This window comes from Sorex fumeus, unplaced genomic scaffold, assembly GCF_029834395.1.
Source record: "Sorex fumeus unplaced genomic scaffold, SorFum_2.1 ptg000014l, whole genome shotgun sequence".
Lineage (NCBI taxonomy): Eukaryota > Metazoa > Chordata > Mammalia > Eulipotyphla > Soricidae > Sorex > Sorex fumeus.
Window position 1 is genome coordinate 32,643,612 of NW_026606071.1, and position 144,179 is coordinate 32,787,790.

General features: G+C 41.1%; 1 protein-coding gene across 1 annotated transcript; it reads right to left on the reverse strand.

Moving 5' to 3' along the window:
* Nucleotides 1-20,954: 20,954 nt before the first annotated feature.
* BARD1 (BRCA1 associated RING domain 1) lies at nucleotides 20,955-107,972 on the reverse strand. The gene is made up of 12 exons (XM_056111816.1): nucleotides 107,966-107,972; nucleotides 94,602-94,658; nucleotides 86,727-86,875; nucleotides 68,004-68,496; nucleotides 67,373-67,850; nucleotides 56,552-56,632; nucleotides 53,363-53,535; nucleotides 46,301-46,409; nucleotides 39,840-39,972; nucleotides 39,183-39,275; nucleotides 22,451-22,548; nucleotides 20,955-21,395 (listed from the first exon to the last, which is right to left on the reverse strand). Exons 3-12 carry the CDS (start codon nucleotides 86,779-86,781, stop codon nucleotides 21,063-21,065), a joined length of 2,046 nt encoding a protein of 681 aa, XP_055967791.1. The 5' UTR covers nucleotides 86,782-86,875; nucleotides 94,602-94,658; nucleotides 107,966-107,972; the 3' UTR covers nucleotides 20,955-21,062.
* Nucleotides 107,973-144,179: the final 36,207 nt, after the last annotated feature.

A 144,179-nucleotide genomic window follows, 5' to 3' on the forward strand; every position in this document is an offset into this window, starting at 1 on the left:
ATTAAAAATAAAAAGAAAGAATGCATTAATATCAGATGAGAGAAGGGCTAATCTCAACTACTCTAAACAATTATCAGCTACATAATAGTTGTATCTTTGCACCCAACACAGTATCCCATAACTTTAATTGAGCACAATAGCAATTCAAGGTATCATTTATGATATACTTATGTACAAATTTCAAGATTAGATTAGCTTCTAATATGCCAATAATGCCAATTATTACAAACCTATATTTGGATTCCTCAGGAATGTTGTAAACAATGGCATCTTCCCATGTTGCCGCAATAGTGCCAAAGAGCTCCCAGTTGGTGGTCGTTCTGGGAGTTCTCTTCTTAAACTTTGCAGCCCTTTCTCCCCGCTCTGTGAAGTAGAATTTTGCACAAAGGAGACGGTGGTCCGATCCCATTTGGAATTTTGGGACAACAGCGACATCGGTCAGGCAAAACCGTTGACTGAATATGATGTGGTCTATTTCGTTGTGGAATCGTCCACCGGGAGACTCAACATGTCCAACGTTTAGATTTGGCCTTCTGGAATCTTGAGTTACCATGGATGGTCTTGGTTGACATGATGAACTCAGACAGTCTCTCACCCTGTTCGTTCCATTCTAGGCCATGGGTCCGGATGTGAAGTTCTTCGGCTGATTTTCTCGGTCCAATCTTGGCATTAAAATCACCGACAATGATCTTGTGTAAGGTGTGGTTGAAAACATTGATGAGGAATACAATCGACTGGCTCAGCACCTCCATGATTGTGTGAAAAACGCCAAGAGAGAGTTAGCCACAAAAAAACGCCTGTCTTCGAAAACTCTTGAGCTTATTCACCAACGTGGTTTGGCGCATGCCTCAGGCAACCGCAAGCTAACGTCCGAGCTCGCAAAGCAGTGCAGAGATGCGATCAAGGAAGACCTCAGAGAAGAGCAGAAGTGCTGGTAGATGCGGCAGAAGCAGGAAAAAGTATTCGTAATGCCTGCCTGTCCTTCACCAACTACAAGACCAAGATGACTGCCCTCCAACGTCCTAATGGATCTATCACATCCTCCAGAACGGCAATGGAGAAGATTATCCATGACTTCTACTCAAATCTCTTCAATAGCCATGTCCACTTGCCGACATACCAAATTCCACAGGATGGATATGTTGTTCCCAATGTTCTCCCTTCCGAAATCCGACACGCCATTTCGTCAGTAAAGAAATGAACAGCACCCGACCCAGACAAGGTCAGACCTGAACACCTGAAGAACATGCCATCAGTACTCATCAATACACTGGCTCGGCTCTTCACATGCTACCTGTCTGAATGCAAGGTTCCGTCCCAATGGAAAACCAGCAGAACTGTACTACTGTTCAAGAAGGGAAACATCCATGACATTGGCAACTATAGCTCAATCTGCCTATTGTCTGTCATCTACAAGTTGTTCACTCGAGTCATACTAAATAGGATTAGCAAAACACTAGATGAAGGACAACCATGCAAGCAAGCCGGGTTCTACAAAGGATTCAGCACCATCAACCACATACACATGATAACCAAGCTCATCGAGGTTTCTCGGGAGTTCAAGATGCCGCTCTGTCTAACGTTCATTGATTTAAAGAAGGCCTTTGATTCTGTTGGGATGGAAGTGGTCATTGAAGCCCTAGCCAATCAGCGCATTCAAACTCAATACATCAGGATCCTTCGTGAGCTGTATTATGGATTGACTACCAGGATCTCACCATTCTACAAAGAAGTAATCATTGATGTCAAGAGAGGGGTTCAGCAGGGTGATACCATTTCACCAAAACTCTTCAGTGCCACCCTCAAGAACATCATGCGACGACTGGAATGGGAAGGAATGGGAGTGAAGATAGATGGTCGGCAACTGCACCACCTCTGCTTTGCTGATAACATTGTTTTAATAACACCAAACATTAGCCAAGTGGCACAAATGCTGGCTGACTTCGACCGTGAGTGTGGAAAGGTAGGACTACAGCTGAATCTTACGAAGACAATGTTTATGAGAAACAGCCTCGTTCCTGATGCTCCAATTGCTCTCAAAAGAACAACCATCTCTGAATGCAACAGTTATGTGTGCCTAGGTCGAGAAGTCAACATGACAAATGACCTGGCACCCAAGCTGCGCAGGAGGAAAAGAGCAGCTTGGAACGCCTTCAAGAGCGTCCAAGAAATAGCTAAGAGGACGAAGAACCTCCGGCTCCGGACACATCTCTTTGATTCCACTGTTCTTCCTGCATTAACATATGCCTCAGATACCTGGGCCCTACGCAAACAGGATGAGAACGCTATTCAGGTCTCCCAAAGAGGAATTGAAAGAGCTATGCTTGGAATAGCACGTTTCACTCAAAAGAGAGAAAAAATTCAGAGTTCCGACCTCCATCGACGATCAAGAATCAGGGACACTGTCTCGTTTGCCAAGGCATCAAAAATCAGATGGGCTGGTCACATAATGAGATTTAGAGATGACCACTAGACTAGAGGCGTTACCGACTGGATTCCACAAGATGTCAAAAGACCGCGTGGCCGCCCACCTACCAGATGGTCAGACTTCTTCATCAAGACCATGAACGATCGGTTTGAGGCTATTCGTGTTCCTAGAATGAACAGATGCTCTTGGGCTACACTAGCACGTGACAGGGACAAATGGAGACGTTGCTGGTGCCCGCTCGAGCAAATCGATGATTAACGGAAAGTCAAGTGATCAAGTGATATATTTTGGAACTAGAGAGTTTCTGAAGATAAAAATATAACTTATTTGCTGTCAAAAACTCCTTTTTCCCCTGCCATTAATTAGGCATTATTCAAGTTCATCTATCATCTATTTTTTTAACTCGCTAAAATAAATCTTGAATTTAGAAAACCTAGTATACCAAAATCCACCTAAATTATAAATTCTCCTATGTAGAGAAGATCTGAAAATTTACACATTCATCATGCCCTAAAGTTTAAAGCATTTCCCATCCATTTGTCATGGACGTGACTCACAAGTTGAACATTTGCTTTGCATGTCTGAGGCCCTGGGTTTGATCCTTGGCACCACTAATTTTTTTTTATTTTAGTTTTATTATAATTTTATAAAGTAGTTTTCGATGTTTGATTACATTCAGTATTCTAACACCAATTCTACCACCATTGCACCTCTCCACCAACATATTTGGATGTTCCCATCCAGAACCCCAAAGCAGAACCAAAAGAATTTATTTTGTATTTTGTTATGAGTGAACTGCTGAAAATACTTCAAAAAAAAAAACTTTCTTTAGAGGACAGTGTGTGAAGATTGTTGTATTTCACCCAGGGGCCATTAAGCCCTTCTATAAAAGATTATTAATATGTTGTTAAGAGTTGAGCCTTGTGTGCTTGTGTGTGTGTGTGTGTGTGTGTGTGTGTGTGTGTGTGTGTGTAAAGATATATCTCCCTTTAAGATTGGTTGCCTTTGACTTTAAACCCCATTAAACATGGTGTACTATTCTTAGAGTGAGTGGTATGAGATGTTGAAACTCAGGTTCAACAGAACCTGGAATAGATGACCTCCTCCCATATCCCCCATGTTTCCGGCAACTTGGCAGTCACACCCACAAGACACCTCTGGCTGACATCAGGTCATCTCATCAACGGCCACAATCCAGAGAGACTCATTGTCCTTCTCTCTTGGAAGAGGGCATAACACACGACACTCACCATAGTCATGCCACTGGACTCCACGCCAGGCTGTTTCATTTGTGGTGCCCCTGGAGGGGGGGCAGGTGAGGCCACTCTTTATCCCAAGGGACCCAGCCCTAGCAGCCAAAAACATAAATTTTGTTCTTATTGCTTTTTTTTAAAGCTTTGAAAGGATTTGTTCAGCTGAATAGTGCATGCCGTATTGGAAACTGCATCCAGCTCTTCAGGAGTGATGGGCTGGTCGCTGTATGAGGCTACTTCAGACCAAACACTCTACTAAACCTTGAGAGAATGATGGCAGAACCCCTAAGGGCTGCCTTCCAGAGGAGAGTGTGAATTTATTTTATGTTGCATTAGAAATTACAGAATATTGTAAAGGACGAAGAGATAAAGTGTGGTTATTGTCAAAGAGAGGCTTTGTAAAAACAGTACCTCAGATGAAAATATATTTCCTTTCCACGTGTCTTCTGATTAATGAATGCTTAGCATACTCAGGGAAAAAAATATGTTTTTTACAACCATATCCTCTGCAGAGTCAATACTGCTACCGTGAGCAAAACACATGCCATTCTACTACATGAATCAAAAACACTGCCCACTGGATTCTGATTTCAGAGCTACCTAAAGTGGCAATGGTCTAAAAAGCTAAAGCAGTCTTTTGCTGCGATTGTTCAAAATGGATTTCAGCGTTACATTCTTAATATATAAAATAAATAGCCATAGTTAGCAAATGTTATATTTGAGCCAGCTTTCATACAAGACTGAATTTGTTCTGATAGACAGAAATACTTGACATCTCAAGTAGTGAATGTGAGAGTCTGCTCTGACCTAAGAATGGCAGTCACAGATCTTATTATGAGGAGATGGTGATTTAATTTAACAAATCCTTGACTCTTATGTGGCAGAAATATGTAGCAGGGCTTCAAGAAATTGAGAAACATTGTACTGACCCAATCATGCCTGGCAGTGATTTGAAATTAGGGAAAGCAGAATCCTTCAAGCTATGGAGAACACATCTACATAAATATCAGGATTTCTGTAGGATTGTATCAGCTTTTATGTTTGTCATGGCAAAACCCCAGTAGTTGAAGCCAGCAAACTCCATCAATGCCAGAATGAAACTGGCTAGACTCATAACTGCAGGACACAAATGTCCCTATTTTCCTCCAAGGGCAATGGAGACTTAAACCTGTGACTTCTTAAAAACAGTTCTGCAGTATTGGTAAAATTCAGATCGTCTGGTATTTAACTATTTTTTGCCAGTTGCTTTCTTAATTTTTCTAGTTGTTTTTATTATATGGGAGAAAAAAATTTTTTTCTGCTTTGGTCCCCATGTTTAACTGAATAAGCAAAAATCTTATCTGAAACGGCTTATCTTGTGAAAGGGTAAACCTAAGTTTTATAAGATCAGATGCAAAAGAAACATACACATGGTAGTGCTCATTCAAATGCAAGCATACTAAAATCATAATTTTTATATTTCAAGAAAGGCATCCTTCCAGCTTAGCCCTGTTTCAGTATTATGAGATAATGAACATTAGCAGTGAGTCTAGACATGTCATCTTATATTATACCTCTTAAAGATTCTTTTACTTAATTTATCAAATACATGGCTAAAAAAACTTATTTATTTGCTATTTATTATCTTGGTTGTTAAGTATCGCCAGTTGGTTTTCTAGTGAACCTCAATACTGCTGAAGTTCCTGTTCTAAAGAGTGAATTTTTCTTTGTTCTATCTAAACCTTAGAAATGTATTTAACATAACGTTTTTCCACATTTGACCTCAAAATAATTCAAGTTTGTCACATGAAATGATACTAAAATTCTATCTAGAGATAATCATATCATGTACCCGAGGTTAAATTAACTTTATTAAATTGTTGGAGCCATCTACCCTGGGCACAGAAGACTTCTTTTCCTTTACAGACCAATAAGGCTGATGAAACAAACGATACACAAGGCAAATGCCAATAAGCCACTGCATCATCTTAGTAAAATCTCAGATGCCAAAAAGCCTTACTGCAGGAATGAGCCAATATGCAGTAGGCTGATGACTAATGAACCCTTCGTTATGACCATTACAACCCAAGCCAGCCACAGACATATGATTGGGCACCGTCTACATCCTCTTGCCTTTTAGAGAAAATATGATGCCCTCTGCTGTTTAATTGTTAAGCAAATATGTGTTGTCTTTGGTTTGTTTTCACCCAGGACAGAAATCCACAGTGATTTTCTCTGGGTTTCACTCATGGACGAGAAGCTTGGCCAAAGTCAGAGGACAAAAGGCCAGGTTATCAATCCCTGTGGAATTCAAGCCCAAAGCAGCCTACTTCTGTCTTACCAATTAAATCAACTGAAAATCTAAATGTGACCTTTGTAAAAAAAAAAAAAAAAAAAAAAATATATATATATATATATATATATATATATATATATCAGCATGGGATACATAGTGCTGCCACAGCCAAGCTCATACTTAATTTTTTAAAAGAGGAGTCTCTCAAATTCATTCCATTTGACTTCCCCTTGCTGTTCTTGCTTTGTTTTGCTGCTGACCACAAGCTCAATTTTTCCCTTTGTTTTGTGCCTTGTTCATTCTACACCTGTTTCTAGTCCATGATACATGCATGATCACTGCATATATACATGATATGCACACACGCCCCCCCCACACACACATATGTAGATTAACTGTTTCTTCGTTAGCAGTCATTTGTTGTTGAGTCAGCACTTCGTAGCCGGGTTGGTCTTGGGGCTTTGTGACCAAAGATACAAAAGAAGCAGTTTACTTAGTGTGTTTGGCAGAACTAGTGATCTCTTTTACTCTTTATTTTTTATTCATCAAAAATTAAGAGACACGGACTCTTAATTTTTAACCAGATAGTCATACCCCCAAGGGAGATGCAATGGGGCACAACATTGCAACAAGGCATGCATGTGATCCCTGATCACTGCAACATTAACAATGGAGGGAAGTAAGAGGGGAAGAGAGAATTTAAGAATAATGGACCAGAGGGCCAGAGCAATGGTACAGCAGGTAGGGTAGCCTACCTAGCATGCCATGAACTCAAGTTCCACCCGGATCCCCAGCACCACGTGTGGTCGCACAGCCCTGCTAGGAGTGAACTGAGCTCAGTGGCAGGAGTAATCCTTGAGCACCACTGGGTGTGGCCCCCAAACAAAACAAAGAAATAGAAAGAGAATATGATGCAAATGTACTATGTCATTCATAGCTTCTAATAATGAGGCAAGGTGGAGAGGGGATCCCCTCCCCCACCAGCCTAGCAGATTTGCCTCCAGATTTCATGTTATATTAAAATAATAGTAAGAACAATTTCCTACCTTGTCTAGGTCACTGCCTTTCAGATTTATTCCCAAGTCAGAAGGCAGGCATTTATTACTACACTGATGTCAATTGACTTTCATGTTCTCATTTCATGTTTATGATAACTATATTGTAACATTATTGTGCCTTTTACGGAGGAAACTGCATGTCCTCCCGTAAGTTTCTTGCCACAATCTTTCAAGTAAACTTTACAGTAAAATGAGCCCTTTATCATCACACTGCTTTTTTAGGGCTCAGGGTCTCTACAATTGCTACTTGGGGGACCAAGAGGTGCAAGTCTTAGCCCCAAAGACTTCTGGAGCCATGTCTGAGTTCAGAGGTGTTGTAGAAGTATGAGAACAGGTTCTGGAGTTGGATCATCTGGGCTCAGTTTTCAAATGGGAATAAAAGGAGTTGCATAAAATTTGGTCTATTTACAGAAACATTCAGAATACGCTTTATGATCTCTAAAATGGGACAAAAGGGCCAGAGAGAAAGTTCAGGAGGTAAGGCACTTGCCCAACATGCAGTCAATTTCAGTTCACTCCCCACCATTGCTTATGGGGGACAAGTACAACTAGGAGTGAACCCTGAGCACAGAGCCAGAAGTAAACCCTGAGATCCCAAGCAAAAACTCATGATTTTTATCTGTAATTGGAAATAACATTTTAGATAACTCTTAGCTACCAACCTGGAGGAAGTAAAAATCTGTGGTGGAGAAGAGAAAAAGAAAACTAATAAATAAGAGAGAAAATTAAAAAATAATTTTAATTATTTGGACCCTCAAGTAGCAAGTGTAGAGACCCTGAGCCCTGAAAGACAGTATGATGATAAAGGGCTCATTTTACTGTAAAGTTTACTTGAAAGATTGTGGCAAGAAACTTACGAGAGGACATGCAGTTTCCTCTGTAAAAGGCACAATAATGTCTCGATGTATTTATCATGAAGATGAAATGAGAACATGAGGGTTACTTGACATTAGTGTAGTAATAAATGCCTGCCTTCTGACTCGGGAATAAATCTGAAAGGCAGTGACCTCGACAAGGTAGGGAATTATTATTATTATTAAAATTGAAAAGTGTCCCATTCTTTGAAACAGGTGAACTTTTGCTGACTAATAAAGACAGTTCAAGAATCTTGTAGGACAATATTTTCCAGTTGGTTGACAATATTAAAAAATAACTTAAAAGCATCAAAACTGAGAACTGTTGAGACTGAATGCTATGGAATAGTCATCAAGGAGTAAAATCAAAACAAAGAGGGAAAACAGTGGATTGGGGTGAATGGAAATCTATCTAAAAATAACAACAAAGCCCTAAAAACAACAGAACTAAAACAACAACAAAGAAGAAGATGATGATGATACTGCAATTATTCCCATGTTCAAAACATGGCACACATGGGACAGGGGCAAAGGTAGAAAACTTTCTGTCCAGGAAGAACCCACTGGAAACATTTGGTGACAGAATAGGCAGGAATAAAATACACAAGTAAGAAATGGAGAAAAAGGAAAAATGTAATGGTGATGAGTAAGCAAGTTGAGAATTCCATTGAACACGTGAGCCAGCCTTTAAACACGACAACTGGTGCACTGAGCTACTTCAGTTACCCAGATGGTCCTCTACAAATGGAAATGATTTACAAAGGAACATCATCATCAAGATTCTCAGTCACAATTTCTTGACACTTAGCATTCGATGTCACTTTTAGATGGATGGGCCCATCAAGGTTGTGATCAAGTCTTAAGTCCCTATTTTTGATTCTCTGGATGCCTCTCCTGCCCAAATACTTACCAGCTTAGGGAAGTCTCAGCAGTAACCACCTGGAGATATGATCTCTGAATTATTTACTACCGGAAGCAGGTTTAGGGGCTTATTGCTTCTAAAAACCCCCAAGATATACAGCTATATTGAAAACTGAGTGACTCTATCTTCTTAGAGATGAAAAGCCACAAACCCACAAGTTTATCTTTTGGTGAAGAGGTTTAGCGTACCTGCCAGCTTTTAAGAAATTACAGTGAACATGAAAAGGCATAAAGCAATTATTAGACCTACAGCTTTCTTGTTCAGCCTTCCTTCAACCACCACTATAGATTAATCAGCTTTTCAATTGATATTCAGTTTCTTGAAATGTCTGGCTAGTCATCACTGACTGAACTTATCATTGGTTGCATCATTATCTGACAGACATTATCTGACAGAGATGCTTTATTTTAAAAGCCACAGCTCCCTCCCACTGAGCTTTCATTTACATCTCAATACATCTGGTGTGACCACAGCCTGAGTATAAGCCTACAGTGATTTCTATACTAAAGTGTCTGGTCAGAAAAACACAAGATTGAAGGGCTTCCTGCTAAAAGAACTAATCTTAAATGTGCTGATAGTCATATAGAGAATATTGCATACTGAATAAATAACAAGGCTTTCTGGGTAGAGAGCGACTTAGTTCTTCAGAAACATCATTCTAAAGGATGGCTGGGAATATGGCTCAGTGGTGGAGTGGGTGCCTCGTACTTGTAAGGGCCAGTCCCTGACCCCAGAACTGCCCAATAACAGCATTTATAATAAAGTAGAGAGGGCAGGTAACTGAGAACATTCACTGTATCACTGTTATCCCACTATTCATCGATTTACTCGAGTAGGTGCCAGTAAGGTCTCCATTCATCCCAATCCTGAGATTTTAGCAGCCTCTCCTTACTCGTCTTTCCCAACGCTGCCATATTGGAGGCTCTTTCGGGGTCAGGGGAATGAGACCCGTTATGTTACTGTTTTTGGCATACTGAATACATCACAAATTACTTGCCGGGCTCTGCCCTGAGAACAATGATGGAGAAAAATTCCACAGTGATGGACATAGTGTTGGAACACCAAATGCATGGAACTCCACTACGAATAAGTTTTTAAGTTAATTAAAACTAATTAAAAATTAAAATTGCAACCTGTGTTGTAGAACTCTCTTTTACCCCACAAGATCCCTGTGACAGTCTGAGATATTTGAACATCTGATGTGTACAGAATACATTTTTCCATTACCTCCACCCCCCAATAGTAATAACAATAATAATAATAATAATAATAATAATAATAATAGTGGGACCAGAGAAATAGAAAAGGGGTTACGGTTTTTGTCTTGCATGTAGCAAACCCCAAATCAATCTCCGGCACTGTATATGGTCTCTTGAGTATGTAGCTGGGAGTTGAGCATTGACAGAGATGGACCAAAAATCCTTCAAAAAAGGTAGAAAATGAAAAAAAAAAGGTAGAAAATGGGAAAAATTAATAGGGTTCCCAGGATCTGTGAAAGATAAGAAGTCAGTTAGAGGAAAAGAAAATGGTGTGGGCATGAGAGTATGGGAGAATATCTCCAAAATGGAAACAACCATTTAATCAAACAAGTTTGTCTTGGGCAAAAAAATATATTGTTAGGTGCTTTTCAGAGAGATCTGAAAGTAGTGAAAGTAGTAGCCATGAATTCAAAAGTACAAACTTTCTTAAAATTGAAAAAAACAAAAAGGCTTACAAAAACAGTAGAAGGAAACTATTGCAAATACCTTGAAAATACAGAGATTCTTTCCAGTCATAATTGTGAGAACCCTGAAAAGAGACTAATATTGCCTACTGGGATGCCGGTGGGAGGAAGAGAAGGAAGCTTTGAATACTAAAATGATCGCCCACCATAACAGGAAATCAATAGGGAGGTTCCTCAGGATTAGTGGGAGAATGAACAGGGCACACACATTACTATGTTAGAAGACAGCTACAAAGACAAGAATGAGAGCTACAGGAGACGGATGCGTTGTAGTCTAAATCTGTTAGCACTATTTGACTTTTTAAATAATGTACACAAATTGCTACAAAAATGGAAAATTAAAAAAAAAGTTTCTAAAAGAAGAAACTCCCTTTTCATGACTGCTTCTAAATTAATAGAAAACAAGCATGAATATTAAAAAGATGCGCTTTGAAAAAAAAAATAAGGTAGATGAAATAAATCTAGAGAGTCTTAACTACTGTTTAAATTATCTTGAGATTAAAGTTGCTAACTTAGCAAATTAAACACTGATAGCAAAAACCTCATTTCCTATTCATGGCTTCAGCAAGCTGCATTTCCTATTTCTGACTTGACTTCTTAATTAAAGGAAAAAACATACTCTCTAATAAAATATTGATAACATGTCATTCTCTCCTATAAAGATCCAGAACTATCAGTCAAGTAAAATTTTAAAGTGTTTAGAGAATAGCAGAGGATTAATTTGTCTAACACAAAGATTTAGACCAAGATTTTTTAAAAAGAAAAACAAAAAATCAAAAAAGCTGATTACGTCCATAACAAATACCGAGTGTTTCTTCTACCAATGCATCCTGTGGAATGAGAATATTTCTATGACAATATCCTGACACAGAACTGCCCACTATGGAGGTGATTCTGGGGACATGTAATAAAATCCTATTGTCTTACCAAAAACAATGCCGATATAATTGACACCGTAGAGTGGAAGGGTGGAGTGGCAGGTGAACTAGTGAGTTTTGGTGGCCAGTTTAAACCTTGTCCATGGAAAAGACATCCAGTCAAAATAGAAAATGGGATGGCTGGTGGTGGGCGATGACAGCAGATAAGAGGAAGTCCCAGCTAGACTCTCCGGCACACTCAGTTTTGCCAGAGACTACAGAATCCGGCACTGCTAAGGCCCAAATGGCAGAATCGGGCAAGAAAATAGGGATTTCAGCCACTTGCCGGAGCCCGTAGCTGTGGCCTGATATCTGAGGAAAGCCAGAATGTCAGGGAAGGGCTAGGGTACAGACCAAGAGAGGCCCAATATCCTGATTTCAGTCTTGGAGGGTGTGAACAGAATGGCGAGTGGCACAAGGATGGGCCATCGTAGAGTGCGTAAACACAAAAAGACAGCAGCAGTCTATCTCTCCCGCTGCCCATGTTCGGTAGTCTCGAGCTGGTTCCCCCACCTGGGGAGGTTGATGGCGATGGGCAGGCAAAAGAAGGAATGAGGACCAGGCTGGTTGGTCTTAGTTGCAGTTTATTCCAATCCTCTCTCTATCCACTCCTGTCTCTCTCTTCTACTTCCTCCTCCTCCATTCTCCTCCTCGATCCCTCTTCATTCTCCTTCTGGCTCTGGAGTCTGGATCCCCTTTCTCTTTCTCCTTCTGTAGTCTGGATCCTGATCCCCCAGCCCACTCTTACAGTTTAGTTAAATCCCAAAACCATGAGGGGTTGAGGTAACAATTACACATAGGTGTGGTCACAATCAATAGGGGTAGAGTTCTTTCCCTGGGAAAGCTGCTCATTATCAGGTCGACCCACCCTAGAGCCGAATCCCCTGGGTGTGTTTCTCCTCTCCTTGTCCAACAAACATATAAGCATACATATGGTAAGAAATACCTTAAACTTACAGAATTGCTCTCCTAGGGCCATCTCAATCTCAGACTACAGTGTTCAGGCCAGATAGTCTTTCCTATCCCTAGCAGGGTCCTAGTCTCATTGTTACTTTTGTATCATGACAGCATTTGTCTATAATTAAGGTCTTAACTTAGAGTTAAGAATCGTGGCACTTTGGCCTGACCCATTTCAATGCCAGGGTAGCTCACTGATTGCCCTGAGTCCATTCATTCCCTTGTCGGGACCTTGCTTTTGGGGTGCTAGGAATTAAGGGCAACTGAAGCTTAAGTCGAGAAAGCAGATGCCTGGGAGTGAGTAATATTCAAAGCCAATTAAATCCTAAATTACAAAGCACAATATTAACTGTCTTCCTGTATCTATACAAAAAGGACACTGCTTTAAACTATTCATAAGACATAAAGAGAGGAGAAAGACAATATTTCACTCACAGATATAAAATCATAGATTTCTGAGAAATCTGACCTTACAAGTTAACAGAGTCTGATTAGGGGAAAAAGCTGATTAACTAGTTGGGGAGGAGAGCATATGGAAGAGTTTACAGATAAACACAATGGAATGGAAGTGCCTCAGGAGCACTGTAATAAACCTGAGTTCCTTGTGGCAAGGGAGGAAGGACAAACCAGTGTCATCCTACAGTAGAGAGGAAGTGGGCAGGCAGCGAGGGACATACAGTGGACTGGGTAATGTGGGACAGGACAAGTGATGTCATACTCGGGTAAAGGAGAAATTCTGGGAAATGTGGAGGGACCGGATCCATTTACTTAAATGGTACAATAATTCAAACTTGGTAGTTTTTTGTTCGTAGATATTTCATACAATACTCAAAAAAACCACCAACCCAAGAAAATCCACTTTTGAGGTCACACATTCATCCTTTTTTTTTCTTTTGTTTTTTGGATCACACTTGGCGATGCACAGGGGTTACTCCTGGCTCTGCACTCAGGAATTACTCCTGGCAGTGCTCGGGGGACCATATGGGATGCTGGGAATCGAACCTGAGTCGGCCACGTGCAAGCAAAGGCCCTACCCTCTGTGCTATCACTTCAGCCCAATCACCCCTTTCTTGACCCGACTCAGCTGTGAGAATGAGACCACCCAGGATGGAGTTGTGTCTTATTCTGTTTCGCTGCCGCAGGTGAGAGAGAGAGAGCCGGAAGCCTGGTAGTTTCTCCATAAATATTCAATGAATCAATGTACAAATTGGTGAGTAAATCAGTATTAGGAGCTTGTTCAAGTGCCTTTTAAGATGTAAAACCAGATCTACATCCTTAAGAAGGTAAAGGATAAACTGTGTATATATAATTGCGAGTGAATCTTCTCAAATCACTTGAAATAAGAGGACACTTACAGAAAAGTCAATTGCCTGCTCTTTGTCCGCAGGCCACTATATCTGCAAAAGAAAGGTCAATAGAAAGAAAAAAAAAATCTTCTCAGACTCTACTTTTCAGAATGTATTCATGCCTTTTCAATATAAATTAACTATCATACTTGTTAATCATTACTTACAAACCCAGAATACTAATCGAAATTTATCACCAGCTGTCAAAACTTTAGCACTCACCAAAGAGAAATTATGAGGGCTGGAGAAAGACTACAGCGGGGATGTGTTTGCCTTGCACACGGCTGATATAAGTTTGATTTTGACATCCGATATGGTCCCCACAAAACCTGTCAGGAGTGACCCCTGAATGTAGTCAGGAGTAACTCCTCCTGAGTACAGCCAGGTATGACCCATTCCCCGAAATGACCACTAAGAAAAAGGTGATGATTTTAAGGTACATGCACTACCATATTCTATTGTAAACTCTTTACACCATAGTTTTAGAAACATATCGAGCAATCAGCTATATATGTAAGAGCCACAGTTAAACATGCAAACACACACACACACATTTTGTGTTGCATTGGATCCCTGAATCAAAAATTAACCTCTAAATGGTGAGGATCAGATCACAAGTAAATTTCCAACAATAAATGGTGTTAAAGCAATGACATGGAACTTTAGGAATTACAAGCAGACATTATGACTATTCATTCAAGTTATATTTTTCCTTCCATTTTCTCTCCCTCCAAGCTTAGAACTTCTTTGGTTTTGTTTCTCAGCACATCTGCAAGTGCTCAGAATTTATTTCTGGCTCTGCGCTCAGGGGGTCACTTCTGGCAGGCTTGGGGAGCCACACGGGGTGCCGGGGAGCAAGGATCATAGGGGTCCGCTGTGTGCAAGGTCTGCCTCTGTACTATTAGTCCAGCACCACTGGTTTTGGTTTTTCTTTTTAACCCCTTGCACCCCCAACTTGGAATGCACGGGCTCCTAGTACTTAGCTGGAATTACTGACGGGAAACTGCTCCATCAGGTGTGCGTGTGAAGAGCAACAAACACAAAGATTGCCTAAGTTTTAATTAAAACAAGGTTCAGTTTAGTGATGATACAGAGCGACATCCCTCTTGGAAAGCCTGAGTTACACCACTTGGCTCAGACGGAAAACCTCCATTAGGACCTGTTTCTGCTAACCGGAAAAAATCCAAAGAGGATATGCACTTCTGCTTCAAAGGGCTAGATGTGAGAATAGCATTCTGGTTTGTTTTGCAGCAATCAGAAGGGGTGCTATCCAGGAGAGCCACAGTGACACATCCATACAACGCCCTTTACAAAAGCATGCATTCCTATCAGGCCTCCTTTCAAGGTGTTACAGACTTGCTAGGCGATGTTGAATGCTAAAGGTATTTTCCATATAAATTAATGGTGAATGTTTCTTTGCTTTAAGACATTTCATCTTACTGAAGGCTTCTTAGACCCAGCATACTTGACTTTTTTTTTCATTTTGGGTCACACCCAGCAATGCTCAGGGGTTACTTCTGGATCTACACTCAGGAATTACTCCTGGTGGTGCTCAGGGGACCATATGGGATGCTGGGAATTGAACCCGGGTTGGACGTGTGCAAGGCAAACATCCTACTGTCACTTCAGAACCGAATACTTTACTTTCTAATAGGAGAAACTCACATTCTACCAGAGCAGTTGCTTGGTGCTGCCTGAAAGGAGAGATAGCTTTCCAGACCCATTAAAGTCTTTAAAAAAAAAAAAAACATCGGCTGTCGTGGGGCCAGAGAAACAGCCAATTAGGGGCTCCCGAGACTCAGGAGTGAGGAATGAGCTCAGTGTAACTGGGTGTGGCTCCAAAACAAGACAAACATAAACCCCTGCTGTGTTGATACTATGTGCCAAGGTAGACGTGGGGATACAGCAAGGAATGGATGACACCCGCTTCTGCCCCAGATGCTCAAGACTAGCCTAGTCAACTCAGCTCCTGAAATAGCGGCTGCTTTAGCCTTCCAGTAGTGTGTACCTATTTAGGTGCAACAGTCAATGAGCGATGAGCTAGACCCTGGGCCTGTTTCTGCATTTTACAGGTAAGATGACCTCCAGCATCTCTATCAAAATAGTTCATGCTTTTATCTACCCCGGACTGCTGCTCTTGAAGGAAGTGCTGTAGTGTTCTGAACATTGCATGCAAATTTTTATCAACTCACGAAAGTCGTAGCAATCAATTAAGGCTCATTTTCTAATTTTTGAATTTTAAGCACAAATAGAGGTCTCAATTTAAATGTGTAGGGTGTGCAATGAATTCTGCTGAGATGGCAATGCTAATGATGACTTAGCTTGACATTGTCAAGGAAATTGCTCCCTTACCCCTAGAAGCAAATACATATGTAAAGATGTTTAGTGGAAGCAATCCAGTCAATAGTTCAGATTTTATTAAATATATTTCAATTCAATGTTAAGTATCAGAAATCATGTGTAAAAAACTGGAGTGATAGTACAGCAGCTAGGGCATTTGCCTTGTATGAAGCTGTCCTGAGTTCAATTCCCTGACACCACATATGGTCCCCAAGTCTACCAGGAGCAGTCTCTGAGTGCAGAGGCAGGATTAAGCCCTAAGCACCCATGAGGTGTGGCAGCAAAAAAAGGGAAGAAGGAATTATGTGTATTTCACTACATGGGAAAATATAAAAAAACTATAGCATTTACTTCCTAAGTTGTAAAAAGTTGTGTACTTGCATTGAAGACAAGAATATCAGTAATTTTCTGGTCTGTGAATTAACTCAGTATTTCCAAATCCCCAAAATATAAAACGGAAGGGTTAATGAGACAGTAAGGAGTAGTAGGAACTAGGAAAAATATTCAACCAATTTTTAAACACTATGAAAGCAGAACAAACTAATTTTGTCAGTTTATGGTTCCTTGAAGACTATTTTCTTCCTTAGAGTTATGTCATTTACATATTTTCTACTGCAATTATAAAACATTTTTGTAGGCAGTTATTTAAAAACTTGGGAGATACTCATGAATAGCACAGCGGTAGGGCGTTTGCCTCGCACGCAGCCAACATGGCCGACCCGAGTTCGATTCCTCCGCCCCTCTCGGAGAGCCCGGCAAGCTACCGAGAGTATCTCGCCCGCACGGCAGAGCCTGGCAAGCTCCCCGTGACGTATTCGATATGCCAGACACAGTAACAACAAAGTCTCCAATGGAGACGTTACTGGGCCCGCTCGAGCAAATCGATGATCAACTGGAGGGCCTTTATACTCATGAATAAAATCCACACAAAATACCTTTATATTTTGTTGAATAGCAGAATATTGTCTTTAGTCAGTATAGAGTGGAGCAGATGAATGGGGGTGATTGGCCAATCTGCAGTATTACTAATTAATAAAAATCTGAATTTCACAAAGTATGAAGTAAAGGCAGAAAAGATTGATCTGCCTCCTTGTTTTAAGCAGAAGACGTATGATCGCCTAAAGTGTTTGTGATCGCTGGCAGAAGTCTGGTGAGTGTTAATACGCATATCTTCTGCTGCTGTTGCTTATTATTATTAATTTGGTTTTGGGGCCACACCTGGCGTAGCTCAGGGCTTACCCCATGCTCTGCACTCAGGAATCCCTCCTGGTGGTACTTGGTGGCCATATGGGATGCAGGTGATAGAAACCGAGTTGGCCACATGCCAGGCAAATAACCTACCCGCTGTACTGTCTCTCCAGTCCCTAAGGTGCATATCTTAAGGACAAAGGATGAAACTGTTTCCAGATCCAAAACAAGTGTACTCAAAGAATAAAATCTAAACAAATTGTCATTGAACGGGCAGACGAGGCTACACAGATGGGAAACTCGACAGGTACAGATGGGCTGAGTCAGAGAAGAGACACTGGATAGACAGGGTGGGTCCTGGTTGTCACCAAGGCCAAGAGCAGTCAAGGGAAGGGAGAAGAGTGAAGCAGTTGAGTGAGGGCTGCAGACCAGAGCCCGACTACTCAGGACTGAGCTCGGCTGTACTAGCAAGACGTCACTGTTGAATGAGCTGCCTAGAGTATTACCTCGAATGGCTCCTCCTGAGGTGAGCCTCTGCGTGCTTCCTCTACACTCCGGGTCCCTCGGATGAGGAGCACTTGAGCAATGTTACAGACACAAGTTAGCTAGACTAGTAGAGCTGGCTGACCAGCCTACATCAACGGACTTATAACACAGTGTTAGAACGGGTCCCTTCCCATAACCCAATCTCCCAGCCAGCATATGCTCAGGATCAGTCTGTGGTGCTGGTTACACCCTGTAAGTCAGAATTCTGTCTAATGCTTGCTCTGGAATAGAAACTTACCAGTTTCAAAAGGCGCATTCTGTGTTTTAGAAAGCTACACAATCATCGACAATTCCTAATTCATGAGCATGTGCAGCAAAGTAGCCAAACACAATGCATGTTAGTTGGCTGAAAGACATCAGAACTGCTCGGTTTTCATGTTATTACAGCCTTTGATGTGCATCTCTGAAAAGGACTGACTTAGGAAGACAGCCATTAAGTTCATAATTTGCCGTTTCCTTATGGTTGTTGAATAAAATAGGCATTAACTCCTGCCATTTTAATGTGTTCTGGTTAGAGAATAGACAGTTGTGACGATAATGAGATCTGTGAACCTGCAGAGCAGAACGAACTCTTTGTCTTCCCAACCCATGGAGGCAATCACAGCTAACAACCAAGGTGACAACACCCCCATCTTGCAGCTTCTCATCCCCACAGGGAAAAAACAATCCTCCCCAAATATCATCTTTTTGGAGAAGTCATTAAACTGACAAATCCACAAAAGCTGGCTCAAAAGAAATCAAGACACAAGATAATTGACAAATTGTTATCCATGAAAATTTAAGTATCTATCTCAGGGAAATCATCAAAACCCTGGCACAGTGTTCCTTCTTACTTCAGTTAGAATTCTAATATAGTTCCTATCTGGCCTCCATGCCTCAGCAAGTGAAAAGAAAGAAAAAGAAAAAAGGACAAATTAAATAGGGTACATTATCAATGGAAATAGTAAGTACAAAATAGCAGCGATCCAGGGGAGAAAAATCTACAAAATGTCAAGTAGAACTAGAAAATAAAAGCCAAGTTTAACATTATGGAAAAGCTACCAAAAAAAATCAACTATAAGAGAATCATAAAGAAATTGCAGTGTAAAAATTGACATCCTTACTTATCATCCAAACCTAATAAGATTATACTGATTCAAAACTGTATTTGGTAATAAAATATCTAATAAATCTTAGTGGATGTATTTCTACTAAACTCATTTGAAAAGCATTAATGTTTTTTTTTTCAAAAAGGTGAAGTTTTGTTAGAATAAGTCACTCCCATAGACGAAAGAAGGGAACACAATAACTTTAATGATTTAAGTTAAAATGGAAACTTGATTCAGTGATAGGAAAATGAAAATAATTACAAGTAAATCTATACGGAAAAGTACAAGCTTCAAGAGCTAAACATCAATCAACTGCTGTCAAAATAAATATTTAAGAAACCAAAAATAAAACTGCTTAATAGTGAGACTGAAAAAATATGTAAGAAAAGGGAAAACAGGAAAATAAATGAAGGAATGCATGCAGCAAGCCCCAGTGGTGATTTACACACAGCGATTCAGAGAACAGACTGAACCTGTCGAAGAATGTGACCAATGAGGCAATTGGAAAGTGACTAAAAGTCAGCTATGAATCAAAAATGACAACCCAAATCCCAGAGAGCCTTAAATTATTTAATCCAGACATTATCTAAACCTTCAGATCTATCTGGTGCCACAGAGTTCATCATTCTCTATTAGAATGAAATGTGGGACAAACACATTACTGGTTGGTAGAAAACGTTTCCGAGCAAATTCACCTTTGAAGGTCAGGGTCAGCCGTATATTATTGTGGTCATATTTCTTATGTGAAATAGCAACATGTCAAAGGAGGAATTAAACAAAAATTTATCCTGAAATAATCGGCTGACCCTCAAACTCTCAAATCCCATGGATGATAAGGAGAACGGAAGGAAGCGAGTCACCCGCAGACTCTTCCACACGCAGCTCCAGGGGTGAAGGAACCACTTCCTGCGGGATCACGAGGAGCCCAGCAGGCAGACCTCGGTGTTTTCCTTCTACTCTTTAGAACTGCAATACACACTCCATTTCTAAAATGACTTACGGAAGAATTTGACTCCCTGAAAAGAAACTGAACATGATTGACTTTTCTCTGCTGAGTCATGGAAGCAAACAGCATGCAAGTCCCAGGAGCCGTAGGACCCCCCACACAGTGGCAGGAGGGGTCCCATCCACCGGGCTGGGGCATACAATGGGACCCTCCCTTGCCCGCGCTGCGCCAGTGAAGGCCTTGTGCGTGGTATGAACAAAAAGCGAAATCAAATAAGCACCAACTTCTGCCTCTATCGCAACTGAAAAGTATTTTTTTTTTAAATCTTTAAGGAAGAAATCTAGGCCTTGAGAAATGTTATCATTTTAGGGATATGCAGCAACATGTATGGAAGAACTGCTTCTTGATCTTATCCGTCTGGTTGATAATTTGCTATCCTGGTGAAATCGCGTAAGAAATACTGATATGACAACATCTTAGAGAAAGTGCTCTGAGCATCTAGATATGTATAGTAGATAAAGCAAGTTGGTAGTTAGCGCATGGAGGTGAATAAAAATATGCAACCTGAGCAAAAGGATCATCATTTTTATCATAAAAAAAAACAGTAAAGGTAAAATTTAAATCATGATTGCCTGATGAAATGATTAAAAAAGGGGATAAAGATTTAGAAATGGGCATTCAAATAAACAGGAAGAAACAAAATAATCACAGTAAGACAACTTTGGATAGAAGAGTTTTACACCTATAGCAGCACATTGAAACCAAAACTCTATTTTCATTATAATACAGTCAGAACAAATACGACAATATTCTTTGTATGCTAACAAATGACGTATCTGAATGGCCAGAATGGAATTTTTTTTTATCAGAGAACATTAAAGAGTTAAAATAATGACACTACTTATATGTTTAACTAACAGTTCTGATAACTCCTTATTGATTCTTGATAGCTGATTATTTGACTAGAAAGACATGATAAATCAAAACCATACGCCAGTTTTAAACAAAAAGAACATCTTCAAATTAATTCCAGCTGCTCAATGGTACACACAGAATGAATTCCTAGCCTGGCAGGAGTCTTATTTTTTTAATTCAAGGGGGGGAAAAAGATATGAGGGAGTCTGCCTATTTTACAGAGATGCGAGTGACCCGAATTCCATGGAGCGGCTGGGTTTCTCGTGCTGGCTACCTTCCCTCGGAACTGTTCATCTGGCCGCGTGCTCAGCTGCCAAGAGGGAGCAAGTCAAAGGACATCACACAATCTATCAGCCAGCTGGAGGAAGCCATCCAGACTTTGCCCCGCCGAACCTTCTCTGGGCGATGAATAGACAAGTCCTCGTAGATGATATACTGGGTGCAGAAGCGCTGATCAGAATCGGGCTTGGCGTGGTAAGCAACTGTGTTGATGGTCTGAGTCACGTCGCTGTCTGGCTTGGGTTTCCGGAGGAGAATTTGGCCCCCTGCCGCGGTGGCGAGCTTCATCAGATTGTCCTTCGGATGGTGCTTGTAGGTTCCCCCAAAATAGAAGTAGCATCCATCAAACAGGTTCGGCAACTGAAATTACAGGGGCGGGGGGGGGGGGGGGGGGGAAGCTGTTTAAGAGCAGACCCAGTTTTTTAATTTTTACAAACACTGTCTATCAAAGAGAGAAAAAACGTTATAAGCAGCTAAGAATCTACTTAATGACATTCAGAGAGACAAGCTGTATTTGAAGCAGATGAAAAATACTGATGCAAAGCAACTTTTCCTACTTTAGACCCCTTCTTCCCCCAAGATTTGGTCACTACCCTGGTTATCTTTCATTCCCAGACATTGGCTGTGTTTTTGTATGTACAGCAGCCAAGCAAACAAAAAGTGCTAACCGTTACGTTTTTTTATTAGAATGTCCATTCTTCTCTAGTGGAACTTAAAGCCCCAAGAATGACTAAAGTGTCTGAAATATGCTATATGTTCGGGATACTAGATTAAGATTAATTAAATCGTGAGAGTATCACATCTTGTCCACAAACCCTGATGTGATTCTGCCATCCGTATTCAGGTCCAGGCTAGTCACTGTGAGAGTGTGGCACCAACGGTATCTGAGGTATAGTCTCTGGGGTACAACACATTATGAAGTCATGTCTAGGATGTTAACTTACGACATCAAACACACCTCAATGTGTGTTGTGGACAAAAAAAAAAAAACTGCATACTTCTCTTCTAGGACAATTTTTCTTCGTCATTCCAAATACACTTATCTATCAACAGATAATGGAATATTATCCATTAACACGGCAATATAGGGCAATAAAGACGTGTGGTAACTAAATTTGAGCAGCAGCTGTTAAGCCTTCTTTCAAGCTACTTCCTGTATCTGAGACTTACCTCAGATTCTAAAAGGTTTATGGGCATGTTCAAGATGCCCAAAAGCCATTAACCGCAGGAAATTATTGCCTTCTGGATTTTACTGCTCATCAAGATCACCTCTCAGAATCAAGCACTTGAAATAAGCACAATTAAACTTTTAGTCTGTCACCTGTACTTGTGGAAAGGGCAGAAGAAGGTTTTCCTGATGGTGATAATCATATTAAGTTTTAATGAGAACAACAATAGTATCAAAAGGAAAATACCAGCTGTTCCCTGTTGAGTCTGCTTCTCTGAGGTCCTTCAGGAATTTCATACTTTTCTTCCTGTTCCCATTCTTTACTTTGTAGACATGCTTTTACCCCTGACAAAAGCAAAATAAATATTGAGTGAGCACTGTTTCACTCTTGTTGAATTAAGTAACTGACGGACGTGAATTCTTCAAGGTTGTATTAGTTTTCTGTGATAGAAACCTGAGTTATGCCAAAACAAGATGCAGTATAGCTGGTTTAAAGAAATACATCCTTCAAAGTATCACTGAACAACCAATTTATCTCCGAACAAATCTAGAACACTTTCACATACAAGATAAAAGAGAAGAGAGACAGATGTACTGTGGGTCTCTGTGTGCATGTGTGTGTATCATATGGACCACTGCCCGTGTGCTGAGACCAGTGATGAGTGCTTGAAGAATCAAATGACCAAAACCCATTAGGATTAAGTCAATGGAGCCTGCAGGGTCCAAGTGGTGCCAGGGATCAAACCTAGGGCCTCAAACAGATTAAACATGTGCTACATTCCTGGACTAAGAAATAGTTTGGGGGTGAAGAGCAATACCCAGTGGTACTCAGGGCTTATTCTTGGCTCTGCATTCAGGGATTACTCCCCAGGAATTAATTTTTGTAACAACAAAATGAAATATTAAAATCACAGACATTACTATCTAGTTAAAGGTATGTGTATCTGGGGGGTGAGGAGGGGAGGGAATTATGTATTTTAAAATTTGTAGTTATTTTTTTTTCTAGTTTTAAATGACCAAAAGTACAGTAACTTCTCCAACAGTCCTAACAAAAAACTGTAATTAGAGCTACTATTAACATTAAAAGCCTTTGTAAGACTTCTCCAATTCAGAAAGATGGGCATAGTTATTCTCACCATTTGCAGTACGTGTCTTCTACAAAGATGCTGAAGAATAAATTAGTAAATACTGAAATTTTTTATTCAACCTTTGTGAAATTTGAGCAGCAGCTGTTAAGCCTTCTTTCAAGCTAAAATTTCCTGATGATACCTGCAGTACATTCCAAACAATATCTTTCCCTGAACGGAGGTGCCAGTATAGAAAGCCAAGAACTGAACAGTGGGGGGGCGGGCGGGGGGGGGGGGGGGCGAGTTCAAAGAGGTGGGATACAGGCTCTGGAAAGGCAAGGGCCTGGCACCAGTGACCTCCCCCACACTGCTATCACTGGAGGACATAGCCCTGGAGGTCCCCAAGAGGCACAGATATGGCCATTGTGACTCCCACAGGCACCACTGGGCCTCGGCAGCTTCCCAGCACCAGGCTCAAACACTGAACTCCTAAGGATCACTGAAAGCATGCCCCCCCACCACCACCACCCCAATGCCTGGGAACTTCCTCCACCATTCAAAAACATAACCGAACACTGAATTAGGCCCTGTTATCCGCTCAATGAGTAAATGGCTCAAACTTAACTACAGAAACAGACTATGTACAGGCCACTTCTGTATTTTATAGATTTAGCTGGTGATTTTAAATATTAAAAAAAAAAAATTAAAATGGCACCTATAAATAATGACAATAAGTGTCAGCAGAACGCAGCCTTAGCAGATCCTGGAACAAGGCTAGTGTGCATCCAGAAAATGGCACTGTGGGTGCCAAGCCGACCACACGGCACCTCCACAGGAAGAGGCCAGTGGTTGTCTGATGCCAAATACTTTCACTGTGAAAATATAACCTGTCACAGAACTTCCATCCTCATAGCAGTCGTTCAATACATTTCTGCAGAGAAGGGTGGATAAATGCATCATTCTAATTACAACCACTGAGCTGAATGAAAAATTCCTCCGTCTCATAGGGACTTTTTCCCACTAACAATCTGTCAACAACCCACATCACCTACTATAGTCAAAGGATGAAAATACTCCTTTCTCTTCTCTGAGAATTAAGAAAATTTCCAGTTTTATAATATGTTGGGATGATGGCAAAGTGTTGCTAAAGCATCAGTCACAACAGAACAAGTGAACAAACAAAACTCAGAAATTATGGAAAGTGACTTCTGGACTAAAGGCTGCAACTCAAACACAAACAAGGCGAGATGGATTACATGCAGGTATGTGGCATCTCATGTGGTGGGAAGTTCTGTAGACTATAACCAGTAAGAAAATGTGCGTCATATCAAAGATATAAACATTAAAGAGTTATGCTGGACCAAGCCAACCAATTCGTATCTGCTTTGATTGCTAACTGGAAACGTCTGATGAATCTCTTCTCTCACAGAGAAGAAAACTTTAATTCGAAGAGATTTCAAATGCTTTCCCAGTGACACAACTGAGCTGAGAATCCAGATATCCTCCAACTCCAACTCGATGAAAACTTTATAGTTCATTTTATTTAAAAAATAAAGCATCTAAATAAATACCATGCATGCTAAGATTTCATGCATTGTACCAGAAATCATATAAAACTTAAAGAGGTGGTTAAAAAGGAGAGAAATTAAGAAATTTCAGGCATTCGCCAGAAAATATGCCAACAGTATAAACTTGACTGCGCTGAAGAGAAACTATAAAGAACAAAACACTCTGTATTCCGTGGATCAATGAGTCTGACTGATGCCATAGTGCTCACGCTCTAATTTGTATTCTGTGAGCTTCAAAATGAAGACATACTTCATTTTCCATAGACATTTGCAAAATTACAAATTCATATCAACTTCCTACTGTACCTTGAGATAAACCAGTTGGACTGATTTACAAAACAAAAGTGAAATACTACAAACTTTCATCAAGGGAAATATAATTAGCACCATCATTAATGAAAGGGAAGGAGTTACCAGCTAAAATATTATCTACTAAATTAATATTTTTTAAAACCTATTTTCAGGTTTCCTTTACTCAACAAAAATCAACCAAACTGCATTAAGAAGTTTCTGATGCACTTTCCATTTAAACAAATTACCATCCTTAGTCAAACTCATTTTTAAAAAAAGATCTTCTCGCTGGCCACATATCGTGACTTGCACAGCCATGAACTCATCACACCCAACACAGGTCACATTCATACTACCTGTCTCTGGGTGAAGGCAGGTCAAGAAAAGAAAGAGCAACACTCAATTCTAATTCCTCAGAGACTGCCAGAGGATTAACTGCAAGAATCCCCCCTCAGTATGGCAGGAACACAGCAAATACAAGGGGGAAGATAGATAGAAGCCCACCAGTCTCACTGAGTGGACAGCAGAATCTGGAAGGTTCTATTAGTGCCAACCAGCTCTATAAAACTCTGAGAGAGACTCAGAAGTATAGTGACACCATATTGAAGATGCTCAATGAGCTCAAAGAAACAATGACACAGGAAGCCGACTAGCAGCAAAGCACAAGAAAGTATGAGAGCCAAAGTGAGAAAACTACACTCAGAAGTGACAGAAATGAAGAGTATGGTCACAGTCCTACCGTTGTTCATCAATTTGCTCAAGTGGGCCCAGTAACGTCTCCATCATGAGACTTGTTGTTACTGTGTTTGGCATATCAAATACGTCACGGGTAGCTTGCCAGGCTCTGCCATGTGGGCGAGATACTCTTGGTAGCTTGCCAGGCTCTCCGAGAGGGGTGGAGGAATCGAACTCGGGTCGGCCATGTTGGCTACTTGTAAGGCAAACACCCTACCGCTGTGCTATTGTTCCAGCCAAAGAAGAGTATGGTGTTTATATGTATATGTGTGTATGTGTGTGTGTATATATATATATATATAGTGTGTGTATGTATGTGCATATGTATATACATATATGTAGAAAGAGAGAGAGAGAGAGAGAGAGAGAGAGAGAGAGAGAGAGAGAGAGAGAGAGAGATGAGTAGCACAATAACAATAGCTGAGGAAAAGGCTGAGAAGCCCCATGATGAAATGTGGGAAATCTTTTCAGGACAAGTCCGAAAATAACTGAAGAGCACATCAGAGAACCATGGGATGAGGTCAAGATGAACAACACAAGAATCATCTAGAGAATCTCAGGAATAGGAAGGCAAATTCGATGAAGAACCACAGGTTACAGAAATCCTAGCTAAGAATTTCACAAAGTTACTGCGGATCTCATGCACAGAGTCCAAGAGGCCAGAAGGGTCCTGGGGAAAAATACGCCCAGATAGAAAGGTGCATGGTGACCAGAATGACAAAAGACAAGAGACAGAATGCTGAAAGCAGCAAGACCAAACTAGGAATTTATATACAAAAGAAAGTCCCTGACAGAGTCATCAAATTAGAATCCATGAGCCAGAAGATAATAATGGGATATTGGAGGGGGAAAAAAAAAAACAACTATGAAATGAATACCTCCCCAAGCATACCTCTCCAGCTAGATGATCATTCAGATTTGAAGGAATGATACAGAGTTTCACGGACAGGCAAAAGCTTAGGGAATTCCACAGCCTTGAAACTAGTTTTGCAAGAAATATTAAAGGAGTTTCTTTAAAAAGCAAGACAAACTTCCCAGCAACATGCCACTGAGTGTGGCATTCACTCACTGTGCTTGGGGTTGCCCATTATAAGATTAAGGAGGGTTTTTTTTTTTTTTATCTCTAGCTTGCTAAGGGATTTTATACTTTTCAACAGCTAATTAATGATTCATTTATACTGAACGCTTTGTCTATTCAGGTGAGTATGCTGCATCTTTATAGAGATTTTTATTACAATCCTTTACTTATTAATGCAGACACTTAAGTATTACCTCTAATGTAATATTTTCTAACATAAAGCCTAAAGTCCCTTTGTAGGATAAAACACTTTTATATTTTTATAGGCCTATTCAGATTTTCCTTTACAATTTTCTTAGTTCTCTCCTTTTCACACTTACTAGATTGTGTATCTGTAGGATTTACCTATTTCGTGTTAATTTTTAAATGTATTAACAAATTATTCACCTAACTTTTGAAGTGAATATATACCTACAAAGAGAAAGATACAGTTCTTGAACAAAATCTTTATCCTCAATTATGAGTAATTTATGACTTTGCGGACTTTCATCAGGAAGTTTAGCTCAATCATCTAAATATGTATAGGTATCACCACCTTCACAATGAATTTTTAAAAAAAATATCCCTCTCCTATGTGGGATATGTAGAGAAACATAGTAAATGAACAACAAATGGCCAAAGGCATCAGTAGTGGACACTTTATCTGTAGAACTGAGCTTACATGGGAGGGCCAATAGCTTGGCGGGACCTTGGGACACGGCTGGAAGGAAGAAGTTTACTATCTGCAACTGAATTTTTACTGAATGCCAGAATTAACTATGACTAAGACAACACCCATGTTTCTAATAATAAATGTATATGTATTACTTTACATATACATTTATATATATACTTTTTTATTTGAAGCATTATTTTATGGAGAATATGGACAGCAATTCTATGCTAGACCACTTACAATCTAAACAGTGGAAATTTTTATGAGGTGATCCTCATCCTGGTTTGCCAAAACAGCCCTGGCTTTTTTTTTTTTAATTAGTGAAACACCATGAGGTGCAGTTGTAGACTCACAAATCTTTGTGCTTGGGTTTCAGCCATACAGTGATTGAGTACCCATCCCTCCACCTTCAATGCTCCCAGCATCCATCCCTCCCATCCCCCCACCCCCCATCCCACCCCACCCTGTGGCAGGGCATTCCCTTAAGTTTTCTCTCTCCTTTTGGGTTCTGTGGTTTGCAAAAGATCATTGAGTGGCTATCATGTTCGGCCTATAGTCTATTTTCAGCATACATCTCTTATCCTGGGAGGGTCCTCCTAACACCCTTTACTTGGTGCTCCCCTCTCTATCTGAGCTGCCTTCTCCCTCAGCATGTGCGGCTGGCCTCCAAACCATGGAGTGAACCTCTTGGTACTTATCTCGGCTATTTTTGGGTGTTAAGTCTCCCAATCTGTTACTTTATATTCCCCAGATGAATGCAATCTGTCTCTCCTTCTGACTCAAATCGCTTAGCATGATATTTTCCATGTAGTATCACTTGTATGTAAATTTCATGACTTCATCTTTTCTAACAGCTATATAGTGCTCCATTGTGTAGATGTACCAAAGTTTCTTTAACCAGTCATCTGTTCTCGGGCACTCGGGTTTTTTCCAGATTTTGGCTATTGTGAATAGTGCAGCAATGAACATAGAAGTGCAGATGTCATTTCGACTGCACTTTTTTGCCTCGCCGGCATATATTCCCAGTAGTGGTATTGCTGGGTCAAATGGGAGCTCAATTTCTAATTTTTTGAGGATTGTCCATACTGTTTTCCAAAAGGACTGAACAGGTCAGCATTCCCACCAGCAGTGAAGGAGGGTCCCTTTCTAGCCACATCTGCGCCAACACCGGTTGCTTTTGTTCTTTTGGATTGTGGGCCAGTCCCTGTGGTGTGAGAAAATACCTCATTGTTGTTTTGATCTGCATCTCCCTGATGATTAGTGATGTAGAGCATTTTCTCATGTGCCTTTTAGCCATTCGGATTTCTTCTTTGGGAAAGTTTCTGTTCATTTTATCACCCCATTTTTTGATGGGGTTAGATAAAACAGCCCTGGCTTTTATTTTACCTAATATCCTGCTATAATTAATAAATTCCTCCTTTTACTTTCAGAAGTGTCTATGTTTGAATAATATGCATAGCTTGTGCAGGCATTTTTTTTTCTTTTTTTCTCTCAATCTTTTTAAAATTCAGGTAATATTGGTTTATGAATGTGTAGGTATTAACAATGTTTAGGGGTATAATCTTACAAATTATTCCAAAGCCACCTCCAAATTACCAATATTCCTCCATTACCCATAAAGCCTTTCTCCACTCCTGCTCCCTTGGGTTGTTTCTTGTCATCAGTCTAAGGATTTGCCTTCATTGGACAAGATCTGTCCTTCCTCCCTTCTCCCCTCCTCTTCCTCCTTCCCCAGGGCTCAGGCTCCCTACCTTAACTTCTGGTAGGCTCAGGGAATCAGATGAGATGCCAGGGATTGAGTCTGGTGGTCCATGTGCAAGCTATCTTCCCTACCTGTTGTATTTTCTTCCCAGCCCCATGCTTTGTTTCTATACCGTATACAAGTGGAACGATGGTACAGCGGGTAGGGCGTTTGCCTTGCACACGGATGACCCAGGTTCGATTCATCCATCCCTCTCAGAGAGCCTGGCAATCTACTGAGAGTATCCTGCCCGCACCGCAGTGCCTGACAAGCTCCCCGTGGCATATTAGATATGCCAAAAACAGTAACAAGTCTCACAATGGAGGCATTACTGGTGCCCGCTCGAGAAAATCAAATGGGAGTTCAGTGTTAGAGTGCTACATTTATATATAAAATTTGTACTATAATTTAACATAATTTAAAACCTTTAATTATGTTTTTTTTACCTTTTTTTTGTTTTTTTTTTTACCTTTTATGGTTTTTTTTTACCTTTTACCTAATTTAAAAAATTATGTTTTTTTTTTTTTACCTTTTACCTAATTTAAAACGTTTAAACATTCTAGGTAAACCAAAAGTCTTAATAAATATTATGAGTTATAAACAATGAATTTATGTAGCTTAAAACAACAGTTTATTGGTAAAAATTGTGAAAATTTTTCTTCTTTACTATAAGTGAACCAGGTTATAAAAATTAAAAGTTGATTTTCAGATGTTTTTATTTTAATGTTAATCTTTCTGGCTAATTAGATCATGATTATCAACAAACTAAAAAAAGGGGGAGGGATTTTACAGGGAAAGACAAGGACAAAAGTGGAAAAATAATACTGTAATTTCTAAAAATAGACTAGCAGAATGTACCAAAAACAAAATTATTTTAAATTCCACAGCAAAAAAATAATGAAATGAAAACTGTACATATAGAATCTCAAAGCACCACTCTTGCTATGGTAAACATCTAGACTGGGGAATATCACAGATAATATTGTTACAGATCATTCTACTGTGTGGTTTGATATAAATAACATTTAAAAACTGATTATTTCCTGCTACTTTTAACCTCTGTTTCCTAATCACATACACATTTATACAGAAAACTCATTTCTCAGGCCAGAGAGATAGTGCAGCAGGTAAGATACTTGCCTTACACAGAGCTAATATGGGTTCAATTCCCAGCACTACATAAGGTCCCGAGCCTCGCCTAAGAGTGACTCCTGGGCCAGAGGCAGGAGCAAGCCCTGAGCACAGGTGGGCGTGGAACAAATCATCACTCCCACCAAAAAAACAAACAACACCCCTCCCAAACCAAAACCCTCCAAAAAAACAAACCAATCCCATATTTCTCCATGGAATAGTATGCTAATAAGTTTTATTACTTGACATAATGCACACCAGAAGTCTAAATTTGATCACAAATATATAAAAATTCTGTACGCCCAAATTTTTAAGTAAAATTTTGGTTAATTTCTAATGCTATAAATGTCATCAAGATAATCTGACCTTATAAATGTGGATTAAGACTAAATTAGTCTAATTTCCAAACTGTTCATGATAAATTGTTAAAAAGGCGGCAGTTCGTTTTCTCTTTAAGCCTTATATTTACAGTATGTGTAAAGACTTTGGTTGGAACAATCACCAGATCCACTCATATTTGCTGGATCTACATAAGAGGTACAGAAACCTGGTCTTTGCGATTAAGGACAATCGTACACATAATTTAAAATTCCTCACTAAGAATAAAGCCCCAATGAACTAATCTTTGGGAAAGACTAAAAAGTCTTCCTAACAGTTGTTAATACTTGATGAGACAGGGCAAAATGTCTCATTCGGTGCTGGTGGCGCAGCCACGTGGAAGAGCCTCGCAGTTCCTCCACCGGCACTCCTTGGTCCCCGAAAGGTCTGTGCACTTACACTCGCACCTGCAAGCGAATGTTTACAGCAGCTACAAAGTGTGAAGTGAACGCGACTGACTTGTCCCTCAATAGATGAATGAATAAACAAATTTTGGTACAATTATTCTGTAACAAAATGTGAGTTATTATTCAGCGATAAAGAGAAACAAATGAGCTATCAAGCCATAATAAGGCATGGATGAATTTTAAATTCATTTTGTTAAGCTTAAAAAGGGCCCATCTGCATAGGCTAACCAACTCATTTCAATGATGACATTCTGTAAAAGACTAAAACAAGGAGCTGGGGAGATAGCACCCGGGTTAGGCTATACAGAGCTTGCTTACCACACACACACACACACACACACACACACACACACACACACACACACACACACACAGAGCCTTCTAAGAGCATCTCTGGGTGCGGTCTTGGAGGTCAGAGCATCTCAGGCAGCAGGGCTGTTGACAGCACCACACCTTTAGGCCTAGAATTAAGTCGCCTTACCATCCCCCATTGGCCAAAAATTAGTGGAACTAGTGAAAATGGGCCCACTACCAGGGCCCAGCCCCTGGAGCCATTTCTCCAGCCCAAAAACTTCTCTTCACAGCATATTAAAACAAAGGGGAGAATAAACTGCAAGAAAAATAAAAGTGAAATAGAGCTTCACCTACATGCATTTTGTTTAGGGGGTGGGGGTATCCACACTTGGTGGTGCTGTTTGTTCTATTGGGGGATGTGAGGGAGACAGTGGGGACATGACACCACAGGGATGGAACCTGCTGTGTGCAAGGTAAGTGCGTCGCTGCCTCTCTAGCTCCCTAAAACAGACTTCTAAGCAGTGAAGAAAATGGGCTGGCGGGCTCCACAACTCCTGGAGAATTCTCCGGGCCCCATACTGAGCCGATATCACCCGGAGGGAGGTCCCAGATAGGATAGGTGCTGTCTCCCCGCCTTCTCCAGATGGAATCCCGGCAACCATGAGCTTCTACAAGCATGGCTCGGGTATGCCGGTACCAGGACCATTTTCTGAACCGCACGACGGCGTGACATTTCCTGATATGCAAAGTGATCAACGGAAAGTAGATGATCTAGCATTTGTCCCTGAAAGATAGGCTTGAATGGTGGTTGGAAAATCTGAGCAAAATATGATGCCCAACCCAAATGCATTTAACTATGGTGCTATGCTGCGCTGGGAGGGGAAGGATTTCTGTCCCTCCACCTGACCCCCCTTGTGGCGGCGGCATGGTGGCCTGCATCTTTTAGAGCCTAATGAACAGGCAGGTATGAGACTGCATTGACGAGGCACGTGGGGCTCTGTGGGATAGCGGGCTGGAATCGGCCCTGCTCCCCACCAAGACAATGCTCCAGGTTGCCACCCTCAAACACCTCCTCCGGCTTCTGAACGACCACGATCCCAGAGGCACACAAACCAATCTCAGAACCCAGGGGCTTTTGGCAGTAACCCCTCTAGGCTTATTACTAAAATATCAGAAGTCCAAATTCGCGTGGCCGCTATTGCAGCCACACGACATCATATGCTCTTCAAAATCAGCAATAGAAAACAAATTATCTAATGATGTCTTTTTGGCAGGTCTGAATGTTGAGGAAAAAGTCCAAATAATGGTGTTGGGTCTTTTGTTGTAATAGTAAATGTGATAAACGTAGAGAGAGATAGAGAGTAAAGTGGAAATCTGCCACACAGGCTGCGGGGTGGGAGAGGGTATACTAGGGTTCTTGGTGGTGGACAATCTGCACTGGTGAAGGGACGGGTGTTTGATTATTGTATGACCAACCAAGACTTAAACTGAAAGGCTTTGTGAATGTTCTCACGGTGATTCAATAAATAAAATTAAAAATAAATAAATAAAACAGACTTCTAAAATAACTGAACAAACAAGCCTCTACCTACAAATTCACCAGATTTCTTTTGCTTCTCTGTGTGAACTGCAGTCGCAAATTTATACATTGTTCAAAATGAAGATATGATTGGTTTATACTTTAAACCATTTTTAAAAATCCTGTTATTTCCTAATGCTTGTCTTTATAATTACGTATTCTGCAGATACTCTAAGGATTTCAGAATTTTCTTAATTCTGTCCAATTAAGTTCATTTCCTCACTTCTTGATCTAAAGATACAGTTTGTTTGTTTTTGCTTTTCTACTTGCAGTACTTGCTTCAGAGTAAACTCTCAGATATTGGACACGGTTATATGAACAATGTGGCTACATGCTGTGAAGGGCATCCTTAGGCCACTGTACTATACACACACTGTAGCATGCACAGTGCTTACACAGCCAGAGGAAACAGCGCATTACCCACTTAGGTGGATGGGACCTCCCACTGGGACCACGGTGGTATATCTGTGAGTCGTTACTGATCGGAACATTCAACACATGATTTCACATTAAAGGAAGTAAGGAATTCTGTAAGCATGAACCTTCTTTTGGTGCTTTATATATCTATCAAATTATCATGTTTTGATGATTAGTTCAACATGAAAATAGAATAACAATCACAATTATTATTCTATTTGGAGAAAAATTTTAGCACTACATAGAAATTTGTAGATTTGATTGAGGTTATTTATAGAATGATTAAAAAAAAAAACACAACTGTCTTTTCTATTTCATCTTCTCATCTAAAACAAAAGCTTATTTGGCCATTCTGTTCCTAACAGACACAAGTGCAGTATGAAAGGATAGGCACCTTTTTACAGCTATTCCCTTGGGTGCTGAGAACTTTGAAAACTTATACAGCAATGACTTTATATAAACATAGATGAGAAGAGAAAAGGGAGTTAAAGAAAAGATGATAGCCATCCGTTCTCTCTACAATAAGATATATAAACTAGACACATTTACATTTTTAATAAAAAGGTCAGATTAGAAAAATCTTTGAAAGCCGTGTACTAACACAGGTCAATAAAAGAAGCATCATGATTTTGTAGGCTAGCCTATATTGGCAGGATGGAATAGCTTTGTTTATACTCTAAGAGTTTTTTTTTTTTTTAATGAACTTGGGGTCAGAGAGATTGTCTAGCAGGTCGGGGGCTTGCCTTGCACAGGCCACCTGGGTTTGATCCTGGCATCCATCTGCCACCTGGGTTTGATCCCTGGCATCCATCTGGTCCCCTGAGCCTGCCAAGAGTGATCTCTGAGCACAAACGGGTATCACCCCAAAACCAAAAAATATTTTTTTTTAAAAAAATAGAACTTACCACGGGCCCTCCGGCCAAAAAAGAAAGTTACTTAAATTTAGTTTAAAAACAAAAAAAAAGAACTCACCCTTATGCAGAGATAACACCTATGAGGAATTAGTATCAACTCTAGGAGTAATGCATTATCTCATCATTTTTTCTTAAAGAAGGAACTTCACTCTAACTACAATTCCTGCACAAGCCTATAAAATATATGATGGGATACAATAGCTGGTATGATAGTACAGAGTGTCTTCTCAGTATCTTCAAGCTAAGTTTACTGATATAATAAGATGCTCTACATTTATACTGGAAAAATGAGGTATTAACCAATTACGATACAATATCTTTACACAGGAAACTTCTAATTTTGTTGCAATTTTTTCTTAAAATTGCTTAAACTTACCCACTTAATTTGTTAAGTGGATCAAACATATAGTCTCCTAATGGACACATTAGGAATGACCTGCGAGTACCAACGTAGGAAGAAGCTCCAAACACTGACTGTATGGCTTTAAGACAAAACCGAAAATTAAAATTTCTACACAGTTAAGTCATTTGCAAAGGCTTTGTCTAAAAGCAAGCTAAATAGATACTCTCAAGTTGAAACAGGGTAGGATAAATTAGTAAGATTAACCTAATTTTTATAAGCTCTCTCTATATTTTTGCATTTAAATGTGAAATTTTGGTCCATATCACGTTTTTTTAAAAAAAAAAAGGCAATGATTTTCAAAGAAATCTGAATAAGCCTGAATGGTTTTACAATCAGAGGGCCAGAGAGGTACTATATGGCTTAAGGCATATGACCTGGTTTTTACCCCCAGCACAACACAACACAGCACAATCCCCCCTCAGTACTGCTGAATGCAGTCCTGTAGGGTTCCCAGCACCACCAGGTAGCTGTGGCAAACTCTGGAACCATAGGACCAACCACTATCACATGCTTCATCTTAGTAGGGAACAACTGCCCACACAGCTGACTGAGAATCAATGGGGGGCGGGGGGAGGGGGTGCGCACACTCAAAATAAAATAACCTAAAAGATGAAATTAATCTGAGATTCCTGATACTAGAATAATATAGAAATTCCTGAGGAAGCTGAAATAGGTAAAGAAGGTATGAGAGTTCCTGACTTATTTTTCTAGAGCCAGGGATTAGGGAAAGTGGTTATCTCAAAGCCTGAACCTACTTTTCTTTGGACTCTGTATGAGAAAATAGAGAGAAATGAACTTCCAAAAGATTCCATCCATCCTTTATCCTGCAGGAACCATTGATATCAGCGTATGTTATTCACTACTGTGAGAATCACCAAATAACACACTATTAAGCCAGCTTGAGTCCATCAGAGATTCTATAAAAATGACATGGCCACGCCATTAAAGTGACAAAACTTCCATTTCTTGAAGAAGGCAGATTTTATGGAAATGAATTGGGTAGCCTCTATCTGTAACCAGATGCAAGTTCAGCACATTCACAAGAACGAGACCCAAAGTTAAGTGGTGAAAGCCTTAACATTCGCTTTTTTTTTTTTAAACAGGGCTCCTTTATTACCGAGGCCAAATTATTATGAAAATCTATTCCTTCAATACCCATAGGCAAGGTTTCTGGCATAGGCTCAGTGCAAAAGCTTATCTATAATAGAACCAATTTGAAACAATTTTTAAACTTTGAGGCCCAGGAAGGCTTGTGAACGGATTTGAAAAGGAAAAGAGAGCTCCAAAGGACGAGTGGAGTGAGACAAAGCAGCACTTGATTGTCTATGCAAATGGACGGTCAGTTCAATTGCTAACGGTAGTCTGAGACTGGCAGATGCTGATCACAGAGATTGATGGGGACAGACGGCAGAGCCAAGCCAGTCTCAGCCTCCTGGGGTGATCAGACTGCCCTGGAGACCCCTTGGAGACCCCCGCATACCAGGAAAGTGGTAGCTATGTTCAGAGAGGACATGCATAGCAATCGCCGAAGGAAAACTGTTTTACAAACCAAATTAACTCCAAGCCACAGATTAAATAATATAATTAAGATCTTGATAAATCAAGCATTCCTCCCATAAAACCTTCAAAGCACAAAGCCATAAAACAAAGTTAGAGGGGGGAAAAAAAAAAACAATTCATTCTAATCCAGCACTTGCTTCTTACAAAGTTTTCTTAAAGCAGCAAATTTTCTAACTTTTTAATTAAAATAGTTATAAATTCAGAAGAGGCTGCAAAGACTTTCACAATGAAATAGTATATACTGTTCCTCCCGTGTCCAGTGATAACAGCTAAAAGAATACGAAAACCAAGACTTTTATATGAATACAATCCATTCAGATAAATCAGAATTTATCCGTTAAACATGCATGTGTGTGTTTGAGTGTAATGGGTCTATAAAGGAAATTTAATCACATATAGTGCAGATATGTGTAACGCAGCCACCACTAATACCAAAATATTCAACACCATAAAGACTATATTCATAAAAGAGTTATTAAAAAAAAAAGTTTAATCCAAGGGCAAAGAGACAGTACAGTGAGCAAGATGCCTGCATGAACAGTCAACCCACATTCAATCCCTGGCACTGCAGATGGTCCCTGAGTACCAGCCAGGAGCAGTCACTAAGAAGAGGACAAGAAGCACTTCCTAAGCACTGCCAATGTGCCCCCAAACAAAAATAATTAAGAGCTGCTCCAGGATCTATGTCAACCTCCATATCTGAAGTAGGAACTTTAGCCATTAAGGATTACAAAAAGAACCAGCTTCAGCTTTTTCATTCCTTTTTCTTAAACTTCAAGTCCTATAACCCAAGGTCAAAAAGGCAAATAAATCTGAGTTCAAAGACAGACTAAAAGCAGCTCTGAGGGCGGTGATATTTGACTACTAACTAGAAGCAGGAAATAGAGATACATGTTCAGCAGGAGTTTGGACAAAAGCAGTTTAACTGCCTGAAACCAAACTGGGTTTTTGGTTTGGTGAAAAGATTTTACTACAGGACTGGAGCAATAGCACAGCGGGTAGGACATTTGCCTTGCATGCAGGGGCCGACCTGAGTTCCATTCCTCTGCCCCTCTCGGAGAGCCCGGCAAGCTACCGAGAATATCTCGCCCGCACGGCAAAGCCTGGCAAGCTCCCTGTGAAGTATTCGATATGCCAAACACAGTAACAACAAAGTCTCACAATGGAGAACGTTACTGGGCCCGCTCGAGAAAATTGATGAACGGGAGGACAGTGACAGTGACACTCACATAATTGTCAAAAATTTTATGTCATTTTGTGAGATGGGAGTGCAATAATGTGGGGTGGAAACATTAAGTGAGGCTGGGCTTTTTGGGGGTTTTGTTGTTTTTTTTTTTTTAGGATTTTACCTGGCATTTCTGCTGAGCTTTGCTGGGGGACAGTGTGATTCCAGGGATTAGGGATTAGAACCTGGATATCTCTTACACAAAGCTTCAGCACACTGAGTAATCTCTCTGGGCCTAAGGGTGGGGTTTTTTGGTTTTTTAAGGTTATAAACCAACCTTTGGACTGAAAACACAGGGAGAAGCAATTATATGGTGCTGATGACCAGGCAATGAAATACAGGACATAACAGCATCCAGAAATATACCAGATAAGCTAAGAAAGCAAGAAGGTGCTAAGTTTTTAGAAGTAATAATGTGAAAGCAATAAACTATTATTTTGTAGTCATGTCTGTAAAACATGAGCTTACCACATTAAATATAAATTAATAGTCATACAGATTTGTTTAGGCATAAATAGCTGGTATTTTGGAATAATAATAAAAAAAAAAACAAACAGAACAAACTTGTGGATGTTTCCCAAAAGCATTTACTCCCTTTAACCTGATAAGCTTTGGGTTGGGCTCAATGGGTCAAGTGTATGCTACACACACACACACACACACACAAACACACACACACACACACACACACACATACACACTGACGCCTGGCATGCAGGAGGCCTGGATCCCAATCCCAACACCATACGCCCCACCAAACACACACACATATGCTTGACACCTGGCATGCAGGAGGCCTAGATCCCAACCCCAGCAGAGTCAGGAGTAACCTGTACTTCTAGGTGTGAACCAGCAACAACTATTTTTAATGAATCTCTTAAAATGTAGTAACCAAAAGATAAGATTAACATAGCACTGTAGCACTGTCCGTCCGTTGTTCAATGATTTACTCGAGCGGGCACCAGTAATGTCTCGATCATGAGACTTGTTACTGTTTTTGACATATCGAATGCATCACGGGTAGCTTGTCAAGCTCTGCCGTGCGGGCGGGATTCTCTCCGTAGCTTGCTGGGAGAGGAATGGAGGAATCAAAATCAGGTTGGCCACGTGCAAGGCAAACGCCCTACCTGTTGTGCTATCGCTCCAGCCCTGTGCTATTGCTCCAGCAATTTAAGTTCCTTAAATAATTATTCGCAGAAATACACTATTTTTAAAAGAGTCACTGTCACTGTCCTGTTGTTCATCAATTTGCTCGAGTGGGCAATAGTAACGTCTCCATTGTTAGACTTGTTGTTACTGTGTTTTGGCATAACGAATATGTCACGGGGAGCTTGCCAGGCCCTGCCGTGAGGACAGGATACTCTCGGTAGCTTGCCGGGCTCTCTGAAAGGGACAGAGGAATCGAATCCGGGCCAGCTGTGTGCAAGGCAAATGCCTACCTACTGTGCTATCGCTCCAGTCCCAGTATGTCAAGTAAGTTTTAAAAGAGTAGGTCTACTAAACTCATTTTATAATTCACACGAAATCAGCACTTACATTCAAAGTTTAGTATCCAGCATCCATTGAGAATCCCAAGCATACATTTCAGAGTACTTTGAACTGTGTCACCAGGAACAATGACATGTGTTACTAGAAAGAATGTGAAGAAAGCAGTTAGAAGGAACGACAAAATAATTCTTTAACTAGTTTGCTATCAGGAACCAGTTAGTCTGCACTTCATAAACCTACCTGAATTCTCTTTAATGTCAACCAACTTTATATTTAAGGTATGCCTTTTTTTATTATCATTCTCTAGCCTGTACACCAACATGAAAAATCAGTTCACGAACCGTATAATCCTAAAGGCACATTAGCAAATGCAAAATTTTTTCTTTTATTTTCAAATTGGAACTTAGAACAGAAAGCACTACAACACTATAATTCTACTATGATCTGTCATTAGCAAACTCACTGATTTGCCCTTCCCACATATCATTATTCTGTCCTAAAATATGTGCAAAGCTTTAAACTTCACATTTCAGAACTAAATTAAGCCTATAAATAGTTTAGAGAAAACACTTTAGATTTATTACAAAAGTCAAATTATATAGCTATGTACCAACAGTTAAACCATATATAATTTATATAAGGGAATTATATAAAGCAAAATGAATTTGATTTTTTTTCTACCAAAACAAACAAAAAAATCCTCACCTGTACTATCAAACTCAGCACATTTTTTAGCTTTCAGAACTGCTGCAAGTTCACTGAGCATGTTCTGCTGTTCTGAAGAAAGTCCACTGCCTATAAGTATCAGAGGGCCGCTCCTGCGCTGACCAGTGTGTGCCTGCTAATGGAAAGGCAGATGTGACAGCATTAAAGACACTGATATACCAGAGAATGAAACTATGCTTCATTTACTAGATAGATAGGACCTGGAACTTCATTACTTACTTTACTCTAGCATTTCTGAATAAGCTCCATGACTCATTACTCAACGTCTTAATGCTCAAATGAAAGAGTTATTCTCCTATTTACTGTTTTTCACTTACTAAAACAAACACTGCTTGGAATAGATCTCTATAAACCCAAGGAACTCTTGCTTTCTTCGCTCTAAAACAGGTCCCTATGGGATTTTAAAACTCCCTCTATCACCAGTGAGCTTTTCTTTTTAAGTATCCTTCCTCCCCTAGTGTAGTACAATAAAGTCAACCTCAACTTGGTCTGTTTAAACTGAGATGATAAAGGTAAAAAGGTAAAGGCCCTCCCGTTGATCGTCGATTTGCTCGAGCGGGCCCAGTAACGTCTCCATTGGAGACTTTGTTGTTACTGTGTTTGGCATATCGAATACTCTCGGTAGCTTGCCGGGCTCTCCGAGAGGGGCGGAGGATTCGAACTCGGGTCGGTCATGTTGGCCGCGTGTAAGGCGAACGCCCTACCCGCTGTGCTATCGCTCCAGCCGAATGAGATGATGTGAGAAAAAAACAAACAAACAAAAAACAGCAATGTTTCTGTAATAGTGTTTGTCTCAAAGATGTATATAGCACCTGGCCATCAGAGAAGTTAACTCTAAAAACCAAGAAAACAAAAACACAAGAGAACATAGAAGTTAAATCAAATCCACCAGTAGTACTATCAATGTCACTTAAGAAAAAGAAAAACTCTAATAAAACCTAATATTTTTATTATAATTTAGGTAGTTATAAGAGTTTCAAAGATTATGGTATCAACATGCAAAATTACTACACCATTTTCCAAAAGTATTTCTATATCTCTACTAATATTTTTTATTTTAAATACAAAGACCTGGAATTTAATGGAAACCCAAAAACCAACAAGAAAACAATTTGGAGAGGCAACAGTGAATGGTATTAGAAATTAGAAAGGGCTGGAGAAATAGTATAGCAGGTAAGACGCTGTCCTTCATACCGCCAACCTGGGTCAATCCCTAGCATCACCTGTGATCCCTGAAGCCAGGAGTAAGCCTTGAACATTGCCGGGTGTGACTCAAAACAAAAACAAAAATTAGGAGAAAAAAGTATAAAAAAATGCAGCAATAACAAGTAATGGAATACAGTCTTCAATAGCAGCCAGAAGAATTTTAATAAACTTTACTGCACAGAAATGGAATACGACTTCATCAAAAGTTATTTAATGAAATAGAAGCAATGATCCAGCAAAGAAGAAAAGGTAAATTAGCATTAATGTATTCAACGACAAAAAACTGTCATCTTTCAAATATAAGATATGAAATCCTACAATGTGTCTGTCTGAGGATATATGTATGCTTCTGGGCTCCTGACTTCAATGCTCTTGAAGGTGCGAAGAATATGAGTAAAACTGAAGGTGATCATTAGGATAGTTCAGCAACTTGATTCAAGATAGCTGGTATTTAAATAGTCACTTCAGAGAAAAATAGCAATAATTTATCTAGTCAGATGCCCAACAGTCCTGTCACTGTCCTCCCGTTGTTCATCGATTTGCTCGAGCGGGCCCAGTAACATTGTGAGACTTGTCGTTACTGTGTTTGGCATATCGAATAGGTCATGGGTAGCTTGCCAGGTTTTGCCGTGCAGGCGAGATACTCTCGGTAGCTCTGCCCAACAGTAATGGTGCATTATTGTCCAAGTCTAAGTCTCTATACATACCAATATCTGAATTATTCATTCAAGATGTGTGTCTAATAATTCACTAAAACAAGCATGTATATAAGACAAATATATATTTATTGCAGTTTTTAGCACTTAAAAACTCAGTTTGCCCAACTTATTTCCTGTAAAGAACACATTACAAAGGTTTTACATGTCATGGTACACTTGTCATACAAACATTAGCATTGCATTTCTTACACATGTATCTTTCCTCTTCATTTGCATTATTAGATCATATAACCATGCCTAATCTAAAGATTGCAAATACTCCTTAACATGAAAATAGTTCAATATTTTATGGATTGCTCAATTACTCTAGGCTAATATTAGAAAACAGTTTTTCAAAAAAGTCTTGTCAGTTATACAAATAAAGTGCCATAAAAATAGTTCTAAATGGAGCACATTACTTTTCAATTTATGTAACTCCACTTCAGCTAAATCAGTTCTCTGCACAATACACGAGTGAAGATATCAATTCTAAATATAGCATACGATACTATTTCCACCAACCCAAGGAAAGCACCAAAGTGGGTCAAGCATTTTCTCCTATCATAGTGTTTTACTTGGGATAAAAAATAGAAGCTGGCACTAATTTCTTACAGTTAAGAAATGTTATTAAAAAAAAAAAAAGAACACAAACATAAAGCAAACAGCTGCCAAAGTCACATGCCTGATCTGGGGCAGGATGTGGAAGAGCATCAACCGAGTTTAAACAAACAGATGTCTCGGAAACACAAGGTTCAAAAGACATTCAAAGAACATCCCAAAGGGTCACTAACCCAGATTTTATAGAGATGTGAATAGTATGTATTCTGGTAAACACATTTTATTTGAGGAATAGTTCAGTATGGAACTTCTTCTTAGATAAATTAACTCAACTGAATTTAACGAACTTAGAGTCCTCCAGAAATAGTTGTTGAAAGAAAAGTCTGGGAACGGGCCAGGAATACAGCTCCCCGGGCTCCCTGGCCGGGTCCCTTGCACCAAATGACCCCCACAAGCACAGCCAGGAGTGACACACCACAGCACCATTCCAGTAGTACCCACAGAGACCCCCCCAGATCCAAAAGGAAGCAAAACTAATTTTAACTATAAAACCTTTAAATCATGTCACTAAATAGGATAAACACATTTCTCAAAGGGCTCCTGGGCTGAGAAATGACAAAAGCATCATGGCAACAAGCTTGCTCCTCTGAGCTCGGCTTCGCTCAGTTTTGCTTCGCTAGGCCTGAAGTACTCTCCGATACCCAATTCATCTTCCTTGGAAACAGAACTTCTAACTAGGAAATCCAAGAATTTCAAAGGCTACCCACTCACCTTCTGGGCAACCTCTAGCATTAGCGTGGAAATCACTGATTTAATTCAGTAATTAGCTAAGAAATCAGATTTAAAGGATTTAAATCCCCCGCCCCCCCCCCCCCCCCACACACACACACACAAACAGTTCCTGGGCACTAGAGTTTGGGTTGCTACAATACACAAGAGCAAATCCCAGCACTCACAGTTTATAATAAAGTACTGAGGAAAACACAATATGCTTAGATATGTATATACACATGTATATATTTTTTTTAATCCCCAAACCCTTGCTTTATTTTGCCACGTCACTTAAACCATCTTGTACATCAAGGGTGTGTGTGTGTGTGTGTGTGCGCGCGCGCGCGCGCATAGTCTGCACATTTGTGTAATACATAAAGAGCACCGTTCCAGATATACACAATGTATTAGAAGATATTAAGATGAACCAGATATGCAGGGAGAGAGGAAACTGCCATTCAGGTCCCCAAGTGCATTCTTGGCAGAGCATAACTAGTGCGAAGGATCTGAAATAGGCCATGTTTGGAGCTATCAAGGCCATGTTAGGCAGCTTCGGGCTGAAAAAGATGAGAGGAATTCTGGCACAGTTGCTGGAAAAAGACATCCCAAAACTTCAATTTAAGTACATAAACCATTATTATGGAGTTAGGCTGCTGCCTTACTAGTAGCCACAGCAGCAGGCCCTGCCAGGAATAACCCCCAAGCCAAGAGTAATACCTCAGCACAGTGGGGGTGGGTGCCAAAGTCACAACAAAAATTCTTTCTCTCAATTTAGGTTTCTAAAATCATTCATTACCATCTTTCTTAGCCAAAGTGTCTACCACAAAAATGGCAAAAAATAGAAAAACAGAGACTGTAACTAATGATATGCACAAGGCATGTCCCTGTGACATGCAGAATGTCTATTTCATACCTTGAGTCAAAATCACAGCAGTGCTGGACAGTTGAATTGAGAGGATAATCATTTTCCTCTTTCCTGAAGGACGCTGCTATTCTAAGATCCAAGAATACCATCAAGATATCTTTATTTATGGCACATTTAAAATAATCCTTCTCCAGCTTTTATGTAAAAGGAACACTGGCAAATGATCACTTATGCTATATTCTGCCTGAAGAGTTTATGTTCAAATAAATGTCAATTTACAGATATTTTTAGGGTGGAACTAAATGATGAGTGCTGGTCCCAAATTTAAGACATCTGAGTATATTTTTGTTTCAGGTTCTTTATCTATTGGGGGGGGGGGGGGGCCAGGGGAGATTATGGCCAGAGATTCTCAAGAATACTCTGGCTCTGCACTGCTGGCCATGCTGAGGGCACCATATGGGTTGCCAGTAACCAAACGGGTTGACCACTGTGCCAGGCGGGCACCTTAACCCCAGCACTAGCTCTCCCACCCAAGGTATCTGAATTTGAACTCAACTACCCACTCAAGAAAAAATATTGCCTATGGCCAGTTAACTCTGGGTAAGTAGTCAATTTGCTGTGGTCTGAGCTACCAAGCTGAAGACGGCAAAGTCAGTAAGAATCGGGATGCTGCAAGTAGCCACTTAACTCCCAAGTTAACCGAAGGAAAATGACTTTATATTGGGATTATCTTTAGACAGAGAATACATGTGTCTCTTAAGCATTTGAGGAAAAGCTTTCCTGGTTGTTTTTTATTTGCAGTCAACAACACTTGATGACAACACCTTGATGGAATGTTCACCTTCAAAGGCTTAGTTAGACAGCTGCTTCATCACCTTCCCTGATCCACACCTGAAGTTAGCTTCTTCCTTCTCTCGAGTCTACTCTATATACATTTATGTCTTCCATTAAGACATTACAGCACGCAATGAAATATCTCATATCTAAATTCCCCACTGAGCTACAAACTCCTAAGGAATACACATCCTTTCCACTTGATCTCCAGCCTGTACCTCTGTCCTAAACTTCAGGCCTCCATATTCAACTGTCTATTCAACATCTCCATTGGATGTCCACTAGCCAGCAAACAGCTGGTAAAGAAAACCACCAACTCCCGGGGCTGGAAAGACAGTATAAAGGGTGGGACACTTGCCTCGCATGTTACTGACCTAGGTTCAATTCCCAGTACCCTATGTGGCCCTCTGAGCACCACCAGCAATAATTCCTGAGTGCAGAGCCAAGAGTAACCCCTGGCATTGACAGCTATGACCCCAAAACCACACAAAAAAGAAAACTCTGAAGTTCCTTTTCCAAGGCAGCCCATGACACCATCATTACTCCACTGCTCTGCCCACACTAATTATATTCTTTCCCCAGACTCCATCTACCTATAATCCATCACAAAGCTCTGTTGGCCTTAACATAACACACGAGTCCTCATGACTTCTTATAATCTCAACTGTTACTGTCTTAATCTAGGTCATTATGGTGTTTCTCTCCTATTGTCATGATGAAACAGTTCTAAGTGATTTCCTTGCTTCCATTCTTACCCTTCCATTCAACGTCTTTATTACAAAGCAGTCAAAGTGAACTTTCGAAAGCATAAATCAAATCAGCTTTGTAAAGCATAAATCAAATCATGTCATTCCCTCGCTTTAAATCCTTTCAGTGGTTTCCCATTACTCTTGGATACCCACTAGTCTCTGGCAATAATAACCTTCGCTCTAACCTTCAAACACGTCAATCTCACTCACTAAGGATACAGGCTTATCCAAGCCTATACTTGCTGTTCCTTCTGCCCGAAACCCTTATCCTCCAGGTATTAACCGTGCTGTCTCATTATCCTTCAGATTTCAAGGCAAATATGAGTTTGTTTATTCAGGCTCTCCTTAACAGCCATAGTTACTTGTCCTGAAGCCCACACCACCACAACCGACTTACTCTCGTCACAGTCTTCTCTCATTAGAACTTCATAAGATCATTTGATTTCTATTAGCATCCCTATTAACGATCTCCTTCCTGTCTCTCATGAGGATGTTAAGGTCCACGAGTACCAAGTCCCACCACCCACACTGATTTGAGCGCTGCCTAAAATATGGGGATCCGAGTGGGAGTCAATAAAAATATGTCGATAAATTTATTCCAACTATCTCATTGAAATTTTGGTAGTTGGTAGACAAGAAATGCTCAGTGACTATTTGGCCAGTGAAAGTAAATTGCTAACTGGAAATTTTCCCACTCTGTTCTTTCATAACCAATTTCAATAAAAGATATAAATCCCCCTAAGCTAAACCCATACTTACCGCTGAGCCGTGGCTAGATGATGATGATTCACTCTTCACTGGGAGCAGCAATAGTGATTTCATATTTTCACTGTCTGCATAATCCACAGGCCGCAGACCAAATATGTTACTGGTAAAATAAGTACAGATGGATTTAAGTAAATAAAATGTGTGAGTTGATTATTAACTAAGCGGATGCCTAGCAGAACAACTTTTCAACTTCCTTAATAATACAATTTTTATTAAAATAAATGACTCAGAATCACAGACGACATAAAGATCAAGTATCACAAGCTGCTAAATTCAATGGAGAAAAAAGATATAAAATTCCCATCTGACATCAGACCCAGTATTTTAAGTTAAATATATTGTTACTTACACATCATTTTTTTTTATACAAGTTTGCATTCTTTTGTATTCAGACTCTTTTTAAATGATGCCTTCATAATCATTAACCACTGTGGCTGAGATGCTTTCAAATGCAAATAAAAATCATTTACTACTGCTATTATAGGCTCTTTAGTCTATATGAACAAATAGAGAAATCAGATAAATCCACACCATAGGCATTTAGCTCCACTAAAAGAAAAACAATGCCACATGTCTAACTATTTAACAAAGTAGTGAGCAGGGTACTTTTCAAATCAATTTTGATATGTATACATCTATTATAATAATCATAGCAGAGAACAAACTATTAAGGTTCAAGGAACGGTTGATGCAGAATTCTCAGGACGCATGAATTCACAAGTCACACACTTTCTCCAAACAGACTTCAGAAAATACAGAACACTGTTACCTCAAAAATGAGATAGCCATTTCAATGACATGGCCAATTCCAAAAATGCTCAATATTAACGGTCAAATTATTATTATTGCTAACCTTCAAACTAGTCTAATGCTCACTAAAATGCTCAATGACTTTTGAATTATTAACCTTCAAATTATGAGTGAACTGTTGAAACAATACAACTTTTGTCTTCCACAGCACTGACTTACACATGAACTCAAGGATGTAAAAATTTTCCAAAACTTTTTAAGAAAGTTTCCTAAAATAACCATTTCTTTCACAATCTTTAAACCTCAGTTCTGCATCATGCAAAATGGAGCCCACTGAATCCTGCCAGATTACATATGGCTCTGTTATGGACCAGTGAAATTTGAAATTAGATACGAGTTTTTAAGTGGCACCATCAGAATACCATCACAAGAGGAAAAAGGGCAAAAGTAGGAGTCCTACTTTTTCATAGGAACATGAAAGAAATCAAAATTTTTTTTTCTCATAATGATGTATTTGAAAGGACTAATATCTTGCGAACAGAAGCAGTGTGGAAAATCTATCTTAATTATACATATAAGCTCCGATCTTTCTTTGCATCTCTCCCTCATTCATAGTTAGCAGAGAACAAACTAGTAAGGTTCAAGGAATGGTCTAATATGAACATAATCAGATTTTGTCCTATCATCCTGTTCTGGGGTCAGCTCCTGCTGTGCTCAAGGCTTATTTCTGACTCTTCCTCAGGAACCACTCCTGATGGGACTCAGGGATCCACATGCAGAGTAGGGCATGGAACCAGGACTGACTCATGCAAGGCAAGGACCTAAACACCTGTACCGTTTCTCTGGCCCCACATTTGTTCTTTGAAACAAGTAATGGTAAAAAGAGAGCTCAATGCCACAAGCAAGAAAGACTATCACTATGATCGATTTACTGAAGACAATGGTAAATCAGTTATTTTCCCTCATTACCTAAGGAAGTCATTTTGCTTTGAAATGTTAAGACCAATGGATTCAAGATAAATACTTAGCGCTGCTTTAGTATAAGAGATTACCAAAGGGCTGGCAGAATGATTTTTTTTTCTAAATATATTTCAAAATAGCATGCTCTCTATTTTCCAACTACTTTAAACTAAGTGTTTAACGCTTTAAAAAGCAAGCAAGCAATTCTGGAGGAATGCATAAGACTTAGAAAGCACTGTCCTTACCGACTGTCCTTGTCTACTGAAGATTCTTTCAACAGACTTATAAAGATGATGAAGTATAAACTAAGCCAAGCAATGGAGGTTAAGAATAAATAAATAAATAAATAAAAACAATAATAAAAAAAAAAAAGGATTACCAAACAAAATGTCCTTGAGCTCAGAACCAGAAACAACAATTGGGTGAATGAGTGTGAAGGGCTATTTAGGAAATAAGAACATCTACGCTGAAATGGATGAAACAAAGGGAAGACTTAGGAAGACTTAATCAAGGCTTAAGAATCTGATCGCTATTGTGCTCAGGTGTAGGAGAAAACTCATCAAATAATCAGCCACAAAGAAATGGACAGTTGAAACATAGACAGTATGCAAGCTGTGAAAATAGAGAGCCACAGTGTCTACTGGTTAAAATTGATGTGCCAATGCAACACTAATATAATTAGGGTTGTTTGAGGAATATAAGAAAACATCAACATCTTCACTGCTGAATTTACAAGTGGTGCATGACAGGACAGTAATATCTTTCATCTGTACCACTCTTGACAGCACAGTTCTCTTAGTGCCCTATCAAAGAAAACCTGTTCTGATTACAAATATATTGTAACAGGTTTTGTGGGGTTTGATACTACAGAGACAGTTTACATGAGCTCTATAAGAAAATATGATTTTTACTGACTTATTTTCTTTGTTCCTTCACTAGATACGAGAAAATTTTATCACTTTTTTTCCTTCTCTAGTGTATGCCTACTCAAATTCCATTAGCTGGGAGATTATATCTTACTTTTGAAAATACATTTCATATAAAACTTTTGGTGATTAAAGGTACTTTTCAAGTTTGACAGATCTAAGTACTCATAAATTACTGTTTTTTATTACTGAGAGGTTACTAAAATCACTGCTCCTAAGAGGTCAGTAGATTCTACATAGAAATGTACGTGTGCGTTGATAAACACACACACACACACACACACACACACGTGGAAACTAGAAAAAAATCAATTAAATTTATAACCCACACAGAATGGATATATATATATATATATATATATATATATATATATATATGCTTTTAGGGTAAAAATTACCAACACTATGCAGTCATCGGTAAGGCAAATACTCATTTACTCAAAGGGTACATTGAAGAAATCTTTTAGTTAATGAAGAATCAATGAAATTAAAGGTAGTTTCTATCCTCACAGACCACAGTGCGCCAAAGATTAGGGAAACAAAGATTTCCTTTAAGTCTAGCCAAGTTCTCCCAACATGAATGGAAAAAGAAAACAGCAGAGCACAGAAAGTATTCTATGTCAACAGGATGCCCACAGAGAGGAAAGTTGGTGTGAAGGCTTCAAGACAGTGTGGCAGATTAAAAAGAGCAGCCATATTTGGAGCTAGACTTTCTCTAACGGTAACAGAAAACACCAAACAGTTTTCTCAATAGCTGTTTCCTCATCAGTAAAATGAGAACAATACAACCCTGCTTCATAAGATTCTAATGGGGAACAAATTAATACATCAAAACTATTTAGCCTGGCAGGTAGTAAAAGCTCAGTAACTGCCAACCTACTAATATTATTAGTTTTAACATTTTTGGAAGACAGAGTACAGAATGAAGGTAAGTGAACAAAAGCTACATCTGCAGTGGTGACCTTTATCTTCATTTTCCGTAGTGTTTTGTGTGTGTGTGTGTGTGTGTGTGTGTGTGTACTTCATGTATGCATCATGTATGTGTGTGTGTATGTATTTCATGCATGCATCATGCATCAAATAAAGATAATCTGGCTGTTTACTGAAAGAAAACACAGAAGCCTCTTTCATAACAAAATTACAGTAAGAAATTTTAACTTCCTTTATTATGCAATATAAATAGTATTTAAATGACTCTGAAAATCCTTTTCCTCACTAGATTCTATCTGATCACTAATTACTGATGAAAGGAAGAACTTTAAACCATGATGTTTAACCTTTCACATCCTAATCCCAGAAGACAAGAGGCAACAAGATAAGGTAACTCTTAAATGTATATGGGAAACAGCAGGAACCACTCGTCTCCACAGACCATGTTCTCAGTGGTTTGCCCAATTCTGAGCAGTAGAACAAAGATCTTTATGGGTGGGCTCCTAATCTGCAAAATAAGCAAATTTGGCCTTCAGGGTCCAATTTGGGGTCCTCACCAAGGACAAACTCATTAATGAGAAGTTAGTGTTCTCTTTTACAACCTGTATTCTACTGTCACTGTCCTCCCGTTGCTCATGGATTTGCTCAAGTGGGCCCAGTAACACTGTGAGACTTGTTGCTGTGTTTGGCATATTGAATACATCACGAGTAGCTTGCTAGGCTTTGCCGTGCGGGCGAGATACTCTCAGTAGCTTGCTGCGCTCTCTGAGAGGGGCGGAGGAATCAGACCCAGATTGGCCAGGTTGGCGGTGTACAAGGCAACTGCCCTACCCGCTGTTCTATCATTTCAGCCCAAGTGATACATTTGTATTTCTGGTAACTACTAACAAGACTGCCTCTGAAATATGTGAATTATCAAAACAGTAAGATGCAGGTGGGGAGGAGTTTATCTTTCCAGGATGTTCCATTATGTTTCAGAGACCAGAAGAGGTAGACAAAATCCTCATTACATTTAAGAAGCAATGGGCATAATATGAATATCACACCAAAGAAAATAATGTTTAGAGAAAAACTTTATACCAAAGTCAAGTTCATCCCATGAATCTAATAATCTATTATCATTCCAATGTTATTAATGATGTCGACAGACAAAAAGTATGACCACCTCAATATAAACTCAAAATATCATTTAATAAAGGTAGTATTGTGGAAAAAATACTAAAATAATACAGGAAGAAAAATCTTTCATTTTATTTTTTATTTCAACATTGACAGTGCGGGGCCAGAGACATGAGGGGTAAGGTGCTTGCCTTGCACATGGTCTATCGGGGTTCAATTCCTGTCACCCCACACGATTCCCTGGGCGCGCCAGGAGTGATCCCAAACCCACAGTCAAGAGCCTGATGATCACAACCTGGTGTGGCCCCCAAACAAACAAAAAAATTGACTGTAAGCTTAAGTCACTATTGTTTTAACAAATGAGAATAAGGGAAACAAGAACACCATATAGTGGGGAGGGCGCTTGCCTTGCCCACAACCGAGTTAAATCTTCACCACCCCATATGGTCCCCCAAGCACTGCCAGGAGTGACTCCTGAGCACTGCAGCTGGGGTCCAACCCCTACACCCAAGAAAAATAAATAACAGAAATAAAAGTAAACTTCATGTGAAGGAGCACTTCAGCCCCTCCCTTCACCCCAGCCACCACACCAAAAGTGAGCTACTAAGAAGATAGTCCATAACAATATATGGTTTAGTGATCCCTGAGCACCCAGCGCTGATACATAGGGTTCCTGTCACCAGAGAGAGGTTCATTCCACAGCGACAGGCTATAAATATCCCGAAATCTGCCTCTTGACCGGGTAAGCCTATTTACCAGGACGCGCCTATGTGAGAAGGCACACAACTTGCATATTAAATACGTTTCAGGGTGCAGTGAAGAATCATGGGCGACAAACCACGAGACAGGCCCGGTGCTTTGGCTCATTAATCCTTACTATGCTCGAAAGAAATAGAAAAGCAGCAGGCATCACCCATGTTTTATAGGTGAGGACACCCAGGCATAGAAATTAACCTGCCTGAGGCTGTGAAGTCAATGATGGAGTCACAAATAAAAGCTGGATTCCCTCGCGCCCTGACCGTGCTCCATTCATTAAAGTAGTCACGGCTGATTTAAGAACGCAAGAACGGAAACTCTTCCGTCTCACCCGACCCAAGCAACCACTCGCTTCGTCAAACGGCTTGTTAAGCCCACAGGAGGGTCAAATCTGTAAGGTCCATATACTGATACTTGAACCTTGTTCACGTGTATGCGGAGAATTTTAAAAACTAGTAAATATCCCTTGAACTTGCCCCAAACTCATGGCACATGGGACAAGAAAACGAAGGTTATTTTTACACTTTAACCAAAACAACCAGCGACAAGGCATGGCATATTCCTGAATTATTCATTTGGTTTTTAATTATGTTACACGGTTACCTGTTGAAAAATTACAACCTAGCAGCTCTGCATTTTGTAATTCTTACTTGCCTCTGTAACCAAAGTCTGACTTTTTTTTTTGTATTCCTGCCAATAGAAGCAGTGAAAGCAAAGAGAGGCAATTTGCGCATTTTCATTCCACCTACCTCATTAATTGAAAAATGTGAAATAATGTATAAGGAGACATGAACTAAGTTATAGATTTAAAGATACAAAACCCACATGTTATTCATTTGTGACACTAGCAATGCTTAAATGGACTCGCCAGCATTCCCTAAGGTGCCTCTGTGCCCTAACATTGCAAAACAATTTACCCAGAGCCACATTTGAAGGATGTGATAGCAGAGAAGTAATCTGCCTACACTTGCCCAATATCTAATTCTTACATATTTTAATGGCTGCTACACTATGAAGAAAACACATAAAATAGAATATTTAAAACACTGTTCAAGTATCGAGATGCATACAAAGGAGTTATTTCTGCGATTCTAATTCTTCTCTTATTACTAAGCATTAATCAATCTACAGAACAGAAAAATTAAGTGGAAGTGTCCAGAAAACCAATTTCCAAAATTAATTCAGCAATTATTTCTAAAATTAAAAGACCCAATCTCACTCAAATATTTAAATGCTGTAAAGCAACAGAGCACAGACAGAGAATCTTAAAATCCAGAATATAATGGTCAGAGTTGGCTTTAGTTGTGAAAGAGAAGAGATAGCCACCAACTTGGGACTGACGTAGTTTTCATTACAGGCCTTGGCTCAAGAAGTTAAGTCAAGGGCCTGGAGTGATAGCAGAGCGGGCAGGGCGTTTGCCTTGCACATGGCAAACCCGGGTTCGATCCCCGGCATCCCGAGCACCGCCAGGAGTAATTCCTGAGTGCAGTGCCAGGAATAACCCCTGAGCATCGATCGCCAGGTGTGACCCAAAAAGAAAAAAAAAAAAGAGAAAGAAAGAAAGAAAGATTTAAGTCAATGAACCAAACAGCTTTGACACTGAACTACTTACACAGCATTCTGTGAGGCCCCAGAGGAAAGCAGCAACTTGACTATGTCTATATGGCCATTCTTGACTGCGTCATGCAGCGGTGAGTCATTCTGATACCCAGTGGTGTTCACTAAGGCCTGGTGCTGGAGCAATAATTCTACTACTTTCAGGTGTCCATGATTGCAGGCCTCGTGCTATTTAAATTAAAAGGAGAATAATGAGGAGGAGCAATAAAGAGTCATAATAAACTTGCACTTTAAAATTATATTTCTGAGTCCAGCATGGGTCTTTTTTTAAATATCGTATTGACCTCACGTTGTGGATAGAGCAAATGCCACTGTTAATAATCTCATGGTGGTGGAGAACAATGTTAACTTGATGAAAATGATGGGATTTACTTGAGTCTGAGATCAAGCACCACCTTTTTTTCCCCAAAACAAAACTGTATCTTTAAACCAAATGAACCAAGTAGAGCTCCTACACTATTCTGAAATAATAGTGTTATTATATGTATATATTCTATTATTATACTATATATAACATGATCACGAACATAAGGAACAATGCAGAATGAGGATTTATAAGACCATCTCCATCTGCATCGCTATATTAGTGGTTTTGGCTGGTGTCAATGACAACAGAAATAACAGGGGGAACGTGCTCAGAAAGAGCTTACTGAATGATTAACTGGCAACAATGCACTGATCATAGATGCCTCACATGCAAATCTTGCCTCAAGTCGAATGAACAGAAATATCACTATTCTAATAAATCTCTAGCATACTACGCTATACATCTCTTCAACTCGGAATAGCTGATATCCCATTAAGCTTCTATTAAAACGAGAAAGAAAATCAAATTAGACAAGAAGTTCTCTAGATCCTCAATAAGCTTTACTACAATTTGTCTTGTAATTGAGGGGAGTTAGTTTCTTCAGAAAGGTACGCTTGGCTGTGAAATCCAAACAAAATGATTCTGATTCAGACTTGCGAGTTAAAAAGCTGGCAGGAAAACACAATTTTAAATCTTTCTTTGAACCTGGTGTAGCACGAGACTCTCCCAATTTCTGTGCAGAATTCTCCTTTTGTCAGATATCCGTGATAAGGCAAGGATACCCCCTTCCAAGCCCTGCTTCTATTGGCACTTCTATCGCTCTACCTAAATCCCACAGTTGAGGCTGGAGAGAAACAAGAACAGGCAGGGCCGTTTGCCTTGCATGCACTCTGCCAATCTGGGCTCAGTCTCCGGTACCTCATATGGTCCCCTGAGCCTCTCCAGGAGAGCTCCCAAAGCACACAGAACCAGGAGGAATAAGCCCTGAGTATTGCCAGGTATTGGTCTCCAAACCAAAAAAATTTAAAATGTAAATAATTCCATCCTGATTACTATCATAATAATTAGCCAAAGCAACGCCATTTCCAGTTATTTGTGATATTCATCAAACTTATTATTTTAGTATAAGCAAGGTCTTTTAAAAACGTCCAATGTAAGCAAACATTTCTACTACCTCTACGTATATGTAATTGGAAAAGGCATAAGTGAGGCTAAGATAGACCTTTAGTAAGAAACATTACCTGTGATACATTCCCATACCCAGACCCTCTCTCCTCTCATTCATTCTTACTTTCAAAGTGTAGCACTCGCACTTGTAGCAATTGTCCTTCCATCATCGATTTGCTCGAACGAGCACCAGTAACGTCTCCATTGTGAGACTTGTTGTTACTGTTTTTGGCATATCGAATATGCCACGGGGAGCTTGCCAGGCTCTGCTGTGCGGGCGGGATACTCTTGGTAGCTTGCTGGGCTCTCCAGGAGGGACGGAGGAATCAAACCCGGGTCGACCGCTTGCAAGGCACATGCAGCCCTACTCACTGTGCTATCGCTCCAGCCCATCATTGCAGTAAAATAAAGAAAAATGTTTTCAGATATCTATAAGCTGTTTGGCCTTAAATGAGAACCATACATCCAGACTGATCTATTACTCTATATTATAGATTAACCTGCTTATATGAAAATGGGAATCTATGATTTATGGCAGAAACCTGTCAGGTGGTCCCAAAGATCTCTAACTTTCTGGAATTCTTATTATGTAGTAACTTCCTATGCTCTAAAAGAGTTGATTCATATGACCAACCAGGTAAGGTCATAAAGACAAGAGTGCCACTCAGATATCTCTTGCTCTTGGGTCCTGGCTTTGAGGGAAGCCAGCTATGTATCATGAAGATATTCTAATACTAAAAGCCTCATGTCAAAAGCTATTTAGGGAAGCTTGTAAGAAGATCAAGCTATTCTCAATCAAGCCATTTGATGATTGCAACTCTGGCCAACATCTGCATGACAATCTCAAGAGAAACCCCAAGTTACAATTGCCCGGCTACACCAGAACATTCTGCTAAACTGACTCCTAATCTCTGACAAATAGAAAACATGAGATAATAAATAGAAATATCTCAAGCCAATATAAAGGTAAAGGTAAAGGCCCTCCCGTTGATCGTCGATTTGCTCGAGCGGGCCCAGTAACGTCTCCATTGGAGACTTTGTTGTTACTGTGTCTGGCATATCAAATACTCTCGGTAGCTTGCCGGGCTCTCCGAGAGGGGCGGAGGAATCGAACTCGGGTCAGCCATGTTGGCCGCTTGTAAGGCGAACGCCCTACCCGCTGTGCTAGGGTAATTATTACATAGCAAGAGACAACTAATGTAGAATTATATCTGTATATGTCCTGTAGCACTGTAGCACTGTAGCACTGATCTCCCGTTGTTCATCGATTTGCTCGAGCAGGCACCAGGAACGTCTCCATTGGGAGACTTGTTACTGTTTTTGGCATATAAATATGCCTTGATATTAAATACTAAGTGAGGAATAAATGCCAGATTACAAACCTGAGAAATCAACAAGGAGAAATCAGGTTTCAATAAAATACCAATAATGAAGAAAGGAGACTAATGTCAGTTGCAGCAAGGAGTTCTCAATACGCCAGCTAAATTCAGCAATGGAGTGTTGCTGGCTTCCTATGTTTCAAGATAAATCGGTTCAAGAGGTAGACATTTTTTTGCCTGTCACACTGAAAAGCTAAATAAAAATAACAGTTCTCTTAGTGAAAAACGTAAGTTCATCAAAGAGTCGGCGTATGGTGTAGGATAGTCCATAAATCACTAAACTATCAACTATATACAGTATGAAACGAACAACATGAGAAAAGGAAACTACCAGTGGTGTCCATCCAGCATGGTCCTTAACATTTGGGTCATTTCCGTTTTGTAAGAGGTATTCAACAGAAGGCACGTCACCCTAGTAAGAAAAACAAAAAGACGTCAATGAAAGAGAAAAGGGTATTAATTTTGTTGTGTTTGTTGGTTTCGTTTTGTTGGCTTTCGTGTGCGTGTGTGTTTGTGTATGTGTTTTCTCTGGTTTGGGGGCAATACCCACTGTGTTCAGAGCATATGTGGTGTCAGGGATCGAACCTGGGCCTACTGTGTATAAGACATGACAAGATAAGCATCCCAGCTGCTATACTATCTCTCCAGCCCTTTTGTTGCAAACAGTACAGTAGATAAGGTACTTGCCTTGCACACAGCTAACCTGGATGCCATCTCAGGCACAATAAATGCTCCTGAGCACTGCCAGGAGAGAGCATGGCCAGCACTACCACAGAGCCAGGGGTAAGCCCTCCGCACCACCAGGTTAGTCCAAATCCCACGCCCCCCTCTCCCCTCCCCAAAACACTTTCAACTTTTCCCTTGTGCTTATTTCTCATAAGTCTCTAATAAGCTACATTATACTGGGGCTGGGGTATAGTACAGGAGGGAAGGTGCTTGCCTTATATACAGCCAACCCAAGTTTGATCCCTAGCACCTCCGATGGTCCCCCAAGACCATCTGTCAGGAGTGGAAGCCTTGAGCAAAAAGCTAGAAGTAAGCCCTGAGTACTATTAGGTAAAGTCCCCAAACAAAACAAAACAAAAGAATATCTACACGCAAGTTTTTCTGAAGAACTACATGGTCATGAAAGTCATATGTCTGAGTACGGCCACATTCATGGCTGCGCGATATCTCAGACTTTACACTAATGATATACCAAGGGTAGCACACCACATTTCATGGGGTTTAAAGTAGAAGGCAACGAATCTTAGGGGAAAATACATGTATATATTATATATAGATACATATAAAATGAAGTTATATAAAATACATATTATATACAGAAATATATATAGGCACCAAAGGCTCAACCTTTAACAACATATTAGTAATCTCTTATAGAAGGGCTTAATGGCTCCTGGGTGAAATACAACAATCTCCACACACTTCCATCTAAGGAATCTTTCTGGGATCACTTTTAGCGGATTATGCATAACAAGAAATACAAAATAAATTACTTTGGTTCATCTTTGGGGGAAGGGTTTGGGGTTCCGGAAGGGAACATTCGAAATATGGTAGTGGGATGGTCTAATAGTGGTGGGATTGGTGTTCAAATATTAAATGTAATCAAATATTTTGAACAATTTTATAAAAATAAAACTGAGTTAAAAAAAAGTCATTGGTCTATCCTTGAATATCCAGCAACTGATATTAAAATTAATTTCAAAATACCGAGCCAAGGGCATCAGAGAAAGCTCACCTGACCATAAGTTTTAACTCATCATTTGTGAGAAACATCAATTTGAGCATACATAATGACAGTCTTTGCAGATTATTTCAAAGAGTCAAAGACAAACGGCTACCCAGTGAAATCAATGTTAAAACTGCCACCAAACTGTTGGCCCAATGGCAGTTACTCTATTTATCCTTAATGCATCAGTTTACAGTCATCTGTGAAGAATTATTTTTCAGGCAGAAGCAAAACTTATGTTCTCAAAAAAATAACTGACATATCTTATTCTGAAAAGGCTGAATAAGTAAGTTACATATGATAAAAGTCACTTATGACAATGCTACGTTCAAGATAGCTTGGTGAAGTGTCTTTAGCAAGCAAATCTCTCCCTTACAATTCCAAATCCCAGCACTCCTCTGAAATGTGGGGTTTTTTGTTTGTTTTTTTTTTGTTCTTTTGGGGTCACACCTAGCGATGCTCTGGGGTTATTCCTGGCTTTACACTCAGGAATTACTCCTGGCAGTACTTGGGGCACCATATGGGATACTGAGGATTGAACCCAGGTTGGCCACGTGCAAGGCAAATGCCCTACCCGCTGAACTATCGCTCCAGCCTCCTGAAATGTGTTTTTTATTTAATCTCTCTTGATGAGCTGCCTGCACAGAGTAACATTCACTTGTGTCTGAACGTTAGGCTACCTCTCCAACATAGCAAATCTGAAAAATGGTCATTTCGTTTTCACTAAAGACAAATCCACATGCAGCATAATGTTTTCCTTTGTTCCTAATGTAACAAAATGACCTGGGATACTCAGAGCAAGCATTTGAAATTTCAAATCAATCGCCCCACTTGCAATTAAAAAAAAAAAGACTAAGTAAAAGTCTTCCCATAGTTCCTGAGGGATATCATGCTCCCACGCTAATGCCAGTGATCACAGCTTCACCATGCCTGGCTCCATATATGCATGAGCTCAGGAACAACTGACAAGCTACACACTCAAGGTGTTTTCAGTCCCAAGAATACCGGATCAAAAGAGCAGTGTACACTCTTAACCTTCAACATGATTTTTACACACACACACACACACACACACACACATACACACACACAAAATCCCTTATTCTAACTCTACAGATAATCACAAAACTTCCCCTAGAGAAGTCTATAAATTAACATGAACACAATTATCGTAGGATGAAGAGGAACATCACAGTGACAATGTAAGAGACTAAGCAGAATTTCTTTAAGGTTTCTAGACAGTAGTATTTTCCTTTCATGTCACCGCTTCATATTATCTAAGGTGCCTCCTGTTAACATTCTACCCCTAGACTTTCCCGAAATGTGTAGATGATTTGTAAACGGTTTGCTTTTTATACTCAATCTGCTCTCTCCTCCCTAGTACTTAAAAGTCTGTCATATTTTTATTGTTCCACTTTATGTAAATTTAATGTCATGCACATAAATAAAATTATGATAATTAGATAGGGCCCACAGTAACTGGGTAAGCTTGAACCAATGCGAAGTTTCCGGGAAATAAATTAAGTTCTGCTTTTGATTCCTTTAAATTACTTTCTTCTCTAACAGAATATTTTCTCGGTAACAGACACTCGCTTTTAGCCTCCTCACGACTTAAAGGAATAATTGAGATTTTCCTAAACCATAGCCGGCAGGGGCTGGGAATGAGGGTCGGGAATCATCTAAAAAAGTATTTACCAAGGAAAGAAATCTTAAATGGAGTTGGTATTTTCAATAACTTTTAGACTGAAAACAAAAGGGTACGTATGTCATATTGAATTTTTGATTTTTATATTGAGTTTTCTTATTGCTTATCTGTAAGAGGAAAGAATACACATATTCACAAAAATTACAACAATATAAATTAACTTTCTATACACACACACAAACTTTTTTCCTTAATAAATGTTAACTGTTCCAAAATACTATTAGCAATACAGACACTAATATATATATATATATATATGAAAGAAAAATAGCACAGGACCACTGCAATTAGTATGATTTACTCAAGTAGCTTACACTATCTACATTAAATAAACTTTTTTTTAAAGTTCAGATATCTGAATTACTTCCCTGACTCCTTAGCCAGTTCATGGAATACAGGAATTTTACAGATGACAAAGTTACAGGTTAGAGGAGAAAGGCATTGCTAGTTCGGTGGCGGTGGGTGACAGAGGGAAGCAACAATCCTTCCGAAAGCTGTCCTAGACATGAAAATAAATATTGGGAACATCTCGGACATATGCTTTTGATTTCTCTCCTACTTTCTCCGGGAAGCTGGTGTGAAATTACAAAGTCTGGAGCAGGGCCTCACAAGGCTTTCCCACCGCTCCGTAGACCCTCTGCACCTCTGCGGTAATAAGTCCATCACGCCTCACAGGTTGCCTCAAACTGTTCTCTTGGTTCACATCAGAAATACATCATGGCATGACAACTTCCAGCCGTTCTTGTATTTTATCATCTGTTCACTGCCTTGGCATGAACTACAGTCACAAGCATCTTGAGAGTTTGTGCTAGAGAAATTGGGGGACATTTATTCCAGCACCTACAAATTTTCAAGTAAAGGTGACAACAAATCAAAAAAAAAACACAAGAAATCAAGAGAAATGTCAAATACTGATGAGGACTTTTATTTTTATTAAGTCCTAAGAATGTGCTTATCCTTAGTTTCTACTTAAGCATAACAATTTTCATAATATAACAATGTTCTCAATGTTATTTTAACCATGGATGGCATGCATATGCAAATAAAAAAATGGGGGAATAGCTTAAGTGGATCTTAATTTTTGTTCCAATTAAATGAGAATGTAAACAGGATACCTGATGTATTTGGAAACATCCTGTGTGGTTTTGAAAGAATAATAAAAGCATAATTAAAGAATTCTTGAATTCTGCATAGGTTTTGCATTGAAAAGGTGCTGACTGCACAAAAGCTAGCTGGCAAGACATTAAGTTCATGATCTTATGCGGAAAAAGATTTAAGATTTGAGGGTACCACAAACTGTAACTCTTATGTTACGTGTCCACATTCAGAGAGCCTGACTACATGGGCAGTTATTGAGAAACTTCCAGAACCAACAAGGTTATCAAGATAAATGACAGATTATTTACATTAACCCAGAAATCCTCTAGGTATTTATCCCAGAGACATATGTCATCAGATATGAAACAAAAGATTACTTATATAGCACCGTTTATAAAAGCAAAGGAAAGAATCAGGAAGCCATGTGTCAAGAACCAGTTCACTAATAAAAATTAACACCAAAATCTGTGTTGGTGTCAAAATGTACAGAAAGCTGTGCACCAAAATGGAAAACATTGGCTTAAATTTGCATAAAGAAATTCACAACCGGTATACAGGAAAATAATAGCAGCTTGTAAGAAGAGATTGTTAGCAATGGGTGACAGGGGCAGAATGGAACTTGGACTTTAACTATAAATACTTTTATTTATTCTTACTTTTGAAATGGGCTAGAGCGATAGCACAGCGGGTAGGGCTTTTGTCTCACACCTGGCCAACTGGGGCTCGATTCCTCCGTGCCTCGTGGAGAGCCCGGCAAGCTACCAAGAGTATCCCGTCCACAAGGCAGAGCCTGGCAAGCTACCCTGGGGTATTCAAAATGCCAAACACAGTAACAAGTCTCACAATGGAGACGTTACTGGTGCCCGCTCGAGCAAATCCATGAACAACGGGAGGACAGTGCTACAATGCTATTTTTTAAGTGTAAAATTAAAATTTGTATATCTCAATTAATACCGTAGCACTGTAGCACTGTCCTCCCACTGTTCGTTGATTTGCTCGAGAGGGCCCAGTAACGTCTCCACTGAGACTTGTTGTTCCTGTGTTTGGTATATCGAATACGTCACGGGGAGTGTGCCAGGCTTTGCCATATGGGCAAGATACTCTCGGATGATTGCCAGACTCTCCGAGAGGGGCAGAGGAATTGAACCAGGTCTCCCGGGTTGGCCGCATGCAAGGCAAATGCGCCACCCACTGTGCTAAAATACTCCAAATAACAGCTAATCTAAGAAGAGACCAATAGAAAGATAAAAGTAAACTACTGAGGCTAGAGCAATAGCACAGTGGGTAGGGTGTTTACCTTGCATGCAGCTGACCAGGGTTTGATTCCCAGCATCCCCTATGGTCCCCCGAGCACTGCCAGGAGTAATTCCTGAGTGCAAAGCCAGGAGAAACCCCTGAGCATCACTGGGTATGACCCAAAAAGAAAGAAAGAAAAAAAAAGTAAATTACTACTCCTGAGGAAAAAGTAACTGGAAAATTCTGTGAGAGCAGGGGTGGGGAAAGAAGCATTAACAAGGCTGGTTACGGGGGCCAGAAATAGGATAGTGGGAACGGTGTTTGCCTTCCATGTGGCAATTGGGTTCAATCCCTGGTTCCCTACATGGTCCCAGAGTCCACCATGAGCACAGAACCAGGAGTAAGTCCTGAGTACTGGCCAAGTGTGGCCCAAATTAACGAAAATTTCAAACAAAGAAGTTGGAGGTTGGATATAAGTTGATTTTGAAGGTCAGATGCAAATAACCAGAATAAGAACAACAACAAAAAAAAAATCAGAGGAAAAAATGTTTGGCAGAGAAAAGGATATATGCAAAGTACTGGGAAACTAATGAACAGTCCTGACTAAATCATGAGACTGAAGTTCGGTGTGACAGAAGCAATTAGTAGAGCAGGTAGAGGGCTTGTCTTGGCACCCAGCTGAACTGGCTGCTAACCCCAGCACCCTGTACAGTCTCCCAAGCCCTGCCGGGAGTGATCCCTAAGCTCAAAGCCAGAAGTAAGCCCTGAGCACTGCCTCGTGTGGATAATAACAACATTTAAAATAGTTTTAAAATAAAGTTTAGTGACAGGGAAAGGGGGTTCTTATCAATCTAATGTTCTAGATATCGAAACTCAAACCGTGAAAAAATGGAACAAACAATTCTTGTTCTCATCCTAAGAGATGAGCAAACAACAAATCGGTAGTCAGTAGTAAGGTCGGAAAATAATGGGAAGAAAAACAAAACAAGCAAAGGGGCTACTAATTCCGTGAAGTTAGGATGCCTGTTTAAAGAGTGGCATTTAAGCAGAGCCTAAAGAAGAAGTGACTTCCCAGAGCTGCCCAGGTCACAGGAACGAATGAGCAATCTAACCGAAGGGGAACAGAGAAACGACAAGCTCTGGTCAAAGTCAGATTCTCCCGGCTGTCAGTCACACAGAACAGACCACAGGGGTACAGCAAGAAATTGCAAATCAAAGTCAGTGGTGTGGTCAAAAAACTGCCAGATATCCACATCCTGATCTCCACATAAACTGATCGCTACTTTACACGAATAAACTATCTACTGGGATTAAGGATACAGATCTTGAAAACAAAGACACAAAACAGAAAAGGGGTGGGATAGACCCATATGGTCCCCCTGATATAGGCAGGCAGGCAGGCAGGCAGGCAGGGAAGGCCCCCTCCCTAGGCAATGGCAGTAAATTTCCTGGGAATAGCCCTGAAGTTGCAAAGGAACTTTGCAACTATTTTCTGTAAGTTTGCTTACAGAAAATAGGAACTAAAGCCTGACAAGACCTTCATGTGGCACCTGCCATCAGACCAGAGAAGCTCCAGCAGAAAACAAAAGGCCAGGAAAGGAATTTCAAAGAAGACCACTCCCAACCCCTTGGTAACCTCCTTAGCAACAGACTGTTACCTAGATAGAAGCCCCACGTGGGGGCAGGTTGGAGAAACCCTACAAAAGCCACCTTGAACAAAGGAAGGGAGTGCTTATGCTGCCAGAGCCCATGGGCTGCTTGAGCCCATGTGACCAAGCACATGTGGTGGCTACCCACATGTGTCACCCGCATCTCCTCTCTTGAGATGTGTACTTTCATGCTTTCCTGTCTAATGCTCAGATGTGTGTATGGGGGTTCTCTCTACCCTTCAAGAAGCCCGGGTTCTCTCCACTCTCTCCCACTTTCTCTCCTTCCTTCCCTTAAAAACCTCCAAATAAAAAATGTTTTACCTCACTGCTTGTCTACTCCTGAAATTCTTTTCTGCAAGGTGAGACAAGAGTCCAGTAACCCTGGGTCCCGGGTAGCAGAGGCGGACCAGGAGAAAGTGACCGCCTTTCTCCTCCCTGCTTCACCTGAGCTACCTGTGGGTCACTGACATCACCCCGAGCCCTCCAGCAGTTGATCGCTCAGCACAAGCTCTGAGTACCACGGCTGGATGTGATGTGGACAAAAATCTGAAAACAAACAAACAAACCAAAAAACCACCAGACCCTTTAAGGGGCCAGGCATGGGAGTGTGATCCCTGTACACTTACTGGGTGGCTCCAATCTAATCGTGTTAAGTCCATTCAAAGCCACGAATCCTACTTAGCTTGGTCCCCACGGTCTGTTTCCTGGCTTTGGTGAACAAAAGGGAGTCACAAACGAGTGAGCCTGTCTCTACAATTGGAGCATAACTCTCAGCTGAAAGATAGCCTGGGAAGAAGATCTTAAGGAACATGGGCCATTCCTGCCAACAATCCAAATAACCCAGGAAATCGTCTCTCTCCTGCAAGTCTCTGGAAAGAAACGCAGCAGACAAAATGACGGGTCTGGTGAGACCAATACCAGATTCCTGACCTACAAAACTCGAGAGAGAATTAATTTGCCTTATTACGAGTCACTAAACTATGGTCATTTGTTAGGAGAGCAAATACAAATGGGCCAGAATAAAACAAAAAAAGTAACTTCCACAAAGGTGATTGCTACAGAAAGCAGAAGGCTAACAAAAAAATCCCAGAATGCTGTGGGTAAGGTCACCGTGGTCAGAAGACGTTCGGTATAACCAGCACTGCAGCAAGCCCAAAAACAAGCATTAGAGCCCAGAGTTCTGGGCCCCGAGTGCAGATACACCAAGCACACATACTGCAATAAAACACTCAATTTTAAGTGCTCTTAAAATCAAACAAACAATGGCAGTGCGGAAACGGCAAATCTCCCCACCATGCTGTAGCAGAAATGAAAACTACAACACTGGCAAAACTCGACTGTTGACAGCAAAACTAGGTACTTCTGGTATTTGCTTTGGCTACCTAAAAGGTCATGAGATCTATATTCATTATTCAGCCACAGTAACTTCTTCCTCTTTCTTACTCTCCTTGCTCTGTTTCATAGTAGGTTCAACCTCAATCCTTTCCTGAAGTAGATGGTGAGCGCAAAGCTATTAATAAGATGGCAGAATTACATTATTTGGTTTTCTAGGACATGCAGACTATTCATTCTCAGCTGCAAATGAAAAAAAAAATTAGGACACAAAATAAAATGCTGCTTACAGAAAGATAAATACACTGATAATTCCATTGATTCTGTTTTTTCTTGAGCATTTGTCCTGATCATTAAAATCAAGCTGGGATGGGAGCACATATTCAACTCAACAATTTTCTAGGAGAGAACACCTGTCTAATAATGACTCTATAAACAATAGGAATGCCTAACTTTTCTTAAATGCACTGTGGCAAAATCTGCCAACTAATGGCAGTAACAGTAATGGATAAGTTAAAAGGAATAAAATGGATAATTCTAATGCTGGCCAGACTCAAAGTGAAATGACAATCTGACAAAGCTTAAATGAAGTCATCTTGATTGTATGAATGAAAAAACTCACCAATACAGCCTCATAGCACCAGGAATCTGTCTTCAGACAAACCCTGCTAGTCTCCCAAGAGCCTAGTCCAAGAAAAGTAAATGGCCTATGGGCGAGACTCCTGATTTTTAAATGTAAAGCTGTATTTACAGTTTTCATATTGTCTTTGGCTTCTTTTGCATTAAAATGGCAGAGCTGAACAGTTGTTAGAGACTAGATGACCTATAAAACCGAAAATATTTACTCTACTTTAGGTAAGAATTTGCCAAATCATGACCTTTGCCCTAGATCTTAGAGAAACTCATTAACAGAAAGAAATTATTCTTAAGGAAAAAATCTTTAGCCATCCTAACTGGATGCTCAGCTATGGTCTGAAAATAATTCCCAGAAAGCAAGAGGTAGAAACTAAAGCTGGGGCTGGATCGATAGTACAATGGGTAAGGTGCTAGCCTTACACATGGCTGACCCAGGTTTGATACCCAGCATCCCATATGGTCCCTGGAGCAGAGACAGGTATAACCTCTGAGCATTGCTGAGTATGATTCCAAAACAAAACAAAACAACAACAACAAAAAAAAAACTAAAGCAACCTTAAATTAAAGAATACATAAATTCTTATGTATTAGTTTTAAAAAGATACAAAAAAACTTAACTAAGTTTATTACTGAAGCTTATGCAGTATTTAAAATGGTAAGTGAATACTAAAATTACAGTAATATAAAGCACGAATTTGTAATATATAGATATATAATAAACATACACGTTAGACATACATAGATGACCACAGACACGGTTTGATTTTTACGTTATCCTTTGCCAAATGGCTATGTAATTCCTAGTACATAGTCATGCTATTAGTTCCTCCATCATTGGCATCAGATGTACCGTATACTTGTCATTTACCAAGAGAAAAAGAAAAAAAAAAATCAAGCTCTTAGAGCTGGGAGAAAACCTCTTTTCTGTCTTTCCCTTTTGCCCCACAAAAACACAGAAATCCCTTAGCCTTAGAATCCACTCCATATTCTTCCAAGGTGTATGCTGTTCACCACTCCACTCATGCTCCAAAACTCACTGTCTATGCAAAATGATCAAAGACTCCCCTGTGAATGAACTGAAAGGTCATTCACAGTACCCTAACTTACACTTCCGCGTAGCATCCTCACACTTGCAAGAAGCCAGGGTGCCGACTGCCTCCAACCAGTGTGTCCGCTTCGAAGACTAGTCATCCAAGCACACCACACGCTCACAACGGGCCCCTCTCCAGTACGTGAATGGGGCCAGCTCCCATTCCAAGGTTGAACAACACAAGAACCGGCTAGTAAAAGGAAGGGTCGGCTGTGAGGCCCTAAGAAGCCCATGGGCTGTGAGTTATGGAAACCCTCTCCAGCAGTCAGACTTCCAAGTCACTGGAGAAATACAGAGACCACATTCCTCAGCCCTCTACCCCTGGCAGTGCCAGGCTCTCGGAAGAAATGGGGCCCACTATCTATCCACAGACACAAAGAATGGAAAGAGCAGGCCAACAGAAGGGTGGAACGAACACTACCTTGGTGAAACGGACCACAACAAGTTACTCGGCGAAGTGGCAGCAGCTCAGAGGAAGTGACAATCTCTCCCTCCCCAGGGTCGAGGCCCACTGCTCTCCGGGGGGAGGCAAGTGGGGTGCAGTCCCTCTGAATTTTGTCTCTTGGTCCGAAAGTTATCGGATAGAGAGTAAGCTACAGGATCTCAGTACCAACAAAATGATTCTTACATTTGGCCTCTAGGGAAAACTGTCTTTCAGGGTTTGGTGGCCCTACCTTAATCGAAGCCAGATGGAGCAGAGTCTCCCCCCTGTGATTCCTCTTCACGGCCGCCTGGCCACCCGGTGTCAGCCTCCTGGCTGAGGGGCTGGACAACATTCGCCTGTAGCTTGAGCTGTTGAGCGCAGAGGGCGGTGGCGTGCCGGGTGAAAACCTAAAGGACTCATCCAACACGTTACTGCTTTTCCTCCTTGACGTGCCGCCGCCTTTCGAGACACTCGAGGGTGATGGAGAACAACCGGGCAACGGCCCGTTTTCTGAGACCACTGCTGACGCGGCCGAGTCCCCGAGGGGGCCGGGAAGGGTGTGGCGACATCTCTTTGGAAGGGGCGCTGAGAGTCTGTTGTGACGGTCTCGCTTCCCATTAAGGCAGGAAGCGAAGGAATTCTTGGGGGTGGGATTGTCTTCACAGAGAATCTCCTTCGGAGTGCTGACTTCATTCCTACTCTTGGTCTCTGGAGTCCCGACTTCGTGCCTCCTCTCAGTATCTGGAGTCCCAACTTCATTCCTACTCTCAGTCTCCAGAGTCCCGACTTCATTCCTACTCTCAGTCTCCGGAGTCCCGACTTCATTCCTACTCTCAGTCTCCGGAGTCCCGACTTCATTTCTACTCACAGTCTCCGGAGACACTGTATGCTCGGCCAACGGTAAAGAGACGTCGGGCGGGCTTGCACAAAATTGAGATGCTGTGTCCGAAGCGCTGGCTTCTAAATCTCTGCCCCCGTTGATCTGCGGACTGGCGATGACCGAAGGCTGGCTGCAGAAGGAGACCAGCCTTCCCTTCACCTCCTCCGAGTCCCGTTCAACACCTTCGCTTCCGGCCGCTAAATTCCATTTCTGGTTGATTTCCGCTAACGTTTTCTTCTTTTTCTTTCTCCCGGATCTTGTCGCAGTCCTTTTAGGCTTCTCAGGAACTGTTGGAGGAGTTGCAGAAACAAATTCATACATGGAGGCCTCCTGATCATTTTCATTATTTACTATCTGCGGCCGGGTTTGCACCGAAACTTTACTCACAACGTATCTGACCTTCTTGCTTCGGGGACTAAACCACATTTTTATTGAATTCTTCTTATTCTCTGAGTCAGAAAATGAATTTTTCCTACCTGAATCTTCTTTCGGATCTGATAGGAAAAAAAAGAAAAAGAAACCTGCATATGAATTTAATCTTTACCATTGTAGACACCAAAAGAATTTTGTTTCCAGTTTTCTGGGATGTATGACCTTTTATTTGTGTACTTATTTCTTCCCTCTCAGACTGTGAATTTCTTAAAAGCAGATATTCACTCATGCAAAACATACTTTAGCATCCTATTTTATTTTAGGGACTGTAAATAGATACAGCAGAGAACAAAACATGGAACTTATATTCCACTGGAGCTAAAGACAAATAAATAATTAAAATACACACACAAATAAATAAGTAGACTATACAGTATATCAGTGGTTGAACGGGACATGGAAAATAGATATTCTAATAAGTAAATAAGGAAACAAATAGGCATGGGATTTAATGGTGATAGCCAAAGGACCGATTAGTTATTTGATGCTTAATAAAGACTTAAAAAATACAATATACTATACCAACATTATCATTATATCAACAGAACAGGTGATTTTTTTCCCCCAACAGACGTACAAAAAAACAAAATCTGACATGTCTTCATGATCTTTAAAGAGAATACAGTAAATTAGGGAGAGGAAGAAATTTCTTCAACCTGAAGAAGAACAGCTGCAAAAATTCAGGTGTTATCACACTTCATGGGTAAAAGACTGGCAATTTTGTTCTGACTATAGAGAATAAGGCAAAGATGTGCATTCTCACTGTTACGACTCAACATCAAACATGAAGGTCCTAGGTAACACAAGACAGAATGGTAAAGGGAGGTATAAACACCATTACAGTTGATCTGATTACTATATAGACTATTAGAGGAGTTTGTTTTTTTTTTAAAGAAAGCAACGGGCTAGAGCGATAGCACAGCGGTAGGGCGTTCGCCTTACACGCGGCCAACATGGCCGACCCGAGTTCGATTCCTCTGCCCCTCTCGGAGAGCCCGGCAAGCTACCGAGAGTATTTGATATGCCAGACACAGTAACAACAAAGTCTCCAATGGAGACGTTACTGGGCCCGCTCGAGCAAATTGACGATCAACGGGAGGGCCTTTACCTTTTTACCTTTAAAGAAAGCAACAGAAATTTAAATAAATTCACAGACTATAAGATACCAAGTTCAATGCTTTCTACTTATCAATAAGGAACACATAGGAGCTGATATTTTAATTTTTTAAAAATTGTACCAAAAAGCACAAAACTACTTAAATAAAATCTAAATAAAATATATATAAGTTATCTCCCGAAAATTAGAAAAAATAAATTTAAGAATGAAATCCCACACAAATGGAAAGACATACCACGTTCATAAATTAGTTGTCTGTCTGTTCACTTTTTGCTTTTGTTTTGGGGCCACACCCAGCAATGCTCAGGGGTTACTCTGGGTTCAGGAATCACTCCTGGCAGTGCTCAGAGGACCATATGAGATGACGAGGATCAAGCCTGGGTCAGTCACATGCAAGGCAAGCGCCCTACCTGCTGTACTAGCTCAATGGCTCTCCATGTTCATATACTGGAAATGTAAATTCTCTCAAATAGATCTAGAAACTTAGTATAATCTCAGTGAAAATCCCAGCAGGTGTTCCCCTCCCCCTGCTCACATTTTAAATAAAATAAACAAGCTAATCCTAAAATTTACATAAAAAAGCAAAGAGCTTGAATATAAAAAGGCAAGTGACCTAGCATAGCCAAACCAAAAACCAAAGAATAAGGACAGAAGCCTCAGGCTACCTGATTTCAATTTAACTTCAAACACCACAAAATCAATCTAGAGAATTAAAGATTTACAAAATATTCAGGACTCAGTTGTACTATTCTAATACAAGTTCAAACTAACCAAAATCATCATTTTTTGTATAACCAGAAATCACTGAGAATGATCTGTAACTACTTACACATACTGTTGTATAAAAGAAGTCAGATGCCAAGGACTACATAAAAATGGCTAAATCTAATCTAATGTGTGACGTTCTCTTTTCTACCTAGAGGCAGAAACTATAAAGGTCAAACAAGGCAGGGGCTTGCAGAAAACTTACTTGGAGTGACCAATAACCGTGATAGAGAGAGACACATTTATAATCAGCCCTTCAACACTCTCAATTTCAGGAATTTATCCAAACTACTGTCCCTAACAGGTAAAGTGCCACATTCTGTGGTGGAGTGTTCTCCTGGACACTGACACTTCCCTGGTTGATCCTCACGGGAAAGCTCTCTGAAAGAGCACTTCTGAGCTGACATCTACGAGGCAGAAGGGGAAGCTGCCCTGCAAGGATCTAGGAAAGTATTTTCTAAATGAAGGGAAGAGCAAGTACCCAAGTTCCTGCAAGATGAGAATAAACAGGGCATATCCAGTGGAGAGAAAGCCAGTGTGGAAGGGAGAAACAAAATGCATTTTATGATTCGTCAGATCATATTCCTAATACCATCCAGAGACTTGATCTGAGTAAAAGAGAACACTTGTTCAAACGCCTTCGAGACAAAACAAAACAAAAAACAGCCTCCATTTCACTCCTGCTCTCGTCTGTGTTCTCTCCTGCCTCCATGCTGTTCCTTGGAGTCCCTGGCCTGCCTCTCCCTCAGCCTTTGCACTTGCCCAGGCTCTGAGCAGACACCTGTCTGGGGCTCACACACTCAGACCACCGCTGCCGCTGCTGCTTCTTGTGATTCTTTGGGAGACCACCCCTGAAAATCTAACTTGAACTTAGTAATTCTCATGTCCGTTTCATCTGAAATTTGATGCATTGGCTGTTTTCCCATAAGAATGTCTCAGAATGGGCACTGGTGGAGGGATGGGTTCTTGATCATAGTATAACTGAAACCCAAACACAGAAACTTGTTTAAGTCCACAACTGTACCTCATGGTGTTTCACTAATAAAAATTTAAAAAGAAAGAAAATCAAGTCTCTGCAGGGGAAACATCGGTGGCCTTATCCTGCCATAATCGAAGTGCCTAGGTCTAGCTGGTGGTAGATATCCTGACACTCTTTGCTAAAGCTCTTATAATCCTGGAAAGCAACCTCAAGCTCACTCGGACGCAGTTCTGGGAAGGGATGTGAAGTTTTCTGTTTAAGAAGGACCATTCTGCCTGTGAAGCTAGGGGAACTTTAGAGGAAAAAAAAAATAGAGGGGACACAGCAACCAATCAATAGCTAATAACTGAGAAAAGTCACGGGAGCTTTCACTGGCCTTGTAGCAATAGAAAAGATAAAAAGTATCAGATACAAAATCTAAAGACTACTCATTAGCTAAATTAAGAGGCAGGGAAAGACAATAAACCGTTTAAAGGTTCAGTAGCAGAAGAGCATGTAACATATTCAAGGAACTGAAAGATCAGCATAAAAGACCGCATGCCTTCCCGGCAGAGACCAAGGAAGCAAGTTATAAAGATGAGTCTATAAAAGCAGGCAATGCTGGTGATGTTAGGGCTTCAGTACTTGCTAAGAGCAATGGAAACCCAATAAAACCTTTTACATAAGCCAGGTAGTAAGTCTACATCTGTTTTATTTTGTTTGTGGTTTTTGGTCTCTAGGCCACACACCCAGTGGTGGTCAGGGCTTACTCCTGGCTCTGTGCTCAGGGATCAGTCCCAAGAGCACTCTGGGGTGCAGGAGCCAGGAAAAGCTCCCGCCCCCCTCCACTGTAGGGCACTTATCTCTCCAGCCCTGACATCTCTGTTTTTAATCCATCATTCTTGGCTACTGTGTGTGTGTGGGGGGAGGGGGGGGGAGGGAGAAGGAAAAGAATACATGGAAGAGTAATTTTTTGAGTCCAATACAAATGGAAGATAAAACCTGGAGAGGCAGGAGGATGATTCGTAAAGCATTTAAGTGATGGAGCTTGGATGAGGAGGGTCCAGGAAGTGGCTCAGAGGCTGAGCGCTTGTCCTATGTGTGTGAGGCCCTCAGTGGCATCCCCAGCACTGTGGGAGAAAATGTGGTGATGAACTAAAAATCAAAAGGCATGATGACAAGGATGATTCTTGCTTTTGGCTAATACCACCCAACAGAGAGAGAGAGAGAGAGAGAGAGAGAGAGAGAGAGAGAGAGAGAGAGAGAGAGAGAGAGAGAAAGAAAGAGAGAGAGAGAGGAGAGAATGTCGGGAGAGATGATCGATCTGCCAGGGGCCCTGACCATGCCCGCACCTTATTGCAGAGCATACCGCCAAGAAATCAAGGACTAGCTGATCTTGACCCAGACCACCACTCAAAAGTGTCTGCAGCAAGCTACTCTTGGGGAAACTGTCGTACCTCCCAGGGAGAAAAAGCAGGCTCATTTCTGCTTCCTACAACAACAGCCAGGCCCAAAGTGAGATTTTTTCCCTATTTGTTAACTAACAAGTTCATGTGCCCAGGAATTGTGATTGGGTCACCCATGAGAAACCCTACTATGCCACAACTACACAGGTCTGGATTGCTAATTATGCCATTAAACCTTCCCGCTCTCACCCAGGTGTCTGAATATTCTGTTAGCATTCATGGGACAGTTTGCTAAAAAATCCTAAACCTTCCAGAGTTCCTGACAAGTAGAGAAAGGCCATGACGAGAAATAAACATTTCGTATAAAAATTACACATACATGAACTGATCATAAACAGTACTGTAAATCAGTGCCTCAAAAAAAAAAAAATGAGGGAAATAAACTTTTTTTAAGAAACATTTGAAGTCTTCTAAGTGGGTAACTAAGAGTCCTTGGGAGGCTGTTGAAAATCAGGCCCCGGGAGGGCCTTGGCAAGCTCACTGCATCTGCTGATGAGGAGGAGGAGCAGAAGCAAAGCCAGCCCTGACACTGACCACCGGCAAGGTGGTCCTTGCATCACCCTTTCCTCAAAGCCTGAAGGTCTCAGCTTAGCTTAAATCTTACTTTGCTTAGGTTTGCAGATAAGTGTGTCTCAGAGTCAGACAGATCTCACAAGAATTTGATTCACCCGCCGTCCTCTGACCAATCCTTCTATATTAGGGCCTCCCTGGTCTCCTGTGACCATGCAGACAAGATGGTTCTCTTGCACACCTGAGTCCACCATCTTCCAAGCAGTCAACTCGGTGCCAATAAAACTTTGTCAATCTGCCGCCCTGTCCCTAGACTGACTGGCTCGGGAGGTAGCAGTGGATCTTCACAGTGACAAGGGCACAGTGAACTTCACATCTGGCTTGTCAGTCACTGCACCCATCTGAACTTGATGAGCTTCTAGTTCTAATCTGCGGCCAATCCAAGGGAGAACTTGCTGCTGTGTCTAGTAGTGTAACCCAGGCTACGTGAATCTGGAACAAGATTCAAGGACTCCTAGAATTTGATTTCCTAGACTGCAGTTGGAATAACACTCCTCTCCCCCCTTCTCCCCTCCACACATGAGTGCTTTTATGGTGTTGCAATCCATCTCATCCATCTCAATAACCAAAGTAAGTGGTCAACCAAAATGTAAGTCTCTAATCCCAAAATGCAGAGAAAGGACTTCTATCTGCCACCTGCAACAACATTAAAAATGAAAGAAGCAGGTTTCCCTAGCCCCTACTCCTGCTCCCCCCCAACCCCCCAGCTGAATAAGGCTTACCAAAGTGTGTCGAGTAGGGGCCGGAACAATAGTACAGCCAGTTGGGTGTTTGCCTTGCACCCAAGGTTCGACTCAGGTTCAATCCCCAGCATCCCAGATAGTCCCCTGAGCACCGCCAGGAATAATTCCTGAGTGCAGAGCCAGAAGGTACCCCCTGAGCATCGCCCGAAGTGACCCCAAAAAAAGAAAAAAAAAAGTGTGTAGAGTAAAATGTGAAAACCCTACTTTACTTTATTCCTTAACCAAAAAACAAAAACACTTCTTTATTGGAAGTAGGTTCTATTGTTTAACCTGATAGTCCTTATTATAATGTTTTTTAAAATCAAATATAGATGCTGGAGCAATAGTACAGCAGGTAGGACATCTGCCTTGCATGTAGCTGACCTGGGTTCGATCCCTGGCATCCCATATAGTCCCCTGAGCACCGCCAGGAGTAACCCCTGAGCATTACCAGGTGTGACCCAAAAACAAAACAAAATAAATAAAATATGTATCCAATAAATTTTTTATATATAATGGGATTGATTGTGCTTCCCCTTCAAGTGCCTTGAAGATCATTAGTGATGAGAAGTCAAATTTGCCACTTCCTACACACTAAAATATGTCTCTCTGGCATATTGAATATCTTAACAAGAATCCATTACTTTCCAATAGCAGTAGACAAAGCAAAAGCCACTCAATACCCTAAATGAAGCTACCCTTAGGGTAGAAGGTTTAAAGGGGACATCGCCCTACGGGTAAGTCCCATTCAGTACTTATAAGTGATTCCCACTCAGGACTTATAATTGATCCCCACTCAGGATTTATGTATGAGGAAAGCAGAGATCTAAATCTGCTTAACAGAGCCTGTTTACAAGTGCTAAGCCTGGAAACCACCCACAATACAAGTCAAATTCCTCCAATCTTTTGTCTTTAGCTTGAGACACTTAAGGAAGCTTGCAAATACCTGGGGGCAGCACTAGAACTCAGTCTTCCTAAGTCTCTCCCTCGTAGCCAGAAAGACTCAGTGTAGCATATGTCTAATTAAACTTGTCTGTTTATCTCCTTTGAATCAACTACTTTCCCTATAATCATAAAGAGCAGGTTCTTTATTTCCTCTGCAAATCAAAAAAGAAAACTAAAGTTGTGGAATGCTTCTAGGAAACAGTGCTGAGTCACAGAAATCCATGTGAATTTTCACTAGACAAAAATCTAGATACACTTTGATACTTACAATTATAAAGAAATACTTGGTTGTCTTCTATTGTTCCTAGCCCACAGCTCCTAAAATCCTTGTAATCACCTACATATAAACCATGGGTTACTGACTATTCTAATATTTAGTTGTGTGCTCCCTTTCTGAAAATGGCGGCCCAGGAAACAATGGAAGAATGGGAATATTCTGGTATTCACAATGTTGGATATTAACCCTAAGTGTTTTAGGCTTCTTCAGTAAATTGCCCCTTTTCCTCTTCCCAGAGAAGCTTACCCGTGCCCTTGCTAGCATCTCTAATTTAAAGTTTACCTTTAACCTTTCCTTTGTATTTTACCTCTCATTGTCACAGTTTCCCAAGTCAGTCTTGATACTTGTAAGCCAAAACTTTCTGGTAATTCTGAACTTTGTATTTGTACTGCTTTGCATTTGAAGTGTTGTGTATTTGTACCAGCTTTTCTATTTTCCCTATAGCCTTTTTATGTTTTACTATAGAGCAATGTTCTTTATTCAACATAGAGAGACCATTAATGCTATGCTTCTAATATTTGAGTCAAATGACTCTGAAAGGAATCTCCTGGGCATCTGCCGTAACTCCTTGACTCAGGCTTCAGTCGCTGTATTTCCTAACATCCCAAAAGGGAAATCCCGCCCTGGGATCTGGGATGAACCAGGGTGGGTGGCAAAGTTACCCCAGCATCGAAATGGAAGCATAAATGTCTTGATGCAAGCTGTTACAATTAAGAGACAGGACCCCCATGGGGAAGGCCAAGCTGAACCGGCCTGAGGACTGTCTGTGATTTACGGTAAAAGCCTTGCTTGCTCTCAAAGCCCAGAGAACTAAGTGTTGGGATCTTTGTCTCTTACTGTGTTTATCCAAACAACTGTATTAATAACTTATACAACTAGAGGGAAGACAAAAGCAATGTAAGATGTCTCTGGGAGACAGAGTATCTCCTTGAGCTAATCTCCCCCCCCCCAGAGAATAATTTGGCCAACTGTTTACATATATAAATTTCCTTATGTAAATGATCAATCACACCTAAGTCCTTACCTCAACCCCCCTGGGTGTTCTGTATGTATGCTAGCAGCTCTGCATTATACGGGCCATTTTCACCCTCAGGACAGAGGTGGCTCTGGGCCACCGAATGAGCACGTTATTTTGTGAACTCACACATAGCAAACTCTTTCAGCCCTACCAGAGCTTATGTTGAAGGGACGACTTCTGAACAGTTCTGGGTAGGTGGCCAGAGTGAACCTAGCCTGGATACACAGGTGGAACTGACTTCCAGGGGAGAGGACAGGCAGACACCGATCAAGCAGAAAGGGAATCATCAGTGGGCACAGGGAAACTCAACCAAAACAATACAAGAAAAGGAGAGGCACCCACAACAATCAGACAGGGCCCCTTCCTACCCACCCTGCCCTTACGGATCTCTCCTGTTGGATCCTTTCACAATGAACCCGTTATTTTATAAGTTAGATCTTTCGAGTGATACAACCAAACGAACAAAACCCAAGGAGACCATGGGTACCTCACTTTTCGTTGGTGCAAAGCAGAGGTGATGAGCTGGACCTGAAGGTTATTGAGGGGGAGGCAGTATTGGGGGGTGAGCCCTAAACCAGTGAGATCAGATGCTTTCTCCAGTTAGGGAAGACTCACACGCCTGGCATCCTAAGTGAAATAGGGTTGCAAGAGCAGTGGGAAGAGAGAAACGGGGCAAGAGTATTTCTGAGATATAAATATGTATATAAAATTACGGATACTGTATTGTTTCTTGGACCTGCCAAGCTTGCCCACACTGACAGAAGCTCAAGGAACAATTACTCATGAACTACAGAACTCTGGCAGTCAAATCTCTTCAAGTTGTGTTACTTTACTTTTGCTGTTAAATCCACTGTTTTCCCTTTGGATTTTTAATTTCCCAAGTATTCCCTTAGGAGCCAGAGAGAGAGAGTTCAACAGCTGGAGCACATTCTTTGTATGTGTGTGTGTGTGGGGGGCGGGGGGGGGGGGGGGTCATCCCTGAGCAACCAGCATATGAACAAGTAAATGCAGTCTCCAGTAGCACACTGAAGGTAATTACCAAAATGTGATAAATACATCATTGTGATGTAGACAGGTAGACAGGGAAAGGCCCTCAGCAAGGAAACTTAGGTCAACAAAACTTCTGGGAAGGAAAATTTTAAGACTGATCCTCCCTGTGGATAAAGAAAACAAAGACCTGATAAGACCTTTGGCAGACCCTGAGGAGATTGGACCCCTCCCATGAAATTCCTCAAACCCTGGGATCTCTCCCTCAACTTTAGTGATTCAGCAGCCCCGAGAGAAGACTGCTCAACATTCTGGATCAAGACAAATGAGAAGACCCTATAGAAGCCACCCTGAACAAAGGAAAGGTACGCAAAGGCTACCAGAGACCATGGCTTGCGCCTACATGGTCAAGCACATGTGGTGCCTGAGCACATGTGGTGCCCGAACACGTGTTGCCCACATCTCCCATCTTGAGGTGTGTACTTTCATGCTTTCATGTCTAATGCTGGGATGTGTGTAGGGGCTCTCTCCACCCTTGGAGAAGCCCGTGTTCTCTCTTGAGTACGTTACTCTCTCTCTCTCTCTCCCCCTCCATACCTTAAAAACCCTCCAAATAAAATCTATTTATTTCACTGCTTGTCTACTCCTGAAATTCCTTTCTGCAAGGCGAGACAAGAACCCAGTAACCCTGGGTCCTAATTGACAGTTGTGGATCGGGAGAAAGTGACCATCTTTCTCCTCCTTGCTTCACATGAGCCACCTGTGGGGCCCCTCAACATCAATCTGATATCCTTTATCAAACTTCACATGTGTTTATATAAATGAGAACTCATTTTAAGTACTAGAAGAAAACTTGAATATCCTCTCACTCCATTAACTCATTACAGAGAAATAAGGAATCAAAAAAAAAAAAAGGAAAAGGAAGAAAATCTTAAGTTCGAACACAGTGTTGTATGAGAGGTCTGGAGCAATAGCGCAGCGGGTAGGGCGTTTGCCTTGCACGCAGCCAACATGGCCGATCCGAGTTCGATTCCTCTGCCCCTCTTGGAGAACCTGGCAAGCTACCGAGAGTATCTCACCAGCACGGCAAAGCCTGGCAAGCTCCCCGTGACGTATTCAATATGCCAAACACAGCAACAAGCCTCACAATGGAGATGTTACTGGGCCCGCTTGAACAAATCGATGAACAATGGGAGGACAGTGCTACAGTGCTATAGTTTTGTGAGAACAAAATGTATCATCAAGCAGCCATTTCAGGTAGCACAGAACATGGGCAAGAAAGGGGGTGGGGGGGCGGCGGAAAGCCCAAAACACACAGGCAGCAGCAGGTATCAAGATTAGCATGACTAGCAAATAATTTCCCACTCCCTGATAATGCTCCAAATTAACAGATAAATTACATTTAATTAACTCCATGGAACAACAGGATACTGGGTATTTCTTCTCTACTCCATTAAGAAAAAAAAAACAAGAAAACTATCAGAAGGATATGATCATCAAAGGTCAGCTCCTCTGCCCCTCAGGGGCTAACCCACACTGGACACACCCTCATCATCCTAACCAAAAGTACTAGTGACAAGGGAGAAAGAGCTTTACTGGAAGCAAGTGCAAGGTTGAGAGAGGACTGACTCATGTCCTCAGAGCCTTCTCTGTCTGCATGGTCACTATTAGCAGGTCTGAAGGAGAAAGAGAACAGGGAGACCTATTTTGAAGAAGGTGTGAATGGTAGGCTAGTGAGCACCAGAAAGAACCATTAATGCTACTCAAGGGCGCTGGTCCCCTGCTGCACATTTTGTCTCATTTGCAAACCTAAACAAAAGGGGGCTGGAGCAGGTCTGGGAGCAGAGGAGCTGGCTCTGCAGGTGACCAGAGGCCCTTCAATTCCTAGCACCGAGTCTGGTTGATCCACCGAGCACCACCAGGGGTCACTCCTGAGCAGTGTCAAAAGCAGCCCGGGAGCCCCTGGGTCGTGGGCCCACCCCCACCCAACCCCCCAAAATAAAAAACAGGCAATGTGTTGGGCTTTGGGGAAAGAATTAAGTGATGGAGACTGTACTAATTTATTTGCAGGCTTCTGGGGAGAAGGGTAAAGGACAGTGGTCCGTATCCAATATTAATCTTGCTAGGAATCTTCATTGCAAGCTGAAAAGAACTAAGGATCGAATGTTTCAGACATTCAGAACCTAACAACAACCTAGCAACTAAATTCTAAAACTAAGCAATTTTTAAGAGAACCAATGGCTTCTGGGCTTCTCCTGAAGGCTGGTAACATGCGCTGTGGAGGAAATAAACCTGACTGAGGGCACTATGGTGTTATATAAAATTGCCAGGTGTTCACTTTCCTGAAAAGATTTAAAACTAGCCATACAACATATTATTTCAATTTCATTTTCCTGTTTCTAGGTATGAACTTACTTAGAATATTCTTATGTCTTGACTATTAGTAAGCGAAAGGGAAGTTCTGATATTCTAGTATTCTTTTCAGGTAGCTTGCATTCCGCAAAGCATTTTCATTATCTGGCATTACTAATGCACGAGGGTTTAAAGTAAACTAAACTTTCAAATTTTTCACAAAGATCAAGAACTCTTCTTTTACTTATTCTTTTACCTCACGCTTCTTGAGTAGCAAAGTCTGTAGAGATTTGCCAAATAAAAGACAGTCCAGTTCTTTATGGAGGTTAAAAAAAAAAATCATGTGTGAGGGACAGGCCCAAAATGGACCACCAGAATTAATTTAGCTTAACAGAAACCCGCACTGCAAAATAACTTGTTTTTCTGCCCCTGAGCAAGGAACTCAGATACAGGTGCCCCGAGTTGCAAGTCACGAGGGGGGTAGGCATCAGACCAGATAACCAGATGTCTCTCACAAGACCCATGTCACAAGACCCAGGACTGCCCTGAAAACCAGGATGTTCCTAAGCACTGACACAAACGCTGATCTTTAAACTATAGGCTAAGGAGTGATGTACTTTTAAATGGATTGGTCAGGAAAGTAGGTGTTGTTACAAATCTCTTGGGTATGTAATGTGTGGACTCTGCTGTAATGGCCGGTGAAAGCCTATATAAGATGTCCTTTGAAGAAGCTCGGGGTCTTGCCCAACGAACCTGCTGGACCTGCGTGTCAGCGTAGCTGGATCGACCCTGGCTAGCCAGTCTTACAATAAACCCTGCTTGCTGTTCGGAGTCTCTTTGTCATTAAAGGGAGATTTCGATCCGCGTCCTAACATCACGAATCTTGCAGGGGGGCAGAGGGGGTGAAGTTGGGGGGAAGGACCTCTAGAAATTTCAAATCCCTGCCTGAGGAATAAAAGCTTCACTCAAACTCTACACACAAGAAGCCCTCACCTTACCTTGGGGACATGGAAGCTCCAGAAAGGAAAGAAGGAAGTGGACAGATCCAATTAGAAGGAGATAAAATAAAGGTAGGCCTTAAGCACCTTTCTTTGGTCTCTACTGAACATCAGAGAGTCCACAAAGCATTTATTCATTAGAACAGGACCTTGGACACCAAAACAGATGAATGAGGTCATCCATGCACACTGTCTTTTTTATTTTTATCTATCTATTTATTTATTTATTTATTTTTTGGTTTTCGTGTCACACCCGGCAATGCACAGGGGTTACTCCTGGCTCATGCAGTCAGGAATTACTCCAGGCAGTGCTCAGGGGACCATATGGGATGTTGGAAATTGAACCCGGGTCAGCTGCATGTAAGGCAAACGCCCTTCCCGCTATACTATTGCCCCAGCCTCTCATGCTCAGTCTTAGGGTCGAAATTAACATGGTCAGTTCTCTGACATGATAAGTCTACTGCAAAAGTAAGTCATTTCTGATATCCCAAATCTAGAGGAAAGGTCAAAATAAAATGTTCCTAGAATTATTTTGATTCAGGATTGCAAAAACTTAGAAGGTTAATCCCTCGTGTCTGTAAAAACCTGTATCAGAGGGGGGTGGGGAGCACGGGCACATGTCTTGTTTGTACAAGGACTCAAGTCCCATAACCTGCCTGCCCTGCACAGCGGGGCACCAGGAATGAACCCCGATGCCTCTGAAAACCTTGGGTTTGATTTCTTTTTAATTTACCCACAGCTGATGACATTTTCAGTTAAAAACTAACAAATTCCGGTAGTCCTCAGTGCTTAGAAAAGTTACAAAATGTACTGCAATCAAGCAATTAAAGGGAAATTAAGGCTGATAACAACACACTCAATAGACTGGAAAATCTAAATCCGAATAGACAACAAATTTCCCACGCAGGTGTCCATATTTCCAAACTGGTAAAGGGACAGGGAAGAAGGTAGATACTCGTGAGACTTATAGGTACACAACTGATTTCGTGCATCAGTCAGTAGCAGTAAATATACAAGATTTTAATTTTGTATCTTGTCCTTACTACACAAGGAACATTAAGACACTTGATGGTGAGTTCCGAATTTCACACAGCCTATCTAAGGTACGAAGGTGAAAAGCACAAACACCAAGAGCCACTGCTGGAGTAGAAATCATACTGTAAACTGTCCCAACAGTTTCTTATGGGTGAGTGCATGATAAGCTATCATATACATTTCATGAAGAAAAATGTTGGTCCTTCCTCTATATACTAAATTTCTTAATGAGGATATTTAGAATTCTATTCTCTGAATTTAATTATTTCTGAGAACACAAAAATATCGAGGAACAGGGACACACATGTTGCTAAGCAGTTGCGTAGTAAAGTTTTTTTTCTAGAATTTAATAATAAACTATAGAAGGGAAGCAATTAGAAAATGTGATTTAGCTATCATTAATCTACATCAAAGGGTTATAATGATGTACATTGTGTGCCTTTCAAATTATTCTCTATTATAGGTTTCACAACAGAAGTTGAGAAATCTCTTTGACAAACTAGTCCCCTATTAAAAATCAAAGGAAAGTACTTTGCTACCATCTGTGCAACATTAACGCCTTCACTGAAGAATGATTATTTTGTAAGTTAAGAAGTATTCAGTTCTATTTAAAAAAAAAAAACAACAGCAAACAGCTATTCAAACACTCATCTTCATCTATTATAAAAAAAAAAGCCAGAGCATATATGAAACACTATGTAATTTGCTACAAGAAAACCACAATCTCTCCCAAAGCCAGAAAAAGGAAATTATTATTCTATGAAAGCATAATCAAAGTACTTCTTTAATGTCACCAATACCAACATATGCTGCACAGAACCTGACCAGCACCTGCAAGGTCTGATTTAATGACAGGGGGCAAAAGAAAAATAAAAACTTTTAAAATTAGCTTCATTAGTAGAATGAATTTTGTTATAAAGAATAAGGCAAAATTATCTATAAATGGTTGTCAGAAAAAAATTTATGACAATCTCTTCTCTTTAAAGTATCCTGAACACAGAAAAATCTGTTCAAGTATTTAGAAGCTCATTTTAGAAAGTGTAACTATAAATCAGGCTTCTTCATCTACAGTATACTATCTACTATGTCCATGATTTGACAGTTCTTCCTAATTACCTACCTTAATGACAGTAATTATATATTTTATAGTAAATGCAAGTAACAAGGTTCACGTGGAACATAAATTGTCAACTATGGGTGTTTTAAAACACCGAGAATATGTGTGAAATGTCCACGCGTTCCCCAAAACTCACCATCTTCAATGGTTGAGCGGTAACTGTACCAGAGGACTTTGGGATCACTCAATGTAATATTCCTATTTGGTACTGAGAAAGACTGTTTTTTCAAGTTTCCTTGTTATAAAATAGAATCAACTATTTTACCCCAAATTATTAGTCTTCTCACCCTATTCACTAGTTCACCATATTCCTCTCTCTCTTTAGAAGTACTTGCTAGAAAGCAATCCCACATAAAAATTATACCTGAAATAACAGAGTGGGTATGCTATAAAGAAACAAAGAAAAGCAGCCTTCCCTCACCCACCCCCACGTCCCTCAAATGTCTTCCAATGCCATTTTGTCAGAGGGCACACACCAGGAGTAAAAGCTGATGATAATGCAGTTGACACTCAGTAGAAAAAAGTTCCATGCCACGAAAATGACCCATCTGAACAGAAACTGCTAAACTGCTGGGTAACACTCTGCTGCTCCCACAGGGAGCTTAGGGTTTATTGAGCCACTCCTACAATAGAGCAACTGAGGCACAACTAATAATCCTATATTGTTTTTCTCTTTCCTTTATGTCATTTGCATGGGTCTTCGATAAAAACAGCAAAGGAGACTGCTACTGTCGCAAATGGATCACTGAGGCACTTGATCCCACAGTCACTGACTCCCCGACTAGAGTGTGCCTCATTTTACTTCTGGCATGTGATAGTGTGGAGAGAGTATGAGAATGGGGGGGGCTTGGAGGGGAACACTTTCCTTTTTCTTCTTTCTCTCCTCTCTCATTTTAGCAGTGAAATGGCTCATGAAAGCACCAACTCAGGTCAGCACCAAACTAACAAAGCAACTAACTACCCTCTGCAGAGCCGAGGATCTCCGTTTCCTTGTGACAAAATCCAGGGATTGAAAATGTTCTTTCAGGGTCCGGAGATGGCTTCAAGGACTCCAGTGCCTGTTCTGTACGCAGGACCCCGGGGGAAAGGGTGGGGGACTGAGTTCAGGTACTGCAAGGTCACCTGGCCCTGAAGGACCACCGCGCTCCCCCACCAAAAAAATGAAGGAAGGAAGGAAGGAAGGGAAGGAAGGGAAGGAAGGGAAGGAAGGGAAGGAAGGGAAGGAAGGGAAGGAAGGGAAGAAAGGAAAGAAAGAAAGAAAGAAAGAAAGAAAGAAAGAAAGAAAGAAAGAAAGAAAGAGAGAGGATCTTCCAGCTCCTGAAATTCTGATTATGTTATATCTGAGTGTCAGTGAAGCTCCAATTTATCTTAAGAGAAGCCATGATAACATCCAGCACTGCTCAAGTCTGATAATGAACAAAGTAATTATACCTCATTATAATAAGGAAAATTGACACAAAATGATCTTTGGAAAATTACTTATCATAGCTTTCTCCCAGAAAGTCTATCTCTAGGCTAAAGAAAGAGAACATTCTAAGAGGCCTCCAAGGTCCCACACAAAAATTTGTTCTAGACTTCCTATTTATATATATATATATTGCTTTTTTGGTCACACCCAGCGATGCACAGGGGTCACTCCTGGCTCTGCACTCAGGAATTACCCCTTACCCCTGGCAGTGCTCAGGGGACCATAAGGGATGCTGGAAATCGAACCTGGGTCAGCCACGTCCATCCGCTATGCTATCACTCCAGCCCCTAAGTATATATTTTTAATTGGAAAATATTCCACAGCCCAGAGAGCTCAAAAGGCTGGTGTGCATCATTTGCCTGCTGGAAGCCCTGGTTTGCTGGGGAGTCACTGGTCCCTCAAGCGCTGCTGGCCACGATGCCCTAGAAACACACCCAGAGCATCGCCTGAGCACAGGCAACCGAGCCTCATTGACTCTGCTTCTGTCTCTATCACCTTTCAAAATGCCACTGTGAGTGGTGAAGGTTAAATTGTGTTCCTCCCAAAATTCTCCTTTTCAAATCTAAATCCCCCTCGAAATGCGAACTTCCTTGAGAATCAGGTCATTAAAAAAAAGATTACTCAAGATGAAAAGGGTGGGTAGGACTCAAAAGCAGATTTAATTCTGACCACCTCCCAGGCATGGATGGAGGGACATGAAGACTGTCCACAAGCCAAGGACGAATCCCAGACATGCCTTCCCTACCTCAGGGACACGCAGTCTTTAGAACTGAGACAAATTTCGGTTCCGTCACCCCACCCATAACTGCTATATGGTTACCCTTGTGGCTAGGATATTATCATACTGGCAACAGTCGAATCAAAACATACTGACAGCTGCAGACTGCAAAGCAGCACCCCAAATTTCAATGCCTGGCCACATTCCTAACAGACCATGCGACCTTGGGCATCTAGAGAAAGCCACGCTAACACAGACATGAACGTTTTACATAGTACACGGCTAATTCCTGACAAAGAACTCCTGCTTTAGCCATTGATAATGCATACGGGAATGAGACAATCTCTGTAGCTACAAAAATAAACAAGTGGGCAATCAATATAATTTTTCCTCACTGCATTCTTAAAAAGATTTATAACATAATAGTGCTTTTTGAAAGGTAAACAGTTCTTTTAAATGTCTGTAATTAAAACTAAAAACAAGTAAAATTCTATGATTTTAATACTTTTTTTGTTTTGTTTTGGTTTTGGTTTTAGGGGCCGCGATGCTCAGAGCTTACTCCTCACTCTGCATTCAGAGACCACGGACCTGGTGGGCTTGGAGGACTATATGGGATGCCGAAGATTGAACCCAGGACAGCCACGTACAAGGCAAACGCCCTATCCACTGTACTATGGCGCTGGTGCCCGATTCGAATACTTCTTGAATATAGGGACTCAGGTCAGTCAAACTAAAGATTATTTGCCTTGTTTCTTTATTGGGTCCATCAATTTCACCATTAGCAGTTCATAATAACAAATCATGTTGAAAATATTACATCAAACGATTTTAAAGCCGAAACCAACCACTTGAAATGACCAACAGTAATCATTCATAGCATCTTCCAGCTAAGAAACAGTTTTCTTAAGAACACAACTAAAATGATGAAATCTGGTCAATAAAGACAATTCCAATATCTAATTATCAAGAGTAAAAACACTTCCCAGAGTTAATCACTTCTCAGCAGAGAGCATGATAGGAAAATACATAGTTAATACAAAATCTAGAAACAATTTGAAAAACATTAATCCCACCCACATAGAAAAGAAAAAGAATATTAGGGCTTTGATCATTTAAAATACTTGTCTAATTCAGTCTGGAAGTGTGATGCATGGAAGAATGTTTTAATTTATCCTGGAGAATTGTATGAATAAAGGATTAAAACTATTACAGATTAAAAAATAGTCAATATATTTAATACAAAACTCAAAATTGCAAAAAGCAGGCAATAGGTTATTTTAAAAAAAAGTCTCTGGACTGACAATCAGAAAAAATGAGCTTTATTTCTTCTGTTTATAGTGCCAACTGATGTGTGATTTTAGGCAAGATTATTTAACCTCTGCTTCTGAGTTTCTCACCTATAAAAAAAAGGGGGGACAATTGGCCTTAATTAACTCTAAGGTACCTGTCATTTCTTAACCTAATTCCAAACATTTAGGAAGCTTTAAAAATCTGAAATGTTTCAATCCTAATAGATCTTTTACATCCCTCTCGGAGAGCCCGGCAAGCTACCGAGAGTATCCCGCCTGCACGGCAGAGCCTGGCAAGCTCGTGATGTACTCGACATGCCAAAAACAGTAACAAGTCTCACAATGGAGACGTTACTGGTGCCTGCTCAAGCAAACTGAACAACGGGAGGATAGCTACAGGACAGTGCTACAGTGCAGACCTTCTGCATGCCTCAGATTCATCTGAATTCATCAGTTACCTAATAAGAGAAACAGTGATAATATTTCTTACCTGAAACATTACTGCCATATATCAAACTTCGAAGCTTACTACAGAGCTGGATCATGCTGTCCAATTGTCTGTTTATCTTGACATCTTGTATCCAGGCTGGAGTGTAACATACTGGACATTTGCTTCCAATGTAGTCACTCACACAATTACTTGAAAAGGAACAACAACGACAAAAAAAAAAAAAAAAGATCAATATATTTAGCAAAATCTGAATTCCAAATCCTAAGCACAAGCAGAATTGAAACAGAAGTGAAACAGATTGTTTTAACAATGATCCGAAAGATATTCATCAGAAATGGTTTGTGAAAAAGGATGATACACGCGGGGGGGGGGAGGGGGGGGGGCGGAATCTATAGCTGTTTATGTAACTTGCTCTGAAGACAGAAGTCAGACAGGAAGTCCACTTTAACTCCCATCGGCATATCAATCTCCAGTTTCTAAAGGGCGAGAGTACAGAAGGCTGCATGGTAGGGTTGAAATTTTTCCAACTTTTAAAAAAAATGTTTCAAATTTTTTACAAATAGGACATGTATATTTTAATAAGTGTCTAAAGCCTTTAAAACAGTTGCGGAGATGCCCAGAGAGAGTTCGACTGGTTCAGTGCACAATCTGCATGCAGGGGCCGGGCACACCCTGAGCACAAAGCCAGGAGAGCATAACTGTGATGGCCCCAAACAAACAACTAAAGTAGTTGTTGAAAAGATCTTGAGATCTTCCACCTATTTTTATTAGGGGATGGGAGGGGTGGAATGAGGGCAGAGAGGGCTGTGTTCAAGGCTTGTTCCTGGTTCTATGCTCAGGGATGATCCTACGGGTCCTTGGGGAACTATATGGGCTGCCAGGAATCGAACCAAGTCAGCCAAGTGCAAGGCAAGCACCCGAACCCGCTGTACTATCTCCCCGGCCCCATGTTCTTCCACATTTTAAACCTGTGAACTCAATTAAATTTCCCTGGGTTATTGAAGACTTACAGTCTCGGTTAGCGAGGGTTTTCCTAACTTGAGGGCTACAAAGTGCTCATACACATTTCAGGAAGATGTACACAAGTTCTTGTAGTTAATAAAAAGTAGGGAGAGGATTAAGCAAATCCCCCCGAACCCTATGTTGAGGACTCTGCACATTACCAGATGGGCTTGGGAGGAAATGATAGTGAACTGCTGTGAAAGCGACCACTGCCCCCTACAGAGCGGCCCTTTTCAAGTGGCCCCCTCTCATCTGTAGGCCCAAGAACAGTCTGAGAGTCCAGATCTTTCTATCAAGAGTCTTAGATCACCAGCTCTGTAAAGGGCCAAAGCCAGATCTCACTGAAGCTTAGTTTCTTTCATTCTTTTTTTCCCCAGTGTAACAATGAAGTCACCCTTTGGAGCTATCAGGGCAGGATTCATTAAACTGAAGCCACGCCAAAAAAAAAAGTCAGCCACACTTGGTCTGAAATCACAAAAACCCGTGTAGCATTGGTTTCACTGTGCCACAGTGAGAACTGACAGATAAACCTAGTTGGAACATGGAATCCTAGCGAGAGCTCACAGCTCTCTGGGGGGAAAAAAATCCCCATGCTGACAATAAGAGACTGGTCAGTAGGCTTTTGCTGCAGGAATGTTTGGATTCCCCCTTCGTATCTGACAGACCTCCTCCTATGCCTTGTCTTGTGCTGTTAATTGCAAACCATATACCCAGACACCACCATGACATGGCCTGGAGACCAGATGGTATTGGACTACCGATGGCTGGCTATGTTACGGGGCCTCATATTCCACAGACCTGTCCATCTGCTATTTTGACTATAGAGCTTATTTCCACGGAAGCCTGTTCTCAGCAGAGATTTACTGGAAGAGATGCGTGTCTTGCTTATGGAGTGCAATTTGAAATGGCTAGACCTGGTCAACATGGCTGGTGACAGACACTTTCTACAGAACAGGCCCTAACTACAAAGAATGTTTCTACTGCCATTATTGGTAAAGACTTGGAGCTTACAGCTGATGATGATGATGATGATGTGCTTCCATGGAACGTCTTGAAAAAAAGAGTAAAAAGCACATTCTGGTCAATTTTCAGGAAAGGCTGATGAACCAATGGAACAGTAGAAAGTGACAGCCAGTCTCTATGTGAATTAAAATATGTGAGAATGAAAAAATACGTTGTGATAACTACATTCCATACTGTGAACCAAAAGATGCAGAGTGGTGCAATGGTATTTTAGGAATCACAATATAGACATAAATTTTTTCCAAGCAACTCACTAAAACAATAAAATGTAATGTATGTTTCTTTAATAGATAATAGACTCTAAATAATCATTTTCTAGAAAGTACAGGTATATGAACAAATGTCTTTCTATTAAGAAGAGTACTTTTAATTATAAGAACTGTGAAATAAAATGGTTTCACAAGTTGGTTTAAAGGCATAACAACAAACCTTTCTGCATCCTTTAGAAGATGGCATAATCCTAATCCAAAGTAGCTCAATAAACAAAATAAATGCGAAAATTACACCCTAGCAGGCAGAGACCTTCCAGATCTTCGAGATGGTTCGATAAATGCAAAATTTCTTTAACCACGAAAGAAACTTTTTTGAATGTGTTTGTTAGAATGTTAATAAACATTCTTAAACTGGAATCCCAAAATAGAAGGATAAATTTATTCCAGGAGATGTCAATCATCCATTGGGCAATAGTCAATTATCTGAGGAACATCCATGAAATATAATCAAAAATCCTCATTACTAAGTATGGTCTCCACTTAACCTTTGATAAAGGAGCAAGAAATACGAAGTGGAGCAAGGAAAGCCTTTCCAACCAATGATGCTGGGAAAATTGGACAGCTACATAAAAAGCAATGAACTCAGATCTCTCTCAAACACCAGGCACAAAAGTCAAATCAAAATGGATTAAAGGCTTCAGTATCAGACCTGAATCCACAAGGTACATATATGCAAGGTACATATATGCAAGGTACATATATGCAAGGTACATATATCCATGACACTGAAGCTAAAGGCATCTTTAAAGATGAAATACCACTGACCCACTGACCAAGCAAGTGGAAGCAAAAATAAGCAAATGGGACTACATTAAAAAAGAAGCTTCTGTACCTCAAAAGAAATGATGACCAGGATACAGAGTCAGCCCACGGAATGGGAAAAATTATTTACCCAATAGCCATCAAATAAAGGGTTAATAACCAAGCTATAAAAGGTACTGATAGAACTTTACAAGGGGAAAAAAAAAATTAAAGTCCATCAAAAAAATAGGGAAAGAAATGAACATAAAATTCCTCAAGGAAAAAATAAAAATGGCCAAAAGGCACATGAAAAAAATGCTCTACATCACTAATCATCAGGGAGATATAAATTAAAACAACAAAGAGATACCATCTCACACCAGAGACTGGCACATATCAGAAAGAACAAGAACAACAAGTGTTAGCTCAGATGCAGGGAGAAACATTCATCATTCTCATTCATCACTGATAGGAATGTCAACCGGTTTTCCTTTTGGAAAACAATATGGGCATTCCTCATTAAGCTAGAAATATGACCTAGCAATACCACTTCTGGGAACAGATCCTGGAGGCACAAAAACATATACCTGGTGGTGCTCAGGGGTTACTCCTCGCTCTGAACTCAGTAATCACTTCTGGCAGTGCTCGGGGACTGTTATAGGATGTCAGGAATCGAACTTGGGTTGTCCACATGCAACATAAGCACCCTACTCATTGTGCTATCACTCTAGCCCCTAAAATATCCATTCGAAGTATAAGATAAACTAATGGAAGTTAATGCCCCAGGGTATAAAAAAATACTGATACAGTCTTAGATTCCACACTATAAGCCAAACAAACTAGCATTTGTCAAACAGTGGTACAATATAGCCAAAATGAAAATTCACAATTATCTATAAAAGACATTCCAATGTTCCTCCTTTACTCAACTACAGATACATCTAAGACCAGATTTTTTTTCCCCTAGATGTGTTAATCAAAGGAATAAATTACAACAAATTAAATACATACTCGGCATGAGAATCTAGCTGTCTCCTATTAGGCAATAAAGAGGTTTTCAAAAATGTAAAAAGGTGCCACTCTTTTCCCTACTTTTTCCTTTAGTTTATGAACGGTCACGGTCCTCCCGTTGTTCATTGATTTGCTCAAGCGGGCCCAGTAACGTCTCCTTCGTGAGACTTGTTGTTACTGTGTTTGGCATATCGAATATGTCACGGGTAGCTTGCCAGGCTCTGCCATGCGGGCGAGATACTCTCGGTAGCTTGCCGGACTCTCCGAGAAGGGCAGAGGAATCGAACTCGGCTCTGCCGGGCTGGCTGTGTGTAAGGCAAATGCCCTACCGCTGTGCTATCGCTCCAGCCAGTTCATTTTTTTCCTCAGAAATGATTGTTAGTTTGGAAACAGACACATAATACAAGGGTAGGCTGCTTGTCTTGGTCACAAACAACCAGGGTTCAATTCCCAGCACTGCATATGGGCCCTGGCAGGAGTGAAGCCTCAACAAAGACCCAGGACAAAACCCCAAGTACAGCTGGGTTTGGGGGGGGGGGGGGAAAAGACCCACTAAAACTGAATTATTATTCAGTATATACAGTAGACTTGTCATTGATCTTTTTTTTTTTGTAAGTCACAGCAATTTTTTGTTTACCTCCTTCCCCAGCAGGGTGCGGCAATGCTGGCCTGAAGATCCCTGAGCTCCTCCACCTTACACTATCCCCCCCACCCCACCCTAAAAGTCCCCTTTATGTGCTAACACATAAACAAACTAACAAAGGAGCACTTCTCAGGGGCAACTCCCAGTGGCGCCTGAGGAAAAGGTGGCAGTGGCATGTGAGTGCTGGGGACCATACCCAGACTTCCCAAATGAAAAGCGTGTGTTCAGCCTCCCAAGCTCTCTACCACCTCCTTATCCCTATTTTTTTCTGGTCACACCCATCGTTTCTCAGATACTACTGCTAGGTGATACAAAGGGTCGTATTTTACTTTTTTTTTGGGGGGGGGGTGCTTGGCGATCCCATGGAATCCAACCTAGGGCTTCAGCAAATCAAACTCCATCATGCTCCAGACCACTGAGCTACATTCTCAGACCAGAGTACTTAATCTGGATTAGGGATTAGGCCACACCCATTGATCCTCAGGGAACCACGCAATGTTTAGGAATACAATCAGATCAGGCAGCCCCATGCAAAGCAAGCATCCTAACCCCAGTACTATCTTTCCAGCCCTGGAGTCCTAAATTTTTAAGTAAAAAGGACTCTGAGACGAAATGTTTGAGATGTCCTGCTCTGTGTCTCAAATGACCCCCATCTTAAATATAGCGCATGGACTACTTTTCCTGGGGATTGTCATAAACCCCGGACACTGTCAATAAGGGAAGTCTGTACACCTAGAGTCTCCTCCGATTTCTAATGGTTTCAGCTGGATTAGGGCAGATTCAAACTATTTTAAAACCCCATGATGTTAAGGAGTGTTACGTCAGTCCCAAACTCAAAGAATTCAAACAGCTGGCCTAATTCTTGGCCTAACATCCAAAAACCCAAACAACACTAAGTCCAAATTCATTAATTTTTTTTTTGGGGGGGGGAGTGTCACACCAAGAGGTGCTCAGGGCTTTTTTATGATTCAGCAGTCATGGATCACTCCTGGCAGGACTCAGGGACCATATCAGATATTGGGGATTGAATTTAAGTCAGCCATGTGCAAGACTTACTACCGCTCTAGTCCCTGAATCCATTTTTTAAAAGATATTCTCATGGCTCTCAAACCATTTTAAGAGTCACAGTGCCCTGCGGGATCGACAAACACAACATATGCACACACTTCACTCAGTTTCCTGGAGTTTGCTATGCTCCAGCAGAGTGACTGCAGAGCGAGTGCAGAGCTTTGAAACCAATCTGTGAGCTAGTGGAAACAGGCTTCATTTCATAAGGGGATCATGGGTGGCCTTTTGGAAGAGTGACATTTGAGCCAAGACATTAATAAGGAAAAGTCAGTCTGAGGAAAATTCAGGGTTAAGTACATTTCAAGTGAAAAAAAAACAAAAAAAAAAAAAAACAACAGTGCAAGTCAGGAGTGAGCGGCCAAACGTAGCTAACAGAAAAAGGGGAGAGAGGGTGACAGGCAGGAACTTATTCGGAGACTGGTGGCCCTTGGTACAGAGGCACTGCATCCTAAGTGCAGTAAGAAAGCTTTCAAGGATACTAAATACAGACGGGATTCACCTGCTCCAAACTATCACTGCCAAGAATGCAGAGAGTGGGGCAGGGGACCAGTTGCGAATTTAATACAATAGTCTGAGGTAAGACATTTTAATGGACCAAACAGTGGATATAAAGACAAGTGAAGCAAGCAAAAGCCCCAGCCACCCCAGACTCAGGGCACATTCTGAGGCTGAGCTATCAAGAGTTTAGTGATGTGGGATACTGAGGGGAAAAGAAACAGTCGGGCCTGAGCTGTTCTTCTGCCTCAAGCAACTCTGCAGTCCATCAGCACAAATGTTTCCTGCTACAAGGATAACAGAGGCAGGCAGGAAGAGCAGATCAACATCTGCTTGATCAACAGATCGGCTCTCAATACCGCCGGTCTGGAGGCCCTTGATCAGAGAGAAAATGGGAACAGTTCTGCGGCCATCCTTGCCCATCCTTCCACTGGACATGCCCCATATAACAGGCCCTGCGGCTTCTCCAGTAAATAAATTTGGAGCCCCACCCTGGGTGCCTCCCAGACATCCCCAGGGCACTGAAGTCAGGAAACACATCATTTCCATGCGATTAAGCTTCCTATTACAGGTAGCATGTGCCAGAGAGTTATAATTTGGAATGATTTAAAGGTTGCTCAAGAGGTTCTATTAACAGAAATTACACAAAGATATTCAGTCCTTTAATTGATTTCTCCTGAAAAGGCAACAGAATGAGATCTTAAGGAAAGAAAAAAATTGAATATCCTAACCTACAAGCCGAAGACTTGTAATGTAACATGAATATAATTGCACAGTAACTGTTACGGGTTGACTTGTGTGCCCATACTGAAATCCTAACTCCCAGTACTTATAAATGACCTTATTTGGAAATAAGGTCTTCGCAGATGATCAAGTTGAGGGGTCCAGGGCAATCCCTAATATTCCTAAAAGAGAGAGAAATCTGGACACAGAGACAAACACGCAATATGGGAGAATGTCACAGGTACATGAGAACAAGGTGAGTGACGTCACAGAAACCAAACACTATTAGGAGGTAGGAGAGAAGCAGAGAACCAATTCCCTCCCAAGCCTCAGAAGGAACCAGCCTCACTGACACCTTGCTTGATACCTATCCAACACAACTACAAGACGATACATTTTTGTTGCTCTAAGTCACCCACTTTGGGGGTCCTTTGTCACAACAGCCCTAGGAAACTAGTACAATAATTAGACAAAACAGACTTTCAAGAAGGAGCAACCGCTCAATGAATTGAATGCATACTTTGCACTGAGGTTTGGCTGTGGGCACCGTCAGAAGCAAGGGGCAGGGAGTGGCCCCTGGGCACCAGCTGATACTGTCCCCCACCCAAGAAGAATAAACAAAAAGAACAACAGACCAAAAAATTTTTAAAAAGGCTTTCATAATCTGAAAAGTCTAGATTCCAAACAGAAACAAGACATTTTTGAACTATATCTGAAATGCATTTTCCCCCATGTTTTGCAAGTTATGAAATTTATTAACTGTGGAGAAGCCATCCTCTTTGAGTTTTAATTTTCTGATTTGTACACTAAAAAAAATTACAGGGATGAAAATAAAATATGCAGTTAATTTTGCAGACCAGAATCATAAGGTATTTACTATTACCAATAGGATTATATGACTATCATCTGAAAAATGGTTACATATTTCTTACTTACCAACAGAAGATGTGCTCACAGCCTCCTAAACACACAGGATCCCTGAGAATGTGAGAGCTGTTTGAAAAAAAGAAACACAATCCCAATTTAAGTCACTGTTACATAAACCTCCCCACCTACAATTTCTTAAGTTCAAGGCCCAACACTGATATGCATTTCTCCCTTTCTCAAAGCAGAAGACAAGAAGGACATATTCATTTGAAAGGCTGTTATTCCCTGTCATATCACACACCTGCTGAATTCAAATAGGAACTACAAAACTTGGTATAAGCCATAATGCTTTTCTAATCCAAATACTGTGAAATAATATAAATTCAAATCCACTTACTTACCCATAGGCTCCTAAAAACTCTTTTATAACTACTAAGCTACACCTTCACCAAATGATTCGAATTGTAACCCACAAATAAAAGGACAATATAATGCATGACCCAAATGGCAACATTTCTGAGAGAAGGTAGTGGGTACTGGGGCAGCAAGTGTAGACCAAGGCTGTCCCAGGAATACTGGGATACCTTAGACCCCACTGGCTATAACACTGTGGCTCACATTAATTGCAACATTGGTTCCTGGCCACTGAAGAAGCCACCGATTTTTTTGTAGATGCCTGTCAAAAATACTGCTGGTACAGTTCACAGAAAGGAGATTGTTTTGTTCTTTAAGGAACTGCAGGGAGGAACCATCAGGTTCTGCAGCCTAAATGAGATTCAGAGCACTGGGAGATGAAAGGAAAAAAACCCACACACAATTATTCCCAACCCTGTTCATCAAAATACCCATCCCACCTTATAAACCTAAAAAGGTAACAGCATTTACTAATAAATACACATCGAGTTATTATATTCAGAGGGTGTAATGGAGCAAAAGCAAACAGACCTGCAAAGCTCTTAAAAGATGAACATTTTTTGTACACTAACCCTAGGACCTTGAGATATTTACACCATTATTATCCAATTACCTCTGTACACATACAATATATAAATACTGTTTCCACGTCTCTTCGAAAGATCAAAAATACCACACTGCACATTTTAATAGATATTAAAGCGAAACTGAACTTTTAGAAAAACCGCTAAAAACAGAGTCGATACCCCAAACGCTATCCTCAAGATACTGAAAACGGTGCTCACTGACATTATAGAACCCATTACTTTTTAAAACCTCACAATAGCTGACTTTTCTATTCCACTACGCAGAACACCATGATCAAATAGAGCCTGTGTTGTACCACCCACTCTGTGATTCTGGTAAAATTAAGTGACCCATTACTGTTTATGTGACTCCTGTAATTTGTGTTTTTTAGAGGATCTAGCAAACCTGGCCTCTTATCTCCAGCAGGTGTTAAAGTCTACTGCTCTCCAAGTTCTGTCTCTGAGATGTTACCAGTGAAATGCTGGGAGTGGGGAGAGAGCACCCCGGGGCTGGGGGTGTGCTCTGCCTGCAGGAGGTCCAATCCCAGGCACCCCAGGGTCCCCTATGCCCAGATATGTCACACTTTTGGGGCTGGAGAGATAGCACCGTGGGTAGGACATTTGCCTTGCACGCGGCCGACCCGGGTTCGATTCCCAGTATCCCATATGGTCCCCTGAGCACCGCCAGGAGCAACTCCTGAGTGCAGAGCCAGGAGTAACCCTGTTCATCGCTGGGTATCACCCAAAAAAGAAAAAAAGAAAAAGAAAAAAGAAAGAAATGTTACACTTCCTCTCCACCACATTGGTGGATAGGCCCCACCCCCAAGACCCAAAACAATGAGGGCATGACACCTCCTATCACAATCTCCTCCCTCCTCTTTTATTCTGTCACCTTCACCAAACCTCTAAATTCAGGTTGCTCTTCACCTGCAGACAAGTGTATTCAATCCACAGATTCCTCAGCGCTCCAATCCAGTCCAGGCCACAGAATAAACTACCCCAGAGCCCTCTTTCCACCCACCTCTTTGACCGAGGCCCCCATCAGCACACTGCTAGGTAGGCCCCATCCTCCACTCCACCCTGGCCTGATCTCAGGTTATGAATGACCATTCTAAAAAAAGATATAGTTTCTCTAAAAACTTACTCAGAAGTTTTTTTCACCTATGAATGAATCTCTGCCAAAATGATGACAACCAAATGAACAGATGGCTATTCATCTCCATGCTCTGAAATCCCATGAACTGTCATGAAGCCAAAGAGAATGAGCTATTTTACCACCTAGATTCAATCCTGCCTCTCCCCCTGCCAGGCTCAGAGAGAAAGATCCCCTGAATCATTGTTCCTTGCTGTTCTCCTGGGCGGAAAGATAGTACAGGGGTTATGCTTGCTTTGCATGTGGCTGGGCCTGGTTCACTCCCTGGCATCACCAGGAGTGGCCCCCAAGTAACATTGGCTATAGCCCAGACCAACTCTCCCAAACCCACAAGAAAAAAAAAAAAAAAGAAACAATCTGCTTTATTGGCTCCAGGTGCAATATGCACAGGGCATCTCTCCTTGAGTCTAAAACAATACACAAAGGTAAAGGTAAAGGCCCTCCCGTTGATCGTCGATTTGCTCGAGCGGGCCCAGTAACGTCTCCATTGGAGACTTTGTTGTTACTGTGTCTGGCATATCGAATACTCTCGGTAGCTTGCCAGGCTCTCCGAGAGGGGCGGAGGAATCGAACTCGGGTCGGCCATGTTGGCCGCGTGTAAGGCGAACGCCCTACCCGCTGTGCTATCGCTCCAGCGATAACAACAAAGTCTCCAATGGAGATGTTACTGGGCCCGCTCGAGCAAATCGACGATCAACGGGAGGGCCTTTACTTTACTTAATACACAAAGCAAAAAAAAAAAAAATTGTGAGGTCACCTCTCAAGGCCTTTAGTAAATATCCTACACGTAAACGTAATTCTATCTTCCTTCCCTGTGAGCTTTATTTCACACCACTCACGGCAATTTTGGTCCGCTTTCTCCACTTCTCTATAAAATAATGTTGAGCCCTGGCTCTTTCCTAAAACCTTTCCACCCATTGTTTTCATTTTCTCATAGTACATTTAGGTACCGGTCTCAGCATTTCCTTCAATCCCCATCTCTCCTTTGTCTTGTAGAAGAGACCCTGCTTTCATGCTCAGACCCTTTATCTACAGCTCTTAACGTCCACTATACCAACCAAGCACCTCTGGAGAAATAAAAAAATGCATGCCCTCTACACACAAACATATATGGTTTTATATATATTTTTAAATATATTTAGATATATGCACCATAGTATACACACACACAGAGAGAGTAAAGTGAGGCCTCCAAAATAATGATGAGCAGCACTAGATCACTGGGAATAAACAGTCATTCTTCAGACCCAGCATTCCCAGGTCAAGTAATTGCCAGGAATGGTCCTTCGACTCCAGAGGGCCCTCCAACACCCCCTCAAAAATGACTAAAGATTACTTTTGTACTCTGAATTCCATACAGCCCTTTCCAACTGCTGGAATTATTAGCTAATAAGTAATAGGAAAAACTTATATTTTAAGTAAAGAAGGAAATAAACGTCTTAAATGAAGAACGAATCAAAATAGCTTAGAAACTTCTTTGGAAATGTGGAGATAAGTACTTGAAGAACTACGGAGATAAAAGCAATTATGTCTGGAATGGCACCCAAGGGTGATAAGGGATAAGGCAAAATGAATGTTCTCATTAGAGTCTTTTCATCAACCATATCCATCTAAAATTTTAATAAAAGGTTTTAAATATAAAAACGTATGAGGAAGAAGAAAAAAAAAAACTGGGAAATTGAGCTTCCAAGTGACCCACCAATCTAATCCACTTCTGGGAATCTAGCCCAAAAGCCCAAAATCTCTTTGCAGAAAAGAAAAGAAAAGCATGCCTATGTTCACTACAGCATTACTGACAAGAGCCAAAATCTGAAAACAACCCAAAGGTCCAAGAACAGACAAAGAAAGCATGGGGTATCTACACAATGGAATACTACTCGGCTCCAAGCAAGGAAGCAACTTGCAGCTTATGTGGATGGAAGCAGAAAGTACCACGCTGAGTGAAGGAGACAGAGAATGATTTCTCTTCCGAATCGGGATAGAAAAACTCACAGCATGAAAACACAAAGCAATAGAATCGAAGTAAGGTCTAGCCCCCAAAACAGTGCAGAGCAGGGCTGTGAAACAGGACAAATGAGGCAGGGACAGGAGTGGGGAGATGGGGAAAGGGCCAGGAGGGAGCCTGGAGTCCAGCTTGAATGGAACCGGGCACTGTGGGGTTAGTATGGGGTTGTGATGTTGTATGCACAGATCCCGACCGCTTGACAGTACTGGAAACTAAAAATCATGGTAGCTAAAGTAAGTCTCTAAAAAAAACAAAATTCTATGAACAACAAAAATGTTAAATAATATTTAATAATAGTTAAATCATGACTATAGCACTGTAGCACTGTCCTCCCGTTGTTCATCGATTTGCTCGAGCAGGCACCAGTAACGTCTCCATTGTGAGACTTCTTGTTACTGCTTTTGGCATATCGAATACGTCACAGGTAGCTTGCCAAGCTTTGCCATGCGGGTGAGATACTCTGGGTAGCTTGCCGATTTCTCTGAGAGGGACAGAGGAATAGAACCCGGGTCAGCTGCATGCAAGGCAAACGTCCTACCCACCGTGCTATCGCTCCAGCCCTAAATCATGACAGACTGACCTAATGTGTAAGTGTAAAAAATGCTTATATAAATTTTTTAAAATATATTTTTTAAAAACTCTTAAGATACACAAGAAATTCATGGTGGGTTTGAGAGAAGAGGATTCAGACCTATTATTCACTTAGCATCTGATGACTTGGGGCCAGAGAGCTAGTACAGCAAGCAGGGAAGCCCTTGCCATGTTCTTGGCTGACCTGGGTCCAATTCTCGGCACCCCACATTGTCCCCTGAGACCACCAGGAATAAATTCTTGAGCAGAGAGCCAGGAATAAGCCCTCCCAGGTGTGGTCCCAAAAGACAAACGAAAACAAGATGACCTGACAGTGTGCTGTCTTAGCTCTCTGACATATGCACATACAACTGGTCAATTCTTTTGAAGGTTCTTACAAAGTTCTTCACAATCTGCTAATGCCCAAGTGCTCTCTTATTAGAAATCTCAAACACCCAGTTTCAACCTGCCACTGCTCAGATTATTCTCCCCAGCCTAAATTAGATTCCCTCTCCCCCCCAAATTATATAAGGCCAACATATTGCCTAAATAGTACCCAGGATGGCATAATACAAATAACATTACGCAAAGCAGCACAGTAATTTCCCCCGCAGTACTGAGCCCTGAACTTGAGACTTTAAACATATTAGGCTCCATGTACTCTATGGAGCTATTTCCCTGGCCTGACACAGTAATTCTTAGATTTTGGTTTCCATTCTGTGACTGACTTTTGTGAAACCTAAATCATACACCAGACATGTGAAGAAATTGATTGTTTTATACCTGTAGAGTTTACAAGCCAAATTAATATGGCTCAGGAAAGACAGAAAAAGCTCTGAAATTGCAAAGATAAGGCATCTACTTAGGGTTCTGTAAATAAATGTTGAAAACTAATAATTTTGCATTTTATCTGCTTATTTGCCTATTTTTCCATACAAATTGTCCTACGGATAAGAGATCTTTGACTTTCATTTGTCCTGAGTGCCCCAAAAAACCATTACCCGCCAGCCAGAATGGTCTGTGAACTATGGACAGCCATGATTTCAATAAATCCATACTGAATGAATCCAATGGCAGACTGCATTTCAGAAATGCATTTATAGGAACAATTTTATGTCATCCTGACTTCTTGTTGATCTGCATATACAGTAGTAAAAATATTCAGAAGACTAACAAAGTGCATTTATATGGTAACAGGCTTCTTTCTCCTCGTTAACCTTATCTCTAGCTTTTATTTGTGTCATCAGCCAAGAATTAGGAATGATTCCAACGCGCTTGTAAACTCAGCCATTTTAGATTCTTCTCTGGGGCAGACAGGCTCTTCCTGCTCCCAGGTCTCTGAGTTACAGACATTCTGCTTGTCTCCTCTACTCTCCCACGCAACCTGGACTTCCAGGGAAGACAAAAAAAAGCACATGGAGTCTTGTTTCTAGCATCTATGCTGGAAATCTGAACAGCAGATGAGCAACTGCTACAGGTCAAGGAGATTCATGAAGCAGGATTTCTCTAGCTTGAAAACCCAGTTATTCTCCTTTTCCTCCCTGCATTCATCTTTCTCTTAGTGCACTCGGCAGCTGATTTGTCAAGACTGGTACAGTTCTAGGACCAGAGCAGGGATGAACACACTAATGGAAACAGATTGTCTTCAAACAGAACAGTCAAACTGATGCAAATTTTTCTTTACCATGGGGGGAAAAAAAGAGAGCAAAAGCGCAAGATATTATTCTGTTGGATCCCTCTCCTTCTGACTAACTTCACTGAGTGGTGGCGGGAAAACTGACATTGATGATGGGAATGGTGTTGGAACACCGTCTGAAATGCAATCATGAGTTTTTTTATGAGATTTTCATGAGTAAATCATGGATAATTAAGCTAAAAAAATTAAACCTTAAAAATAAAAAGTAAATTCAGTTGAAATTTATAATACTGAAGCAGGTTCTGTGGGCCCCATACCAGGCCAATTTCACGGGGGCACCCCAGATGGAGCAGGTGTGCTCTCCCCGCCTAATCCAGAAGGAATCCCGCCTACTCCAGAAGGAATCCCGGCAACCAAGAGCTTCCACAAGCAAACAGACACCCCACACCCCATCAGAGATCCAGGACTGAATCTCCAGGCGTCATGGCAGCAGAGGACCTGGGATGCCCCTCCCACAATTTGCCTCGGGTACCATCTTAGCACACCAACAGCCCTGGTTCAGAGACTCCCAATTAAATTCCAAAAGGGCTGGAGCTATAGCACAGCGGGTAGGGTATTTGCCTTGCACATGGCTGACCCAAGTTCGATTCCCAGCATCCCATATGGTCCCCTGAGCACCACCAGGAGTAATTCCTGAGTGCAGAACCAGGAGTAACCCCTGTGCATTGCCGGGTGTGACCCAAAAAGCAAAAAAAAAAAAAAAAAAAAAAACGGATTAGTGCCATACAGAGATGCCTCTGGAACCCAACCATTTTCAATCTAGAAATTTACATTTACAATCACGGCCACACGAGCTCTCATGATATTCAAAATGAGCAATGGAAAAGAAATTATCAAGCATCTGCCCCTGGCAGGTAGGCTTGAATGGTAGTGAGAAATTTCGAGCAAGACATAATGTCCAAAATTAGAGAGATTATATTGAGGGAATTGTCTGCCATGGAGGCAGGGTGAGGACTGGGATGTGGGTGGTGGAGAATGTGCACTGGTGGAGGGATGGATGTTCCAATATTATATGGCTGAATGTCAAACATGAAAGCTTTGTAAGTCTATCTCACGGTAATACAATAAAATTAAAAAAATAAAAAAGTAATGTGGAGTAAATGCCCAATTCAATCAGCTTAATCAATGGCTGAACAAATAGCAGTACTCCTACATTATTTAAAAAAAAATACTGAAGCAGGAATATAATTTCATTTCTTAACTGAATAGCTTCCTAAACTTCCAAGCATTGTTGACTGTTTGGCAGATGGTCACATAGAGCTCTTAAGTCGTCAAGGTCACTTTAGGTGTGGACCAACACAGTTAGCGAAACACACAAGTTTCCTGGGTCAATTAAACAATGTGTATTGATTATCAGAATTAAAATTGTTAGCAAGTAAGAGATATAGTTGACAGCCAAGCCACAAAGGCTTCTTAATTTGTGAGACCTGACTCAAATAATAATAAATCATGTCTAATTGGAACTCAGGTCGGCCATGTTGGCTGCGTGCGAGGCAAACGCCCTACCGCTAGGGGAGCCGATAGCACAGCAGGTGGGGCATTTTGCTTTGCACAAGGCCAACCCGGGTTTGATTCAATATGCCAAACAGTAATAAAAAGTCTCACAATGGAGATGTTATTGGTGCCCACTTGAGCAAATTGATGAACAACAGGAGGACAGTGCTACAGTGCTACATGTCTAACTAATTGTGATAAATACTGAATAAATCAATGAGTCAAATATCCCCAAAAGCTAAACAGGCAATAAAATTTTATAAATGAACATAGCAAAAATCTAATTATCAAGCTACAGAAAAAAGTCATGTGCATTTAACTCAAATTTGAGTGGTTTTTTTTTTTGGGCGAGCTGGGGAAAGGTGATGGGGGGGGTCCCACCTTTCAATCCCTGTACTATCTCTATAGTCCTGCAAATAGCTTTACTCTGCCTTCTAGTACCTTTCCTCCAAAGCATAACAATATCTAAGTAATTATTAGTATTTCCCCATCTTTAAGACTATATTTCTTTCATGTTCAAATGCTGCCTTTCCAGGCCCGGAGGCAGGGATTTCACCTTATCTATTCTTCCTACCTCATTTCCAAAACGGTGCCATGGATTAATGAAGATGTGGTATATAGACACAATGGAATACTATGCAGCTGTACGGAATGACGAAATCATGCAATTTACTGCAACCTGGTAAGAACCAGAAGATACCATGTTGAGTTAAGTAAGTCAGAAGAAGAAGGCCAAATATAGGATGATCTCTCTTATCTATGGTATACGAAATATTGGATGAGGAAACGTATTGTGGAAAAGGAGGGTGCCTAGATCACCCCTGACCCCAGTGTTTGGAAAGGACAGAGAAGGAAAGAAATCAAGGAAGGGTAGAAGAAAATGGGAAGTAATGGATGAACAGACATCAGGGTTTCAGTTATACTGGTGATGTGGGTGAGTGGCATAGCCATATGTCCAAAACAGAGACTCTAACAAAACGAAAAACATGAGATCTAAGCTGCAACCACTGAAACTCTGTAATGTGCCTGTCACATTGACAGGCAGGAGAGGATGGGAGTTGGGGGTGGGGAGAAAATATAGGAACACTGGTAGAGGGAAGTTGACTCTGATGGTGGGATTGACGTTAAACTATTCTATGTCTAAAACTCAAGCATCAACAACTTTGTAAATCACAATCCTTTCATCAAAAAGAAAAAGGTGCCTCTGAAATTTCAATACATAAACTCTCAAATTTCCAGTACCAGCCTAGAGTCCCAGAGTTGTAAGCTATGAAGAACATGGAAGGTTCTCAACGCATCCGCTGTCTCCTACAGTCACAAACACTATGGAACTCCAATGTGCAGCAGCCTTTAAGGGAACTGTGCTTATTTAATTTCTAGCTCTGAATCCCAGGGAGAAGGTCCTGTGCCTTCTACCTCTATCCTGAGATTTTAGTCACTATTAACAGGGGTGATTAAGCCCGAGAATCTGTGAAGCTGGGCAATGCAGGTCCCTTTGGTACTTTGATACACAAAGGTGCCTTCGATGTGATCCTAGCCTGCTTTCAGCTACTAACTTCCTCCGAGGAAATGATGCGTCCCCATGCCATGAGTATAAATGTGAACCTGTCTTTATGAAATATCTACTATGACTGAAGGGGACAGACATCAAAGAGCCCAAATACCACATGAGGAAATAAATCCCCCAATTTGGAGGAATATTTATGGCCCTTTTTGTGTATGTCACACTGAAGTATAAAGTTTTAATCAACATTTTGTGTACAAAGTACACAAATAATGAGGGAATCTAAGAAATAGAGTGCCTCACACACAATTTGTACATTTTCCTTTTGTTATAGTCCAGGAGACCAGAACCTCACAAAACAGACAAATTATTCTCCTTCAGAAATAACTACGATAACCAACTGAAAAGTCCGTTGTTAGGTTACTCATCACTAAGATCTGACCCTGTCTTAAGTCCCTGCCCACCTAACTTACTGTCCCTTGATTTATTCTACAATACCTTTTAGCATTTTATTCTTTGTTAGTAATTCCCCATCTGCATCCACCTGTTAAAAAAATCTATTCAAGGTCTAATGCCAAAGTCCATGAAAGCTTCCCTTGATCAGCTCCACCCAAGATCTCTTCTTGTCATTCTCAGTTTTCATAATGGATCATCAGAAATTGAACGAGCTTTCTAATCCTGATGATCAAGCATACACTCTGAAAGTAGCAAAGGTTAGGGGCAGAGAGACAGTAGCAGGGGTTAGGCATCCACCTTATAGGTGGCCAATTCTGGTTCAATTCCCGGAGCCACATATGTTCCCCAGAGCACTACCAGGAGTGATCTCTAAGCACAGAACCAGGAGCATGCCTGGTATGGTCCCCAAAACAAAACAAAAGGAAATATCTAAGTATCTTAGCACTGCACAATACCTAAGACTACTGGGTATTCTACTAAAAAGATCAGCATTGCAGTAAACCAGATAAAGGAACTTCCCTCTCACGGCTCAGATCAGCCCTCTGAATGTGAAACTAATGCAGAAAGACTCAAGTGCAATGTACAGGCCAGGAAACCTGTTCTCCAGAATTTTAGGAACATCCAAAAGTTGAACATAGGGGTCAGGACATCCAATCTTCAGAATCTTACAAAATTCACAGAACCATTAGAACTCCACAGACACTACTCAGTGAGTACCTTATAAATATTAATCCACTGAATTCCTGTAGTTTGAGTAGAAACTACCAAGACTAACTCATGATCATCCTGTTGTTCGTCGATTTCCTCGAGCAGGCACCAGTAACGTCTCCTTCTTCCTAGCCCTGAGATTTTAAAAGAGCCATTTCAATGCTCTTTCAGGATTAGGAGAATGAGACCCATCATTGTTACTGGTATTTGGCATATTGAATACGACACGGGAAGTTTGCCAGACTCTGCCGTGCGGGCAGGATACTTTTGGTAGCTAACTAATGAGTTAAAGACTAACTCATTTTGTGGAAAATGGAAAGGAATGAAATGCAAAGATGAAATAACCTGCTTAAATAACCACTGTACAAGGATTTGAAGCCAGAACCCAACCCCTGCTGTCTCCAGATTCAAGCGAAAACATTACTCTTGATGACCTTTGAAATAAGAGATCATTGAAAAATTATAATCACCTGTCCTTTAAAAATTAAAAAAAAAAAACCTTAACTAAAATTTCACAACTGAAAAAGGCCTCTGTGACCAGCTTCCCAGGCCAAATGCCTGCACACACAATTCTGAAGTTGCCAGTGAGCATCCCAGCTCTGGGTACATAATTTCATGGGGTTTTTCTCTCTGTCTCTATCTCTGATTCTATCTCTGGCCCACTCTCTCCTGTGGCGTCATTCCTAAATAAAACTTATTTTGCTTATAAAGGTAAAGGTAAAGGCCCTCCCGTTGATCGTCGATTTGCTCGAGAGGGCCCAGTAACATCTCCATTGGAGACTTTGTTGTTACTGTGTTTGGCATATCGAATACTCTCGGTAGCTTGCCGGGCTCTCCGAGAGGGGCGGAGGAATCGAACTTGGGTCGGCCATGTTGGCCGCTTGTAAGGCGAACGCCCTACCGCTGTGCTATAGAATTTCGACTGTCACAAGGGCCAAATCAACACAGCCACCATCACCAAAAAAAAAAAAAAAAAGTCAAGAGGTAACGAATGATTTGAAATGACAAATGAAAAAGCCACATAACACCTGGGCTTGTGTAGGCTGCAGGTTCTATTAGCATTTGTTTCCTTTAGGAACATATTATTAGGATGCTTTCTGCCAGCTTCTCAAAATGATATGGTCTTTTTTTTTTTTTTTCCAAATCTTTAAATAGCTTCGATCCAGTGCTGAGGCTTGGCCGGAGCACAAACGTCACATCTGGCCTCTTGAACAATTTTATCAGCTTCACCTTGGAGCCATACGGACGCTAAGGGTCAAGAAAGGATGCCCTGTAACGTAGCCAATCCACCCTCACCAGCAAGTAGCGCTTGCTGCAAAATAGATCCAATGAGCTCCACGAGACAGATGACAGCTGGGCACACCAGCGAGATGACAGCTGCAAGCTGACTGGGAGGGTAATCGGGGTAATGACGAGCCCACTGGTAGAACTTTCTGAGAGGATACGTTGACACACAATTCCGAGTAACATGACACTGATTTGAATGGTGGGGAGCAAGAGCAAGAAATGGAACAACCTGAATTGCTACGAGGCAATGAATGACAAGAGTAGAGAAAATATTTTGGCCTCTCTGGGTTAAGTAAGGGGCAACTGGTCAAGCTTCACTCACTGCAATGCCCAACTCGCTACAACGCAGACACCAAGAGGGGAAAGCAAAATCATTTCTAAGTGTGAAGGAAATTTTATAGCAAAAAGACTTTTAAACTTAAGACATACACTTGCTAAGATTATAGTCTGGCAAACTGCTGTCTGTGTGACACATCAAGCCAACAGGCTGAGGGTTTTTTGAGGGTTTTTTTTTTATTTGCTTTTTGGGTCACACCTGGCGATGCACAGGGGTTACTCCTGGCTCTGCACTCAGGAGTTACTCCTGGCGGTGCTCAGGGGACCATATGGGATGCTGGGAATTGAACCCGGGTCGGCTGCGTGCAAGGCAAACACCCTATCCACTGTACTATCTCTCCAGCCCTGTTCTTTATTTTTTAATGGCTTCTGGGTTAAGATTGGTTTTCTTTCCTTTTGACTCCCACCACACACCAATTTTAAAAGTTGTGGGGAAAACAATTGAGAACCAAGACTGTTTATGACCTGAAAAGTATAAAATATTTACTATGTGATCCTTTACCAAAAAAAAAAAAAGGATCCTTTTGTTAAAATCTGCATCCAAAGAAACAGTGGGTATTTTACTTAATCCATCAATAGCACACATGCACTGCTGTTTAAATCACTGAAGTTTCAGAATCATCCTCCAGCCAACAGGATGTGCTATATTAAGGCTGCGCCTACTTTACTGAGGTCTACTTTTGGTCCTGTGGCTGGTCGTATTTGCTTACTCCAGACAGAAACCAAAAAATATTTGGAAGGGAGTAAGAGGTGAAACTGACTATCAGATTTCAGGAAAGCCTACAGATCACTGACATAAATTTCCCAGTCTCTTTCAAGCCAACTCTTTCAAGAAGAGATGATGCTATTTTTCTGACACCACAAGCAAGACTTTTCATGTGTAAATTCAGTCTCTTCCCACCTCATAGAATGTCAGTTTTCAGAAGGAGTTCCAATTTTTGCTTGCTTTGTTCACTATGCATTCCTCCAAAGCCTCAAACAGTATCTGGCAAAGTGTAGGTACTAAATAAAATTTTTATATGGGACTGTGTATGTGCTAAGTAAATTTTTTTTTATATCTCACACAGTGTAGGTGCTAAGAAAAGGTTAGCACAGGAGCCTAGGAAGGTAACATTTAACCACTCAGATGGGGAATTTGAAGGTGAAAAGGTTAAATGACTTTGTACCCTTCAACAGTGCTAGAGGTGAACTCAGTCTTACTTTATAGCTGCTGCCCTGGTACATTCTAGACAGAAATGTCCCACCTGAGAGTGTAACCTTTGCTGAACTATGACAGGGTGACCACAATTGAAGATGATTTCAAATTTCTTCCTCTCAGATGATCCACTTGTTGAAAGAAAGCACACACAACTCAGCAAGATTCCGTGTAATCATCCTAGCAAACGAGTGACTTTTCCAAAGAGTGTCACTTTGTCATTAGGTACTCAAGCTTTTGTCAAATAAAAGTTAAGTGCAAAACCCTTGGTTAAGTCCTCTTCAACTTTTTTTTTTTTAATTTTTCTCAATGCCAGCCATTGAATTCAAGGCCTCGTAAAAGCAGAGACAGAAAAGATAATACTGAGGGTAGGGCATATGCCTTGCGTGTGGTTGACCAGTTGATAACAAAACCCCAGACATCCAGCATTCCATTTGGTGCCCCGAGAATTGCCAGAAGGAGCACTGCCAGAAGAGATTCTGTAGTAGAGAGTCAGGACAAACACCTTAGCATCGCCAGGTGTGACCCAAAAATCAAAAAAAGTAAGCAAAGTATACGAGCTTTTTCAGCCACGTACTTTTCATGGGGAGGAGGGGGGGGCACAGGGAGCAGGAGGGTAATTAGAGCCACACCTGGCACTGCTGCCAGAGTACTCCTGGCTACGTGCTCAGGGGGTCACTCCTGGAGATGCTGGGGTGCTCCTTTGAGGAGCTGTCAAGGAAGGAGGAAATCCAGAGTTTGAAAAGATCCCATCCCTCCCAAAAAGTGCATCTCCTGGGCATATGCCCTGGATCCATCTAAGGGTGTTTGTATTGGGCAAGGCAAATACCTTCTTCCCTCCAGCATACCCTCTGGCTCCACCCCCTTCCCTTTGAATTTTCAATGGAAAAAGTTGCTATAAAAAAAGTTGCTTATATGGGGCTGGAGTGATAGCACAGTGGGTGGGGCGTGTGCCATGCGCGTGGCCGACCCGGGTTCGATTCCCAGCATCCCATATGGTCCCCCGAGCACGGCCAGGAGTAATTCCTGAGTGCATGAGCCAGAAGTAATCCCTGAGCAACACCATGTGACACAAAAAGCAAAAAAAAAAAAAAAAAAAGAAAGAAAAAAAAAAAAAGAAAAATGCATCACAAAGAATACCCTCCCAAAAAGGTAAAACTTAGTTCAGGGTAGCCACAGGGCAAGCCACAGAAACTGGGAAAAAAGGACCGAACAGTGCTACTTATGCAGAAGTGCTGGGCTGGGCGGCGCACAGTCTGTGTGCGAAATGAAATGAATATCTCTGGGTCAAAACTTTAAAAATGACACATGCCCTTCCGGGTTTTAGAAAAAGATAGCTGGGGGGGGGGGGGGCGGGGAGGTGCAGAGTCATGAAGGAAATACTGTGGGGGGGGTGTGAAATGCAAGCAAAGTTTTTCACTGAGGACCCCCCACCGTGGAACAGCAAGAAGGAAAACCGGAAGCCAAATTAAAATAACCTGAAATCTGGACCCCCCCCCCTCCCCCATCAGATCAATCCAAGGAGTTGAGAAGCTGAATGAGGAACAGCTGAAGAGCGGCAGCCACTCCGCTGCCAACCCCACCCCACACCAACAAGGATCCTAAAATTGTCCCCACTTCCCTTCTTCCACCGAACCAGCAAAAAAAAAAAAGGAAAAGAAAAAGAAGCTACAGTGAAAAGGCAGAAGAATACAGCCATTTCTTCCAGCTTAGGGGACGCCCCTCTTGCAACCTGCCAGCCCTGCAGAGCAGCTTGTGGAGTAACTACAATCCATCCCTGCCAAGGATCCTAAAATTGTCCCCACACTCCCCTTCCATCACACAACCAGGAAAAAAAAAAAAGCTACAAGGAAAAGGCAGAAGAGTGCAGCCAGTTCCAACTTGGGGGGACGTCGGCGCCAGAGTGATAGCACAGCAGGTAGGGCGTTTGCCTTGCACGCAGCCGACCCGAGTTTGATTCCCAGCATCCCATATGGTCCCCCAAGCACTGCCAGGAGTGGTTCCTGAGTGCAGAGCCAGGAGTGACCCCTGAGCATCGCTGGGTGTGACCCAAAAAAACAAAAAACAACACCAACTTGGAGGGGACGTGGGGGGGGGGGGGGGTCTTCTTACAATTTGCAGCTCTAGAGAGCAGCTTGTGGAATCGCTTCCACCCACCCCTCCCAAGGATCCTGAAATTGTCACCACACTCCACTTCCATCACACAACCAAAAAAAAAAAGAAGCAGCAGCAGCAGCAGCTATGAGGAAAAGGTAAAAGAGTCACTTCCAACTTAGGGGAGGCCCTTTTGCAACTTGGCAGCCCTGGAGAGCAGCTTGAGGAATCGCTTTCACCCACCCCTACCTACCAAGGATCCTGAAATTGTCCCCACACAACCAGGAGAAAGGGGAAGGGAGGAGAGGAGGAGGGGAGGGGGACGGGAAGGGGAAGGGGAAGGGGAAGGGGAAGGGGAAGGGGAAGGGGATGGGGAAGGGGAAGGGGAAGGGGAAGGGGAAGGGGATGGGGAAGGGGAAGGGGAAGGGGAAGGGGGGGAAGGGAAAGGGGAAGGGGAAAGGGGAAGGGGAAGGGGAAGGGGCAGGGGAAGGGGAAGGGGAAGGGGAAGGGGAAGGGGAAGGGGAAAGGGGAAAGGGGAGGGGAGGGGGAAGGGGAAAGGGGAAAGGGGAGGGGAGGGGGAAGGGGAAGGGGAAAGGGGAAAGGGGAGGGGAGGGGGGAAAGGGGAGGGGAAGGGAAAGAAAGAAAGAAAGAAAGAAAGAAAGAAAGAAAGAAAGAAAGAAAGAAAGAAAGAAAGAAAGAAAGAAAGAAAGAAAGAAAGAAAGAAAGACTATGAGGAATAAGCAGAAGAGTGCAGCGACTTCCAACTTTGGGGGAACTGGAGGGCCCTCTTGCAACTCGCCAGCCCTGCAGAGCAGCTTGTGGAATCGCTTCCACCCACCCCTCCCCAGGATCCTGAAATTGTCCCCACATTCCCCTTCCATAACACAACCAGGAAATAAAAAAAGTAAGAAAGAAAGAAACCAAGACGCCGGGAGGAAAAGGCCAAGGCCGAAGAGTGCAGCGACCTCCCCGTTGCACCTTGCGCGCAGGGGGGAGCAGCAGCCGGAGGCGGAGCGGGGCGGGCAGCCGCGCGTTGGCCACACCTCCAAGGCGCGCCTCCCAGCCCGCTAAAATTTGAAAATAACCCTCGGTACTTGCTCTCGGGGTGGGGGTGGGGTGCGGTGGAGTGGAGTTGGGGGGCGAGACGCAGCTGAAAAGGCTTCCAGGGCGCCTGGAGACGGTGGGGGACAGAGAGAGAGAGAGAGAGGGGTGGGGGGTAGGGGGAAACAGGGAGACGAGGAGCGGCTACCGACGATCCCGGCGGGGTCCAGGGGGCTGGAGTTTGGGAAAGATTTCCCCCCCACCACCCCTACATCCCCGCGATCCTCCCCCACCCCGGGGCCGCCCCGGGCCCCGCCGACCCCGCGCGGGGAACCGGCCTTACCAACGCGAGCAGCGCAGCAGCTTCTCCAGCCGGGCGAAGGCGGCGCGGCTGTGGCTCCAGGCCCCGGCGGGCGAGCGGGCGGAGGCGGCGGCGGGCGCGGGCCGGGGCCGGTTCCCGGAGCAGGCCCGGAGCTGCCGCTTGGCCGGCATGGCCCCAGCCGCGCGGGAACGACTCGCTCGCAGCTAAGTGGCGGGGCTAGCGACCGCCGGCTGGGCGGCAAGGCGACCCGGGCTCCGCCCCCCGCCCCCGCCCCCACCTCCCGCCCCCGCTGACCCGGCGGTTCGCGCCTTCGGGCCCGCGGGGCAGCGGCGGGGCGGGGGGCGGGGGTTGCTGAAAGGCGCGCGCGGGACCCGAGGAGGCGGGGCCTGGTCGGGGCCACGCCCGCCCGGCGGGGCGGGCGCGAGCGGAGCGACGATAGGAAGTGGGCGTGGTCCGTTGACGGGGTGGAAGGGGCGGGGCCCGGGAACACCCGCCTCCCTCCCCGCCAAAGTTGAGCCCCAAGCAACATATCTGCAGGAATATTGGGGCTTCTTTCTTCTTTCTTTTCTTTCTTTCTTTGTTTTGTCCTTTCTATTCTTCCTTCCTTCTTTCTTGCTGGCTTCCTTTCTTTTTTTTTTTTTGCTTTTTGGGTCACACCTGGTGATGCACAGGGGTTACTCCTGGCTCTGCTCTCAGGAATTATCCCTGGCGGTGCTCAGGGGACCATATGGGATGCTGGGAATTGAACCCAGGTTGGCTTCGTGCAAGGCAAATGCCCTGCCTGCTGTGCTATCGCTCCAGCTCACTCTTTTTCTTTCTTTCTTTCTTTCTTTCTTTCTTTCCTTCTCTCTTTCCCTTTCTTTCCTTTCCTTTCCTTTTTCTTTCTTTTTTCTTTCTTCTCTTTCTCTCCTTTCCTTTCTTTGTCTTTTTTTCTTTCTTTAGCTTCCCTTTCTCTGTTTTACTGAATCTCTGTGAGCTATACAATTGCTGAGTTGTTCATGATTGGGTGTTCAATCATAGCATATTCCAATACCCATCCCTTCACTAGTGTACATTTCCTGCCACCAATGTCCTCCGTTTCCCTCTTGCTAGTGTCCCATCCACATTCCCACCACAGCCACAGCCTGCCTCTGTGACAGGCACTTCTCTTTCTCTCTCTGTCTCTCTCTCTCTCTCTCTCTCTTTCCTTCTCCTCATTATAGTTTGCAACAGAGGTACTGAAAAGTTATCATGTGTATTCTTTTACCTATTTTCAGTACTCAGTTCTTGTCCAGAGTGATCATTTCCAACTATCATTATCATGGTGGTTCCTTCTGTACCCTAACTGCTCTGCCCTCTTCCACTTGTGCTACACTTCCATCCATGGACCAGTCCTCCTGGCCCTTGATTTTAGACTAATACCCTGGGCAGGGCTAGAGCGATAGCACAGCGGGTAGGGCGTTTGCCTTGTAAGCAGCCAAAATGGCCAACCCGAGTTCAATTCCTACGCCCCTCTCAGAGAGCCTGGCAAGCTACCGAGAGTATCTTGGCCACACAGCAAAGCCTGGCAAGCTATCTGTGACGTATTCAATCTGCCAAACACAGTAACAGGTGTCACTTATGGAGACATTACTGGGCCCACTCGAGCAAATCGATAAACAACGGGAGGACAGTGACAGTGACCCAGGGGCAGGGTCTGTATCAAGCCCACTTGAGGCACCCTCGGCGGAACTTAACCAAGGGTAAAACTCAGGAATAGAGAAACTTTGATTTGGACTTAGTATATCTAAAAAGTACCACTTCTCATCTTTAGCAAGTTGTGGAGTTTGCTCAAGTTTGTCTCCCTCCCCCAACTCCTCCAGCTATAGGGTGAAACAGCAAAGTCAAAACTACAAAAGTTTTCTAATATTAACTAGTTTTAGATACCTGCTCAAAGGTCATGGCTGTTGTATTGGTTTGTTTTTTTTGTCTGCTTCTGTGTTTTGTTTTGCTTTGACTTACTTTTTTTTTGGGGGGGGGGGGGCTGTTATTTTTGTGTGTGGTTTGTTTGATTTTTTATTTATTCATTTTTTTGCTTAGCACCGAGAGGTTCTAAGAGGCTCAGCCAGGCTTGCCTGGTGAGTTTGGGGAACCCTGCAGAGTCAGAAATCTAACCCATTGCTGCTGAGCTGTCCCCTGACCTTCAAAGACATGGCTAAAAATGGCTAAAATGTGTAAACATGATTAGAATAAATCACACTGTAAATATGATTAGAATAAAATTTCTAGAATAAAATCTCAAACCATTTTTGCTGTTTTAAGAATGTGTCTGTCCTCCTAAGGATCTGGTTGGTCTTGATAAGCATGTAGATCCCACCAAAGCAGCCCTTCACCCTTCCAGACCGTGTCAGTCTCTGAGAAGTCATCACTTCTCTCCAACTCCATCATGAGAAAGGCTCAGATCCCTCATCCCCACTTAGGCGGGGACTGTAACCTCATACCTAGTATTATTATCCCTTCCAATCTAACCCTTAGATTAATAAATTGGATTTACACTGGAACCAACTGTTCCAAATCAAACATCAGCTTCATAGAGATGGAGAGATTAAAAGCAAAGTTTCCTCTCTTACTCTCTCTCAAGCCAGTATTCTCCCTTGAACATGAATCTTTGCTTGCTTGCTCTTTCCATTCTGGAGAAGCTTGTGTTCGCTTTCTCTTTTTTTTTTTTTTTTAATTTTTATTAGTGAAACCCCATGAGGTACAATTGTAGACTTACAAATTTTTGCACTTGGGTTTCAGTTATACAATGATCATAGTGTTCTCTCAAACTCATATTCCTCTCATTCTCTGCCTTCAAGTAAATTTTGTTTGATAAAAATTATTTTAATGGGGGACTGAGGGTCAGTGCAGCGTAGGGTGCTTGCTTTGTACTTGGCTGAACTGACTTTGACCCTTGGCATTCCATCTGGTCCCCTGAGCCCTGCTAAGAGAGGCAGAGCCTGGATTTAGTGCTGAGTACCTCTGGGTGACTGCCCCCACACCCCCAAGAAAACACTATTTTCCCTTATAAAAATAAAATAAAATAATAAAAATCAAACCAAATATTTTCTAGAGTTTTAACTGGTATATGTTAGTACATTAAATTTATCCAAAAAAAAATTATCTAAAGCATCCAAGAAACAGATTCTTAATGATTAACCCTATTAAGTCAGCTCAATCTCTTTAAAGTCTAGAAAACAAAGTATTAAACTTAGAAAACAGCTATGGTTTGTAAAGGAGTAATTTAAGCAATTCAGGAGCCAACTATCCCAGTTTACTAAATGTGCGTGATTTCATTCAAGTCCTAACTTCTCTGAGCATTAGTTTCCTAATATATCATGTAGATTGGGGGCAATTATTAAATGAGTTACATGTATAATCATAAGAACTCAATAAATAGTACCTAACAGCAAGATGATCATATAATCAGTACTCATAATGCTTTTCTTATCATAGACTAACACTGAATATTTTTTCAGTCACATTTTTATTATTACGCATAAATTAGCTATGATAAGAATAAATGGACATTTCACATTTGGGTTAAATGCTTTGAGGAACAAACAATTATTACTGACATATTTGTACAGAGCTATTAAATAAATTGTAATGCTGGTACAATGAGTTTTTTCCCCAGTAGCTTCTTCCTGTCCTTTCTTCTGCCATTGAAATATTACCTCACCCCAAGGCTCATGAAATCTGCTGCAATTTGACAGTGACCAGAATAAACTCATCCAAAGACCAAGCAAGGTTATTCTCCCATCTGCAGTTTCTCCCTCTGTGTATTTTTTCCAAGCTCTGCTGTGCTCTACAGCTCATGGAGCACAGGATGTGATATTAGTAGAGATTGAATATCCATTAGTTATAGTTTTGCTTGTTCCTTGGTGCGCTCTGGAGAGGGAAGGTGCTTCCAACTCTGTGCCCAAGAAAGCAGTTCTCCCAGGGATCTTGAACTACATAAGATAGACTGTATACGAGCCACGTGCCTGAACCTCTCTACAATATCTCCTGCCTCAATATCTGGTTTTGAAGTCATCCCCTCCTCTTAGTCCCGGACCCTAAATTTCAAGTCACTTTTGGGGATGGAGGGAGGTAAGGAGGACACAATCTTTAATCAAAGAATTTCTTGAAGATTCAGAAAACACCACCACCACCACCACCACCACCACCACCATGGTTGTCACATACATGTTTGCTTCATGTTTTTCTAAGAGGTGTCTGACAGTTTCCTTCTCATGAAGAAACGTCACAACACAGAGCTATACCTATAGAATTGAGGCACGCCCTTCTCCTATGTTGAGTGTGTGCCTGTAAATGATACGCAACCTATTCAGGTAATTTATTCCAACACAGTTAATCCTTTAACTCAATTCTCTGAGTAAACCTCCCCAAGAGAAATCCAGTCTTGGTAAAGCCTCAACTAAAGACATTAACGATATCCTCTCCCACTTAATTTGTTTTTTGTTTGTTTGTTTGTTTGGGAGCCACACCCAGCAGTGCTCAGGGCTTACTCCTGGCTCTGCACTCAGGGCCCATTTCTAGTGGAGCTCAAGGGACCTTATGGGGTGCTGGGGATGAACCCAGGATAGCCTCATGCAAGGCAAATGTCCTACCCACTGCACTTAAGCTCCAGCCCCATCCTTTCCACACTTTAAGAACAGTTACATTATGGTATTCCCTTTTCATTTTCCTGTAAAGAGCTCCTGAGGACATCAAAATTTAGGCCAGTCACTCTACCATTCCCTGGGTTATCTATTCATCTTATACTAGTGTAACACTTCAGACCTGTGAAGATACTGGGGTATACAAGTTGGCTTATTTAACTTATTTAATCCTCTTTCTTTCATCTTCCTCATTGCTTTCATTATTATTTGTTGTGTTGTTGTACTTCAAGGTCATTTATGGTCTGGATCTCTTACCTGAGCTTGAAGCTAATGGTTATTGCACTGCACTGCACTGTCCTCCCGTTGTTCATCGATTTGCTCAAGCGGGCCCAGTAACGTCTCCATTGTGAGATTTGTTGTTACTGTGTTTGGCATATCGAATACGTCACAGGGAGTTTTCCAGGCTTTGCTGTTTGGGTGAGATACTCTCGGTAGCTTGCCAGGCTCTCCGAGAGGGGCGGAAGAATCGAACCGGGCTGTACCAGGCGGGCTGCACACAAGGCAAACACCCTACCACTGTGCTATCGCTCTAGCCCTATGGTTATTGAAACACATCTAAATATTCAGGTTTTTTTCTTCTAATATAAAGTATTTTTGAAAGTACCAAAGTTTCCTCAAGTGAATAAACATATAAAAAAACAAAACAGGACAAACATAATATTATAATTTTCTGTTCATGCATTATGGCGCTGTCTTAGAGATTCAACCAACCTGTACACTAATTCTTCTCCAGCTTTTCGTTATGGTCTTATGCAGTGGGATCTATCACTTTGACTAGTGTGCATTCTCTTTGTCAGATATAAATTTAGTTTGCAAGGACCTCTATGAAAGCTAAAGTTGGAGCCCAAATGCAGTCAAAAAACAATTCATAAAGAGCAATCTAATGTGGTAATTGATGGAGCAGAACAACCTCCAAGGTACCTAGGAATGTGGTTCCTGCTCTCTACATTTTACTGACCTAGCCTTTCTCTGTGAATGCTATTAACCTAAGGTAAGTCATAAGCTTGATGCTATTTTTTTCTGAAATCTGATGTGGCATGATGATTAAGTGCTTAGAGATTTGGGGTCAAGCAGAACTGGGTTAGAAACCAAGCCCTGCCATTTCCAGGATTGCATCCAGGGGCCTGTTGTTTAACCTACCTTGGAAGTTGGTCTCATGTTTTGTAAATTTAGGACTCATATATACCAGCGTCAAACTTTCAGGCTTATTATAATAAATAAGGAGCAACAAATTATGAAGCTATTCTAGACCAATATTACTGTACAACTTATGAAAATTCCTGCCATGAACTAAACTGAGTTGTAGTACATATATTATACAGAGATAACACATATGTAATCATATATTAACATTTAATTCACAATTTATAAATGCTCAATACACTTCCTTATAGGCAGCAGTTTAGTACTGGCTTTAGCATGTTGAGCTGCTCTGAGCCACTTGCTTTAAAATTCTCTGATGGAAGAATATACGTATTCTGAGCAAGCAGCTACATATTTTGTGAATACTAGAATAGAGATACTTGCTGTTGCAATTCCTTTGCAAATGTGATGTAATAACCCTGAAAGAAAACTTAGATTCTCTGTCATAACCACTATCTCTGAGTATCTTCATAAATAAAATATCTTCTGTATTCCCTAGCACCGAATCAGAGAGAAGGTTGATTTCTTTCTCTGAAAGAAGGTGGAGAAAAGGTACTTACCTTGCACACTGCTGACCTTAGTTTGATATTGATACCTCCTATAGTTCTTCTAGCCCACCAGGAGTAGTCCCTGAGTGCAGGGCTAGGAGTATACAGTATACCCTGAGCACTGCTGGGAATGGCAAAAAGGAGGAGGAAGAGGAAAAGGAGGTGGTGGAAGAGGAGAAGGAAAAGAAGAAGAAGAAGCAGAGGAAGAAGATGAAGAAGAAGAAAAAGAAGAAGAAGAAGAAGAAGAAGAAGAAGAAGAAGAAGAAGAAGAAGAAGAAGAAGAAGAAGAAGAAGAAGAACAACAACAACAACAACAACAACAGCAACAACCACAACAACAACAACAACAACAGCAACAACCACAACAACAACAACAACAACAGCAACAACCAGAAGAAGCAAACAACAAAACAATCTGTTAGAGACAAAACTCATCATTACCCACCACCCATGGATGCATTAATGATAAGTGCTGATCCCCTCTTGATCGGAATAGTTGTATATTTATGTATGATAAAGTCCCTGGCTGCAATGAGCTGTACTGAACTCTTTGACATGCTACTGTCTCTGATTTGCATATGGTGTCAATGTCATCTGCAGCATTATCCAACTCGCTAGAAGCATCTAGATATTTTGAGATGGCTTTTGAAACGATGTTAACTCCATTCTTGTAGGAACGTGCCAAATTTCTGTCAGGGGTCCAAAAGAAGTGAGTCTAACGACACAGTTCCATTAATATAGCCTTACAGCTGTGGCATTAGAGGTTTTGGTATCTTCTATCTTTCTTGATCATTTATCAAATTCAGTCTGACACAGATATTTCACTGGCCATTGTTTTTGTTCAACAGACTTCAGAGTTCAACCCATTGTGCTGCCTTTTATTGCTTGCTATTTTTAAGGAGACACCTCAGTAGAAACCCCCTTTTTTCTGTACAGTGTAATTACTGAGGCACATAAAGTGGTTATAGCAGGAATTTATCACTTTCAGGTGAAAATACTCCCAGCCAAATAAAAGATAGAGTAGGAATGCCAGAAGCAATTTATAACAGGCTCACTGACATTTTGTGTTGAGAAGCTCTACCACTGCATAAGCATCAAGTCATAAATCTCTGTAAACGTGATTAAAGCAAGCAAGTTCTTCTTCGAGGGGACACTGTAATAAAAGAATGCTGCGATGCGCAGCAGGAAAATTCTATTGACAAAAAAACCACCCAAAACAGCTGTCAGTAAAATTTACAAACAGCGTGCTTTAAATTTTGTTGAATTCCAACAGATGTTTGTCTGCACATAAAATGCTCATCTAGAAAATGAGTGTTAGCCCTTATTTGTGTTCCAGTGTGTTTTAAAATTTTGTTACCGGTTTAATAAAAATTCATGCAAGGGTTTAGATCTCTTTCAAAGGACAGTGAGAGGCAGCCAGTGTAAGAGTACCTGGCATACAGAATGTGTTTAATAAATAGAGAAATAACTGGGTATATAACTATATGCCATCAGGCCATGTCTACCAGCCCTGCAGATGACACGTCTACCAGTCCTCCAGTGTCACAAGGTCCATGCATGGTGGAAGGACATTCAAGGAAGGACATTTCTTCCTGGAACAAGACCATGGCCTCCTGTCCTCCAATTCTAGAAATCAGTATACTCATAACATGTGCATTGTGGTTAATCTGTATGTCTAGTCTCAGAAGTTCTAGGAATATGATGACTGGAGACTCAGTCTACATAAAATATGCAACAGGAGATGACTCGTTGGGTCAATAAGGAAATTTATAAATGGCTTACAGAAATGTGAACTAACATATATAGTAACCCTCAAATATATTAAGAAACTTGAATCACTTGTATCACTTGTCACTTGTCATCCCCTTGCTCTTTGATTTCCTCAAGCGGACACCAGTAACGTCTCCATTTGTCCCTGCTAGTGTCACCCAGTGGCATCTGCTCTCTCCAGGAACACTAAGAGCCTCAAACCATTTGTTCAGGGTCTTGATCGAGAAGTCTGACCATCTTGTAGGTGGGCGGCCAGGTGTTCTTTTGACATTCCATGGAATCCAGTCTGTAACAGCTCTGGTCCAGAAATTGTCTTCGAATTGCATTACGTGTCCTGCCCATCTGATTTTTGACGCCTTGGCAAATGAGACAGCTTCCCTGATTCTCGATCGTTGATGGAGGTCGGAACTCTGGATTCCTTTTTTCACTTGAGTAGAGCATGATACTCCAAGCATAGCTCCTTAGATTCCTCTTTGGGAGACCCGAATAGCATTCTCATCCTATTTTCCTAGGTCCCAGGACTCTGAAGCATGTGTTAGTGCAGGAAGAACGGAGGAGTCGAAGAGATGTGCCTGGAGCCGGAGGTTCTTTGTCCTCTTAGCTACTTCTTCGATGCTCTTGAAGGGGTTCCACGCCACTCTCTTCCTCCTGCACAACTCAAATACCAGGTCATTCGTCATGCTGAGTTCTCAATCTAGGTACATATAACTGTTGCATTCAGAGATGAGGGCAAATGGAACGTCAGGGACTAGTCCATTTCTCATGAACATTGTCTTTGTAAGATCGAGCTGCAGTCCAACCTTTTCACACTCACAGTCGAAGTCAGCCAGCATTTGTGTTGCTTGGCTAATGTTTGCTGTTATTAGAACCATGTCATCAGCAAAGTGGAGATGGTGTAGTTGCCGACCTTCTATTGTCACTCCCATTCCTTCCCATTTCAGTCATTGCATGACCTTCTCGAGGGTGGCTCTGAAGAGTTTCAGTGAAATGGTATCGCCTTGCCAAACCCCTCTCTTAACATAGATGATCACTTCGCGAGAGTTCAAGATGCCACTATAACGTTCATCGATTTAAAGGAGGCCTTTGATTCTGTTGAGACTGAAAGCGGTCATTGAAGTCCATGGAACGTCAGGGACTAGTCCATTTCTCATGAACATTGTCTTTGAGAGATTCAGCTGCAGTCCGACCTTTGCACTCTCACAGTCAAAGTCAGCCAGCATTTGTGCTGATTGGCTAATGTTTGCTGTTATTAGAACCATGTCATCAGCAAAGCGGAGGTGGTGTAGTTGCCAACTGTCTATCTTCACTCCCATTCCTTCCCATTCCAGTCATCGCATGATGTTCTCGAGGGTGGCACTGAAGAGTTTCGGTGAAATGGTATCATCCTGCCGAACCCCTCTTGACATCCATGATCACTTCTTTATAGAATGGTGAGATCCTGGTAGAGATCCTGGTGAGATCCGGGGAGAAAGGGCTGCAAAGTTTAAGAAGACAACTTTCAGAACGACCACCAACTGGGAGCTCTTTGGCACTATTGCTGCATCGTGGGAAGATGCCGTTGTTGACAACATTGACAAGGAATATGATCGACTGGTTCAGCACCTCCATGATTGTGTGAGGAACACCAAGAGAGAGATAGCCACGAAAAAAAAAAAGCCTGTCTTCAAAAACTCTTGAACTTATTCGACAACGTGGTTTAGCACATGCCTCAGGCAACTGCAAGTAAACATCGGAGCTCACAAAGCAGTGCAGAGATGCTATAAAGGAAGACCTCAAAAAGAGAAGAGCAGAAGTTCTGGTAGATGCAGCAGAAGCTGGGAAAAGCATTTGTAACTCCCGCCTGTCCTTCGCCAACTACAGGACCAAGATGACTGTCCTCCTGTTGGAGTACAAGGAGCTTAGGTTTATCAGGTTGCACCCATCACAGTGCTCCTGAGTCATTCCCATTACTTTGTCTGTAACTACTTCTTTGTGCCCTCTTCCCCAACCAATTTGTAAGGTCTCGTCCTTCTTCGACACTAAAACTGTATACTGTAAGTTTATATTGCCTTTCTACTCTCCTTATGTCTTTTGAGCAGTTTACTTTAATGTAATGTCCTTTTTGTATAGATACAGGAAGACAATTAATATTATGCTTTATAACTTAGGATTTAATTGGCCTTGAATATTATTCACTCCTGGGCATCTGCCTTCTCAACTTAAGCCTCAGTTGCCCTCACTTCCTAGCACTCCAAAGGCAGGGCCCCGACGTGGGACTGGATGGAACCAGGGCAAGCCAGTAAGTTATGTGCTACCCTGGCATTGCGATGGGCCAGGCCAAGGTGCTACGATTCTTAACTATAGGTTAAGAGTTTGATCATAGGCAAATGCTGTCATGATCCAAAAGTAACGACGAGACTAGGACCCTGCTGCTAGGAATAGGAAAGATATCTGGCCTGAGCACTGCAGTCTGAGATCGAGATGGCCCTAGGAGAGCAATTCTATAAGCTCAAAGTACTTCTTACTGTGTCCATACAAAATGATTTATATTATGTATGCTTATATGTTGGTCGGACAAGGAGAGGAGAAACACACCCAGGGAATTCTGTTTTCCCGTATGTCCTGACTAGCTTGGATGAGACTGAACTCTTCTCCACCTCAAACTGACTTCAGTAAATGATTTCAGTATATTGAGGCAGTTTCCCTTATCTCACAAGAACCTAGCTGGTCTTAGGTATGCAGATCCCAGGTGCTAAGCCAGGCCTGATCCTAGGGATGTAGATGCCTGGCTCCAGGCAGGCTGATTTTTGAGATCTAGATTCCAAGCTCTAGCAGACTGGTCTTTGATGTGCTAATCCAAGTGTTCATAGTTTGTAAAAGGTGAGGCCAAGATTACTGGCTGGTGGATGTAAAGAAACAATGTATGTTTTGCCTCAATGTTCTTTCTGTAACTTCTTTTGATGACATCACTATATTGCGCCCTTTAGAGGTACTATGATCTATATAAGGGAGATTTCAGGGCTCTCTGGGGGGACACTTGCATCAGAGAACCTGGGAAGATGTGGCTGAGGACAGAAGCTGAGAGAACAAAGGGGTGCACGTGCTTGACGACTCCTGAGGCCTCCATGACATACATTTCTTGCATGTAATAAACTGCTGCTAAGACCAACCAGCTTAGCCCTCGTTTCCTTCCTTCACCTGACCATCACCATCGACATCCCAGGAGTGGGGAAATGGCATGAGACTACCTAACATGGGCGGCGGGAGAGATAGGCCGCTGCTGTCCCTTTGCCCGTTTTTTGTGTGTGTTTAAATACCCTCCGACATTCTGATGGATCTATCACATCTTCCAGAAGGGCAATGGAAAAGATTATCCACGACTTCTACTCAGATCTCTTCGATACCCATGTCCACCTGCTGACTTACCAAATTCCGCAGGATGGATATGTCATTCCCAATGTTCTCCCTTCCGAAATCCGACACACCATTTTGTCGGTTAAGAAACGAATAGCACCTGGTCCGGACAAGGTCAGACCTGAACACCCGAAGAACCTGCCGTCAGTACTCATCAATACGCTGGCTCAACTCTTCACACACTACCTGTTTAAATGCAAGATTCCGTCCCAATGGAAAACCAGCAGCGCTGTACTACTGTACAAGAAGGGAAACATCCACGACATTGGCAACTATGGGCCGATCTGCCTATTGTCTGTCATCTACAAGCTGTTCACTCGAGTCATCCTGAATAGGATTGGCAGAACACTAGATGAAGGACAACCATGTGAGCAAGCCGGGTTCAGCAAAGGATTCAGCACCATCGACCATATCCACACGATAACCAAGCTCATTGAGGTTTCTCGGGAGTTCAAGATGCCGCTCTGTTTAACGTTCATTGATTTAAAGAAGGCCTTTGATTCTGTTGAGACGGAAGTGGTCATTGAAGCCCTAGCCAATCAGGGCATTCAAGCCCAATACATCAGGATCCTCCGTGAGCTGTATTGCGGATTCACTCCTGATATAATGAAGTCATAAGTTAGATACATACGTAGAAAATGGATATAAATATAGACATAAAATGGAATAAAGAAGCTCTCCTTCAATATCTGAAAAAGTTTGTTTTGTTCTTTCGTCAACTCCACCAGCCCACCTTCAGGAGTCTTGAACCTTTGCCACAGCTGAACTGTGGCACCATTATCCTTAAAAGTGATGACCAATCACAAAGTGCTTTTCAATGTGTTTTTTTAGCCCTTTATACTTTTTGGAAATAGTGCCTAGCTCAGATTGGATTGTACTAGTACTGACAATGAACCTAAATAAACCCTTATACATACACCTTATAGAACTTTTAAAAATGAATAAAAATTTAATTTCTGTCATAAAGGCACTCTCTGAGAGAGGTAATATATGAAAAATACCTCCTCAATTGTTTTGCATATGCCTTCACTTAATAACTTTATTAACTTTTAAAAAATAATAGATTTTTTCCATATCTAATATGGGAATAATAGAAAATGGTTCATTGCCTTTGTAAAAAAATAAAAGAAGCAAATGTACTTAGCAAAGTAATATCCTAGCACTTATTATTATATAAAAAACTCTCTAGATTCAAGAGTAATAAAATAATAAATGTATTTTTAAATAAAAAGAAACACAATATCCTCATGGATATAAACTATATGGGACACTAATGTTTTCTACATTTATGTGATTATAAGATTCTCAGATATTAATTTGGGAGATTGGGAAGTTTAGGCAAACAAGAAAAACATTATTATAGATACACTTACCATTCTCAAACCAGACATACATAGTGCCAGTCTTTCCAAAAATTACTCAAATTATTGAAAAAAATACACTCCATTGGGTTTTAACTTTTAAGTCTTATAACCGAGATTTATCATCTAATCTCAGTAGTACCAATATTTTGGACACTTTTAAAAAATTTAATAGAGAATAAACGGATTTTTACTATGCCAAGGACAAGTAGTTTACAAATGGCAGTTCAAAGAAATAGATTCAGGTCTGCCTGACTTCGAAGTCCAAGCTTTAAGCACCTATTTAACCTAGTTTTAATTAAATTCAACTTTGAAGGACTTCGTTTAAAGCCCAATCAATTGAAATACCAGTGTACTGATGTTCAGCACAATTATACACTGTAAAGTTAGAGGCATTTAACTTATAGACTCTCCCATAGAGAATGAACTGTCTAGTTAGAGACCAGACTAATGAAAGAAGCAATACAAATAACCTAACACAGATTATAATTCAATTTTTAATTGAGTAGTATAAATACATGTTTATGTATATATGTATTATAAAAGGGCAATTCAGAGAAGGCATCGTATTGCATAGTGAGGACTGCTGTGATCTTGGATATCTTTGGAAAAATGGGAGCAGTAAAAATGGGAAATAAACCTTGGAAGATATGGATCTGAAGTAGTAGAGGAAGGAGGAAGATTATTTCAAAAGGGAGAAAATCCTACAACTACCGAGAGACAAATGATAGGGAGAGATCAGCAACAGTTTGACAAGAGAAAAGATATTAAATTGAAGCATATGAAATTACTGTTTTTATAGGTCAAAAATGGTCAGATAACAGCAATTTTAGCTGGCTTAGCCTAAGCATATTAGATAGTAGTGTTTACAGATGGCAGAGAACTGAATGCAATAAGGAGGTCCTAGAATTTGGGAACATCAGTGAAAAGTCACCTTTGGAGAGAAAGCTAGCCAGACTCAACAGATAATCACTGAGATTATTATGTGTCCATTTTTGTACCCCCAAAGAGATTTGGAAATACACTGCATAGTTATTCAAAGAGTAGCCTGGTTTAACCAAAACAGAGTAACAGAGTGAAAAATGTTTTTTCTTAATTTTCCTTTCCAGGAAAACTTGAGCCAAAAAACCAAAATTGTCACATTATTGGCCTGAAGAGGTTACATAGAACAGCAGTTAGTGCTTAACTTGCAAACAGCCAACCTGGGTTCAATTCTTAGTGTCCCATATGGTCCCCAAGTCCTACCAGGAGTTATTCCTGAACAGAGAGACAAGATTAAGTACTGAGTACCACTGAGTGTGGACTGAAAACAAAAACAAAAACAAAATAATTCCAAGTCACATTATTAAAATGTATTTATAACAGTTTACTCATTCACTGGCAGTGTGTGGTAACTAGTTTATACAAATTCACAAAAATAAATACTAAATTTTCAAGTGTCAGGTTCTGTATTTAGAGGTCACACCTGGAAGTTTTCAGAGATCATATGTGGTGCTGGGAATTTAACCCAGTTTGGTCCCATGCAAGGCAAGTGTCTTAACCTTTGTACTATCTTTCTAGCCCCAATTTTCAGAGATGGTACTAGTTGTTGGATAAATGTGACCCTGTTAGAAACCATATCATGGGACCAGGGAGATAGCTCAAAGGGCTGGGCACATGCTGTGCACATAGCAACTCCATGTTTGATCCCTGGCACCTCATGGGTTCCCCAAGCACAGTCAAGAGTGAGTTTTGCAATATAACATGAGGCTGACTCCTAAGGATAGTAGATATACTGGACAGGAAGATTGCTCCATAGCTGTAAGCCTGCCTCATGAGCAAAGGGGAGAAGGCAGCTGGAATAGAGAAGGGATCACTAAGAAAATGATGGCTTCAGGAACTGGTCGGGATGGGAGATGTGTGCTGAAAGTAGATAAAGGACCAACCATAAATTCTCAGTGTCTGTTTTGCAAACCATATGCCCAAAAGAAGAGAGACTATGGGGAATCATGCTGCCATGAAGCAGGGGGCAGGTGGGAAAGGGGGAGTATATCGGGGATATTGGTGGTGGGGGATGTGCACTGGTTGAAGGATGGGTGTTTGATTATTGTGTGAATGTAACCCAAACATGAAAGCTTGTAACTATCTCATGGTGATGCAATAAAATAAATAAATAAATAAATAATAAAATTTTAACTTTGAACACCGATGAGTGTGGACCAACAATAAGCAAACAAAAAAAATCATGTAAACCTAGACTTAAACTATGTCTAAAGCCAAGATAATAAATAATAGAGGGGCCGAAGACATAGTACAGTGAGCATGGTGCTTATTTGGCATATAGCAAATCTGAGTTTCAACCTCTGCACCCCATATGGTCCCCTGAACCCCTCTAGGCCTGATCCCTGGGCACAGAGCCAGAGTAAGCACTTAGCACAGCCAGGTGTGGCTCCAAAACCAAATAAACTTAAGAAATAAAATAAAATCTCATCATTCCAAACTCCCATTTTCTTGATCCCATTTTTGAGGTAACCTTAGATTATAACTGTATAACTTTCAGATATACAGTTTTACACTTCAATATATATTTTTTGTAGACTATTCTCTCATCACCATAGAAGTCTAGTTTTAACCCATCACCACAGTTGACTTCCTTTATCCATTTTACCCACATTTAATCCCCCTTCCCTTCTGGAAACCATCATTTTGTTGTCAAAATACATTTTTCTGTTTTACGGTGTCTTTATCTTGACATATGAGTGAAATCATAGTTCTTTCTCCAGTTGACTTATTTTACTTAACATAACTTCTTCAAATTTACAGTCATGTTGAAATCAGGGAGATTTCTATTTTTTTTTAACTGAGTGCTATTCAATTGTACTCATGTATCACATCTTCCCTATTCATTTACTTTTTGGTGGGCATTTAAGTTGTTTCATTTCTTGCCCATTATAAATGAATGATGTTATAATTAACACAGAGCTACATGTATCCTTTCAAAGCAATATTTTTGTATTCTTTGGATAGAAACTCAGAAGTGGAATAGTCGAATCATATGATATTTTGAGCCTCAATTGTTGGGTCACATTCTATACCATGGTGCATAAGTTTACAGTCCCACAATATTTCTTTATATTCTTTATATTCATGTGAACATTTGTGCCATGTTTTTTTGTGTTACGTTTCCACTTGATGTCCTTTAGTGGGTATTTTTTTTAAAAAAGTCTCTGTAATAGAAATCCTATATTAAATTATTTGTTTTGCACATTCATTGCCAACTGCAAGCTCAGTAACATCACCTAGGGAGCTTGAAATCACACAGTGCTCATGGCTAAAAGTCAGTTGAAACAGAACCTTTGGCTCTGACCCACAGAGTCCAGTTGTGAAGAATGAAACAGACACAATGGTTTGGCCAGGTTGCAAGCTAGCCTCCACAGTCCCAAAGACGGGAATAAGCTGGCCATTTATTAAACACAGTGTCTGCTCTCCTACCCTGACTTCCTAGCTCCAGACTTTTACATAGCTGTGGTCAGAGGGTGATATACAATCAGCAAGCACCTTTAATGTATAGCACTGAAGTCATGGCAACCTCTTATCCTATTCTTTCCTGAGCATACATTTGCAGCCCTCAGTTTAAACCAAGTTAGACATTAAATTCAGGGTAATCTTTTATTCTATTCTTGACTTGACTCACAACTGCAGCCTTCATAATCTATATACTAAACTAAATTTGCTTTACCCAGGGGACTATCGTGGCCTTGGGATTATTATTAAGAGGATGATTTTGCACAGTGCTACATGGATATTAGAACAAAATTTAAAAATCAGAATATGATACACTGCTGTGTTTATTGTTAATTTTAGACAGAAATGAAGATGTCAATACAACAGAATAGTATGCCATGCTTGAAGTTTCTGCATTGTGAAGAGACACATAAAATTGATGATTTATTTTTCTAGTGTTCAGAAAGCATTCATCAAGCAAGTCATGCTATTGATGGAAAGTTACACTTCTATCTATTCATTGACTTAGCATGAATACCAGCCAAGTGTTCATGTCCGAACTATACCTAGAAGGCCAGTCACTCAACACGGATTGGCACTCAAAGCATCCACCCTGGTTTCAGATCTAATGACCCCGCTGCCTGACCTCTTGGGCAACATCTTCATGCTTTTTTCACATTGATCCACAAATACAGTACTGTCAGCTACAATATGACATCCAGATTTCCCCCTCTTCTTGGCCTACTATTCTGAATCCTACAGTGATTTCTGCCCAGGCCCAGAACTTTTGAAGTAGCTAGATGTCTACTCCTTTATATTGCACAACCTTTTTAGTTGCAGACTGTTCCCAAGCTTTTGTCTCTGCAACGTACTTAGTTTCAAGCTGTATCTATCTGCTCAAATAGGCAGAACTCCTTTAACCCACTTTTGTACATACTTTGAGGTAATGGAGTGTTTTCTTATGCCTTTAGCGTCCCTCTCAGAAGTGTTGTGTGGAATTGGCCCATTTGGTTTTCTTGTATTTCCACTGACCTCACAAGAGTATGAGATTCTGGTTTGGATCAATATTCTTTATTTGTTGTTGTTGTTGTTTTCAACAGATATCACCAGGTAATACATTATATCTAAAACTTATTTATCTAATTTATTTGGCGTATTTCTTTAGGAGATGCATGCTGTATAAAGAAGGGATTTTGGTCTACCTACTACCTTGTCTCCTGCATCCAGAAAATCGCCATGCAGGCTATAGGTAATCGTTTGAAAGTATGAATGAATGAAGACAAATTGGTGGTGATTAAGTCACTTCCCATGGGACAAGGAAAAGAAATGAGATTTGGGACCCAGAATGGAGGAATGAAAAAGAAGGAGAGAAAGGAAAGAGGAAGGAACCAACACCATTGTTGTCATAGTTCTAGAGTATTCATAAGCAAAAGTTGCAGGAAAAGTAGCACAGGAGTTGAAGCAGCTGAGAACTTTAGGAAGTACACAAAGATATTAGTGAGTGGTCTTGAGTGCTTTAATGGTGGTGGGCTACAGTAATTTTGGGCATCAATACCATAAACATTTAACACTATAGTACCTATGTTACATAAACTATATCTATCTATAGCTCTAGCTATCAGTATCTCTCTATCTCTCTATCTATCCATCTAGCTATGAAAACAACACCATAACTATTTTCATTTCATTTCATTTCATCATCCTGTTATTCGTCGATTGACTTGAGCAGGCCCCAGTAACGTCTCTTTCATCCTAGCCCTGAGATTATATTCAAGGCTATTTAGGAGAATGAGACCCATCATTGTTACTGGTATTTGGCATACTTGGTACACCACGGGGAGTTTGCCAGACTCTGCCCTGTGGGCAGGCTACAATCGATAGCCTGCAAGTTTGTCCAAAATAGGAATGAGACAATAAGATGTCATAAAAAAAAGTTCTGATAAGATGTCGCGCGGCCACAAATGCGGCCGCGCGGTTCCGGGATCTGGATTTTATAGTCTCTGAGTCTTGGCCGCTGATGGGATTACACGGCGCCAGGGGGCCAGGTGGTGGGTGTGACCCCCGCCTACTGGAATTTGGAGGATCTGGGTGGAAGATGCTCGACTCCAATTCGAGTAGGCTTGGAGGTCTCGGCCCCGGAACCCGCGTGGCTTTTAACTATACCTTCAACTAAATAGAAGATCGCCATAGAAACAAAACTGTAACATGTGGACTAATGTGACCAGGTTCTCTGGAAAATGTCATCTTACATACGTAACTGATTGCAAAATTGAAAATGATTGATGTGTAAAGAGGTAGATCATCTCTGTTGTGCAAATGAACTACCTATCTGTCACTGTCACTGTCCTCTTGTTGTTCATCGATTTGCTCGAGCGGATACCAGTAACATCTCACAACAAATTGTGAGACGACTTCTTACTGTTTTTTTGACATATTGAATATGTCATGGGGAGCTTGCCAGGCTTTTCTGTGCAGGAGAGATACTCTCAGTAGCTTTCCCGGCTCTCCGAGAGGGGCGGGGGAATCGAATACGGGTTGGCCGAATGCAACGCAAAAGCCTTACCCACTGTGCTATGGCTCCAGCCCAAACTACCTACCTACCTACATTTAATTATATTCAGCAGAGCCAAACCACATCATTATGTGATCAACAAAAGATGGCAGTGGGAACAATGCAATCACATGGAGGAAGAAATAATGAGATGAATGCATGCTTTATAAACAGGAAATCAGAGTTTGATTTCTAGCACTGGGCACTGCCCAGGTTGAGAGAGACCCACTCTGAGCACAGAACCATGAGAGGGCCCCCCAAGCTCTGCTGGATATGGTTCTACAACTGTAGCACTGTGGCACTGTAGCACTGTACTCCTGTTGTTCATCCATTTGTTCAAGTGGGCTTCAGTAACGTCTCCATTGTGAGACTTGTTGTTACTGTTTTTGGCATATTGAATATGCCACAGGGAGCTTCCCAGGCTCTGCTGTGTGGGGCAGGATACTCTCGGTAGCTTGTTGGGCTCTCTAAGAGGGATGGGGAAATTGAACCTGGGTCAGCCGCAAGCAAGGCAAATGCCATACCCACTGTGCTATCGCTTCTGCCCAACAACAACAACAACAACAACAAAGTACAATTATGGGCCAAAATGATAAAAAAAAAATGTTAGGTCTGTGGAGTTTGTTTTGAAATTTAACTTTTTTCAAATTTGAAAAGCAAGGCCAGGTAAGGAAAATTTCTGGTTTGTCTTGCTTTTGCTTTGTTTTAATACGAAGATACTCCCTGACTCCATGGGAAAACATTTTGCGAACAGAACAGGATAGGCAAAGGCTATGGTATTAGAAGATATTTCAGTTTTCTATTGTCTACTAAAAACTGTTCGACCAGCCCATGACACACAGGCTTAGCTTTCCTGAGGCAAGAAATGACAGTCCTTGTGGGTAAAATATATTACCTGAAAATTTTCCTGATTCTATCATCTTCTCAATAGAGTTCAATTTTCACACTCAGCAACCTGGTGTCAAAGATTTTCACATCTTTCTGGCTTATTGCTTTAGGTGAACGTGGATGCTGTGATAGCAGTAATTATCAAAACCAAGAAAAAACAAGGGACAGAAAAATCCACTCTGTTTCCCAACTATTTTTATAGTGAAAACTATTTGAAACTAAAAGAAGAGACATGCTAGAGGTGCATATATTTTTAAAGAATCCATTAGCATTTGGTTTAGATGTTGGAGGCTGGAAGCAGTTAGGGAAAAGAACGTGTGGGATAATTGCTGATAAATAGGCAAAATAAAACAGAAGTAAACCCAGAAACCAGGGCAGTCTTCCTTGAAGCTATAAGAGAAATGTCTGAGGAGGCAATATAGTAGGTCAAGGAAGGCATTTGCCTGCATACAGATGACCACGGAGAACCCTGAGCACTGAGCCAGCAAGAGCCCTTGAGTTTGCTGGATATGCCCCCTCCAAACAAACTATATATATATATATATATATATATATATATATTAAAGAGATATGTGTGCAAACCACGACCTTCCCATTTGCTAGTTTTATGACCCCAGTTAAGCCATCTAATGCATCCTTCTAGTTATTCACATGCAAAAAGAATGGCCTTGAGAGCTTTTCAGATGCCCGTCATTATCTTAGATGCTGCAAATGCAGGGGGGAGCGAGCCCTCCCTGACCCCATCCTCATCCTTTATGATCTATGCTTCTCTTTATTAACTGTAAAGTGAAAATAATCATTGCTTTCCTAGAGTGTGCTGTGAACAGCAAATGCACAAGCCTTATGTAAAAGCATTTGCCAAGCAATATGTGAGAGATGGTTTCTCTCAGCCCCTCCCCCACCTTTGTTAACATTCAAATGAAATGATGAACGTAAATTGTCAGTGCACAGTCCAGGCTGTGGAAGAAAATACCCTCTTCAGAAAGCCTATCAAGGTTTTTGTGCCACTCCCCTTATGATCAATAGACAATGTGACCTGCTTTGAAATTTTTCCCCTATATTTTATTTCCAAGTAGGTATTAAATCTTTTTTCTTAAATTATAGGGTGCCAGAATAAAGTGTTGAAGCACTGGGGGAAAAAAATGAAAAAAAATCTCCTTCTGTCCCAGTACCTGAACTATAGACAAAGTAACCCTGTAATTTAAATAGAAATATCCTCAGATTTAAGTTAATTTTTTATTGTACAACAGAACAAAAAAAATCCACACCTAGTGATATTTTTTAAAAATATTGTATTAAAATAACTTTTATCTGCTTGCTTAGAGAACAAATTAGAATAAAACCAAACAAAACCTTGACCCTGTGTCACCTCTAATATTTATTTCTATATTATATTCTTTAAATAAAGTTACCAGCACTAACATGTCCACAAATCAAGCAATCATGACAAGCTCAGCTCTACTGTCTTACGATTATTCATTAATTTTTAAATAGTACTTAAAACGAGTAATTTTTTGTTTATTTTCTAGTATTATCTGTTGATAGAATGACAGTTTTAATTTGATTTATTTATGGACCACTTCTAGTGGTGCACAAAGCTTATGGCTTGCTCTTTGCTCAGGGATTACTCCTGGTAAAGCTCAGGGAAATGTATGTGGTGTCAGGGATTGAACTCGGGTTGGTATGGGTTAGGCGGGCACCTTACTCTCTGTACTATCACTTTGGCCCCCAGTTTTAAAATAGTAGTTACACTGATTTTAAAGTACTATATCTGCTGGTGTTCTTAAAGTGATGCCATAATTTTTAAAGATTTGATCTGTTGATCTTCTTAAAAACTTGCCATGATTTTTGAAAACAAAGCAGAACAGTATAGACCTCCTAAGGCAATAAACTAGATAACTATATCATCTTCTTCTCCACAAACTAAAATATGTCTGCAGTGTTGTCAATAAATCAGTATATTATGCATCTTTCTGTTGTGCTTTACTTAAATTTACAACTAAATAAGCACTGAATAAACCATATACATTACAACAGAGATCAAGTGACTGTAACTATAACAGCACATGCACACACAAATATATTGTTGTAGTAGGATGTGAGATTAAACAGACTCATTCTTCAACTCATAAGGTTAAAGACTTATAGGTTCTGGAAATATAGGAAACAGTTTATTCCTCCAGTAAATTCTTGCAGACAATTGGACATTTGACATCCACCAACTTGATCCATGCGAACAAGAAGAATAAGCAGATCACTAAATTTACTTTATGCAGTGTTTGAGGACAAGCAATGCCGCTTTTGCCTTTATAAGGCAATTGTATTTCAAAATCAATTTGTAATGTGACAGAAAGCCAGTAAAATAGTTTCAGTAATAATATGATATACTATAATAGTTTAGTTCTATGCAAACATAAATCAAGATCTCTATATTCTGTCAAGGCAACAAAGAACCCCTTGTTGGTAAGAAAGCAGTAAGAGAGCCAGTCGATGCACTTTTTTTGTTTTTTGCTTTTTGGGTCACACCCGGCAATGTACAGGGGTTACTCCTGGCTTTGCACTCAGGAAACACTCCTGGCAGTGCTCAGGGGACCATATGGGATGCTGGGAATTGAACTCGGGTTGACTGCGTGCAAGGCAAATACTCTACCCGCAGTGCTATCACTACAGCCCCCAATGCACTTCTTAATGAACAAACGTACAATGAAAAATGTCACCAAAGATTTTGGGAGTGAAGTATAATCATAGCCCAGTATACTGTACGGTAGCCACTATATTTTAAAGAAACTTCACGTTATCTTATTCTTCTTCATGTACTGCTCAATCCAAATGACTTATTTAAAACTAAGAGAAATTTGGAAGAAAAATATTCACTCATTTGAATAAAAATTTGTGACTAAAAATAACATCCTTTATTTTGTTTCTCAGGATCTGGTATTCTTTTTCAACATAGTAGAAATTAAAAATACAGGTGCTTTTGAAAACCAATATTTTAACCCTTAATAGGTTAAAACAATTATGAGTTTATTTTTAAAGTATAAGACCTTTTTATTACTTTCCAACATTATAGGAAATAGTGTCTTTTTAAAATATATTGCCCATGTTCTGCATAAATTAAATGAATAGATCATGACATTATCTATAAAAGTTTATCAACACAATCAATGGCCCACATGTCAGTTAATAAATAACAGAAATGTAATTAAAACTTGTATGGGACCCTGGGGACCCTGTCTTCCCATTGTTCATAGATTTGCTCAAGCAGGCCTAGTAATGTCTCCACATCAGGAGGAGCTTGCCAGGCTTTTGCCCTGCGGGCAAGATACGGTACTTGCCGGGCCCTCTGAGAGGGGCAAAGAAATCGAGCCCGGATCAGCTGGGCTGGCTGAGTGCAAGGCAACGCCCTACCACTGTGCTATCGCTCCAACACTAAAACTTGTATAAAGAATTTTTTGTAAGGAATGATCAATTTATTTTTGTATCTGAGTTATATTTTATATGCCAAGATATTCTTTAAGATAACATATTAAAATAAATTATAAGGTACCTGAAAAATATAATTTGTATATGCAAATAGGCTAACTAGTCTAATTTAGGACATTACAAACTCAATATAAAATTAACGCCTAATACTATTTATTTCTAGTCTTCTTCATTTAGCCCAGAACTACTTCTAGAAAGTAGTACTTACCTATATGGTTTATTAAATGTATCAAAAATGTAGGTACAAACATTTTTTATTCTTCATTTGTATGCATGGTCTGGGCTGAATCATAATGAGCAAGGTTGTTCAGACATATTTCTTTTTTCAGTTATTCATGCCAGAACAGAATAAAAATTTATTCTGGCAGTGGTGTTCTTTGATGCTTAGAATGAACACAAATTCATATATTGAAGAAGAAGAGATTTAGTTTCAGACTCAGAATGAAAAAGGGAAATGTGAGAGACTTGTTCCCACACTACAGAAAAGTAATAGACAAAGGATGCCCTCCTCCTGGGATTTTCTATATTGAACGTGTTGGATTTGTTAAAATTTGATTTTTCACATAGAAATAAAATATTTGGGCTGGAGAGCTAGGACAGGGAGTAAGGCTTGTCTTGTATGAGGCCTACCCCAGTTCAATCCCCAGAACCACATTTATGGTCCCCTGAGCACTATCAGAAGTCGTCCCTCAGCACAGAGTCAGGAGTAATTCCTGAGTACTGCCAGGTATGGCCCCTTAAACACAAATAAAAAACAACAAGGAAGGAAGGAGGGAGGGAAGGGAAGGGAAGGAAGGCGGAAGGAAGGAAGGAAGGAAGGAAGGAAGGAAGGAAGGGGAAAATTTTTATTAGAAAATTATTTAGAAAGATCTCTAAAATGTACCTGTTTAACAGATAATTTAAAAAAGCAATGCAGGGGCTGGAGTGATAGCACAGTGGGTAGGGCATTTGCCTTGCATGTGGCCAACACGGGTTCGATTCCCAGCATCACATATGGTCCCCTGAGCACCGCCAGGAGTAATTCCCAAGTACAGAGCCAGGAGTAACCCCTGTGCATTGCTGGGTGTGACCCAGAAAGAAAAAAAGCAATAGAAAAATCATGATGCTTAATATTCAGGAAGTCCAAAATTTAAAAATTGAAAGAGAAACACCCACCTCAGGATGTTTGTATTTAAGAGCACGACTATCTGGGAGAGTAAAAGGAAAAAAATCAGTCACAGAAAGAGTATTATTTAAGTTTGAAAACCCTTATTTTGAAGAAAACTTTGAGATTTCTAATTTGGGTGGGTGCAATAAGGAGGAAACAAAAAGAATTCCTGACCAAATTATTGTTATGATTTATTTAACAGAGGAACAGCTGATGTAGGCAAGTAGATAGGGAAGGACCCATGACAAAGGAATTCCTGGGATGTAATAAAACCAACTAGCTCGAAGCCATCAGGGCCCACCTTGTGAGCCCGTGAACTAAGGGCTGATAAGACTGTCAACTGTCAACTGGAGCCAGCAACAGACCCAGAGAAGGCTGGACACTCCAGGAGAAACAAAAGGCCAGGAAAGGAATTTCAAAGAAGACCATTCACTATTCCCAACTCTATCCCCTTGGCAACCCCCTAACAATGGACTTAGATCTAGATCGAAGCCTTAAGTGGGGGCAGGTTGGAAAAAGGCCAACTTGAGCAAAGGAAGGGCGCACATATGCTGCCCTAGCCCACGTGCTGCTTGTGCCCATGTGGCCAAGCACTTGTGGTGCCTGCATCTCTACTTCTGAGATCTGGACTTTCATGCTTCCATATCTAATACTGGTGTGTGTGAAGGGGTTCCCTCCGCCTTTTCGAGAAGCCCACATTTTCTCTTGAGCACATTCTCTCACTCTTTCTCCTTTCTTCCCCATCCTAAAACCCTCCAGATAAAATCGTATTACTTCACTGCTCATATAGTCCTGATTTTTTTCCCTCTGAGTCAAGACAAGAACCTTGTGACCCTGGGTCTTGAGTGACAGAGGCGAATTTGGAGAAAGTGACCATCTCTCTTCTCCTTGCCTCACATAAGACACCTATGGGGGCCCACTGACTTCAGACCCAGTGGCATTGAGGAAATACACCCAGTAGTGATGCTCAGAGACCATGCTGGGGAGATGGGTGAGAGTTACATAGAGCTAGAAATGAAACTCGGGGCCTCATCGCTGCATACTAGGCAGTGGCCTTACCACTAAAGCCATATCCCTGTCCCTGATCACATTAAATGCTACTCTAGTTTTAAGAGAATTCAAGGGTGGGTGAAGAGTAGAACAGGTGTTAAAGCACTTTCCTTTCAAGTGGTCCAGCTTGGCTCAATCCCTGGTACCACATGGTCCCTTAGCATAGAACCAAGAGTAATCCCTAAACACCATGCTGTGTCCCCCCTCCTCCCAAAAATAAATAAATAAAAGTTCATAACTGAGGAAAGACTGCAGAAATTGGATACTCCATCCACAAAAGATGATGGCATCGAGAAAAAAGTATGATCTCTCTCCCAAAGATGCTCTTTGACCTCCCTAAGAATACTGAGATTTGAGAGACCAGAGACAGCGTCAAGATGAGCACAAGCTTTCAGAGGAGGCCCGGGTGCAGCCCAAGGCACTACATGGTCTTCTGAACACCACCAAAAGTATTCCCAAGCACTGCCAGGTGTGATTCCAAGCGCCTCTCTAGCGGCACCCCCCCCCCCCCCACCCAAAGTAAAAGAATGTTGAGATTTTCAATAGATCTAGTTTATTCCTTTTCAATTTTAAAATCTTCTTGTCATCACAGTATTTATTACTGGAGAAAATTCATTTGAGATCGATACTTTAAACCCTGAGACTGCAATTTCATAAATAAATGCTGATGGAGAATTGAAAAAGGAAAGAACAATCAAAGAGGCAAAGGGAGAAGAGAAGATGAAAGAAATGGAGTCTTAGCTTGCAAATGGTAAAAGTTATAGTTAACATTTTTAACTGTAAATGTTAACTGTAATTAATGTTCTTCCCTGTAGAATAAACAATGAACAAATCAATGAACAAATCAAAGATGTATTATTTGAGATATAACCTGTCCAAGAAGTGTTTTTGACATCCTGAATTCATGTTGCTCCAAGGATCACTATTAAACTTTTGATATTCAAATAATTTTCTTTTGAACCTTGTATTAGGGGTGCGGCATAGCATCTGGGCAGCATTTGACACAGGGGTTTACCATTGGCTCTGTGCTTGGGACTTGTGTCTCGTGGCAATCAGGGGACCATCCAGTGCTGAGAATAGCACCAGTCTTCCCACATACAAAAAACATCCACTCCAACCCTTTGAGCGTCTCTCTGGCTCTTGCTTTGAAGTTTTGTGTGTGTGTGTGATTTTTTTTTTAATCTTGTTCTTGTGTCTGTGGCTTCTCTCTTCTCCAGTGGTGAAATATTTTAATTCCCATTGGACTGTGGTTCTAGTCTCTTTCCTTTTCATTTTTAAGAATATGGGCATTTGGGGCAATATTTGCATTTTCACTTTTCATTTGATATTCACCATATTCACATCATACTATCCAGGCTTTTATGCAGTGGTTAATATAGGGGCGATTGTTAGATGTAGAAAATTCTGTGTAAATTGAGTGGAGACTTATTTTACAAATGAATGGGCTTGTATTATATGTGTAAGTATTTCATATTCTACTCTCCCATACAATTTTATAGAGACTTAGGAAACTGTTTACAACAACTCAGATCTTTTACTAATTAAAAATGCTTTGGTCTTGGGTCAGAGAGATATTCCAGGGGTTAAGGCATTTGCCTTGCATGCAACTGACCCTACTTGGGTCCCCAACATTGAAAACACCAATGATGGGTCTGAACCAAAAGCCAAAAGGAAGAAAAAACCAAAAGAAACTAAAAATGTCCTGTCTTTCTAAACTTCTGTCACTAAAAGTATATATATATGTGTATATATATTTTTGTAGAGGATATGTAGTATACTTCTATTTTGCCCATGGTTATCTTACTATGCTTTTTTTGTTTTTGGTGCTCTTGGCTCTGCACTCAGGTATCACTCCTGCTTGGGGGACCATATGGGATACAAAAAATTCAGTCTGGCCCAACTATGTGCAAGGTAAATGTCTTACCTGCTATACTTTCTCTCCAGCCCCCTCTAACTATGCTATTTCAAAATCAAAATAACAGATTTTGGGGATATACACCTATTCCTTAGAAAGTTAATTGTTCATTTTAAAATTTAACTACCAGGAAAAAAAAAACCACGGAAAACCTTAATTGTGTACACATTGTTTAAGTAAAGCTTGAGAGTTGTCAAAAAATAAATGAAAGATTCTATATTTTAATTGCTTTTTACAATGGTAGTTTAAATTGGCAGAAATTAATAGTTTGTTCAGTTTGACTTTAATTTTGTTAAGTTGTTTGTATATGCAGCAAAATATAACCACAAATTATGACAACTTGAAATGCAATCATAATTTTTTGAATACGAGGCATGTTCACAGTCAGAAAAAGTATAACATTTGTATAAGACTTGTTGCTAGGAAATGAATCTATGTCTACCAATTAGGATTTCTGGAAATTTTCTGTTATAGTATGCATTGATTTATTTTGAAAGTGTCTTTGGATTAATTTGAATTTTCAAATCATGTTTATACAATGAATAAAGATGATACAAAATGTAAATCAAACTTAAGTCTAACCAATGTTTTTCAAAAAAATAATTAAGGATGGCAATCTGGCAAAATCCCATTTATAATTTCAAATCCCCTCAGTCTATTTTTACTATTGATATAGGACAAAATCATTATAATGCATAGTAGAATTAATTTGCTCTGTTTTGCAAAAAATTATTTGCTTTTGGAAGAAGTATAGTTGATGCTTAAATTGCTTTACATTTAGTTGCATTAAAAGCAAAGTCAACGCTGACTCACAGTAAATGAGAAGACATAGGTAGAGATTCACTTCTTTTCTACCATCTTTCATGCTTAGTAAATTGGGTCATATTGTGGTCCTTTTGGAATAATCCATTTTTTGGTCTTTAATTTTTTTGTGTGTGTTTGTGTGTGTGTCTTCACATAGCCTTGACAAGTGGAAACCACTTCTGATAAAAATTTTGTAGGCTCTTCTTTTGCCTTCATGACTGCCATAAGCATATTCTAGAAAATATTCTAGAAATACTGAGTTGCTTAATTATTTCCTTAAACCGTTGGGTGTAAAGTTTTTTTTAAAATCTTGGTTCATGATGGGGCAAAAAACCATGTGTCAGGTAACATTGCATAATCTTAGTTTTATGACAATTCTTTTATTATTTATTTATTTATTTTTGCTTTTTGGGTAACACCCAGCGATGCACAGGGATTACTCGTGGTTCATGCACTGAGGAATTTTACTCCTGGCCATGCTCAGGGGACTATATGGGATGCTGGGAATCCAACCCGGCTCGGCCATGTGCAAGGCAAAGGCCCTACCCATTGTGCTATCACTCCAGTCCTGACAATTCTTAATTTGAGGTCACTAAAACCAATCTTGGATTTATGTATGACTCCAACTACTGCTTATGCCACCAAATTTATGGTAGTTTTTTTCTTTTATCAGCCACAGGAAAGTAGTATAAATATGTATAGACAAACATATGAAGATATATTCTACTCTCTCTGTGCAATGGAGAAGAAACTGCATGGGAAAGAACTTTTCTTTATCTCACAATGAAATTTATGTATGCATTTAATGCAAACCTAAATAAATTGACAATTAAAGATTGCCCTTGGAAAAAATTTATGAAGTCTGAGGTCGAATTATCCTCAACTAGCAAGCAGCCTTTTAAAATTGCTAACATTAATGCAAATCGGCATCATCTATATTAAAGTATTGAGGTTAAAAACATATGCACATAGATTCAAAATGTGTCTGTATCTTTTAAATATCTCTATTATCTCAGTTTTGTCAACATAGGAGCACATATAGTATTGTGAACGTGCTTAAATTACATCGGTTTTCTTCTTCAGTTCAAAGGTAATTTGCAGATTTGTTTACTTCTCTTTATGTTTATTGCCGTTTGCAAGAGTTATTATTCTAAGGAATTTTGGTTGAGTTTTAACCTTTGTACACATTCAAGTCATTATCAGAGTCTGAATATTTTTTCCTTATCAGCCACTGTTCTAAAGACCAATTTCTAAGTTACTAAATTGGGATACAGGAGGTGATTCAGACACTAACAGAGCCTACATGTCTGCCTTGCATGTATGAGGTCGTGAGTTCGAGCCTCAGGCTTCCCAAGTGTGAGGTCCCTACTTCTAGGATCTCTGGCATCACAGTAGAGTTGTAAGATCTCCAGCACACAGGCAGGCATGTGTGAACAGTGTTTGTGTGACCAAAGTATGTGTGACCTCTGGTGTGCAAGCACTGAGTCAGATGTGCAAGCCCCTGCAAGCATCACAGCCGTGTGTGTGTATGTGTGTGTGTGTGTGTGTGTGTGTTCTCCCCACCCCCAGCCCCGCCACCATCACAAGAGATACAGCAGCAGAGAGAAAAGAAAGAAGAACAAGGGCTTCTAAATTGACAAACAAGATTCAAAGTCTTTGCCAACTTTTTTTTTTGCTTTTTGCTTTTTGGTCACACCCAGCGATGCACAGGAACTACTCCTGGTTCATGCACTCAGGAATTACTCCTGGCGGTGCTCGGGGAACCATATGGGGTGCTGGGAATAGAACCTGGGTCGGCTGCGAGCAAGATAAATGCCCAACCTGCTGTGCTATCGCTACAGCCCCATCTTTGCCAATCTTAACTGTGCAATGCCTTTCTATTTCTCAGGGTTTTCTCTGCCAACTTCCAGCAATAGGATGTATTTCGTAGTGAAGTCAAAGAAAATGGATATGGAGTTTAGGGACACAGTGCGGGAGTTTAAGCATTTGCTTTGCATGTGGCTGAGCCCCCTTTGATCCTGGGCCCCACCAGTAGTGATCCCTGAGCACAGAGCTCAAAACAAGCTGGAGCACTCTCAAGGGTGATCCCATAACAAACAAAAACCACCTCACAACCAAATATAGTAACCTTATCTTGTTTGGGAGTGGATGAGGAAACTTGGGCTACACCTGGAAGTACACAGAACTTCCTAGTTCTGTGCTCAGGGGTCACTCTTGGCAGGAGAAAGAACCAGGATTAGTCTCATGCCAGGCAATCACCTTAATCCTATTATTCCTTTCTTATTAGTCTAGGTCATTCTTTGGGGAACCAGACATTAGGAAGTACTGTTATCTCTGTACTATCGCTCCAGCTCTTCATACCTTATTTTTAAGAGTGGAGTGATAGCACAGTGGTAGGGCATTTGCCTTGCACGTGGCCGACCAGGCTGACCGAAGTTCGATTCCTCTGCCTCTCTCGGAGATCCTGGCAAGCTACCTAGAGAATCTTGCCCCTAAAGCAAAGCTTGGCAAGCTACCCGTGAGGTATTCGATATGCCAAACACAGTTACAACAAGTCTCACAACGGAGATGTTACTGGGCCCGCTACAGCAATTTGATGAACAATGGGAGGACAGTGCTACAGACAGTGCTACAGTTACCAGATACCTTTGCTTAGGATTGAAAGTTGATAAAAGTAGTCTTTTTTTGACAAAATAATCAATTGAACATCTTAAGCAGTTTTGAAATGGATTCTGAACTTTTACTGGAGTCACCACCGTCAGAATACTGTAATCCAATAGACATGTTGGGCACCCACCTATTTTGTTATTATTGATTTATATGTTTATTTCTTAGTGGAGAGGCATCATGCTTTACAATCATGTTTAAGATAGGGTGTCATGCATACAGTGTTCCAACACCAGTCCCTCCACCATTATTTCTGGATCTTCTCTCATATTCCCCTTCTCTTTCTTCCCTACTCCCTAAAAGTTCAATCCTCTTGACCAGTTCTCAGGTTCTATTGTCTTTGACTTTTTGCTATTTTCTTACTGAGGGGTAGTCTTCAGAACGGTTACAGACTCCCTCCAGTTAAGACTCATGTAATTTAGTACACCGTTCTGGTTAAGAAGATACCGGCCATTTGGTCCATAGATGACAGCTTATTTGATTCAACTTATAAGAAACAAGGAACAGTGTTCAATGTCACAAATGCAGGCTCAAGTCTTATCAATCATTGAAAACTAAGCTGTTTTGTCAATTCCTTAAGAAAGTCTTTCTGGGTCCCCAGAGTGCACTGGCAGGTAGGGTACAGCCTTGAAGCTATTGCTCTTGCAATAGCTTCCCTTAATGTTCCCTTCTAAACACACTGGGAATCTGTAAGGGGTGAAGAATTGGTTTTCATTCTGTGCATCTCTACTGCATCTAAAGCAGACTCATATCACATGGGCATCCTAGTATATGGTTGCCAGTCAATGTTTGGAGAATGAGTTTGGTTCTTGCAAGCTCTGTGAGGAAGACCACCTTTAATAAAAGGCACTTTCTCAGGGGCTACTCAGCAAATGTCAAGTCTTTTAAATGTTGTCTAGAAAATCTAACACAGGGAACATTAACCTTTAGAAGTCGTATTAGCATTTACTTGAAGGCTATGTTTTGCACTGAATAACAGGCTACGTTGAAAGTCTGGTAACTTGTAGTCCAATAACACTGGTTTAATAAAAATGTAAAGTAGATTGAGAAATTATCAAAAACCATAAACTCCCAACTTATTACTTTGTAGCAAAGATCATATTCTCTAGTTAATCTTCCTCTATGTCCAATGGCCTAATGACTAGTTAATTATTCCTAAAGTCCATCAAGTCAATCACAGCATAAGTTCTCAGAGATTTCAGACAGGAATATCCTTCAGTTGCCTGAGTTGTCATCATGTTGTCTTATGAACAAGGTCTCATTACAGCACCACTCTCTTCACCATTATTTCTGGGTGTAAAGTTTGCTTTTAAAATGACATGTTCTTTAAGTGATTTGTGCTATTTTTTTAAGTGGAAAAATTGGGCAATTTGGAAACAGGAGAATAATTGAACTTAACCTGTGCTAAAGTTTGATCTATAAACCCCCTTTTACTAAGTGCTGTTGCTAATTAAAGAGGGCAAAACACCAAGCTTTACACGGTCATATGAAACAATGCCATTAAAAGCAGAATGTAGGGCTGTAGACAGTTCAGCTTGCTAAGGGCACACTTTGTTTGTGGAATTAAATCCCACACACTGGTTGGCCCTTCTGATCTTGGAGCCTGGAACAGGCCCTGAGGAACGCTGCGTGGGTATCCAAAACAAATGAAATAAAAAATAAATTAAAAGCAGAATTTGAGGGGCCAGAGGGATAGTACAGTGGGTAGGGTGCTTGCCTTGCATGCTTCCATCCCCAGCAACCCAAATGGTCCCCTGAGCTTGCCAGGAGTAATACCTGAGCTCAGAGCCAGAAGTAAGCCCTGAGCACTGCTAGGTAAGGTCTAAAACAAAACAAAATAAACAAACAAACAAAAGCAGAGTGCAGTAAAGTGTCCAAGTGAGACATATAGTCGGTACAGATCTTTGAAATTCTGCTGGAAGAAAAAGACTTCAGCCAGGGT

What these genes read in the sequence shown, in the direction of transcription:
- BARD1 (XM_056111816.1), bottom strand. Translation starts at nt 86,781, where the DNA reads ATGATCCAGCTCTGTAGTAAGCTTCGAAGTTTGATATATGGCAGTAAT. An exon ending in CCGTTGGCCGAGCATACAGT is followed by an intron (nt 67,851 to 68,003) that starts GTCTCCGGAGAC and finishes TACTGAGAGGAG; the next exon opens with GCACGAAGTCGGGACTCCAG. An exon ending in CATCTAGCCACGGCTCAGCG is followed by an intron (nt 39,973 to 46,300) that starts GTAAGTATGGGT and finishes TTCCATTAGCAG; the next exon opens with GCACACACTGGTCAGCGCAG.